This window comes from Chionomys nivalis, chromosome 1 (genome assembly GCF_950005125.1).
Source record: "Chionomys nivalis chromosome 1, mChiNiv1.1, whole genome shotgun sequence".
NCBI classification, from domain to species: Eukaryota; Metazoa; Chordata; class Mammalia; order Rodentia; family Cricetidae; genus Chionomys; species Chionomys nivalis.
In genome coordinates, this window is record NC_080086.1 from 63,289,527 (window position 1) to 63,433,705 (window position 144,179).

The following is a 144,179-nucleotide window of genomic DNA, read 5'->3' on the forward strand; positions in this document are numbered from 1 at the left end:
AGACCACTCAGGGAGCACAGCTCTCCAGACCACTCAGGGAGCACAACTCTCCAGACCACTCAGGGAGCACAGCTCTCTGGACCCACTCAGGGAGCACAGCTATCTAGACCCATTCCTGGAGCACAGCTCTCCAGACCCACTCATGGAATTTCTCGAGAACAATTTTATCGAATGCAACTCAGGGTCCACAGGGGAAGAAGTTGTTTCAAATGAAGATGAACACACGTTTCAATGTTATGGCTACTTCAGATTTCATAAACAAAGCCTATTGCATAATGGATGAACTGTAGTGGGATTCTTTTATCAAAATCACCAAAAAGCATTAGCTCTTTTTACCATCAGAACTAACAATCACAAATTAATTTCTTTCCTTTCTTATTTTATTGCATATTGTATATTTCAGAGACCATCCTGATTATTTTGGGGGCCCCTAAAATTTTCCAACAAAATACAAATTTCTGACCTGCCCTATAAACACATTGCTCCTCTGTTTTCCGCAGGATGACCAGTGTCTGGAAAAGGGGAAGGCAGTTGAGTGTCTCTGATGCCAAGGCATTGTCCCTCCCAGCATGTGAGATTTCATGCTCCTGCTGGTCCTCCTCCCCCAGCAGGTCTGTCCTGTGTGTGGTTACTTAACTCGAACCTCAGAGTTTATATCAGCTCTGGAATCAGCTGCTGTCACTTCCTGTTCTGGCCAAGCCCGGCTGTGAGTCTCATGACCGCAGGACAGTAAAATTGGTGCCGAGGAGTCCAGATTTGTCCTAGCAACATAGTTCTGGGGGGTGGGAGAGCAGAGGGCTAGGGTGCTGTTTCCAGAACCCACGTGGTGACTTGCAACAAAATTTCAGCTCTCCAAACACAGCACTGGGTTTCCTCACTGTGGAGCCTGAGGGAAACAAGCTTCAAAACTTGTGCTTTTGAAGTTTGGGTCTCTTTCTCTTCTCTGACAGGGTTTGACTGTCACCCTCCTGACATCCTCTCACCCAATAGGTCCAACTAAATCAAGTTGGGTGTATGATTGTCTGTCATGTGCTAGGCTACTGGGCAGGCAAGGAGGGGAGCCGTAAACCACACCTGTGGTTTGTGGTCTAGAAGTAGCCACCTCCTGAGCACCTCAGCACCGAGTGCTTTGTGAACAGCCAGCGCCCTTCCTCTTTCTTAAACAAGGCCTTCTGCATCTGGTTCAGGGTGGTTTTGGTGGGAAAAAGGAAGGGCAGACTGTATTCCTCCAGTTGGGGTGGAGATGGCCTACTGTACTTTGCTAGAGAGGAAGTCACATACAATGGAGCTCGAAGGGACCTTTGTGATTCATAATTTTACCAGTGAGCATTGTTTTCTTGTCTACATTTAGAGCCTGCTAATACGCCGTGTACTCCATTAGTACTTTTCGCGGAATCGCTCACTTGGCCTAAGGAGCTCTAAGCCAGTGATCATCAACCTCCATAATACCATGATCGTTTAATATAGTTTCTTGTGTCGTGGTGACCCCCAATCATAAAATTGTTTTCATTGTTCCTTCATAACTGCAATTTCGCTACTGTTAAAAACTGTAATGTAAATATCTGTGTTTTGGGGTGGTCTTAGGTGTCCTTTGTGAAAAGGTTGTTTGATCCCCAAGGGGGTTGTGACCCACAGGTTGAGAACCACAGATTTAAGAGGCAAACAACTCACAGTTGCACAAGGAAATAATAAAGCTTTGAAAGGTTAGTCAGCATCCCTGTGTCATGCAGGACATAAACTGAGGGCTCAGAGGTGCTCAAGCACAACTCTTCAAAGCTCTGTGCAAGCGTTCACAAGGGCAAGCGTAACTCAGTGCAGGCGCCCAGGCTAGCAGAAGAGACTCCCTACTGTCCAAGCCAGGGAGAGACGTTCTGGGTCTGGGCTTCCCCAGAGGAACCTCTTATCTCTCTTCTCTAGTGAAAGGCTCTGGTAGTTGTGTTTTGCTTCTTGAGAGGGGCAATTTCAATGCTTGTTTGCATGCACTGTTGATGTCCCAGAAAAAATGAAGAGTAAATAGACGATCCCCTGTGGAATCGATCACCAACCACTTTGCTAAACAAGCAGTACATCTGTCAATCGGCTATCTCCTGGGACTTCCAGTCATTATATTGTGTTGGTCTCAGCAGGGGTTCTGCAGGTCTCTGTAGACTGTGGTTGGGTGCGCTATGATAGCTGATGCATCCAAAGCTTCCTTAGGCTTTTCTGTTCCAAATACCTTCCTAATCCCTTGCCTATCTGTGGAACACAGGATCGACTTTGCATAGGAGAGGCTGGATGGAGTCCACAGCTCCATGCTGGCTCTCTACTCTCTGGTCCCAGCCTGTTTAAGGACTGGTACTATCTGTTGGTCTAATGTGTGCCAATGTGGAATGGATGTTGCCTGTCATAGTTGAATGAAAACGGGCCGCATAGGCCCACAGGACATGACATTATTTGGAGGTGTTGCCTTGTTGGAGTAGGTGTTACCTTGTTGGAGAAAGTGTGTCACTGGGCTTGGCTTTGAGGTTTCAGATGCTCAAGCCAGGCCAAATATCACTCTCTCTTCCTGTTGCCTGCTGATCCAGACGTAGAACTCTTGGCTGCCTCTCCAGCATCATGTCTACCTGTGTGCTGCCATGCTTTCCACTGTGGTGATAATGGACTACACCTCAGAACTGTAAGCCAGCCCCAATTAAATGTTTGCCTTTATAAGAGTTGCCATGATCATAGTGTCTCTTCATGGCAATAGGAACCCTAAGACATTGCCCAACCGAGCTCACACAAGGAGATGGTAGAATCACCAGGGTGGAAGATGGCTGATAACAGGTCTTCCCATTTCTCTGTTCCAGACACATGGCTCTCTTCCCTATTGCCCCTGGAATACACTAGCTCGTGCCCACCTCTTCCAAATGCCTGCTCCTTTGCTGGCCCTTGGCTTTTCCGGAAGGTTTGTCTGCGTGTGTACCCATCTCATTCTCACTTTGTTCAGGTCTTTGCTCAGAGGCTATGGCACCAATGAAGACCTCACCATCCAGCTGCTTAGAAAGGCCACCTCGCTCCCTGTCCCACTGACCTGACAAGTCTCCTTCTTCATACAGCGTGTCTTTTTCCCTGCAACACTCCGCACTGGCTAATGCATCATGCTCAGTCATCTGGTATCTTGCCTGTCTCCTCTCACTGCAGGTTTCCCAGAAGCAGGAGGCTCTGCCCCTCTTGCTGTTAGCTGCATCTCAGCATCTGGCTGGCGCATCCTGAGGCACCACAGGGGAAAAAGTCACTTCATCTTTGTTGTATGAATGAGTCACAGACAGCGCAATCCCATTGAACCACTGCAAATTTTGAGGGAAGAAATTTGCAGGTCAAAAGCTGTTGAATATTGGCAGTTTTGCGTGACTTGGTCCAATATAATGCAACCCATAAGAATTGGTTCCGGAGGACTGTGTGTCAGGGGCATTTTTATCATTTCAAAACATCAAGATCTGTTTTTAATCTGGTGATAAATTACTCACTGAAATAGGCATGTTGCTCCCTAACCCTGGGGTCCACAGAGCAACCTTCTTCTAGAAGAATGTCATGTCGGAGGCAGAAATGCTAGTGTTGCCCCTTCACACCTCTATGCATAATTTTTCCTGGCTATGGATCAGTTAGATAAACTAGAGTTTAATTGGCCCCAAAACTGACCAGGCATTCAGTTCAAAGCTGGGGAAATAGTGGATGTCAGTGATGAGACAGAACACAGGCAGGGGAACAAGGCTCTGGGGTAGGACTGAGGAGGCTAGTCCTGATGGTCACATGCTGTTCAGAGGGCAGAAGTCTTCCTCTGCAACACGGTGGGCTTTTGTTCTTGTTTCCCGTTTTTTGTTTGTTTGTTTGTTTTTTCCATATAACCAAGGAAAAGGGGATAAAGACCTAGAACTTCTGACCTTAGAATCCCAGCTTTCTTAAAGCTAGTCTGTTAAAATCCAAATGGAAAAGCCATTGTTTGTGGTGTCTTCAGCACAGTTCAGAAGGCTAATGCTGTGCAGTCCATAATTCAAGGTGGACAGCCGCAGCGGTGAGCCCCCGACACATAGCGTTGGCTCTATCGTTGTGTCCCCCGCTGTTGGATGTCCCCACAACACAGGGGCTACCTTTAGTCTCTGCAGGAGCTAGGAGTGGAACACACACAAGCTGGGGCAATGTGTTGGCATGTATTTGACCCTGCTACTTTCGACACCAGGCCACGTCGGTTCCCTTTGGAGTGCGATGTGGGCACAGAGCTTTCCCCCTTCTCACGTGTATCTTGAAGAAACAGCATTGAGAATGTCTGCAGGGATTCTCAGCCCCGCCTCCCAGGACTCTGAGGGTTTGGCTCTGTCAGTGACTCACAGCTGTCTCCATCAGCTGGGGCAGTCCCTGCTGTGTTCAAGCAGCTGTCAATCATTAATAGTGTTCCTGAACATAGGATTGGTGATGTTTTTACTATAATTGTCCTATCTTATAGCTAGGAGTAGCTGCTCACTCTCACCATGCCCCATTCATAAATTATTGTAATCATGTCTATAGAGAACCAAACACACCGTATGAACGGATCAGCACTGTCTGAACTCGGTAGGGGACTATCTTATATCAAGAGGTGTCGTTGCGCACATGAAATGGAAACAGCCGGTCTTGTTTATACTTCTTTAAAATGTTTGCAACTCATGGCATGCTATAATCACAGATTCAAAGATCACAGTGAAAGGCAAGGTGTGTTCGAAAGTGTTGTCACGTTGTTCGGCACGGTGACATATACTTCTTTAATCCTGTCACCTGGGAGGCAGAAGGTGGATCTCTGTGAGTTGGAGGCCAGCCTGGTCTACACAGCGAGACAATGAGTTCCAGGCCAGCCAGTGCCTGAGGTGGCTACCCGACTCTTTTCACCACCCTTGATGCTTCCCTGGTTGTGCATGGCGGGGGACACATTTGAATGCTGTTTCTTGTGTAGCCTGTCTTTCTCCCTGCCCCCTTGCTTCCTGTGGTCTCATTTCCAGGGAAGCTACCCTGGTCCCTAGGCAGACCTTGTCACTCCTGTCTCCACCATACCCTACAAGAGCCCCACTTCTGTGCCTGGAACTGCACTGGGTCCACAGTCCTAACCCCCACCCACCTCGTTCTTCGTGTGCACACCCCCTCTGCGGCGGGAACTGCAGCCACCCCCACCCCAGTCACCAGAGTCAGGGGCAGGGCGTCTCTGCCTCTTGTGGAAGACCCTTCACCGTTCTCAGGTCTCCTGTGCATTCTCTTTTCCTTGAGTGACCTCTCTCCCTCGCTCTTCTTCCCATTTGGATGTTGGGTTCAGCCTCCTTACTCTGCCAAGCTGAAGAAGACTCTTTGGCCTTCTCTATTTACCTGGAAGAAGTCAAAACTTCACCGAAGCCTTCAGGGAGGCCAGGCCTGTCTTTCCTCTAGCCCTGCCTCTTTCCCACTTCTCAGCACTCCCAGAGCAAGAGGAGGGGTTCTTTCTGTACATTGCATTTGCTGTTCTAGAGCACTTTTTATAACCACCTTCCCCCCTCTCCTTCTCCCCACCCACTTCTTCCCCCCATTCCCTTTCTCTCTCCCTCTCCCTTTTCTCCCTCCCTCCTTTTTGTTTGTTTGTTTGTGAAGGGATCTTAAACTCAGGGCAGCCTGCCTAGCTCAGCCTAAGTGCTCAGATTACAGGCCTGAACCTCCACAGCTGGTCCTTTTCGAAACCTCCTCATCTCCCTGAGACCTATGTCAAAGCAGAGTGTGAGAGAGGCTGCTCCAGGAAGCCTCCCCCTTTCTGTGAGTCCCACTTATGCCCCTCCCACGTGAACTTTCACAGCCCCCTGTACTTCCCCATCATATCCCTTCTCGCGCTATATTTAGCTGTCCACCTAATTGGCCCTCTCCTTCCCATTAGTTGCGTCTGGGAGGTGGGAGAAGAGAGATGAAGGAGAGAGACAGAAATCAAGTTGCTTGTTCATGGATTTTCCTCCAGCAAAAAGTCTAAGTCCTTAATAAATCCTTAGGGTTGATAAACAAATACACGGATGTTTGCTTTCACTATTGCCGAGGCTAACTCAAACTTTGCCGAGACATCTGGTTCTTCATCTTCTAAAGGTCAGAGAAGGAGCAGCCGAAGCAACACCAGGTTTCTACCCCCACTCAGGGGCAGACACCAGCGTCGGCTTCAGGGCTGCCAGGAGCAGCTTTTCCACGGTGGCTGCTTTTGCTGATTGACTTTCCAAGTGTACGCAGCGACTTCCCCATGGGTCATATGTTTTTCCAAGACTTACAGGAACTCACCCCAAAGAGTCTAGGAAGTTCCCCATGTGTCTCTAAGTGCCTCCTTCAGAATTCCTAAGTCAAAGTCCCAGGTCTGAAACTTTGCCTGTGAGGCTCCCTATGGAGCTGCTGCCTGAAGGGTGCTCTGGAGGGCTGGATAAGGAACAGTGTGTTGGGTCGGGAAGCAGGTAGTGTAGACCTGAGGCTCCAGAGCCAGAGCCAAAGTGAAGGAACCCAGAACTCCTGTGGTACTGGGTGGCAGCCAGGTAAGCAGGGCAGTTCCTTTCTCTTGGGGCTATGAGTACTTCCTGTCTTAGTGACTCTCGGCTCGTTCATGTGACCCACGTGGGCTAGTGGAATGTAAGCAGAAATAAGCACGGAGGCCTGAAATACATTATTGACTCTTTACTCCTTTAGTCCCCAGTGAGAAGAACACGCTCTGGGTCACCAGGGTTGGTCCTTGGATATTGACTTTGGATTAGTCTGGGCTGCCTCTTGGAGATCTAAGCATATATGTACATAATTTGGAATTCAAAAGTGGTAGATTCTGGAAACACACATAGGGGTTGTTATATACGTGGCATAACTAAAGTCCTAGGGCAGCCAAGCTTGTCAAGGTGATAAAGATGGAAAAAAAATCTGCTTGTGGAGTCATGGCTTACGGGTTGGAGAAACAAGAGGGAATTAAAGAGGAACCAGAAAGAAAGCAGAAAGAAAGAGGGCGGAAAATCAGGCCAGCCATGGACCCTGAAGGGCAGACAGAAGGTTCAGAGTTGTGTGATGGGGCAGTGCCCACTTATGTCTGAAACTGCAGGCAGGCCAGTGAAGTGAGCCTAGACACCTGGCCTGCTGGTTTAGTGACAGAAAAACCACTGGTGTTCTTAAGAAGCCATACTATGTAGTCCTCGGGACAAGGGCTTCAGATGAGGAATCCAGGAAAGAAAAAGAAGGGAGATAACAGTAAGTTCAACAGTCCTTATTTAAAAAAATTCTCAAAATCAGGCTACAGCCAAAGGAGGAAGTGGCATCAAGAGAGGTTTTTTTGAAGATGTGAGAAACGTTAATGTTGATGGGAAAGACCCAAAAGAAAAAAGAAAGAGGTGATATAGCTGAGCTAGGGGAGAGGGGAGGGGACTCGTGCAGCAGGGAGCAGGAAGCTGGGTCATCAGTAGACAGCATGAGAGGGGAGAAAAATGCACTCAGAGGTGGCCAGTGGGAAGGGAGCGAGTGGGCCTGGATGTGTGGCCTGTATGTGGTGATTATGTGGAGAGGCCTGGGGTCTGCAGGGACCTTCCCTGAAGTCCATGAAATCCCTCTGTTGATTGCTGCATTTACAGATGAGGGCCTCGAAACAGGAAATAGTCAAGGAACAGACCCAAAGCTGCACAGCAAGAAAATGGTAAAGCTGGGATGTGAACAGCAGCAATCTGTTTCTAGACGCTTTAACTGCTAGGTCAAGCTGGCCCTGTTAAAGATGTGAAAGCCTACCACAAGCTGAACTAGATAGAGTGAAGGCTGAATTAGTGATCATGGGGTAACTGCCGTGTGCCAAAAGTCTGTACCAGGGGCCTCTGCAACAACTCGGTACACCCACGGTCGGTAAGGAGCCTGTTTTTCTGAAGAAGACATGGAGGCCCAGGAAGATTCTTCCAAAGGGGAAGGGAACCTGGGTCATTAACAGTGGGTCTGGTTGTAAATACACACAATGTACACAAGGTGGAAGAAGCATTAACCCTCTGCGTGGTTCTGCTCAGCTGGAATCAACTTTATCAGTGGAGTGGGTCCTAGTCCCCCATGCTTCAGGTGGGGTCACCAGGAACCTTTATCCCAAGCAGATGAGAGCTATGCAGGTCTCACACAGCAGGGATTTTAAAGAATTTTAAAGCTTTCTGCCTGGCTGCCTGAAAGTTTGAGGCAAGTGCACAGGAGTCGAGGCACGTGCTGAGAGCCTTGGGATTCTCTCTCTTTTTAAATTAAAACCACACACAGCTTTATGTCACAAACACGCTCTAGCTTTACAAGAATTTCTAAATGTCTTCTGAGGAAAGTGTGCTCATAACGCCACAACGCTGAAGCCACCCACTTCCTCAAAATTGCAAGGAAGCAGACAGTTAGAAAAAAAAAAGCAGAGGCTGTTGTTTATCACAACTTCGCTTCAGTAAGGCCTGAGATTCTTCCGCGCAGCGCCCTGCTTCCCACAGGGCAAAGCGTCAACTGGGATATTTCTGGTGAAACTCAACGCGAAGCAAGATGCCAGCCCTGGGGGACTGTGGGTGGGATTAGGGGAGCTTGGGTGCCATGCACAAGTGACAGATGGATGGACCTTCCGTCTGAGAGAAAGGAAGAGACACGTGGGCAGATCAGCCTGGCATGTAAGAGTGCCTGCGAAGCAATCACTAGGCAGAGAAGGCAGACGAACCGAAGGGAAGATCAGAAAAGCCAGAAGGGCACAGACTGTGACACACTGGCCACTTGACCAGCCACTCACCCAAATCGGAAGCAAGATGTCCCTGAAGTTGCCAAGGAACTGGGATTTCAACTTGAAAGCGGAGGCTGCGAAAATAGGTAAGGTCAGGGTCCAGGTCTTTTCCTGCGGGGGTCTTATGCTTGAGCGCCCACTATTTGCATGCCGGGCTGTGGGAGCTCAAGTCAGTACGAGCAACAACACTGAGCTGGGTGGAAATTTGCATCCAGGTAGATGTGTTGTCTGAAGTTTCAGCGTGCTCTCCTGCCCAGAGGTGGGGTGCATGAATCAAGGGAACTTTGGTGGTCTTAGGCTGTGTCTTGTATACAAAGTTGAGATTTCATTGATGTCTCTGACTCAGGAAGTCGTCAGTCAACTGAATGGCTTCAGTAAGAGCACGGAGATTGCAGTATTTAGTGATTCATCTGTGAGTGAGCTTAAATGAGTGTCACATTTGTGAGCCCAGGGGTCAGCGAGGGGCTGCCTGCAGGAAGGAGGAGACACGAATGAGGAGAGAGCGTGGAGACTTTTGAAGAGCGAGAGCAGCGTTGTAGAGGAACAGAATGTGAGCAAGCTCAGGAGAGGTGAAAAAGACAGACTTGGAACATTCTGAGATGTTCTGGCTCTCAGCTCATACCATTTTCCTCTAACAATGACAATGACATACTGGCTCAGATCTATTGTTGGTTATTATATAGGTGTCACTTTGTTTGTTTGTTTGTGGGTCTTGTTATGTAGTTCTAGCTGGCCTAAAACTTGCTATAGAAACTCATATTCATAGAGACCTATCTGCTTTGCCTCAGTGCTGGGATCATCGACATGGCTTGCATATCTCATGTTTCTTTTCCTATTAGATTTTATTTTTAAATTGGTCACAGTCAGATGAAACAATTGGGCTGAAAGTGGTCGACTAGGTTACACACACACACACACACACACACACCATCTACACAGTGAGATAACTCGATTTTAGACATTGGTGTTAAGGTGCTTGCCGCAGCTTGGAAGGATTTTGCTTGGAGGAAAGTTTAGGCTGATGGTTCATGGTAGTCGGTGTGTTAAATGGTCCACTGGAAGCTCACAAATGGGAAGCAGGTCAGAAAAAGGGCTTTGAGATTAAACTGAAAGTAAGCTGAGGATCTTGGTGAGCGGAAGACCACATTACCAAACAAAGCTGGGACTGTCTAAGCTCATTCCAGAGATGAAGAGCAGGCAAGTGGTCTCTGTCCTGTCCACACAGACATCCGTGTCTGCTATTCACATCCAGTTTGAAAGTAAAGTCCATGACTGGGTCCCCGTGGAAATGTCCTGCCCTCTCGTGTAAAGGCACCCGCTCCCTTCCCATCCATGTTTCAGCTGCAAATGGGAAACGTGAGAGAATAAACGTTAGATTATTTTCAGAGATACAGAAAATCAGCACGTGGGTTAGGTGGAGAGGGATTTTAGATTTCTACCACTGTGGGCTCAGGAGGGGACCCTGGGATCCTGCACTCTTGTGAGCATCCACCTGGTGAGATTCAGTTTCCAGGGTTAAGTGCACAGGTTCGAGTCACTGTACAGGCAGCACGAGGGCACAAGTTAGGGTCACTGTGCAGGCAGCATGAGGCAGAGGTTAGGGTCACTGTGCACACAGCACGGGGGGACAAGTTAGGGTCACTGTGCACACAGCATGGGGCACAGGTTAGGGTCACTGTGCAGGCAGCATGGGGCACAGGTTAGGGTCACTGTGCACACAGCACAGGGCACAGGTTAGGGTCACTGTGCACACAGCACTGAACCTAGTGCTTGCACCAGGTGGGCAAACAGGGTTTGTTGACTGAATGAAATCTGATTAACAGAAGGCCATATTATTTAGTGTTACTCAATAACTTATAATACTAAGTACCTAATGTCATTATCCATGCCATCTACATGTTTGCCACCATGCGGCAGAGTGTCATACGAACTGGCATCCATTTCATAAGTAGCCCCCTCTGAGGAGAAGGAGCTTGATTCAGTTGTGAGATCTTCAGTCCCTTCTCCCATGACCAGATCCAGCGGTAGGAATCTATTTGTCTATATGTTCGAGAAGCCACCTCCATAGGAAGGGCTGTGTAATTGGGAGTCTCACAGGGAAGTCAGGGACTGTGGTTTGCTGTCCTGGGTAGTATGGTGGAGGGGGATCGGGGCTTCTCTGCCTGGCCACTGTTGATATTTGTGCCTGGGTAATTCTTATTACCAGGGCTTTCCTGCACATTGTAAGACAGTTAGCAGCATCCCTGGCCTCTACCATCTTGCACCACAGCAACCAAAAATGTCTCCAGACATTGCCAAGTATCTCCTGGAGAGAGGAGGCTGTAATATTTTCCCTGGACCACTGTACCAAAGGGTTACAGTTATAAGGTCATGGGCATTGGAGCCCATACATCATATAGTTTAGTTTTAGGAGGGTTTTGTTAAGATGTGACTTGAAGGGGATGAGAGAAAGCTTAAGAGTTCCAGGAATGGCTCTTGATGGGAAAATATAAGACCCAACCACTGTGGAGCCCAGCAGGGAGCTGCTTTTCCTTTCGGTTCCTCAAATCTTGAGTGCTGAACCAGGGCAGAGGGAACACCAACATCTCTGAGACTGGGGAGGACTCAGCAGCTATGATTTTTCTCAGAAAATGGAGGGTACCCTTAGAGTAAGTAACGGAACTGCCAGGAGATCCCCACCATGGCCTGGGTGCTCCTGGGGCAGAGAAGAGAGAACATGAACGAGGCCACCTTACTCTGACCCATCAATCCTAAAGGGGAACAGGAGTTAGAACTAGAGGGTAAAGGCGGCGATCAGGACTTGAGGTGGGACCCAGGAGCACATCTTTCTTCTTGAGATGTGACATCATCCACCACTTTAGTCTAGCCATTTGGACTATGACGGCCTGCCACTGTGTTCATGTTCACATCTGGTTTTCTTTTTCTTTTTTTTTTTTTTTTTGGTTTTTCGAGACAGGGTTTCTTTGGAGCCTGTCCTGGAACTAGCTCTGTAGACCAGGTTGGTCTCAAACTCACAGAGATCCACCTGCCTCTGCCTCCCAAGTGCTGGGATTAAAGGCGTGCGCCACCACCGCCCGGCTTCACATCTGGTTTTCTAACATTCACACGTTTGTACTCCCTCCCTTCTGCCTCGCTGTGTGTGCCATGCGTGTGTGCACACAGAGGTGAGAGATCAATCTCAGCCATCATTCCTCTCAGCGGCCTGGAGTTCACGCAGGCCCGGATGACAGTTAGCGAGCTCCACAGATGTGCCCATGTCTGCTTCTCCAGGGCTGGGATTGCGAACACCAAGCACAGATGGATATACAGATCCACAGAAGTGAGCGGTTAAAGACATCTCTGAATTACTGGACAGCAGGAAGACAACACAAATAGTAATACTTGCCCAATAAACCTTATGAAAATATGTAATTTTACTCTTCAGAGGGTGCAAGTAAAAAGCACCGTGGCAATTCATTCTCGTCTACTAAATCAAATAAACAAGAAAACCAGTTATTCCAAGTGTTGTCCATGACATGGTGCAGAGAGGAATCAAGCCATCGCGGAGAAGTGCTTGGCATAGCTCGCCTGAGCTGATGATCCACAGCTCTCCCCATGTCATCTTTCTCTCCTGAGACGACATCCTAGAGACGCCCTGTGCATGTCAGTAGATTAATGTGCAGGAGAAATCTGTGTGTTTATCAGCAAGGGAGTGGTTTAATGCTCAGTAGCATCTTTATGAGATGGAACATGGCCAAGAGCAAATAATTGCGGTTATGCGCAAGTGAAACTGACCAGCAGTGACTTATTTTGGAGTTCCCAGAAGAGAGTGAAATGCACCCACGTCCAGTTTAAAAAGTACATAGGCTTATAGCAATGCTATAAAGGAAAACAGAACTACATGATGTAAAATTCAGGGTTATTGCTCTTTTGGGAAAGAAAGGATGGAAACCAGATGTGTGAGGTGTGAAGGTCCTAGCTCAGCAATCCACACATGTGTGGTTCTATGTCAAATGAACAATACCACCACCACTTCCAGATACATGGTAAACCATCAAAGACATGCAAGGTTTGTGAACAGTGGTTAACTATGGGAAGGCTTCACTAGTGAGATGCACTCACACACGAATGTGCTATTACCCTGAGACTTAGACTAAATGCTTAAATTAAGTGTCGTGTATGAGGAATAAGTGTTACTGTGTCATTAAAAATGCCACTTCCCAAGTGCTTAACCAAACAAGTTGGCCAAGGTCTTCACACAACACATGATCCTTTAGCAACGGGCTCCAAAGCCCTACATTGGCTGTAGAGGCTCCCCTAGGCTAGGACCCGCCCTTGCTCCCCCACACATCTCACAGATGTCCCAGGGAACAAGTATTTCTTGAGTGAGTGCCATCATTCTACAGCTGCTGGGTCAGCCGAGAATGCTACTGCTCCCCAGTAAGGCATACTAGTGCCTCATGGTTCAAAGCCACCTGAGACAGACATGTTTGTGGGTTCGGTTTTAGAGATCTATTTCCACTTGTCAAATGTAACAGCCTGCCTCTCGATCACCGAGGTCTATTTTCTGTGGCTCTCACCACTGTGCTCCCTGTGCTGAAGATTACCACACAGGCAGCAGAGTCCTGGCTAGAAACACACCTTCCTTCACTGTCACCAAGAGGGGTACTCAGTCCAGGAACCACACCTGTCTTTCTGCAGAGGTTACATCATTGTCCCTTGTCCCTAGGCTATTGTCAGCTTACTTCTAAGTTGTTAATGTTAAGTGGGGGCAGAGCCTTTCGGTCAGTTGGGTAATGAAGGCTGAATGTCCCCTCTGGGTCTCCTGCAGTGGCTGCTGGGAGAGGATGGACTTTAGAGGTACAGGGAAGAAACACCTGTTTTCTACCCACTCACACACTGAGTGCCATCTGCAGACACTGGACAGTCTACGCTTCCTGCTAGATTAGGAGCTGAGTGGCAAGGTAGGTGAGTCTCAGAATCCAAGTCTCTTAAATGGGTCTGAGTTGAGATGGTTCTGGACTTCAGTAGCTCACAGGAGTTCTGCACAGCATGTCTGGTCTCACACAGTGCTGCTCACAAAGCATCATCAGAATTCCGTGGGAGAAAGCCGTGGGGGAGGATTCGGGGATCTGACGGGAAGGATAAGTTGGTGACAACAGTAACTTGAGGCTGCATTTTCATTTCCTGGCTGCCCAGTCCCCAGTAATCACACAGACACTTTTATTAATTACAAACTGTTTGGCCTATTAGCTCAGACTTATTATTAAGTAGCTCTTTTAAAATATATTTATTGTTTTATAACTTGAATGGTTTCAGACCAGGATATATTTCTTTTTTTTTCTTTTTCTTTTTTTATTAATTAATTTATTTAATTATTAAAGATTTCTGCCTCTTCCCCGCCACCACCTCCCATTCCCTCCCCCTCCCCCAATCAAGTCTTCCTTCCTCCTCAGCCCAAAGAGCAAGCAGGTTTCTCTGCCCTGTGGGAGGTCCAAGGACCACCCACCTCCATCCAGGTCTATTAAGGTGAGCATCCAAACTACCTGGGCTCCCACAAAGCCATTACGTGCAATAGGATCAAGAACCCATTGCCATAGTTCTTCAGTTCTCAGTAGTCCTCATTGTCCATTATGTTCAGTGAGACCGGTTTTGTCCCATGCTTTTTCAGTCCCCGGCCAGCTGGCCTTGGTGAGTTCCCGATAGAACATCTCCATTGCCTCAGTGTGTGGGTGCACCCCTCGCAGTCCTGAGTTCCTTGCTCGTGCTCACTCTCCTTCTGCTCCTCCTTTGGATCGTGAGACTTCAGTCCAGTGCTCCAATGTTGGTCTCTGTCTCTGTCTTCTTTCATCGCCTGATGAAGGTTAATATTCAGGGGGATGCTTATATGTTTTTCTTTGGGTTCACCTTCTTATTTAGCTTCTCTAGAATCACGAATTATAGTCTCAATGTCCTTTATTTATGGCTAGAAACCAAATATGAGTGAGTACATCCCATGTTCCTCTTTTTGGGTTTGGCTTACCTCACTCAGGATAGTGTTTTCAATTTCCGTCCATTTGTATGCAAAATTCAAGAAGTCATTGTTTTTTACTGCTGAGTAGTACTCTAATATGTATATATTCCATACTTTCTTCATCCATTCTTCCATTGAAGGACATCTAGGTTGTTTCCAGGTTCTGGCTATTACGAACAATGCTGCTATGAACATAGTTGAGCATATACTTTTGTTGTATGTTTGGGCATCTCTTGGGTATATTCCCAATAGTGGCATTGCTGGGTCGAGAGGTAGGTTGAACCCGACTTTCCTGAGAAACCGCCACACTGCTTTCCAAAGTGGTTGCACAAGTTTGCATTCCCACCAGCAATGGATGAGTGTGCCCCTTTCTCCACAACCTCTCCAGCAGAGGCTATCATTGGTGTTTTTGATTTTAGCCATTCTGACCGGTGTAAGATGGTATCTTAATGTTGTCTTGATTTGCATTTCCCTGATTGCTAAGGAAGTTGAGCACGATCTTAAGTGTCTTTTGGCCATTTGAACTTCTTCTGTTGAGAATTCTCTGTTCAGCTCAGTGCCCCATTTTATAATTGGATTGATTAACCTTTTACGGTCTAATTTCTTGAGTTCTTTGTATATTTTGGATATCAGACCTTTGTCAGTTGCGGGGTTGGTGAAGATCTTCTCCCAGTCAGTGGGTTGCCTTTCTGTCTTAGTGACAGTGTCCTTTGCTTTACAGAAGCTTCTCAGTCTCAGGAGGTCCCATTTATTCAATGATGTCCTTAGTGTTTGTGCTGCTGGGGTTATACGTAGGAAGTGTTCTCCTGTGCCCATGTGTTGTAGAGTACTTCCCACTTTCTCTTCTATCAGGTTCAGTGTGTTTGGACTGATATTGAGGTCTTTAATCCATTTGGACTTGATATTAAGTAGCTCTTACAACTTAACTCATTTCTATCATTCTATATTTTACCGTGAGACTCATGGCTTGTTACCTCACATCTCGCTTTTCCAGCAGCTGCTTGCATCTCTCTCAACTCTGCCTTCTTTCTCTCTCTATCTCTGCTTGGATTTCCCACCTAGCTATATTCTATCCTGCCATAGGCCAAAGCAGTTTCTTTATTAGCCAATGCTAATAAGACATATTCACAGCATGCAGAAGGGCATCCCACATCAGACATCCCACAACTGTCCTTTTACACACAGGATGGCTTGAAAGAGAAAAACTTTGCATGAATTAGCACTATTTGGGGTTACCTAGGTAACATGAGCTATGACATGGGAGGGTGCAAAAGGCCCCAGCTGTGGCCATAACAACAGAGCCCAAATGACCCCCAGGGTAAACTGAGAAATCATGGACACCACAGTAAGGGTCAGGCCATTTAGTTTGGTCCCATCACAGAGGACAGCAGCGAAGTCTTGCAGAAGCCCAGGAAGAACTGAGATAAGAAATCCACAAAGAGAAAAGAGACTTCGCCTGCCCCCTCTCCTCATGCTACTTTGCTCTTTGAAGAAAAGACTCTCACAGGATTAGCAGCCAGATCTAGGCAGCTACCCTATGTCTTAGGACCCCGCGGGTAAGTAGAGGCATACAGGGAAACAATTGCAAGATCGTGCTGAGAATAGCTGCACGGGTCACAGGGGACGTCACAAAGCCAGAAATCTTCTGCCACCATCTTCATAAGATACTGACCATTATTTCTTAAACTTTCTCTGATTATGAACTTTTTTAGCCCAGGGAATTTTTGTACAATTTCGGGTACATAGGTATTTTAAATTGGTATACAAATAAGTATTTATTGGTGTTGATTCTTAAATAAATTTTCCAATAAGTCTGTGGTGCACATATAATTTTAGCACTTATTGAAAACGAAAGCACATTTACACACTAGTGAGAAGGATGTATTTGTTCATTTCTTGCACAGGGGATTCAGTCTTGGCCGAATATTTGATTGCAGAACACAGAGGATCTTCAAGGGTTTTCAGAGCTGTTTTAATACTTTGGTTTTATAACTCAATGCTGAGAATACCACTTTGCATAAATATATAATATAAAATGGCTTGGCACTGGGAAGATGGCTAAGTGGTTAACCAAACTGTCTGCTCTTGCAAAGGACCCAGGTTCTCTTCCCAGCACCCACAAAGCAATTCACAACCATCTGTAACTCCAGTTCCAGGAGACCAGGTGCCTCTTCTGGCCTCTGCAGCCACCACCCATGCATGTGGTGCACTTGCATACTTGCAGGCAAACACTCATACACACAACATAAGAAAAACAAATCTTTATAAAAGTAAAAACAAGATGGCAAAAGTATGTTTAGGGCCATTTCAGAAATTGCTAGAAATTCTGCCCCATTATAAACCAAAATTCATGAAATGATTTCTTTTAAATGAAACTCAAGTAAGGAACTCAAGTTTTAAAACCAAGCATTCCAACACAATCCAATCCAAAACATACATTAATTCGATGCTTACATGCTGAGGAAGGACGGTAGGAGAGTGGTTTTTAATTGAAGCATTTTGCGACTACACAATTTTTTGTACGCCTTGTAAAATCCCTGCCATAATTCCGTGATAGTCTCGAGTCTGAGTCAGATGTACCGCCAGTGCGTGCTGGTTCTGTGCGATGCAGGCTCCGCGCAAAGGGTGCTTGCTCCGTGTTCAGAACCAAGACCGCAGTGCATCCTGGGATACAGCGTAGGAGACAGCCGTCGCAAGCACCTCGTATTCATCGTTTGAGTTTGAGTTAACTTTTTGGCCATTGCATATTCAGAAGGTTTTTACTGTTGCCATATTTTCCACAGCCCCCACATCAGTTACATGAACCTCCACGGGGCCACAGCCCATAGATTAAGAACACTGAGTATACGGTTTATATTCTTCAGTGAGTCTCAGACTTCCCTTCAGGCCTATGTTAATTTTACTGTGTGGTGTCTCGTGCATGTTTTATATCGTTCCTATTCAAGAAAGGAACCAAACTGAAAGGGCTTGTGATCTAACCCCAGTACCCACCCCTTCCTCTTGCACTTCCCAAGTGTATCACACTGCAGACTTCAGCTGACTTCTTCACTTGCTCGCTCACCCTCTCTCTGCTCTGGGCTTCATCACCCAGCCTGCTGGAAGTCAGTTTATCTCTGGAAAGAAAATATAATGGTTCTTTCAAACAATTTCAACAGGGAAGTTGACTCTTTTGAGATGATATCTGTGGATGCTTCTGAGCTCGCATGATATAACTCAGTCCTGCCAACTAATTGGTCGATTTTATCAAAGAGTTTGTTCTTTACTCTGTGGACCTACTAGTGAAGGTGCGCCTCCCGCTGCCTGGAAGAGTGGGCATGGGCATGAGATTGGCATAGGGTTGGACTGTCTGCTGATGATCGATAGACAGGAAGGAGGCCAGCATTGCCTTGGATGGTGCTGACAGTTGATGGCAGACCTGGGACACATGGCTTAAATTCTGCAGTAAGATTCATAACACCTATGCGTTATGAGAAAGGACTGAAGTCTTTTCCTGCACATCACATACGTGACGTACTCAGCAAACATCGTGTCCTCTGTTTATAGACAACCTCATCTTTAAGCTTGGATCAGACCAGCAGCTGTGCTTGGGCTCCTTGCAGAAGAAAGTCCACTGAGTGTGCTCTGGGCTATGCTCTTGGGCTTTAGTTTTACTACAAAACTTGGTGCAAGTTTTCCGGTTTGGTAGTAAGGACTGCCAAGGGCCAGCAGCTCTGAGATATGACCCCATGTGAGAAAGCTTTCTGAGTCTCCTTCTGATAAGTCACCCATCGGGACCTACTATGTTCCCCTTTCATCTTGGCTTCCAGGAAACTGAATCACGCCAACTTCTACCCATGGATTAGCAAACTCACCTTGCTGGGCCTCAGAGAGAATTTAGGTGTTTTTTGAGAATGATTGTCCATGAGAACATGAAGATACCACAGCCCCTTTCTCCGAAGACAGCATATAAGAACACGCAGTGTATCGGTTCCCCTGCTCGTGTGTCCTGTGGGCAGAGCTCATATTTTTCAGCAGCAACTTTGCGATCTGAACATTGTGATCTGTCTCAGAGGGGCTTGAAGAGCACTTTCGCGATGAGGACCGTTCCTTCTAGTTTTGAGTGAGAACACAGCTCCACGCACACTCCTTCTCTCTTTAGAGGTTCACGGAGCCGTGGCATCTTTGGTACTTTCGGGCCAGTGACTTCATTCATTTGCCTGCCTGTTTATCCACTCACACCAGTCTGTTCACTTCTCCAGACAGGAGCTCTCCAGAGGGTGTTCTTGCCTCTCTCTGGGTATCTCCTGTGTGGAAAGCATGTCTCCCCAACCCTGCCCCAGCCACCTTACTGAAGAAAGTCTTCCTCAACCTCGAGCCCATCACAGTCTACAGAAATTGAATAGATGTGTCCGCGGGATTGGCTGGCTTTGATGAGCCCCGCACTCCTCAGCCACTCCCAAGCGTGTCCAGCCAGATCTTGTTTCTAGATGAGTCCAGGTGCCTCCGCCTGAGTGTCCCGTGCTCCTCTGAAACTCACATTTCAGGGTTGTCCACCCCCAGCGCTGAGCTCACTCTGAGTGTTCCAAGTTCTCCCTTCTATAAGCTATCTCAGCTGCCCTTGGACTCGGGGTGGTGGTGGTCTGGCCCATCAAGGTGAATTTTCTACAAGGCCACACACACTATTGGGGGTAAAAATGGAACCGGGGAAAGTATTTTTAAGCTGGAATCTTTCTTCTTTCTAGGATCTGAAAGTCCTCCAGAGACTTTGCTCACACAGCCTATCTGAGACTGTTTCTCTGGCTTTTAGGCAGCCTTCCCTTCTGCCCACAACGCTGGCAGCCACGTCTGTCGCCGTGTTGCCAGGCTCTTCCCGGAATCACACACAATCCCAACCCTTATATATCCTGTATCCAGCTCCTAAGTTTGTCATTCTGGGTTTGGGTATTCGTCCAACTCTGCCCCTCCATCCCCGTTGCCATGGTTACCACTCTCCTCCTGGGAAGCCTAAACAAATTGCCCAGGTGGGATCAGTTCTCCCAGGAAGTTGTTCCATTTTGGTCCTTTTTCTTTATCCTGGTTGATAACTATTATTGGGTGTCTGTTATGTGCTGGACATTCCACTCACCTCAGGACTCTTGGAGATAAGGAGATTCTGACAGTTTCTAGGGATGGCTGCCATGAAAGAGTGGTTTCCGGTCATGGCAGGGATGCTGCGCATGTGAGCTTACGGTGGGTGTGACTGCACACATAAGATGGGGTCAGCCACAGTTCCAGCCTGGGCTGGGGAGGGACTCATGAGGTCCCACCCCTGTCTGAGGAGCTGTTGACAGCTGATGGCTGCAGAGGGAAGGAGAACCAGTTACCTGTGTCCCCGTGCGCCAGTAGACAGTCTGACAGCGCGCACACTCTGGAAGCGCTAAGTGGACTCAGTGGGTTTTAAAAAAGAAAGTACGAATCTGGGAAGTGAAAGAGGTGTTAGAGCCTATGGTGAGGGAGGGAGGGGCAGGGCGGACTTGGTCAGAACGTACTACATTTCTCAAAGAATTCATTTTGCTTAAAATCCTCCCACAGTGCCTTTTATCTGAGGGTAGAGGCCCCCACCCAGCCAGAAAGATCAGATATACCACAGTGACAATCATGTGATTGCCTTGACAACATTTAAAGAGCCAACCCAGAGTTTGTTCTGTAAGGCCCTTATGTTGATGCCTATCATTCAAGCCTGGGTGGGCCTAAGAAACCTTCCACTCCCAGACTGCATTCCCACTTACAGCCAGCAGAGGACGCCCACAGACAATGTTCTGTGGTGACATTGCTACAGGGAGACTTCATCGGTTTTCCTCCCATATACTTCCCCAGAAAGCCTTGGATTTAACCAGTTCTCCGAACAGTATGCAGCTCCCCCACGCTTCGTCCTCCTGTGACCCGAAATGCCTAGCAGTACCGAACGGAAAACGTAACCACCTGTCTTCTCAAGGAAAAAGTAGCCGTCCAGATTAAAAGATTTCTTGAATGAGAGGAAAAAAATCTTGATTTGGGAAGCCATTCCTAGCGCAGAGATGGGGTTGGGATCAGATTTGAGGACAGAGTCCTTGAAGACACACACACGTGGATCGGATTAGAAGCTCAGCCCACTGCCATCCCTGACTCTGCACATTCTACATCAGTGTCTGCAGGGGAGTCAGTCTGCTGCTTTGTAGGCTATTAGGCAAAGTCTCCTGTAACAAGGACAGACCACTCACTGTACACTGCCATTTCTGACTTCACCTAAGTGACCCCCACATCCTGTATACTTAGTTACCTCATTTACCCATTCTCTGACATCACCCCCTGCTTCAGGCTTATGCCCATCACCCTAAGTGGGCAATTACAGAGTCACTGAGACCCTGACTGATTATCTGTGCTATGATTGCAAAATATCTGTGACTAGTAATGCTAAAGTTGAGATTTGTGTCTCACAGCACTGGGCGTCGGGAATCCCAGTGCCAAGGTTGTTGGTGGTGAAAAGCTATTGCATAGATAGCACTACCACTGGCGTGATGAGAGGTGGGTACCACTGGCGTGATGGGAAGTGGGTAAAGAGAGGTCACACACTGTGACTTCAGAGGGTGGAGGAGCAGAAGAGAGCAAAACCGCTTCCTTAAAACACTTCGTAAGGGTCCTGGGTCAGTCAGCTGTTTGCTGAAGAGTCAAAATGTCCAAGAAGGTACTTGAAGAGAAAACAAAAACTTATTTCACCCCCTGTTCTGAAGATCTCTGTCCACTGTTGTCTAGTCTTATCTCTTTGGTGTGAAGTGAGATCCAACATCAGGGAAGACTGATAGCTGAGCAAAAATGGTCATGTCATGGTGGGCAGGGAGCAGGAGGGGGGATGGGGCAGGGACTATGGACAAGATGTGTTCTCCAGAGGGGCACCCTGCATCCTCCACCCAGATCCAGCTCCCCAGAGCCCACGCGGCTTTCCAGAGTCAGTGGATGGATCCACTGTACGGTCAGCATCCGTAAGACCCAGACCTACTCAATAGCACCACCAGCTAGAGACCAAGCCTCCGACACAGCGTCCTCAGGGCACAGCTCACATCCATGCTGTCCTTAACTCTGTTCTCAAGGGCAGCGCTCTCCTTGCTCAACAGCTTGCTAAGGCATAGATACTTTGGGAGTTGAGTTTCAATATGAATTTGGAAGGGGCATTCATCACTCAGACCATGGAATCTATCAACCAAAGTTACTTTTCTTTGCCCCAAACTCTTGCTGCTGAAGGTAATTAATCGTGATTGCCAACCTGATTGGAATAAGGGCCCCTGGGATGAGATGAGTAAGACACAGCTGTGAGTGTGTCCATGAGGGAGTCTCTAGAATCCACTAGAATCTAGTTTTCCCTAGGAACCCAGGAGGAATTTAAAAGGAGAACGAGAGAGAGCTCTGTGGCAGCTACTTTCTCTCTCTGCTCCCTGGCCACCATGGGTTCCCTTGCTGCCCCATGATAGCTAACACTCTGAAACCGAGAGCCAGAGTGATCGTCCAGTTTTCCTCTTAGGTGTTTATTGTGCTTTCTCCTTCTCAGGGCCTTAACGATTCCTCATACTCTTTCTCAGACTTTTACATTTCAAAATGAAAAATGTGCCAGCGAAGTGAGAATTGCCCCTCTCTCCTAACACAAAGAGATTTCACCTGTCCCTACTTTTACCTCCAGTCTCCCTCCTCCCACTCTCATCAGTCTCCCTCCTCCCACTCTCACCAGTCTCCCTCCTCCCACTCTCACCAGTCTCCCTCCTCCCACTCTCACCAGTCTCCCTCCTCCCATTCTCACCAGTCTCCCTCCTCCCACTCTCATCAATCTTCCTTCTTAACTCTTTTTTATTTATTTTATTGAGCTCTACATTTTTCTCTGCTCCCCTCTCTGTCTCTCCCCTGCCCTTTAACCCTCTCCCATGTCCCCATGCTCCCAATTTACTCAGGAAATCTTGTCTTTTTTACTTCTTATGTAAAATAGAACCATGTATGTCTCTCTTAGGGTCCTCATTGTTGTCTAGGTTCTCTGGGATTATGATTTGTAGGCTGGTTTTCTTTGCTTTATGTTTAAAAGTCACTTATGAGTGAGTACATGTGATAATTATCTTTCTGGGTCTGGGTTACCTCACTCAATATGATATTTTCTAGCTCTATCCATTTGCCTGCAAATTTCAAGATATCATTAATTTTTTCTGCTGTGTAGTACTCGGTTGTGTAAATATACCACATTTTCCTTATCCATTCTTCAGGTGAAGGGCATTTAGGTTGTTTCCAGGTTCTGGCTATGACAAACAAAGCTGCTATGAACATAGTTGAGCACATATCCTTGTAGCACGATTGAGCATCCTTTCGTATATGCCCAAATGTGGTATTGCTGGGTCTTGAGAATTGTTGTTTCCTAATTTTCTGAGAAATATCCATACAGATATCCAAAGGGGCTGTACCAGCTTGCATTCCCACCAGCAATGCAGAAGTGTTCCTTTTCTCCACAACCTCTCCAGCATAAATTGTCATCAGTGTTTTTAATCTTGTCCATTCTTACGGGTATAAGACAGAATCTCAGAGTTGTTTTGATTTCTCATTTTTCTGATGGCTAAGATGTTGAGCATTTCCTTAAGCGTCTTTCAGCCATTTTAGAATTCTCCATTGAAAGTTCTCTGTTTAGGTCTGTATTCCATTTTTTATTGGATTATTTACTTTTTTGATGACCAATTTCTTGAGTTCTTTGTATATTTTGGAGGTCAGTCCTCTGTATGATGTGGGGTTAGTGAAGATCTTTCCCATCTGTAGGCTGTTGTTTTGTCTTGTTGACCATGTTCTTTGCTTTACAGAAGTTTTTCAGTTTCAGGAGGTCCCATTTATTAATTGTTTCTCTCAGTGTCTGTGCTGCTGGGTTATATTTAGGAAGTGGTCTCCTATGCCAATGCATTCAAGCGTACTTCCCACTTTCTCTTCTATGAGGTTCAATGTGGTTGGCTTTATGTTGAGGTCTTTGATACATTTGGACTTGAATTTTGTGCATGGTGATAGATATGGGTCTATTTTCATTCTTCTATATGTTGATATCCAGTTATGCCAACACCATTTGTTAAATATGCTTTCTTTTTTCCATTTTTTATTTTTTGATTCCTTGTCAAAAATCAGGTGTTCGTAGGTGTGTGAATTAATATCCGGGTCTTCAATTTGGTTCCATTGGCCCTCCTGTCTGTTTTTATGCCAATACCCGGCTGTTTTCAGTACTGTGGCTCTGCAGTAGAGTTTGAAGTCAAGGATTGTGATGCCTCCAGAAGTTCCTTTATTGTACAGGATTCTTCTGGCTATCCTGGGTTTTTTGCTTTCCACATGAAGTAGAGTTCTGTTCTTTCAATGTCTGTTAAGAAGTTTTCTGGGATTTTGCTGGCCATTGCATTGAATCTGTAGATTGCTTTTGGCAAGATTGCAATTTTTACTATGTGAGTTCTGCCTACAAGAGCATGGGAGATCTTTCCACTTTCTGGGGTCTTCTTCAATTTCTTTCTTTAAAGATTTAAAGTTCTTGTCATACAAGTCTTTCACTTATTTCTCAGGTCCATTTAACTGGAATTTTTTCCCCCAACTCTTTACTCTGAGGCAATGTCTGTCATTGAGGTTGAGGTGTGTTTCTTGTATGCAGCAGAAGGATGGATTCTGTTTTCGTATCCAATCTGTTAGCGTGTGTCTTTTTTGATCTAGTTTATTTAGTGTTCTGCAAGCTTCTTATATCTCCATAGGCATATCTTTCTTTAGGTTCAGAAATTTTTCTTTTATGATTTTGTTAAATATATTTTCTGTGCTCTTTGAGTTGGATTTCTTTTCCTTCTATACCTATTCTTTGTTTGGTCTTTTCATGGTGTCCCATATTTCCTGGATATTTTGTGTTAAGCTTTTGTTAGATTTAATGTTTTCTTTGACTGACGAGTCTATTTTCTTCTGCTTCATCTATATGTGGTTGTTCCCGTCACCCTGTTGGTCACTTTGTGTTCCTGGAGGTCACTCGGTGTTCCTGGGGTTCGTTCTGCATTACTAGGGGTTGTTCAAGCCTGTTCCCATGGATATTGCTTGCTTGGGGCTCTTTCTGCTGAGGCTGCTTCCTTGGACCTGCTCTGGCAGAGATTCTGGTTCAGGCCTACTCCCTTGGAGGTCCCAGACTCATGCCTGGACCACATCTCCTCCCACTCTCACCAGTGTCCCTCCTCCCACTCTCACCAGTGTCCCTCCTCCCACTCTCACCAGTCTCCCTCCTCCCACTCTCACCAGTCTCCCTCCTCCCACTCTCACCAGTCTCCCTCCTCCCACTCTCACCAGTCTCCCTCCTCCCACTCTCACCAGTGTCCCTCCTCCCACTCTCACCAGTGTCCCTCCTCCCACTCTCACCAGTGTCCCTCCTCCCACTCTCACCAGTCTCCCTCCTCCCACTCTCACCAGTCTCCCTCCTCCCACTCTCATCAGTCTCCCTCCTCCCACTCTCATCAGTCTCCCTCCTCCCACTCTCACCAGTGTCCCTCCTCCCACTCTCATCAGTCTCCCTCCTCCCACTCTTATCAGTCTCCCTCCTCCCATTCTCACCAGTCTTCCATGCCATATTCTCCACACCAACCCCAACTCAGCAGTTCTTAAAAAGAATCAAATCATGTCATTTGTTCCTTCAAACTATCAATACATTTAGAATTAAATTAAAAATCATGGTCTTCATCTATAGGCTAGGCCTGCCCCTACCAACCCAGCAGCAAGAGCTCTGGTGCTGTTGTCTGTGCCCAGGCACACTGACTTCCAGTTCTGCATGTGCTCTGCTTGGAGTATTCTCAAGGCTGGGCCTTTGTTCTCCTTGAAAGACCCTTTCTGAGATTTACCATGGCCTCCCCACTACTCATTCAGCTTTAGTGAAAGCACATCTTTTCAGAGAAAGTGTCTGATGAGCTCCAGCGTCTCAGCATCCCACTCTGTGTCTTCCTGATGTATCTGATGAGCTCCAGCGTCTCAGCATCCCGCTCTCCGTGTCTTCCTGATATGTCTGATGAGCTCCAGCGTCTCAGCATCCCGCTCTCCGTGTCTTCCTGATGTATCTGATGAGCTCCAGCGTCTCAGCATCCTGCTCTCTCTGTGTCTTCCTGATGTATCTGATGAGCTCCAGCGTCTCAGCATCCCGCTCTCTCTGTGTCTTCCTCATGTGTCTGATGAGCTCCAGCGTCTCAGCATCCCGCTCTCCGTGTCTTCCTGATGATGTGACTTCAAGTCTGAAATTATCTCATTTGTTTGCATAACTGCACTGTAAACTCCCTATAGACTTTGTCTATTTCTTTTACTTTCAAATTCTTCAGGAGTCAGGATATGTCTTCACATGGCAGCTACCACCAAAAATGCTGTGGGATAAGTGTTTTTTTCTGACTTTCCTTTATCACTAAATTAAAATGAAACCAAAGCGTATTTATTTTAGTTTTCTCTAGTTGTAAAGAGGAGCTCAGGACGCTTGTTCTGTCCCGTCCAGCTAGCTTATGCCTGAAATAACCACACGGAAATCTGTATTATTAAATCACTGCCTGGCCCATTATTTCTAGCCTCATATTGGCTAACTCTCACATCTTAATTAACCCATTTCTATTATTGTGTATTGCCACTTGACTGTGGCTTACCAGCATGAGTCTAACCAGCATTCATCTTGGAGAGGTGAGTCATGGTGTCTGCCACACTGACTTCTTCCTCCCTGAATTCTGTTCTGTCTACTCCACCCACATAAGGGCTGGCCTATCAAAAGGCCAAGGCAACTTCTTTATTTAACCAATGAAAGTAACGCATACACAGAAGAACCTCCTATACCATTTCCCCTTTTTCTGTTTAAACAAAAAAAAGGCTTTAACTTTAACATAGTAAAATTACATATAGCAAAACAGTTTTAAAGCAAGAATTACAGTTACAATATTTATATCTATTTTATCTTTTATCATAACAATGGAAAACTATAACTATCTATTCTTCAACTCTATCAAAGACTCCAGAAGGATATAATATTACCTAAATAAACAAGAAGTAAGCAACTTCCAAAACTCTAGAAATGACAAGAGACATCTCGCTGCCTGTACAGTCACCCAAAGTTCTTTTGTACCATTGGGGCATCCATCTTCAGCCTACAGGCCCATAGTATTCAGCAGACTTTTCCATGAAGCAGGAAATTTTAAAGACAGTTCAGTCATTTTTTTTGTATCCTGCAGAACGTCTCACAGACTCTTTTATGAATTAGGAACCCCGAAAGATCATCTCACCTTTAGGCAAGTTCAGCAGTCCTCTCTCTGCGGGTTCTTTGTGTCCAGTCTATACGTCAGTCCAGGCAAGAGCAGTTTCTTGCCCAAATGGCTATCAAACTCCATAAGGAGCCTCTTCAATGCCCATCTTCCTCTTGAAGTAGCTGGTGCTGCCAGAAGATGTGTCTCATTGTCATAAAAAGCACTAAGTTATTAAAACATTAAATGCCATATTCTGTAGTCTTTGAAAGATATGAAGAATGCCTATCTGAAATATATCTATGCACATCTAGAAAATCTAACTAACATGACTACAAACTTGGCTATTATAGATGATTACCTATTAACCTATATTTCCTAATTAAACGTTACATTTTAAAATGAACTACACAATCACAATACCTTAATCAAGATCAGAAATACATATACATATAACAAAATTGACCTTAAATTTCTACCAATAAGGCAACATTTATACCAATGCAAATTATTCATATCTATATCATCTAGTTGCTGTTCTTATCAGTGTCAGATCTGTGGCTTGATGTGGAGCTTGTTCTGGCATCCTTAGAGGAAGAGGTAGACTTTTGGTTTTGGAAGATAATTTGGACACTGGATGGGAGGTGACCGAGTATGTAAATATTCTGAGGCCTAGCATCTCTACCACTGCCTGGGATGGCAAGGAATACTTCTTGCTCCATCATCAGAGCAGAATTCCTCCACTCTTTGGAGGCTGGGTCTGTGGGTATCCTTTTCACCTGCCTTCCCTTCCCTGCTCATCTCTAACTGGTCATTGGTTTTCTTCTTTACTGTCTAGGGAGCAGCCAACTCAGGAACTTAAGAACAATTTTAAACAGAGGGCTAGAGGTAAGATCAACAGTGTAGCTTAGTTTTCCTCATTGGATAAAAATTAATTCACACTCATAGGGCGGTTTTTCTGTTTTTGAGAATTCCACTTAAAACCCTGGAAATTTCAGCTTGAAAAGACTGGTAGCCAAGTGGAGCTTACCAACTACATACCCAGAAAATACCTCCATTGCCTGTCTATGATGGATGTAACATGCTTGCTTGCCGCGCCAGCGCGGGCTGGAACCAAGAGTCTCGGCGGAGGGTGTCCAGGTTGAATGAATACACAGAGCAGCAGGTTGAGGTGGAACAGCTTTCTTTATTGTCTGCTGGGCTGGTTTTATAACATGGCACCAAATGAGGAGGGGGTTGCGAAGGGACTGTAACCTGACCCTGGCAGGGATCAAGGACCGGTCACCATGCACTCAAAATTCCTTCCTTCCCCGCTCCAGGAGCAGAGGGAATTTATTATGTTTTCCTTGCAGATAAGCACCTCAAATGGGGGCAGGGATATCAACTCGGGGCTGCAATTCCCACACTTGCTCCTCTAGACACTTCATTAAAACTTCATCCTACCTCCCTGTGGAGAGGTTGGGAAGCTAATCAGGGACTCTCTTGCAGCTAAGATTCTGGAACAAGATTATGTGTATTGGTTAAACCAGCTAGATAAGATCAGTTAAGGGAAGGTGTCTTCCTGTGGTTCCACCATGGCTGTATCCACTGTTGGCCAAGCAAGATCTCTAGAATTTCCTAGAAGCTACTCTTGCTGTCCAGCCTTATGTCCATGCCACCAGAGCTGTGGCAGTCATCTCAATGGTGAGGCAATTTCCCAGGAGGTGGTTTTGACCTCCCCTGACAATGGAAGAATCAAATGTTCTGGCTTGTGGAGGTATTCTAGGTGAAAAGAACTTGCTCCTTCAGTTCCTCTAAACATTTTATGATCATCCAAGTCTTCATAAATCAGTTATTTCTTGCACTAAACTCTGATTTCTACAATGTTCCATGCTGTGTTAGTAGAAATTTTGTACATAATTCTCTTCTCTACACAGATCAGCCTCCCCGCCACTATCAATGACTACTTCCCCAGTCCCTGGTACTCTGAGCATCTCAATAGCCAGTTAGTGCCTACAGTCTCAGTGATACATCATGCCATTCAGACCATTCACTTGGGAAGAGAGAGATCTATACCACTCTAGCTAGCTTTTCTGTGGATTTTTGCATAGAAAGCCCACTAATGGTGGCTTTCTATAATAGTTACTTTTCTCATTGGTGTGACAAACAGAACCAGCTTAAGGTGAGACAAGTTTACTCTGGTTCATGGTTTTGAGGAACTTCAGGTTGTTATCGGTGTGTTGGGAGAGGTCTAATGGCATGAAAGACTGTAGCCAACAGTGAGCATGGCTCTCAAAGGCCTGGAGCCAGCAGTGTGCATGGCTCTCAAAGGCCTGCCTCTAGGGACTTCTTTGTGCCCACCAAGCCCTACCTGCTAAAGTCTCTACAGCCTTCAAAATGGCACCATAGCTTGGGACTGGGCATTCAAACATCGGCCTGTCGGGACAAATCAGATTGAAACTGTAACACCTTGCATCCTTGGTCGTCCCAGGTACCTCCTCTGTGGGGGCCTCTTTCTTGTCTCATTAATAGCTAAGATCCCTGCCATGGTGCCAGCTTTGCAGTGTGCACTGGCAGCCTCCTGACCACTTCTAGTCTGTGGCGTGCACATGCTTTGCTTCTTTTCTTTTTCCCATGAAAGCCTGTTATGTATTAACACTTTCATGGTTCAGTGCGCTCACCCCAGGCTCCAGCAGATGAAACAGCGGTGACTTTAGGCTCTAGGGATGAGTGCCCTCTACCTCTCCCCTGGTTAGCAAATTTGGCTGCTCTGGGAGCCTCTCGTACATTACCACACCAGAGATGCCAACTGAAGTCACCTGGGGAGACTGGAAACTTAGAGATTTTAGATTTTAAGTAAGTTACTATTGTGTGTGTGTGCGAGTGAATGGATTGTGCCACCATGGGGCTGCCAGCCAGAGGAGACCTTTCAGGGTTGAGTCTCTCTACTGTGAGGTCTAGAGACTGAAGTCCTGTGGTCGGGCTTGCACAGCAAGTGGTTTTACCTACTGGGCCATCTCACTAGACCCAGAAACTCAGACTTTCGTCAGCTCAAGTGATCAGACGTGCAGCAAAGTTTGAGGTTTGCTGCTGTTGGTGCGGTATAGGCAGACTCAGAACCCGGCAGCATTTATGTTGAGTGGAGGGGAGACCTGGAGCAGGACCTGAGAGCTTATAATTTTGTTGCTCCATTGCAGCAGTGATTTTGACTTTTAAAACATTCTCCTTTCTAACAATGTCTATTTTAATAAAGGGTTGCTTGTATTCTAGAGTAAAGCTTGAGGAATATGCAGCTGTCCTTGAGAGAACAGTAACTGAGTTCTGCTAAAACCAAGGGGGATGGGTTCTCTCTCTGTGTGTAGAAGGGTGTGAAGGGACTGTAGAGACTGAGCCGTGTGTCAACAGGTCCAGGGAAAGGAGGCTGCACCCCTTTTCCCTCCTGCACCCCTTTTCCTCCCTTGACTGTAGGGTCTCTAAGAACCTCCATGCAGACTCCAGATCTTGTGTTCATTGTTTCTCACTTGTACTTGTTGTTAGGGGGCAGCTTAACCCCGACCGTAGGGATTAAGACATGTTTGTCCTCAGTTGTCTGCAGAAACCGGAGGGTGTGCTCATATCGGGTGGTAAGGCTGTTGGCTTGGCTTTTTTCTGAGTGTGTCTGGTTTTCTCATTCCCAACACAAGCTACATGTACAAAGACTTTGGATGGAGATGAGATGGGTGGGAGGGGCCAGGACTCCAGTGTGTGAATCGGGAACGTAGTGCTAAGGGCAAAATGGAAAATCGGAGGGTATTAGGCATGAATAAACACAGCTAAGCACCACACTGGCATTCGGTACGGCCTAAGAAGGCAAGTCCTGCCCCCTAGTGGCCAACAGTTTTCCTCTTCCTTTTCTCACACAGGACCTGCTAGCTCCCTTTCTGTTCCAAATGATGTCAGAGTAGCTTAAATGATCCCTAGATAACATCGATATCAAGTCTACCATCAAGATTTCCCCCTTTGTGCTCATGGGCTGTTTCAGTGAATCCACGCCCTTCCCCAGAGGTTGTATAAAAAATGCACGTGAACTCGCCTATTCCCCAATGAGGTCTGTAACCTCACAAGGGCTGAAAACATTGCTGTAGGTTTCTAAGTGCAAAGACAGCCCTTCCTTCTTAAGAAGCAAAGCAGCAGGGACTTCTGTTGATGTGCTCGCTAGGCTGTGCAGGTGGCCACAGCCTCTTCCTTAGTTCAGACACTGTGGTAGTATCGCCCTCACTGTTGAGGGGGAGGGCGTGTACTGCTCCTGCCGCCACATGTTTGGTCCTTAAAAAGGATGGCAGAAAAATCACCCTCCACCTCCTCACGTCTGGAAGAGACACTGGGGTTGTTTCTGACTGGTAGAGATTAATACATAGACTGCTGTGAATATCTGCTAGAGACTTCCTGTGACCACGAAGCTTCACTTCTCTTAGGTACACGCCGAGGAGTGTGACTGCTGATGAACCTGAGCTTAACTCCGTAAGATACTTGTCAGTTGTCTGTCAAAGTGGCAGTACCACTTCCTGTCTGAGGCCTCCCAGGAGAGCACCTGCAGCTCCCAGCTTGCCAGGCTGCCTCTCAGGTTTGCCCTATGCATTCTAATATGTTTGTGTTGGCATCCCACTGGGTTTTTTTTACATTTTCCTAGTGAGTAATGATGGATAGATAGCATCTTTTCGTCTGACAAAGTGTCACTCCAAATAGTTGGCCATTTTTAAGACTGGCATGTTTTCTCAGTGATGTCTTTAAAGAGCTCCCCTCCTCTCTTCTCCCTCTCCTCTCCCCACACTCCTTCTCTTCTTCCGCCTTCTCCTTTTTTCTTTTTTGGAGAATGTTTTCTTAAATTCGCCGTAGGAAGGTATCAGACTGGCAAGTTAGCGGAGTGTGATCTACAGGCAAGAATCTGCGAAAGTATGTTCTAAATTCAAGTCCTCAGTCGGATTCCTGTCACTCTGCCACCTGCTGTTCAGTCTCTTAGTGCGTGCCAAAGAGTGAAAAGTGCCGCTCCTGCTGACTTGTGCTTGTGCCAACATTTCTATGTTGGTTTTAGTGTCGAGTATGGCCTTGATGATCTCAGCTCAGGAGACTCTGGGAGTAGTAGATACCTTCCATAAATACTCGGGACTCCACGCCTTTCCTTCGCCTCCTTCCTGCAGTGCCTTGTAAACATCTTTTATGTCTTTTATGTCTTCCTCCCTAGCACGGCCCACGAGGACACGCCACAATTAGACGTAACAAATATGGGTTTCCTGTGTCTGAACTCTCCGCCCTCCTTTTCCAGGCCTCCCAAAGATTATAAAAGCAGCCTTTCTCAAAGAACAAAAGTGCTGGAAGATTGGGTAGCTAGTGCAAACTTTACGGCAGAACACGCTAGAATATCACTCTGCATCCTCTGGAAGCTCATGCCCCCAAATGCTTCTACCCCCCCCCCCAATAACAAAAGTCAGAAACGCATCAGCTGACATTTCCCTTTTAAGGCAGTGGGCCATTTGTTTATAACTGTGTGGCAGCACATCTTCCCCTGTACTAAGGGTTCAGATATTCTTAGAGGCTTTTCCTGAATCTAAGTGCAACTTCCTCCTGCTTCCCTTGGATCTGATCGCAGCTGATGTGAGAAGGAAATGCCAAGGAAGAGAGGTAGAGAAGATGATGGCTGAGCTAGGGAGAAAAAGAACGATTCATCCAGAAGCACATGAAACAATGGCTTTCCCTCATCTTATTTTCAATCCATGCAACTATTTACTGTGCCATCGAGAAGTCTCCTCGGTAAAAGTACTTGCTACATGAATCTGATGGCTTCCATTTTCTCCCCATCCAGACTCCACAGTGGATGTAGAGAATAGTTGCCCTTTGACCTCCAGTTATACACACATGCACCATGACATGTGCGCACATGCTCACACATATGCGTGTGCACAAACACATGCATCAGACATCCAATAATAATAAGCAAAAATTAAACATTTGCTGTTTTTCTAATTGTATACCAACTCAGTTTATTATAAATTATACATAAGCTATTTTATTTTTGACAAATTTCTATTTCTTGGCTAGATCTAGTTGAATGGAATTATTCCCTAAAACATGACCCGTAGAGGATCTGGGACAGCAGGAACATAATAGAGACATCTATATTCCTACCTGGGCATCAACCATGCACAATCCACCTAGTGCAACTATTTGGGAACTCCGAGTCTCATGGAGGCTTCAGTTTGCCAGGAGAAGGTTTGGGTGGCAAATTGTGCTTAATTTTGGTAAATCCGGGTCTTTGCACATGTGTACTCACCGCCCCCCCACTACCAGCCCTGTGCTAGGCAGCTATAAATGCATCCCTGGAGCATCTCTCTGCAGCCAGGGTGGAAAAAAAAATTGAATCACCAAATGATAGGGATCTGTGCTCTGACTACAAACACACAGGCAGAAAACCCTGGAGAGGAGACAATCTGGTTTCCAGAGTCACATTATTAAGTTCAAATGCTGGGTCTGTCTTCCTCCCTCCCTCCCTTCTTCCCTCTCTCCCTCCTTCCCTCCTTCTTTCCCTTCCTCCCTCCTTCTCTCCCTTCCTTCCTTTTGCAGGAAAAAATCACAAATTATATAAATAAACAAGAAGGCATGGCCCATTCAAAAGGGAAAAACAGATCAGCAGAAACTGTCTGTGAAAAAGAAATAGAAAAACTGGGTGGTGGTGGTGCATGCCTTTAATCCCAGCACTCGGGAAGCAGAGGCAGGAGGATCTCTGTGAGTTAGAGGCCAACCTGGTCTACAAGAGCTAGTCCCAAGACAGGCTCCAAAGCTACAGAGAAACCCTGTCTTGAAAAAAAGAAAAGAAAAAAAGAAATAGGAAGTGTAAAAGAATATTAAAAGAAATGTTTAAGCTAAAAGTTATTATAAATGAAATAAAAATCTTACTAGAGGTTTTCAGAACCAGATACAAGGAGAAAGAATACAGAATTTGCAAACTCAAGGGCAGGCAGGTGGACGTTGTCAAGCTTGAGGAGCTTGAGCCAGATTCAAGAGAAGTGTTCAGAACCTAGGGGGTCTGTAGGACATGAGTCAACAGAGCGACACACTCATCGTGAAAGTCCCAGGGGGAGAGAGAAAGGGGAAGAGAGGATTCTGAAGAAATAACAACCAAAAACTTCTCACACTTGATGAAAAAGACGAATATAAAGATCCAAGAAGCTGAGTCAATTACAAGCGTGAGGAACTCGGGCCCAGAGAGAGGCATTGCAACCCAACTTTCAGAAAAGAATAATAAAGAGAAATTTAAAAGCAGATGGGGAGAAGTAACTGATCACTTATGAAAGAGTCTCAATAATATTATGAGAAAATTTCTCATCAGAAGTTTTGTACTCCAAAAAGCAGCAATCTAATAAATTCAACCTTCTAGAAGAAGAGTAACTGTTGACCAAGAATCTTATATCCAGCAAAATTATCCTTCAGTAATGTTAATTCAGCTCAAAAAAAGGTGCCTTCCACCAAACCAGATGACCTGAGTTCAAGCCGTGGGACGCACATGTTAGAAGGAAAGACCTGACCCCTCGTGCTGGTTTGAAAGAAAATGGCCACCAAAGGACTGGCACTATTAGGAGATGTGGCCTTGTTGGAGAAAGTGTGTCACTGTGGGGGTGAGTGTGACATACAATCCTGTTGCCTGCAGGACGTAAGACTCTCAGCTCCTCCAGCACATCTGCCTGCGTGTCACCATGCTCCCTGTCCTGATCATAACGGACTGAACCTCTCAAACTGTAAATGAGACCCCTCAATTAAATGTTTTCCTCGTAAGAGTTGCTGTGGTCATGGTGTCTTGTCACAGCAGTGGAGAGGCTAACTGAGACACCCCTGCAAGTCATCCTCTGCTCTACCAAGTTTGCGTGCACACGTGTGTGTGTGTGTGTGTGTGTGTCACTCATACTCTAGATAGGTAAATAAAAGATAGATTTAAAAACAGTGAGAGAAAAGGTAAGACGTTCCTAGAGAAACAAAAGCTAAGGGCGTTTGCTAGTCTTATGCTGCAAAAGGTTCTGAATGAAGCCCTTCAGGTCAAAATGGAAGGTTATTAACCTGTAACTCAAAAACAGCAAAGGTATACAGACCTCAGAAAACGTGTGAGGTTATTAACCTGTAACTCAAAAACAGCAAAGGTATACAGACCTCAGAAAATGCGTGTGTATGCCCGACAGTTACTAAAGCAAGTTGCAACAGTACCGTAAGCACTACCCTTTTCATGCATGATTTAACATTTTTAAAGATTACTCTAAGAAACCCTGTCTCAAAAAAACAAAAAAAAAAAAAAGATTACTCTAGATGCTAATATAATTGTAATTTTGCACTATAAACTATATGGCTTTCTTAATAATTTAAGAGGTTAAAATGTTCAAGATTAAAAAGTTGGCAATTTTCTTGGAATTATAAGATACAAAAACGCAATTTGATGACATTAAGAACTCAAGGCATAGGGCACAGGCATTTAAAAACAGTATTTGCATATTATTAAAGTTAAATTGGAATAAATTCAAATTAGAATGGAATAACTTTGGACCATTAAATGCAATTCCAATTGTAATCAACATAAAATAGCTAAGTAACATATACAAGAGAAAATGAGAAATGTAAAACTTTTGCTATTAAAAGTTCAATTAAATAAGATAGTAATACAGAAAATGAGGAACCAAATGCCATAAGGAACGTGAAAAATGAATGGCAAATGTACAGAATTAAATCCGTCATCATGAATAATTACTTTGAATGTCAATGACAAAATAGAGATTTTTCTGAGTGGAGAAGAATATACGACCCAACAATATGCTGTTTCTAAGAGGTTCACTGTGTACACAGAATCAGAGCAGATTAAAAGCAAAAGTGTTAGGATACTTTCCCTGCTAATACTGACTGAGTGAAACTCCACTCACAGCAACCAAAATGCACTGGGACCAGTAGAAGGAGCTGCAGAAGAGACTCAAGTAACTGAGATAAAAATGGAGTTGGAGACCCTGCCATCTGGCCCACAGACACACAAATAATATGTGAGTACATTGGACAATTACATACCAGCAACTTGGTAACCAGAATTGTTGAAAGAAAGTTCCAGATAGGCCACACTTTCAAGACTCAACCAGGAAGAACTAAGGATTGGAACAAACCTTCAGCTCTAGTCAAGAGTGAATCAGTAGTCACAGTTCTGACAAAAAAGACCCTACTACGTCACCAGTGAACTCCACTAAATCTTTATGTTTTCAAATTTATTTTTATTTTATGTAAAAAAGTAAATGTATTTATTTTGCCTACATGCATGTCTGTGTACCTGGTGACCTTGGAAGCCGGAAGAGGACATCAAATCCCCTGGAACTGGAGTTATACATGGTTGTGAGCCACCAGGTTAATGCAGGGGATCAAATCTAGGTCCTCTGGAAGAGCAGCCAGCGTTTTAAAATGCTGAGACATTTTTCAGCCCTCCATCAAAACCCTAAAAATGACTGACACTAATCGTTCTCTTTTCCAAAAAAAAAAAAAAGAGAGAGAGAAGACTTCCCATCTTGCATTTACAAGCTAGCACCACCCTGAAATCAAAGCTAGACAAAATGCTAAACAAAAAAGAAAACCACAAACTGTTATCTTTTATAGTATTGTTGTGAATATTACCAACAAAATACAGTCATCTGGACCCCACAATATCCAAGGCCATACATCGTCACCATGGCATTTATTGCTGGAACTCCAGGATGACTCAACTTTAAAACATCAATCAATATGACAAGCCACATAACAGAAGGAAGGAAAAATGCACAATCAAAAATGCTGAGGTTTTAGGAGTGTGCCCCCACACCAGGACATGTTCTTTAATGCCCGGGAAGGGAGTCTTCCATTCTTAATTTTGACTTTCAATAAAGTTGATGTTGAAGGTATTGAATTCAAGTTTTTTGAGAACAGTGAACCTTTTAAAATTTGTCTTAACTATGGATGATATAAGCTGGTTACCTACATAACTCTGCACTCAGAGGACAGTCTAGACATCTGGCAGAGTTAAGTGACAAAGCGGGCAAAGCCGTCTGACTTTGTGGATTTTATTAAAGTATTTAACTTTATAAACTACGTTGGAAATCATTCTTATTTACCGTGGAGAGATTAGTTTTGTTCTTCACTGTTTCTACTGCATTTTGTGTGCAGTAGCGTCTCTCTCTCTCTCTCTCTCTCTCTCTCTCTCTCTCTTTCTCTCTCTCTCCCTCCCTCTCTCTTGCCCTCCTTCTCTCCCTCTCTCTCCCTTCCTCCCTCCCTCTTTCTCTTCCTCCCTCCTTCTCTCTTTAGCCTCACCTACAACTTCCGATTTTGTTTCAGTCTTTTCAGATTTTCAGATTTTCTTTTTACTGTTGCTAAGATTGCCTTGGCCATTTCTATCTCAATGGCAGTTTGTAAAGGAGACAGCTGTCCCTGGAGGTCAAAGATCTCAGTGCCAGGGTGAAGGATGGCAGTAGTGATGCCAAGGCTGTCCCTTCTTGATTTCCCCCTCATCCCTCTGGGCTTGAGGAGAGTGACTGTGCAGGAGGTGTTCTTCACACCAGCAGCTCCAGCAGCTCCAGCGGCCCAGTGCTCCCATCATTGCCAGCAGCTCCAGCAGCTCCAGCGGCCCAGTGCTCCCATCATTGCCAGCAGCTCCAGCAGCTCCAGCGGCCCAGTGCTCCCATCATTGCCAGCAGCTCCAGCAGCTCCAGCGGCCCAGTGCTCCCATCATTGCCAGCAGCTCCAGCAGCTCCAGCGGCCCAGTGCTCCCCTCCATTACCTGATTAAATCATAGAGGGGGAGCAGATCCATGCGAGGGAAAGGTGACCTGTTTAACGTGACATCTGGGTAGTCTCACTGATTCGAGGCTGAGGAGTAACCATCGGCTCTAGAAACGCCGACTTGGAGAAATAGCCAGGATGAAATTCACAGCAGGGACTGATGGCTGTGGGATGGAGGCGAGCCTGATAGGATCTGGAGAGACTGAGCCTGCTTCCCCCATGTGCATTCCGATACATGCCATTTCTGAATTTCAATGTTTATTGAGGTTGTCGCCTTTGAATCTATCCCTTCATTTCCTCTTTGTTGAGATATTTTGAAGCAAATTCCACATACAATGTAACTTTTTGCTTCGTGCTAAAGTAAACATCTTTAAAACCATGGCTATTTTATTCCCTAACCACATTGCCTTGACCATGCTTACCCATACTAATCAATATCTCATGTCACCAGCCTTCTGATCATACCTAAAATAGTTGGATTTCTAATGAGATATTGGATCCTTTCGTCAGGCTGCGTCTCTGGCCACCACAGCCCAAGGGTTGTTCATATGCTGGGTAAGTGTTAAGGCAGAAATCATTCTTCTCAAAGTTCATTGGTGGCCCCAGGAGCCAACTAGACCAATGTCTGAGGAAGGACAAAGACTCAGGTCTTGATGGGTCTGGAGTACTGTTTCCCTGGAGGGTCTCTGCCTGTGGGAGGTAGGGCCCTCACTTGTAAAAACTGCAGAGACTTCAAGCACCTAAACACACTCTGTATGGATGTTAGGGGATAATGAAACAAACCCTTCCCTAAAGCGGCTAGTTTTGATGCTGGGCAAAGGGCATAGCTCTCTTAATTAACTCTCATCACTGAGTAGCTCATGGCTCTAGTTATCCCACAGATGTGGAACATTCTTCCTAACAGTCACATCTGGGGAAGCAGGTAGCTTCTCAATAGCCAGAGCCTCGGCTGCCTGGCCTTCGAGAGCTCATTTGCACCCATTGCCGAATCTCTCCTTGTGTCTGCACTGAGGAAGAGACCGTGCTCAGTAGGAAGTGCTCATGACACTGCGAACTTTCTTGTTATTACACTTGGTTTCCTGTTATGCAGAGATGGGCAGAGAGAGAAAGAGAGAGCGCATGAGAGAGCTATAGCAACTGGCGGAGACACACACAGACCTGGGATAGGCAACGACACTCTACAGTCCTAACAAACACGAAAGCCCCAAAACATGAACACCACAAGGGTGTCCTGAGAAGTATCCTAGACTAGAATTTTCCTGAAGGCAGGAAAACTTTAGGGCCTGAGGCTGGTTCTTAGCCTGGGTTTCTAGAGCTTCTGAATGAATGAAAGTAGCAGAAATCCAGGCCCTCCTAATTCCCACCCCCTCTTTCTTTCTCCCTTCTCTCTTACAACACACACACACACATGCACGCACGCACGCATGCACACATGCACACCCTTCTACATCCTTCCTTTCTGTCAGTCCCCCTCTTGTTACTACTGAGACAGCATTCATGCCGTTTCTGTCACAAGTCACTACTATCTTAGAATCCATTCCAAGGTGGGCTCTGCTCTCTGCATCATCGTGGTCACCCAGCTGACATGAAAGATGTTCCTATCAGATGTAGAAAGCGGAACGCACTCCAGTCGTGGGCAACCAAGACAAGCTCTCAGGGAACAATTCTAGGCCTTGCGTGAACCTGCTCTCAAGGGTGAGTGTGTCCTTTCAGAGAGGACAGCAAAAGTCCCTCTGCTGCCTCCAGGCTCGCACCTTGTTGTTTGTGTAAGTGGTGACATTCTTCATGTCAGAGGAAATGGAATTGAGGTTGATTTGTGAGCTGTTTGCAGCAGGAGGTAGCAATGGCTTTGCTGCTCAGAGGGTTCCTCAGCAGCCCTCTCGGCCTGTGGTGAAGCTGGGCTATCTCAGCACCCTCCTCCCACTCCAGGCCCTCACTAGGATTCAGTTAGCATATGGTTCTTCCAATGAGCTTTGGCAGTGAGCTGGTGAGACGCAGCATGATTACCTAATATGTCCATCTTCCTGTTGGTGTCGACAAAGCCTGGTGGTAGGTTTGAGGTTTCACTGCCATTTCTGTCAGCGTTTCTTCAAGGCCTGATGAGTGTCGCATATGACACGCTGGACGGAAGCTGAAGCAGGGGGTTGTTTACATGCAGTTCTTGGGGCAGCTTGGGTGGGGGGCAGGTGGGTGATCTATGGCTTGAGTCTGCCCCCCAAAGTTAGTGGGACTTTAGTCTGCAGTGCAGCGGCGCTTGGAGATGGAGCCTCACAAGAGGTGATCACGTCACAGAGACTTTCCTCACGGATGGAGTGGTGCCTTTGTCTGGAGAGAAGACTGTCACAGAGTGACTCCAGGCCGCTCTTACTGGCCTGCTCATCCCTCTAGACCTCTCATCATGGGGCACTGTAGCTCAAAGGCTGGTGCCACGTGCAGCCTTCCGGACCAGAAAGCAAATGATCCGCTCTGGGAAATTGCTCGGCTCCCAGTGTTCTGTTAAGCAGCAGAGACTCCTGAGGACCAGGAGCTGCCTGTGGTCAGTCCTCATGGCCTTGCTGCTGCCCAGATGGAGCATGGTTGTCTCTGTCCTCAGCAGGCTTTTTTCCTTTCTAACCACTTTGATTTGTGATGTGGGCAGCTCTCTTCACCACAGGATGCCGCTCCTTCCTGGGTCTTGTTTCCTGAGCATGGATAGTTGGCTTTAAAATCAGATTTCCAGGAATCACTTTAGCTCTCTGAGTGTCAGACCCTTGCATTTAAAACGGAGGTGCACAGCCAGGTACTACCTACTGTAGAGCCGGCGTGGGCTTGGAAGTAATGGAAACTTATGGAGTCTGCACCAAAACAGGTGCTTGCAAGTACGTGATATGAGTAAGGAACTGGCAGTTTATTATTGCTGGAGTAGGTGTCATTCCTTGTACGAGCCACTGCCTGCCCTGGGACAGTGAACATACCTAGAAGGCCCACAAATAGGAAAATTTGCCATCATTTGTTACAAATATATGAAGTCCCTTGATGATAACTCTCAGTATATCCTTAAATGCTTATTTCATACACTTACTAAATAATCACCAAGGACCATGTGCTGGCCAAATCTCTTACAGGCTATATGGCATTCTAACTGCATGGCGCTTTCACTGAGTGGCACTCTCCCTGCGTGGCGCTCTCCCTGTGTGGCGCTCTCCCTGCGTGGCGCTCTCACTGAGTGGCGCTCTCCCTGCGTGGCGCTCTCCCTGCGTGGCGCTCTCACTGAGTGGCGCTCTCCCTGTGTGGCGCTCTCACTGAGTGCCGCTCTCCCTGCGTGGCGCTCTCACTGAGTGACACTCTTACTTCATGGCACTCTCATGGTGTGGCGCTCTCACTGCGTGGCACTCTTACTACATGGTATTCTCATTGTGTGGTACACTCACTGCGTGGCACTCTCACGTGCCCCGAGGGAACCAGCACATCTTCCTCTTGTATGGAGGACTGTATCCATAGCCTCTAGATGGCTGCTCCCCTCTGTGCCCACTGCTGTGTGCAGCCACAGTGACATCTGAAGATCATCTACCACTTCATTTTTCTGAAGTGAGGTTTTCGTGTTAGTTAAATTTTTCCTTCTAGCTTCTCTTGATTCAGACCCTTAAATGTTAGGACCCAGAAGTCTGGGGTGGCTGGAAGCGAAGCATTCTTGTTCTCTAATCATAACCCCTTTGCTCCTGAAAATGGGTCCTGGGGCTCTGAGGGTTTCTTGAGGCAGAGAGTTACGTGGTCTAGGATCTGACACTGTCCTGCTGTCTGTCAAGGGCTCAGCAATGTAGGCTGTGCCAGCAGTGGGAAGGGTAGCTTTCCTGAGCTATGCAACCCCCAGGCCACAGACTCCTGGCTCCTCCTTGTTGATTCTGCACTCAGCCTGCCCATCCCTTCTCAGTCGTGTCTCACAGTGCGTCCTTGCCCGCTAGCCCCTTCCTAACCCAGGCTTGTCTGCTCCACCTGGGATTCCCTGTGGTGTCCTGCTGACCTTCACTTCCACCTCCCTCCCCTTTTATCCTTCACCCTTCCCAATCTATCACTGCCATCTTGTTTGACATTAAATCAACTACATACTTACAATAATAATGTTCACAGCACTGCTTGCTTTTCAATTCCTGTGGGTTTTTGTTGTTGTTGTTGTTTTGTTTGTTTTGTTTTCTCTGTGTAGCCCTGGCTGTCCTGTCTGTAGACCAAGTTGGCCTCAAAGTCGCAGAGATCTGCTTGCCTCTACCTCTCGAGTGCTGGTCACTTCTTGTGTTTTAAAACTAAGCGCTGGCTGAGGTAGGTCCATTATCATTGTTAACTCTTGAGGGTTAATCACTCACACACTGCCCCTGATACTCACAAACTCATGAAAGAAGAAACACGCCGTAGAGTCATGGCCACGGTTACAGAAGCATCTGTACCCCTCTGCCTCCTGCCTGCTCTTGACTGGGAGTCAGGACACAGGATGAACAAGGGCAAGCAGAGAAGCAGCGTCCTTGTCCTCTTACATCGCAAGTGGAGAGGGAAATGGTAGGAAAACTACAGGCGAGGTGTCGGATGCTGGACTGCTCGGATGCTGGACTGCTCGGATGCTGGACTGCTTATGCGCCCCTGGTGAAGAGGGGGCAGCGCCGGAACACTGCGAGTTTAGCTGCTGGCTGGTGGAGGTGTGGCCTGATGTGACTCTCAAAGGGTGAGCAAGAACTTTTAAAGAGGAAATCCACGCAAGAAGGACACTGTCCTGTGGGTTGGGTGTGTAGGGAGAGCAGAAAATGAGCAGAAAGCCACTAAAACCCCAAGTCCAGGGGCAGGGTGTTTCCACCTGATCTAGGAGAGGCGTTGATGTTCCAGGAGATCTGCAGTCAAGAGACAAACCCAAGTTGAGGGTAAACCTCAGAAGGGCCATGGCATCAGCAATCTCATCAGCGCTGACTGCAGGAGCCTATGGGTCCCTCACAGAGACAGTCACAGGACTGTTGTACACAGAGAAGGCAGGCAGGCGGGGCTGTGTTTGTGAGTACAGGTAGGAATGGCAGACGGTGTGAAGGTGGCAGAGTGGGGTGGGGGTTGGGTTTGACTAGCAGTGTGGTGAACTTGAGAAATTCCCTGGTGTCTGTAAGCAGCCCTGTGATGAGTCTGCAAGAGCAGTCTGGAGGGACTCCGTGGGAGCTGTTTGTCCAGACAGGCGTCCCCAGTGCTAGCAGCTCGTGGAGAGAGAACAGCACCAGGCTCTCCCAATTTAAAGCCTGGTGAAGCTTCCCCGCCACACCCCAGCCCCCTAAGGCAGACCGGGGCAGCTGGAGAGCACATGGTAGAGACACTTCAAAGGTGGGCCCTAGGAAAGTCTGTGGTTCTTTTTCAGGTCAGTGGGTCAGCAGATGGGAGAGGAAGAGGAAGTGACAGTGTTTCCGAGGCAACCGCTCAGCTCATACTTCCTTCTTCAATTTTCTCTTGTTCCAACTTGGGGCAAAACTAACTTCTGCTGTAGAAATACAACCCTGGGTGCACAGCACATCTTCTGTTTCTCTCCTCTCCCTGTAGACTAAAATTCAGCATGAACAATCTCATTACAAAATGTGTTTATGCTTTTTTGTGGTCCCCCCTTATTCAGTAACATGAAATGGCTCTCTTTTCCCTCTCAGAGAAAGGTTGAAGCCCCAGTCTATACCCAAGTCTTCTCTGGGCCCACTAGTCCATCGGCAGCCGAGTACCTGAAATATGACGGATGGGAACATAGTTTTACTTAATTCTATGTATCCCAATGCACTCATCTGCCTACAGCCACTTACAGTGAGTGCTGTGTTGTTCAGCACAGTGCTTGCAGGGGGCTTGGTCTTCTTTCTGCTAGGATGAGGGTGGGTTTCTGACCTCACTCAAACCCTCACTGTGCTCTTGCAGGGAATTCTACAAACCCCGTGTGGCTGTAGCTTCGCTCTGCCTCCCTTGTCCCCAGGAGCCTTCTGCAGTCCTGTCTACCTAGTTCATTCCTCCTCCCGTAGGGGAACACTTCCCACGGGTATGAAGACCAGCTCACAGCGGAGCTTCTCGCCGACCATGTTCGTTATGAGGAATTAACCACCGACAGTAGCAGATCTCCTACAAAGGGGCTGTTCAAAGATGTGGCAAAGAATGGTAGTCAGAGCCAAGGCCCACCCGGCCACTTCTCTCATACTTGCACCATCTACAAGATGGCCTGATGACCACTACTGGGACCCAAGCCTGGGCAGGAAGCTCCTCTGTTCAGTTGCTGGCTCACTCTGCCCCAGCTGTCACTGTCCCCCAGTACCGGGATCGGCTTCCTGCTGTGTAGAATGGGCACAGATCTCTCCACATGCTCTAACTTAGAAGGGAAACCCTGGACATACAATCATATCAGGGATGGTAAGAGGACAGTAACCACTCAAGAGACACTGGCTGGGTGTATGGTGAGAGGGATCGTGCCAGGCCAGGGCTTGGGATTGTGCTCTCTCATGGCTGTCTTGTCCTCTTTGGGCTGTATTTAAGAATGCCAAGCATTCACACGGCCTCTTGCCTTTCCCAGGCCATTCTTCGAGGCACAGATGTTTTTAGGCTTGATCTTTTTTTTTTTTTTTGGCTTGTTGTTGTTTTTTACCCTAAAGAATCATGAAATCCCTCCAGAACTAAGTATAAAGAATCCCCTAGCCACTGGCTTCCATGCTAATCAAATTCCCTCCAATTCTACATATTTCTGGTTTTTTTTTTAGATCCCTGTCCCTTTTTTGGATGATTCTGAGATCCTCCACTTTTCTTGCCTCTAAAAGTGATCCTAACCAGGTCTGTGGGGTTCTGGGAGTGGCTAAAGAGACCTAAGTCCTCATAGATACCATGTGGCCTCTGCCTGACTTCTTCCCTTTCTTGTTGGTCCCATTTATTCCTATGGAGCTTCACATTACTCTGCTGCAATAAGGGGTCCTCTTCTCATATCTGGTGTTGCTGTAGATGGGCGACCATAGGAGCTGCACTGCAATGAATGGGCTCACACTGAGCCCATATTACAGCAGAAGAGAATGTCATGGCCTCCCTCTCCCACCCTCTTCAAAAGCTCTGTGTGTGAGCGACACTTTCACCTTTATCCATGTGTGCTCTCTTTCTGGTACAGATGAGTCTCTTCAAGATACACCCCTACAAAGAGAGAATCAAAGCCACACGAAGTTTTCAGTCCTTCACTCAGGTCCGCTCCTCCTTCTTGTTCCACAGCCAGAGCCTGTTCATCCTCTCACTGCCCTGGTGGTTGCTTGAGGAAGTAATCAGCCCCAGTGAAAGCCCCCGGGAATGAGTTATAGCTGGGAAGGAAGACTGGAAGCAAAGTCTGTTGTTGTTGTTAGGGTATTAAGACACACTGATACAAAACAATCTCTACAAACCAAATGGGCATCAAACTGAACCGTTATCTTCCACAGCCACTGACCGTGTGCTCTCCCATGCTGATGGCTGTCCAACGGAAGGCTCAATCAAGCGTGTGTTGCAACTCTTCCAGTTCCCTAGTGGAAGCTAAGGGCTGAAAGTGTGACCTAAGTGTCTTCTAGGAACTCAGAGTGACTGCAAGGTTGAAGGGCCCAGGTAGGCAGACGCCTGTGCACACAGCTCTGGAGTCGGTGGAGCAGAGACTGCCATTCTGTGTGGTTCTGGTGAGAACTAGCATTGTGAGAAGAATGCTACGAACGTGGATAAAGGCTGAGAGCCATGGCCTACAGGGAGACAGGCAAGCAGGGATCAAAGGCAACAGGGAGAAGTTTGCAGTTAGAGATTTGCACTCAAGATGGGAGTGAGTGAAACAGGGGGTCTGAAGCTTGAAGTGAGAGAAAAACTGCTCTTAGAGACGAGCTCTGTCCTTCGAGTTAGAAGCAGTCACCAGCGACAGAAATCAGAGTGGCAAATGCTTAACTAAGTGTGCTAAATGGTTTCTGTGTGTTGTCTGTGTAATACTAACAATTCTGTATTGTAAGGACTATCAACAACCCAGGTTAGCTAGTATGGAAACTGACTGGGGTTTGGAGAAGTGCCAGTCAAAAGCAAGGCAAGAAAGGACAGCTCTCTAGTCAGGTAAGGAAAAGTGATGAGAATAGACTCAATACTTTAACCATATCATTAATGTCTCAGGACCAACCAAAGCTAACGAAACGAGCAGTGAGCTAGAGATGTGCTTCAGCTGCAGAGCGGAGCCCAGACACTGCTGTCAGCAGCGAGTTCAGAACTCGCACAAGGCCACGGCTCTGCCGCGCAGTCCCTGTGGCATTGGCTAGAGAAGCACAAAGGCAGGTGTTAGAGGAAAAGTTTGGCTGGAAGCCAGGGGGTGAATGGGTCACTTTGAGGGTACAGGAAGTAAGGACGGCGACAGTTGTTCTGGGTGGGGGTCACCATGGAGGCACAGACCAGGACTTGATCAAATGACAGGCAGAACTCTGTAGGAAGCCAAAAGCCGATGATAGCATGCAGTGGGTGGAGGGGTCTGGCTTTGAGATCCACTTCTGCTTCTGCTTCTGCTAATGGTGACATCTGACCAGAAACGTAAGACAGATGTACCAACCGAAGCCCTTGGCCCTGCTGCAGAGGGATGTAAACACAGTGGGTAGGTGACTGGAGGACACAAGATGACGCTTGGCCAGAAACTTCAGGAGGTGCCAAGTCCTCTGGGTCTGGCACAGGGATACAGCCTGTTGGAGACACAGTGTGGGGCAATGGGGTCCAAGTTCCAGGCTGACTCTGCAAAGGGGCCATGGAGGGAAAGCAGTCAGCTTCCGGTGGTCTGTGCAGCTGTGTGGGCCTTACTCTGGACACAAAGCTGGGCATTATTTTGTTCTCTGTCAGATACTCCCACGCAGGAAAAGGAAGCACCTCTGTCAGATGCTGTGGCCACTTCCTCTTCAGAGGCCCCAGCCAATCTCCGTTTTGCGGCTCGCGGGGCCAGAGGCAGCCGGACTGCAGGCTCTGGTTCGTTGGGCTCCTTTCAGGAACAGGGCCCTGGCTCCTCTCTGGGGTGTGGGGGGACATCAGGGTTTTCTCTCAGGTCCCCCGGCCGCCCTGTTCTTGACTCCCTGCTTCATGTCCCTCAGTCAGCCTGCCTGTCTGTTCCTCTCTACAGCTCGGTCAAGGAGCGTGATGACTGGGGAGCAGATGGCGGCCTTTCACCCACCCGCCACCCCCAACCCCCTGGAAAGGCCAATTAAGATGGGCTGGCTGAAGAAGCAGAGGTCCATCGTGAAAAACTGGCAGCAGCGGTACTTTGTGCTGAGAGCTCAGCAACTCTACTACTACAAGGACGAAGAGGACTCCAAGCCGCAGGTACCCGCGGGGTGTGTCCTTGCTTTGGGGCCAGAGGAGCCGGGCAGGGGCCCACTGGCTGCTTCCAGTCCCCTAGACCTCCTCAGCGAGGAGACACAGAATCATCCAGACACCTCCACCTGGGTGGTGCTCTTGCCTTGTCTATATGCCCCGAGTGTGAAGATGGCTGAGATGTTCCCATTAGCGCAGTAGGGTTCCTAGGGCACCCCAAGTCCAATCTCACACCACAATGGTGACACAGATGGCAACCCACCATAGTAGCTCAGAAGAACTGATGTGGGGACTCATTGTTGTTGTTCAATAAGTATATCTGGAACAATGATTGTATTTAATGCCTAATGCATTCGCACATAAATATTCCCACACCAGTTCATTGGAGATGTGAACTAAATCAATGAATAGAGCCAGGGAAACAGCTGCTGAACGGAGCAGAACAGAGTCACAGTAGATAAGGGAAGCCAGCAGCTGTTAGAGGAACGATGAGTTGTTGGGAGACACGTTACGATCTTAGACAGGCGCAGGAGTGCACACTGACTTCATGCAGGTGGTGGGGATGCTAAGGAGAGGGGGCTGCTAAGTGGACCTCTGGGACCAGAGCCTCCTGGGCAGAGGAAATGGCCACACGCAGACTAGAGGAGCATGTGTGACCTGAGTAGAAAGCATGGAGGGTTCCGCGTGGCAGGAACAGAACCAGTACAGAGACCCGGAGGGGAAGAGCTCAGAGAAGTGAGGGCAGGGGTGGAGGTCTAGGGGCCAGGTTGTGATCGCCGCTGCACAGACTTGGGCGTTTACACTGTGTGTCATGAGAGCCACCGTGGGTTTCTGACCGGACGGAAGACCATCTTTAGCTTGCCGTAAACAGAAGGTTCTGTGTGTCCTAAACAGAATGAAGTTTGAGTAGGGAGCCCAGGGAACACTGTTAGTGGGATCAGGACTAGGAACGTCAGAGGGAGCTGGGGGCTGGGAGGCAGCAGTGGTCAGATTCAGGATTTACGAGAACAGAGGCACAGCGTCACACCTGAGGGTCAGGATGAGTCCACAGACAGCTTTGATCCTCAGTCTCAGGCCCGTCCCTTCTCCCTGCACCCTCTCTTCTGTCTATAGCGGGAATGAGAGTGTGACAGGCTGTCATTAGCCATGCCTATGGGACCCCGAGTGTAAACTGAGGTCTCTAGCGCCCAAGATTGCTGCACACCCACCTAGAGTTCCTGTGGGTGGTAACAGAAGCAGCGTGGAAGGGCTTTACTAGAACTTCTTAGAGAAAATAGACTCCAAAACTTAGGAAGGAGAAGATGAGGCACATATGGATATTGGAGGTGGCTGAGCAGACGAACCGACGAGCAGATGGGCGAACCAAAATGAAAGTCAAGGGGCTCTGCCTCGCCAGGCGTCTGCAGGGATCTGTGTGGTGCGTGGACTTCCTGTTCTTTATGAACAACACAGACCTGTCGAGCCTAGCAAACGCAGGACAAGATCACAGTGGCTAGCGTGTCAGCAACACGAGAATTCTCTGGGAGGCAATGCCGTGTTTGCCACCGCAGCCTACCGAGAGGGCCGCTGGGTAGAGGCTGTCTCTGTGAAGTGTGGAAAGGGGAAGTTGTCTCCCTCGGAGCACTGCGCTCTTCTCGTGGCCCTGCAGTTATCTCTGCCTTTTCTGGATTCTCCTTCTTGTTTAAATGAGACAATACTGCCTGGCCTGTGTTTATCACATGCTCTAATAATATAAAGTACCTATGAAAACCTGTCTTGTAAAAGCAAGCTAGTGACATGGGTAAAACAGTCATGTGTGAGTCCCGACTTCTTCCCCGTGTGGGAAACTCACGACTCTTCATGATTAAAGGGGATGAGTAGGCGATTATGTCCTAAGCTGCAAGGACAGTTTATTACGAAATCTGTGAATATAGTAATCAGACCAAGAGGGCAAGTGAGGAAACCACACAACCCCTACCAAGTGGCTAAAAAAAAAATGACCAGTAAAACAACAGATTCATTTCAGATCTAAAAATGAAGGGCTAGAATGGTTATTCCTTACAAAGGACATATTTTGCTGTGTGTTGTACTGCATATTTGTCTAGAAAAGCTGCACTCGTACATGGTAGGAAATTTAGATCATTAGAAAAACACAAAAATTCCCATCAAGAAGTAGTTGCCTTTTAATCCCAGCACTTGGGAGGCAGAGGCAGGTGGATCTCTGTGAGTTCAAGGCCAGCCTGGTCTACAAAGGGAGTTCCAGGACAGGCTCCAAAGCTACAGACAAACCCTGTCTCGAAAAAACCAAAAAAAAAAAAAAAAAAAAAAAAAAAAAAAAAAAAAAAAAGAAGTAGTTGCCTAAGTCCAGCATTCCCTGGCCACAGATACTTAGAAAGTTGTCCCTTAAGTGTGAAATAAGGATTTCACTTAATGAAAGTGGCAATATGTCACAAATATTGTTTCTTAGAATTGAATATTATTCTACAATATCACCAATAATCATGGCAAATAATATACTGTATAAACATTCTGAAATTTAAGGTATTTTTTGCTGTTGTTTTTTCATGACAGGGTTTCTCTATGAAGCCCTGGCTGTCCTGGAACTCACCATAGACCACGCTGGCCCCAAACCCACAGAAATCCACCTGCCTCTGCCTCTTGAGTGCTGGGATTAAAGGTGTGTGCCACCATTGCCAGACAGGTGTTATGAAATTAAAAAAAAAAAAAAAAGAAGCTGAATGTCTTACTATTGGAAATTGAGTTGATGTTCACATTATTATCCCAAACCACAGCTGGTGACTGTCCTGCTGTCTTCCTGCCATCCCCACCATCTCATTCAAATGCAGATCACATCTATTTAATGCTCTACTAACTATATGGTCATTTATCAGTGCTTTGGGGATTCCTGGAACTATCTAGAAATGAACTGGAAGCTATAGCTACAGGCTAGGTTCTTGAAAACAAGTAATGCCCTGTTTCCTCATTCCTGAATGTGGGGAAAGACTTAAATGGGAAACACCCATTAGCAAAGATGCAGAAGACACAGCAGCGTCTGCGTGGGCTTAGGGGAGCTGCATTTTAAGAAACAAGGATGGTTTATTTCATAACTAAAAGTCAGTGCAAGAAAATAAAGCTTCAGATAATAAATGGGAAACTCTATGCGCATATTTAGTAAACAAATGTTCTTACACTTTAAAGTATTCTTCCAAAACTGCAAGAAAATTTTAAACAAATCAGTAGAAAAAATGGCTAAATTTACAAAAGAAACGCAATGTCCAATAAATGTCTGCTAGAACTTTGACCTCATTAACAATCAGTGTAATACAATACACATTAGTGATCCACCATGTCCTCTTGCCAAAGTAGGAGAAGCGTTCTAAGTGGTAGTGGATGAAGTCAGGGAACAGGAACCCTGCACGCAGTTGGTGGAAGTGTGTGGTGCCCTGACATCGCAGAAAACCTTTGTTCCAAATTTCAAAGTGAAGGAATTCAACCCAACAGGCCTGTCAGTGCTGTGACATGTTTAACAACAGGCTCTCTGATAGCAAACTTTGTGCAGGATTTGCCAATATTTCATGTTTGCTTCAAAGTACCACATGAGGGCCGGAGAGACCGCCTAGCAGCAAAGAGCATTGACTGCTCTTCCAGAGGACCCAAGTTCAATTCCCAGGACATGTGTGGTGGCTCCAATTGTCTGTAACTCCAGCCCTTCTCAAGCTTCTGCTTGAGAAGGCATACACGTGGCACACAGCTATACATTCAGCAAATAAATGTATACACTCATATACATAGAATAAAGTTGAACTAAAAAATTGAAGTGCCACATGAAGTCAGGGAAGCTAGAGCTGAGAAGATTTGCAATGGTGCACGTAGTGTTCCACAAAATTTCTACCACATGGATAAATCCCACCACAGACATAATAGAAAGGTGTGGGAAAGAACAAGAAGTAACAAGCTTGGGGTAACACTATCTCTTTCTTTTCTTACTTTGTAATTATGTGGGAGGCAGGGGCGGGGGTATGTGCTGGGAACCATTTCCTGGAGCTGGAGCTACGGGCCACTGTGCTGGGAACCAGAATCGGCTCCTTTAGAAGAGAAGTAGGCACTCTTAACTGCCGAGCCAACTCTCCAGCATCTTATTATTCTTTTGAATATGAAATCATTTGCCATGCACTCACACAGTGTAAGTTTTAGTGATTTGGAATGCATCTCGATCTGCTTTCGGGAGCCATGCACTCTGGTTCTGCCCCGTCTCTACTCAGAATCCACTCAGGCCAGCTGGCAAAGTTAGTGACAGTAGTGGCAAGGCCTGAGCCCTTTTCTTTCTTCCCTGTCCCACCTTTACCCCCCAGGGCATCTTCCTCTCATCACCCTCCTGTTGGTTATGGTGTCCCAGGGTCTCCCTGCACAGTGTGTGTGTGTGTGGGGGGGATCTGCCGGGAGTGTTGGTGCCCAGTGTGTGTGGCTCGAACTCTGTCGCTTCTTTGAGCTGAGTCTGGGTCGGAAATCCTGATCAGGATTTCTGGATTCTCGCTGTCCAGTGTTCACATCATCATTTTCTTGTTAGTGTGACTTGTGGTGTTTGGTCAGCTAATTAACATCTTGCAGTTTCGTTTCCTCACTTCTTCCGTCAGGAGAACAGTCCCTTCTGGATTTCTCGTGAGGATCTGCTCCACTAATCTAGTCGTAGCAGTGAGTAGGGTCTGGCACCTCACATACATGCAGTAATGCCAGTACTTTATCTTTACAATTTGTGATGAAGTGATTTGGGGTACCAAGTCACAGTGTAGAGAGGTACCTCTGAAAGCAACTTTCCTTTCCGGGGGCATTCCTTCCTGTACAGAAACGACATGCTTTCTTCCTCCGGAGCCACACTAACCCAGACTAGTAGAGCAGCCATGTGACATAAGGATGGTGTGAGGAGTCAGGTGACCTCCAGACAGTGAGCCCTGCAGGTAACAGCATTAAAGGTTGCAGAGGATGGCAGAGCTCTACCTAATAGACAGGAAGCTTTTCCTCCTTTTTATCTGCTCCTTCTTGCTATCTCCTCCTCCCCTCCTCTCCCTCTTCCCTCCCTCCTCTTCCTCCTCACTCCCCCTCCCCTTCCTTCTTATTTTTTCTTTTTCTCTCTCAGACATCTTTCTTCCTAGACCCCAGGAAACTTTCTTTTTCCAGGTTTTTGATGTTATTTTGGAAATGTCTTAATCTTCTGGTCCTTTATGCTTTCACCGTGGCTGGTTTTTGTTTAGACTGGAATAACAACATCTTAGGACACCTGATGTCTGACCTTCAACTCGGTAACTTGTATATAAAACAGGAGTAACTAAGTCTAGAGAAGTCAGCTATGCCCTTTAGCTCCAAATCTAAATCTCATCGGAAAGGTGGATATGATGGTCCTTGCCACTCAGGTACTGTGAAGATCTAGTGAACTGCCCTATGGGAAAGCCCAAGGCCTTGCTGAAGCATTGTATGCGTGCAGGGTAGAAGCGACTTGGCTCTCTGACAAGGCGTCTCCAGTCAGGCCTTTTCCCTGCTTTCCCTAGGGATCCCAGCAGCTGCCACTCACCTTGGCCACGACCCGAGTCAGAGGGATGGATGTCCCTTAAACTGGAGGCAGCTTTCCTGTTCCTCCGCTTGCCCTCCTCACTCACTGTTAGCATCTCGTTTGTTTCCCCGAATTAGCTGCTTCCTAAGTAAGAGATTGTTGATTGCATACAAAGCATAACCTTTGATCTTTCAGGGATGTATGTATCTGCCTGGCAGCACAGTCAAAGAAATCGCCACAAACCCCGAAGAAGCAGGGAAATTTGTCTTTGAAGTTATTCCAGGTAGGTAGCCTGCATTTCCACCTCACACCTAGAAGTCAAGGTGATGGTCCCTCATTCAATCATGCCACTTCCACAGAGGTCAGAAGCTATTGCTACTGACAGGAAGAGCAGCCACGGCATTCAGTTCAGCATTCAAGGGGACGTCCATCTCACCATCCGTCTCTGTCTCTTCCTACCACAGTATCTTCCTATTTACACACACGAGTGGACATATAGAAATCCTAAACTCAGAACCTATGTTCCCGCAGCTGTTTCCAAGACTCCATACTGCCTGGACTAACGGAAAATTTTTAGTTCATCTCTTTGTCCTCCTCTTGCAGAAGGTCATGGTGCCATAGGAAACAGGATTCCTGATGAGGGCCCTGTCTGGGCAGACCTCAGGTCCAAGGCTCACAGTAGTGCGTATTTACATCACGGAGACAGCTGTTGAGGGAGGAGCATCTCTACCTTTCTACCTGACCGTCAGCTTGAGTTGTGGGGGTTCTCCTATTGGGTAACACATCCCACTCAGCCTCCATACGTAGCATTTTAGGAGATATTATCTCTCATCCAACAGCAAATGTGCTGGGCATCTGCTGAAAGCTGGGGCTGCTGTAGGGCTGGAGCTCAAAGAACGGAAATGGCCGCACGCAGCATACAGTCCAGCCTCACGCCACATAGCACAGATGAACTATGTAATCTTCTGGATGGGACAACATCTAAAGCAAAGAGAGAACACGTTCTGTCTGAGGGGATGGAGGTGGTTGCTTCATCGATGATCATGGAGCAGGCCGAGGGTGTGTCACTCAGAACGTGGGATTGGGGTAAAGTTAGGAAGCTGCTAACAGAGAAAGGAAGTGTTTGGCTGGAAGAAGCCTTTCTGAGGACAGGGATGACCAGGGCAATGTCCCCAAGCCTCCATGTGACAGAGAATTCCAAGTGGGTCAGTGTGGTCAGGGTGGCATGATTTCAGGAATGGGGATTCGATAGGCACTTCTTGGCAATTATAAGAAATTGAACGTCTATGCCAGAAGGATGCAAAGCCACTGGGCCACTCTATGGCTCACATTCAAAATGCATGTGATTTGAGAGTGAAATGTAGGTTGTAGGGATGAGAACAGAGCAGGGATGGATATTAGTGAGGAGACTCGTGCAACAAGGCAAGTCAGAGGTGGTGGCTAAAGGAAGTTTCCTGGTGGGGCTTCTCACGGCAGAACCAAAGGGGCTCCCGGAGCCAGTAAATCAAGATGTGTTTTGATGGTGCCGCAGACTGAAGTGTGTTCTTGGCAGAGAAGGACACCAGATAGGTTCTGCCCAGCAGGATGTCCGTAGGGAGGAGGAGAGCAGCAGCCTTGCCCGGTGTTTGGTTGGGCAGATACCTGGTATCTCTGGGCTTCGGTCCTAATGACTGTAAACTGGTAACACAACTTCCCACTTCATCTCAGAAGGACCCTGCGCTTACTCAGGTCATTCTTAGTTCTTCCCTGAGCACCATTTGCTTCCAGGTCTACCCCTGGAGACACCCATGAGAAAGACTTTCGTGGAGAAGAGACTGACAAGATGCCTTTCGAATTGGCTCATCCAAAACTGAGAAAGAAGGGTTGGTGGTACTAAGTCCAAAAGACCAGAACTAAAGGGATTGGATAGCCGGTTTCTGCAGGAAAATTCAGGGCTATGTCCCTGGGACAGTTGGAATATTCTCTCTCTCAGATGACCTGGCATTGTAGGAAGAGGGGGCTTCAACAGCATCTGGTGATCGAAGGAATTACTACTATTTTTGTCCCTTCTAACACCTTTATCAACTAAAGAAAGTTCTGTATCTGCAGATTTCTGCCTGCAATGAGGCGTAGCAAGATGTTAGGTTCCTTTCTTCCCCTCATTTCTTTTCTTGCCACTTTTCCTCATTTTGTCCCTTCCTGTGACACCTGTCCTGTCTTTTCCACCATCTTTCTGCCACTTGACCATTTGAGCTTTACTCCCTTTACTAGAGTGAGAATGGTAAACAAGGCCCCACAGTCTCCATGTGCCCCTTTTAAGTGAGTGTTGGAAACCCACTCTCTGCAAGGCTCTGAGTGATCCCAGCAGCCTGTGACGGGAGACACTCGTTCTATGAGAAAGGCACTCTGGCACCCATTGCCGGGGGCTTTTGTTCCCTCCCAGATCGCCACAGCTGAGCTCCAGCTGCTTTGAGAAGCACCAGTTGTGGGCATGGAGACCAGACATCTCCTTGAATGCTGAACTGAATGCTATAGCTGCTCTTCTTGTCAGTAGCAATGGCTTCTGACCTCTGTGGAAACGGCCCTCTGCCAAAGCCAGGGCAATTATGAGTCCTGTATTCAGTGACTTGTCAATGGAAATATGCTATTGGCTAAAGCCACAGGAGTGGCCCAAGACCCAGGATCACTGAGCGAGGCTGGACAGCACTGTTTTGACTCTCAGTGCTTACTGAACTAGGAAACCAGGTTCAGCTTTCGCCCATCCCCCTGGCTCTGGCTCCTCCCGCTCTACAACCTTCCCATGTGCTACTCTTTCCTTCAGCCTCATGTGACCAGAATCGCGTGGGTCAAGACTCCTACGTCCTCATGGCCAGCTCCCAGGTAGAGATGGAGGAGTGGGTGAAGTTCCTCAGGAGAGTCGCCGGCACGCCCTCTGGAGGTAAGGACGGACACTGCACAACCATTTCTGAGCAGGCCTCCTGGGAGGAGGGGGAAGCTGGCTCCAGGCACCATCTCTCTTTCTGCAGTGTTCAGGGGATAGGGTCAGAGACCTCTGAAGCCACTGGCATGATCAGTCCTCTGCTGAGTATGGGGAAGAGGCTTCTGGGTATCTCGCCATCCTCCTAGATCACCTCAAAGAGCCAACTCCAGATCAAATAGAATCATAGTAAGTCCTTTGCCTTGTCCAAGCAAGGCATGTGACACCCCGAAGTAGGGGAGTCTCCACTTTGGCTAAAGTCCTGTCTCTGAGATGAAGAGATTGGCTAGCTGAGCTGAGTTACTGGTAGCCTTAATTCTTACTGTGCCATGGGTCTATCTGTTATGGATCCAAGAAGTCAAGGACAAGATGGACAACCAAGGCTGGTCAGTACAGAAGGACAGCTGTCCCTCAGAAGATGGGGGTCTTACAGATGTGTGGTAAATTCTGCATTTAGCCCTCTCTAGGGTGTGCAAAGTGTTTGAGGTCTCTGGGCATCCTAGCGAGATTTTCACTGTTGGGCAATGGTTGGACTACAAAAGACAAACAACAAAAATCTGATGCAAAATATGTATGAGATCAACAGTGTGAATTTAGCATGTTTTCTTCATTTTATAAAAACATAAAGTAACTCAAATGGGTAAGTTCACAAAATACCATTTTCCAACATTTTAGGAAAATGAGCTACTTGTGTTGACTCCAGGAAAACTATAAATATGTAATTAATTATTGATGCTGTCTCTTATTTTAGAGCTCATTTATGGAAGCATTCATGGTTAAATATTGATTTTAGTTCCCAACAATTTCTTTCAGAAATTATAAGAATACCAAAATATGTTATGTAAAACTGAAAAAAAAAAATCAGTCATTTGAGTTCTTTTAATACTTCTTTGTTCCAACCAGGGTTGTGCATACATATATATTTTTTCTAAATGATAGAATGTATGAAATTTTATATACTTTATCACTCAGTTATTTCATATTACCATAAAATCTTTTTGAAGGTTTATTTTTATTGTTTGTGTATGCATGCGTGAGTATGTGTGTGTGTGCGTGCGTGTGCGCGCACACACTCAAGCTCACGAGTGTATGTGCATGTACGTGTGCGCAGGCCTGTACATGCATGTGGTTCTTGTGGAGATCAGAAAACTGTGTCAGATGTCCTGGAGTCATAGCTACAGGCAGAGGGCTGCCTTTGGATGCTGGATCTACACTCGCATCCTCTGCAAAGAGAGGTCCCCTCTTACCCATTGAACCATCTATCTAGTCCCTACTATAGAATATTACTGTGTCATTCCAGAGGTTGTTTTGATGCAGAATAGAAATCACATCCAATGATGTTAAGTAGCAGAAAGGGTTGCTGGGTTAGATGCACTGAAGACAGGGACTGTCATGGACCCCAAAGGTTCAGGAACTGAAAAATAAAATTCTATCAGTCTCTCTGGGTGATGCCTTCACCCATTGGCTTCTCTTTGCACGCCTGCCTTGTTCCTGTCTAGCCAGCAGTCCCTCGTGCCCACACTTGTCCCGCATTTATTCTTATGCCAGCCAACTTCTCTGCACCTCTCCTGCCAGCACTAACTCAACCTCTGCAGACCCATTGTTAACCTCAGAGAAAGAAACTCCACCTGGCTCAGCTGAGGTCAGGATTCTGCCTGGGGACGTGGGTCCTGTGGCTCACCAGGCGGAGCTTGGAGAAAGAAGCCTTCAGAATAAGAGTGTCTGCCAAGGCTGTCATTAACGTCGGTACCAATGCACAGAAAGCTCTGCAGCTACCCTGGCTGTTTCCCAAGTCCTAAACGCAAGTGTCCATGATGAGAACTGTGCCAAGAATAAGGTTTTATTTATTTATTTATTTTTTAACATATGAAAGATTGATCCTGTGCCGTGCCCTCTGTAATATCTTCACCACGACCTTCCTTAAGTCCTAAACGCCAAGGCCAAGGGCCTGCTGACACGCCCTTTTCCTAGTGAAGGGCTTTGGTCATCGGCAGGGCTCATGGGTGTTATCTGACTTTGCATCTGCTCTGTGCTCTCACTGGGACCTGTGCCTTCCAGCAGCCTGGAGGAGACTGACCCTGCCGCCCTGCTGTGCTTTGTCCCCATACTCAAAGGGTTCCACTCATCAAACCGTCAGCCACCACCCTGAGAAGGAAGCTGAGTTTTAGTACTGGGAGTGGAGGGAGGACTATGGGCTTATTTGGGGGAAGGGAACCTTGTTAGCTGTGGTGTGATGACTACTCACTGAACCAATGTGGCAGTGTCATAGAGTAAAATAAAGGAAACTGACCCTTGGTGTCATTTACCCAAGGCTGAAGAGTTCTGATCCCTCCAAAGGCTGCCCTTTCTGCTTATTGAACAACATAGCCAAGATGGCCTCAAAAAGGAATGAAGAACTTCTGTCTTGATGAATTTTTTCTAGGAGTCTTGAAGAGGGGAAATTGAGGAAATCGTTTTTAGGGCCCTACTGACTCAGAACAGCTCACGAGGCCACAGCCAGATAGCACCAGTCGGTATCTGCCAGCCGTTTGCATCATGTTTGTTGGGGGCGTTGCTTTCAAGGCCTTCCTGCTTTCAGCAGATGGTCTTTAGTAACCACATCTTACAGGCACACTCCTTGTTCTGAGGCAGGTGCATGGCTGAGCCTCGAAGGAGAAATAGGTAGCATGGCGCCTCACTCAGGAGTCCAAAGTGTCGTAAGATTGATGAGGTTGCTTCTCTTAGAAGTCGTTAGTCTAAACAGCTGGGACTCAGTGTGGAAGCCGAATGAGTGCATAAATGATCTCAAAGCACATTATTAACTCGGTTACAGATGAGGTAAAAGTAGCATTTGTAAAGACAAATGTCATACAACACTTCTTGGAGAAGTCATTCCCACAGACCCAACATGGACTGCAGACAACAGAGCTTCACTCCAGCCATGGCATCCCTCGTTGGTTCTTCCCATGCTACATGAGGGGACTCTAGACACGAAAGAAGACTATCTGGAGAGAGCCAGTGGCAGGGCTAGAGCCAGGGCTCACTGTACGGTGCCATCAGTGAACTGCAATTGGATCGCAGGACATGCTCTCAAAACTGTGACATCACCAAGACACATTGCCATCTCCTTCCAGCCCTAGGGAAGCTGTGCGTTTCCCATGTGTGTCTCGGCCACTTCTCACTACCTCCATTCCTCCACCTGGTCAGAAACAGAATCCTTCCTGCTCAAACCCATGGCTAACCTTGCTCACCTGCCCTCTGACAGACATGCTAATGTCATGTCAATCATGTCAAGTCCCCTCTGCTCAATCCTTTCCACTCTTCCCTTCTCAAATTAAAAGCTTCATACGGATTCACCATGCACAACATGGCCTTTGTTATCTCTTTGTCCGTGTTTTCTACTTCCCACCCCATGCCCATTCCTCTCCAGCATCACCAGCCTCCTCAAACAACACGGGCACGTGCCTGCCTTAGGGCTCTGCACCTTCTCTTCTCTGTTTAGAATCCTCTGCTTGGCTTGGTTACTTGTGTGTCTTTTGTCTGGTTGGTTGGTTTTCTTCAGGTTTTTGCTTAAAGGCCACCTCAGTAATTCCCCGTGGGGGTCATTCTGTTGAACATTTAGTAGCTTTCTTTACCTAGTCCAGCCCTCCCTATTCCTCTGGTCTCTGTTTTTCTCTCTGGCATGTAAACCCTTCCTTACTTGATAAGTGTTTGTTTCATAGTCCTCCTCAGTGGGATAAAAACCTCAATCTGTATGGCAGGATTTGGTTTTCTCTGTGGATCCCGGGACTGAAACAGTACCTGGCTTGTGTTAAATGGACTGGTTAATGAGGAACCTTTCCACATCAGAGTCACTCTGGGTCACTGTCCCAGGCTATTCTTGCCATTGGCTGATGCCCACCAAGAAAGGACTCAGTGAAGTGAACGGCTTCTTGTAGAATTAGTTCCCATGGACGAAGTTAACAACAAGTCTAGCTGAAGTTCTTTTTGATCCTTAGAAAAGCCGGCGAAAGTGTGGAAACAGGTCAGAATGGTAGCTGGGCATGAAGAGCCTTGCCTCCCACAGTGGGGGTTCTCTGACACCTGTAGCCCGCCTGAGTGCCAGCCCCAAATGAAATAAACCACGCTGGGCAGAGCAGACACCTTCTCTTGCTCCTGCTGTTGAAGAGGTGCCCTCCAGTTCTCCTAGCTTCTCAGATGTCCCTCCTTTCTGGCAGGCTCTGCAGGGTCCTCACATCTCCTCAGGGAGCAGCTGCTTGGTGTCTCCTCAGCAGGAGGAGGACCAGCTGGGTAGACGGGCCGGAGCAGCAGTAACCTGGAAGCTGGGGATGGGATCCTGGCAATAGAGAAAAGAGGCAATCAACTTCTAATAGCTCATCCCAGGCCTCAGTTCTGGTGTGTGTGTGTGTGTGTGTGTTTTCCAGACTCCTCTTCTTTCAGCATGGAGACCACACTCTCAAGTCATCATGCTGAAATTTGGGTTCTGTCCCCGGGGCCAGGTATCCAGGCTGCAGATGGCGTCACTGTTGACTGTTTTCCCTTGCCCTCTGGGCGCCTGCTCAGTGGCTCCTGGACACAGGAGTTCTGTGTTAAAGTTTCACCTTTCTCACTGAAGCCGCAGTCAGAAGACAGGGTTCAGCTCCTTTCACTGAAGCCGCAGTCAGAAGACAGGGTTCAGCTCCTTTCACTGAAGCCGCAGTCAGAAGACAGGGTTCAGCTCCTTTCACTGAAGCCGCAGTCAGAAGACAGGGTTCAGCTCCTTTGTTTAGGTTTCATGGAGGATTGGCCAACACATGGCTTATGCAGTGTAAATATTGACCTATTATAAACCTCAAGGAGTTTTTCTTCCTCTGGTCTTTTATTTCTTTATACTCTTCAGGACATGGTTTCACAATCCCCAGCACAGTGCAGATTGTGGGATGCACCATCCATTATTCTGTGTGACCTCGTCTTTCTTTCTAGCTAAGCCTGATAATTTTTTATTTACTTCTACTAACTCCCTATCTCCCCTTTCTCCATCTCCTAAATATAAGAAGGCATGCGTTTGTTCATTTACTTTGAAACTCTCTACTGATGAATTGCCAACACTAGGGAGGGAGGGGAGTAAGCGACTCAAGGAACTCAGTCTACCAAAAGACACTAAAATTAAAATTTAAAAACCAAGGGATAATATAAAACAATAATTTTGAAAAACACTATAAAGGCTCGATGTGGTTGCTCATACCTATAACTCCAGCACTTGGGGCCTGAGGTAGGAGGATCACTGAGAGTTCGAAGCCAGCCTGGCCTACAGAATGAGTTCTAGGTCAGGCCGGGCTAGAGTGAGAAACTGCCTTATAAAATAAAATTGCATCATGAAAGGAAAATGTCAGAAACAAAATAAATCTTTGTGAAGGAGATTGAGGGAGGCTTTTCTGAACCAGGAACGACTCACTGAACTCCAAATAGGCAGGGGAGGGGAACCAGACAGAGAAGCGGGAAAGGGAATGGTGTCTATATCAAAGGGAACGGCAGCTGCAAATGACGTGAGACAGAAAGGTGAGTGTGTGCTGGGGTTTTGAGATGGGGTGAGGGTAGGTGGTAGCAGTAGAGACAGCTTGGGAATGTGTTGGTCACCAGGACCAACAGGCAGTCATCCTGGAGAAAGGTTCAAGAAATAAGGTGGTAAAGTCAGATGACATTTAAGTTATTCTAGTTGCTGTGTGCATCATAGCCTGGGCTGGAGGCCCAGAGAGAAGGCAGTAGACCAGAAGTTGGAGCTGTCATCCAGGCAAGAATAGATTAGTGGCAGCTTGTATAGGACGAGGGCAGCGGAGCTGGGAGAATCAAACAGGTTTGCACAGCGTTCCAGAGGTGGCATTGCCAGGACATGGGTGTGAATTCCATGTGGAGAGAGAAGGTGGTGTCAACGATGAGTCCCCATTCCTGGCTGGGGAATGACAGAGGGATGAACACTTGGTTGGCAGTGTGAGATGGGCCCAGGCCCTTCCTGGCAGTTCTCTCCCTGCCTGGACCTCCGTGATGGTCTCTAGGTGCACAGGGTCAGTTACAGCCGTCCGTTCTATCTTTGTAAAGTGTGTGTATGGGGGAGGGGGGTAGCTGGCTTGCTTCACCCAACAGCCTACCTCTGAGATCATTGTCTCAGAAGACCCTGACTGAGCCATGCGTGTCTCTGAAAGCCTTTCCAGGAGAGGGTGGGCTGGCTTCATAAAGGCTAAGTGGCATTCTGTGTTGCTGCCAGACAGCTTGATATATGGCGCAATGCTGGTAAACGCTTGCGTGTGGGATTTTCTTTCTTTCTTTTAACCCGCTTCTGAGCTGTCCCCTGAATGGCGGCTGACAATTAGCTGCTAAGTAAAAGGAGGCACTTATTTTTATTGTATTCCGACAGCTTTACATTTACTCTCTGAAAGCCAAGGGAGCCTCTTGTGTGTAAAGGTGAGTAGGGAATAGGGAGAAGTGTTGGGAAAGGGCCGGGCAGGTGCCGACACATCCCTAGGGTTCCGCCCAGGAGTCAGAACCTGAGCAGTCTTTTGCAAGCATGTGCTGAGCTGGAAGTCAGAGAAGACAGTTAGCTCTTGCAGCGCAGGCAGAGAGGCCAGACTGACTCCTCGGAGGCAGAGTGCTCGGCAGCCATGCCTCATGTCCCCAGGATGCCGCGCTGGGAACTGGGCTGTGGCTTTCCTACCCTGGCGCTCCTCTTTTGCTGGGACTTCGGGAAGAGAGCCCCCAAGCTCCGAAAGAAAGGTATTTCTTTCCTATTTGATCATTTTTCCACGATAGGGCACTTTTCTCAGCTGCTCTCTGCTCCCGTGTCAGGATAGGGTACGTGTCTGAAGCTGAGCCCTGGGGAACCCTGGAGCTGACTCAGAGGCTGTGCTGGGGTCTGCATGTGCAAGGGACTCAGAGAAGCCGAGTGGTGGTAGAGGAGAGACAAGATAAAGGGGGAGCTTGCCGCTGATCTAGCCATTTTCACTTCCCTAAACCACTCAGTGCCCTGGGGTTTTGTAGCCACTCTGGGGAGGAATCTCTCGGGCTGAGGGTGGAAGATGGATGGACAGGGAACAGAAGGGGCAGCTGTGTTATCTTTGAGAACGAGATGTCACTGTCAAGGGGCTATCAGGACAAAGCGTCTTCTGTTCAAAGCCTTCGGTCTGAGGACTGGGGAAAATGCGGGAGGTATGAGGTAGGGTGGTATGGTTGGCACTAGAGCATGGTAGGAGAAGCACCCGGTGGCCTCTGGCCTTGGATCCTGAACATGGATGATGTCTTAAAGATTATTACACTGACTTTGTGGGGGCTACTCTGGTATAAAACCCAAGACTTCTTGCATGATAGGCAAATACTCTGAGCTATTTTCCCATTCCTTAAAATAAAAAAAAAAAAACTTTGTGTGTGTGCACGTGCATGCATTGAGTGTGTGCCCATGGAATTGAGAGGTCAGCCTTGGGTGTCATTCCTCAGGAGAGATGTGGTCTCTCACAAGCACACCTGGGACTCATAGGTTAAGTTGATGACCAGTGAACCCTGGGGTTTGACAGTCTGCACCTCACTGGGACTAAGGCCGTGATCAAGATCAAGTACTGGTGCCTGAATAGCAAATACTTTACCTGCTATGCTTTCTCCCTAGTCCCTGGTTTTTTCTTACTTTTTTTTTTTTTTAATAAGATAGTATCCTGACTTCCCATTGACTTTAATAACAACAAATTAAACTCCTACACAGAGGGTCCCAGAAAAAAGTATGGTCTTAGGACAAATTTCAAACCTGAGTCTAACTTCTCAGTTTCTGGCTTCAGATTAGCCCAAGTAAATCAGTCAATTGTCTCATTCAAATATTATCCAGACCAAAGTCTGTACATCGTAATGAACTGATATACAGTTAGAATTGGCATTCATCAATTGACTGAAATGTGGTCTTAGAGAGATTCCTAATCTGAACCCAGATTATTTTGGTATGTGATACTTTTATTTGTAAGTTTTTAATAATAAAGTTTTTTTTTAAAAAAAAAAACCCAGTCAACTTCTGTAAAGATTATATTGCATTTAGTAATTAAATTGCATATCACATAATGACTGTAATTAATAAGTTGAATTTTACAACAGTTAAGATGAAAGCACTTCTGCTAAGTGATTGGCTCGGAGTGACAATGAGCTCTGGTGAATGATTTGATTGGACCTTACATTGCTGCCAAGAGCAGAACTATGAAGTCCAGAAGCCCTGAAGGAGTAGCACAACCTTGGGAGGCCACAGCAACACCTGCCTCCTATCCTCTCCTTCGCTGGCCTCTCCAGTTTTGTCCTTGGACTGCCTCTCTTTAGGTCCCTATGTCCAGATTTTTCCATGTATACCTAGAAGCAAAGGTAAGGATAAGGACCAGGTGGTGGTGGCTCATGCCTTTAATCTCAACACTCGGGAGACAGAGGCAGGTGGTTCTTTGTGAGTTCAAGGCCACCCTGAAGGCCACCCTGGTCTACAAAGCAAGCTTCACGACAGCCAGGGCTGTAATACAGAGAAACCCTATCCCCCCTCCAAAAAAGGGTAAAGACAAGGACCAAGAGAACGTGACAATACAGTCAGTGTGTTTCTCTGTGTGTGTGCATGTGTGTGTGTGTGTGTGTGTGCATGCGTGTGTGTGTGTGTGTGTTGTGTGACTGGAGTGGGGTGGGGGAGTTGAATACCAGGGTCTGCTTTGGATTCCACACAATGTGATCTGTTATGACGAATGATCAAACCTGACCAAGATAAGCCTAGGGTGCTTTCTTTCATGAAAGAAGGGACACAGGGGCCCTCTTGTCTCTAGGGTGTATGGCAAGTTCTCCATAGAAAGAATGGCTTTGGCCGAGTTCTGAGCCATAGATATGAAGTTCGGAGACTTTAAAGTCATGAGTTTATAAGGAAGTGAGCAAGGGCAGGGAAGAAAGCTCCAGTGCACAAGCTAACGCCTGGAGGTTAGGGAGAAAGGAAGCCGCTTTGGAGGAAGGTGAGAGCAGACAATGATGTCAATGAGGAACCCAGAGAGGGTAGTTCCAGGAGCCACTAGGAAGTGTTGCAAGAGGGGGCATGACCTACTGTGCCCCAGCTGCTGACTGAACAGCCCAGATGAGCCCTAGAAATCTAACCCCACAATTAAAAAACATAAAGGCCACTGGTATCCTCGACAAGAGGGAGTTTGGAGAAATGCTGAGCCGAGGGAAGAGTGGGGAGCACAGGAGACAGCAGGTGGAACGTTCCTGAAGTCTAAGGCAGCTTCTGTGCCAGGAGATAAAAATAGGCGAACCAGACAGGCTGTCTGTCTCTGAGGCGCTCACAGCTCGTGGAAGAGTGCTGCTTAAATAAATCATCGCAAAACTACACAAGAGGCAATAGAAGAGGGGCATGAATGGGGGGATCTGTGGATTCAGAGGTGACCCCATCCCCTCCCCAAGTCTTCCAAACTCGGGAAGGCCGGGCGTCTAGGGTGTAAGAAGAAAGTCATCAGCGTGCGAGTTTCTAAGTGCAAGCCTGCTCTTTATTTTCACACCCTCTCAAACGCCAAAAATCCTGCAGACGTTTTGTGACTTTGTCCATTCTGCAGAAGAAATTGGCAAGGAGCTCAGTTGTCCCTTCCTCCAAATTGTAATCATATAGACAGTGGCAGTGAGGCTGGAGTGAGTTAACGTGTTTCGGGTGGCCCAGTCAGGTGAGGGAGAGTGTTTAGGGGTAACTGCAACGTGATGCTCTCAGTCTTGCTAATTGGTCCATTTGTGTTAGGCACCTGGTGTCAGGCTTTGTGTTCTCGGGGCACGTGGGTGACTGAATGCTGTGGGCTGTGAGGAATGCTCTATGGGAAGCAGGGACTAAAGAGGAAGCAGGAGGAGCGAGGTATTGAAGAAGACGTGGGGAGAGTAGCTGTTCTGTGTGTTCTGAGGGCAATAGAGGAAGGAGGGGACATAGGCTACAGCTATGATGGTCACTGGTTTGTAGGTGGTACCCAAATGTGTGGAAACATATAAAGGAGGCATCCAGGAGTCATCAGGACGAGAGTGAAAATTTTGTAGGCATGTGGAGAGGAACTGAAGGAAAGGCAACACGACACTATCAGTCTTTGGAGAAGACCAGCGGGTAAAGAATCAGCTCAACTCCAAAGGAGGACTTGGCCGCTGGGAAGGCATCAGAAAGCACCAAGAAGTTTTGATGCAAAGAGACAAGCGATGGGAACTAAACTAGGATGGGTTGGGAGGTTGGGAACTGGATAAATCCAATGGGCTGTGAAGGAGGAAACTCCCTCCAGAAGTAAGCACATGTTTTGTGGGTGCAATGGCAAAGAGAGAGAGGCAAGAACTGCTGATCTGCAGAACTGAGGTAAAGGATCGGTCCTTATAAACTAGCAAAGACGTAGATTCTCTTGACTCCTCATATCCAGAGAGAAAATGTCACTGCACAAAGAGGAAGTCTCAGAAGAGGCAGAAAGGGTAGATGGAGCTGACAGACTCAGAAAGCAGCAGGTGGAGGAAGGACAGGGCTCTTCTCCCTCTAAAAGAGGAAGACCCTGTTGAGGAGGATGGTGGAGAGGCAGGGCCTGGGGAGCCAGCATTGGCCATCTCTTTCCTCCCAAAGGAGTCACCTGACCTTCTGAAGCAGGGAGTTAAAAGTGGGGAAGCCCAGAGCAGTGAAGATTCAGAACCAAGGTCTCATGAGACTGGAATGGCACAGTACTAAGCTATGACGTTATCTGTATATAATATGATGCCCTCAGAGTTCTCAGTGTCTGACAAAGTCAGACCTGACAGGGCATGGCTGTTGGAAGGGGACAGTCATACTGAGGAGTGGATACCATGGCCAGAGCAGCATGCGAATGGTTGAGTGTGGCAAGGGGGTGCAGACTGGGCACACGGGAAGGCTGATGTGCCTAGGGGAAGAGAGAAATCTGACTTCTCTTGGCTTTCAGTATATTTGGGCTATTCACAAAAAAGTGTGAATCAATGTAACAACTTACAGCCTCCTGATCAACATCTGGATCGAGTGGCCACCTGTGCCCACAATCCATGCTCCAGAAGCCGTTCCCTTTGACAGTGACTTTGCACCTCTCAGAGAGAATTTCCCAGTGGGCCATGGCAGCTGTGTTTTAGTTCAAATCATTTCAATCATGATCTTCCGGCTTGGTGGAAATATCTATCCACCCCGTTTCATAGTAAACAGAAGCCCCATTCTGTGTGGTCCTGAACATTCTGACGGGCTTGGCATTCGTGTGTGTGTGTGTGTGTGTGTGTGGTCCTTTCATTTGCATACTGGGAAGTTGGCTAATTGGAGGCAATGACAACATCTTTGTGCTCCTTGTCATTCCACAAGGCTGCAGCTGGCCAATGCCAGGCACTTGACCATTGTTGCCGAGGAAACTGGATTGATTTGTGTGATGACCGCTAGGGTTCCAACCAAAGGAATGTCAGAGTAACCATGAGTTTTGGAAAAATACTTGTTAAAAGATACTAACCCACCAAGTAATTCAGCAAAATCTGTTTTGCCCATCCTCCTTGTGCAAGGCTCATGGCGGGAAGCAAAGAGACCTCACCTATTTCTAAGCACAGGAGCTTATGGTCACATGCCCAGACATCGATGCACAAGTCACAGTAGCCCTATTGCCACAGTGCAGTGGGCAGAGAGGAAGGAGAGCACACACAGGGAGGATGTAGTCTGTCTACCTGAGGGCAAGAAGGCCTGGCAGAGATGTTGGTATTGAAAAAGTCCCATGAGAGTCTAATAGAATCCCAGGAGGCAGGGAAGGGGGCAGACATGGGAGGGAGAAGAATGTTCGAGAAACTGGCGAGCACTGTTTTGGGAGCATTGGAGTGAGGCGCCTTTGAAGACAGGTTTGTGGGTCATGTAAGAAGGGCGAGTGGATGTCAGGCCAGCACTGAGATCCGCTAAAGTCAAACAAGAACATCTGGGCAGATTTGGAATCAGAGACGATACCCTCAACCCCCAGAACCAGATACCACGAGAGAGGAAGCATCAGGCACTGAGGCCAGTTGAAAACACTGCCCTGGCCACCGAGGACGACGTGTATGACCTCGGAAGCAGGGCAGCGGTGCTCAGCAGCGTTTGGAAAATGCCGGATATTGGAGTGGAGGATTCCAGAGTCCGATACTGTTCTTCATAGGTTAAATATGTATTAGCTAGTGTCTGGAGAGAGGAGAACAGCCAGAGAGTCAGGGATCCAGAGAACCAAGAGGCTTTGCGAAGGGCCAGCTTATAGGACAGAGCCCAGGTTCAGAGAGAACTGAAGCCATTGCCCTCGGAACCTAAAGGGAAGAAGCCTTGGAGCTTGTGGGAAGAACAGGTGGGCAGTAGGTCTCTTCATTTAGATCTAATCTTGTCAGGCTCAGGGGTGAGGAAATTACAGAGCTGGGTGCTGACAGAGCCAAGGTGGAGCTGGCCCACGCTTGCTTTGCTGGAGGCTGTGGAATTTGGAAAAATATTTTTGCAAAGCAATTTGCATACCATTGGGACAAACCACTTGACCCTAGAGCTGAACACGCAGAAAGTTGCCCCATGAAAATAGTTGAAACAGCATGAAATATCTGTGCTCATCTATTCAAACACTAATTAATTAATTCAACAATAACCAAATATTATGCCTCCATGTGTGGACATTCCAGCGAACATGTTCACTGTAGCTGCACTTTTGAAAGCAAAGAAAACAATCTGAATTGTAAAAGAGGCCTTAATGGCTTAACTCGGTACGAGATAATGGAGTGAAGAGCTCTTTCCTTCTCTTGTCCTTCAGTGCCCTGCGTCACCAGAATTCAGTTCTTGATTTTTCCATGTCACCTTCAAAGAATTTAGGCCAGGCGGTGGTGACGCACGCCTTTAATCCCAGCACTTGGGAGGCAGAGGCAGGCGGATCTCTGTGAGTTCGAGACCAGCCTGGTCTACAAGAGCTAGTTCCAGGACAGGCTCCAAAACCACAGAGAAACCCTGTCTCGAAAAACCAAAAAAAAAAAAAAAAAAAAAAAAGAATTTAGGACAAGAATATTAACCAAGACTTGAAAACAAAACAAATTGCTTAAATTTCCCAGGACTGTAATTTGGGACCGTTACTGTCCGTCTCCATTTTGGTCCCATTTTGTTTACATATTTAAGATAATACTAAACTTCTGTTGAGCACCACATGCCGGGAAGCTGTTCAGGACCTCTGCTTACTACTGTGGTGCATTCATTTTATCTTGACTGCAGCTTTGAGGTCACAGCACTGTCATAGCCATTTCATTGTCAACTGCACCGAGCCTTGGAGGCCTTGGTAAACTTGCCAGATCAGTAGCCGGGGCGGGGAACATTCAGAAGGCAAGCCCGGTGCTGAGGCCCTGGACTGCCTTGGGCTGTCTGTCATAATGTAATGGAAACAAGATGCTTCCTCAGTGAGAAACACACTTAGAGATGAAGGAGAGCTCTTTAGTGGTGTTTGGCTGTCTGGGGCTAATGGCCAGCTAAGAGTCCACTCTCCGATATGAGATTTCATTAGCCTACGTGCACCTGAGGCTGAGGCTTATGCATTTTGCATGCACCGCCATCCTCCCAGCTCTCTCAGGTCCCGGCCCCAGGTTACACTTCAAGTACCATAAACAGAGTCAGGAGACTGCAAGTCTGCCTGCTTAGGCAGATAGAAGATTTACAAAGCAAACATGTTACATATGGCCAGAAGTATTTTAAGCATACCACTGTTGTTCTCTTTCAAATGGTTGTTAGCCAGTGTCATCTTGCCCACATGACAGGATTACTTCTTTCCTGATAAGAGCACAGGACAGGAGTTAGTGATGGTTGTACCTCCGAGCTGCCCCTTAAAGGTATGTCTTTATTATGCGAATGGAGTATGTCTTAGTCACTGTTCTATTGCTGTTAAGAGACACCATGAACATGGCAACCCTTACAAAAAAAAGCATTTGATTGGGGCTTGCTTACAGTTTCAGAAGTTTAGTCCATTATCATCATGATGGGGAACGTGGTAGTATACAAGAAGACATGGTGCTGGAGAGGTAGCTGAGAGTTCTACATCTGGATCTGCAGGCAGCAGGAAGAGCAAGCCACTGGGCCTGGCTTGGGCTTTTGAAACCTCAAGGCCCACCCCCAACAAGGCCACACCTCCTAATCTTTCAGATAGTGCCACTCCCTGGTGACCAAACATTCAAATCGATGAGCCTATGAGAACCATTCTCTTTCAAAGCCCTAAAGAGCCCAATGACTGGTCAATCTCAGTAAATAAACATTTATACCTTAACACCTTATATTTCTCTTGTCTCTAATAGGCTGATTAGCATACTACCTATTTGGAGGGGTATTTAGAAGGCAGTGCTCCTATATCTAAATTTTACTTGTGTGACTTAATGTCTCCTAAGTCAATCTATTAGTAAGTCCTCTATAATACCAATCCTCTGGATCAATAATACTCTCCCAAGAGCCGTAAACTGTCTAGTAAAACCCCCAGTGACAGACATAAAAATCCCTTTTGAGCTGTTGACCAGGGCAGTGGAAGAGATTCCCCAAATATAGGCTATAGCAGCTCTCCTTAGTTTCCTCCCAGAAGTTGAATGTAAAACCCTCTTGCTAAAGACACCACACATGCTAGACATAAGACTTAGAAGGACTGAACTGGGATTGACTTGGAAGCTCTTCCCCGAGGAATAGCTCTCTTCACAGCCAAAGGTGTTATGCAACCTGCCAAAGGAGAAAAGTAATCAATAGCCCTGCCCAACTGTAAAGCCACAACAATGAACAGGATGGCAAGATATCCCCTGAGGGTACAATAATGGCACTTATGTTTTGGGGGCAACCAACAGCTGTCTAATTGGATTGAAGACCTGCTCAATAGAAAGGAATTCATGCCTGATACTATAAAGCTAGCAACTACTCATGGCTAGGGAAGTATTGGACCCTAGAGGAAAACCCATTACAGCCGCTTTCCTAAACCAGTGTAATTCCTAGCGGCATTCTATTTTTTTCTTTTCTTTTCTCAGTTTTTCAAGACAGGGTTTCTCTGTGCAACAGCCCTAGTTGTCCTGGAACTAGCTCTTGTAACCCAGACTGGCCTTACACTCACAGAGATCCACCTACCTCTGCCTCCCGAGTGCTGGGATTAAAGGCGTGCACCACTACTTCCCGGCTTCCTATTCCTAACTTCATTCTCAGCACTTACCTTTATACCCACAGATGAATGTTGCTCTCACCCCCATCAGAGAGCATCTTTTTTGCTGCAATTGAAGATCATTACAGAAGTTCCAAAATCACATGTGGTCCAAAATCCAGAGAACAACTGACTGTGTGGTACCTAATCCCATTAACATATCGAAAATACAACCCCGAAGCTTAGGGAATGTCATGAGAGAGGGGGCGGAACACTGTAAGAACGGGAGCTCGGGACCTCTGCTGGGAGCGTGTGTCTGCTGTATAGGGCAGGGAGTACGTACCCATAACAAAGCTCAAAAAATGGCCAAAGAAGCATGACCTGAGCATTGACAATACCAGGGGACATGCCGGTGCTGAGGGAATAGATCTCAAAGACTCTATCTCTAGATGCAGAGTTAACCAATCAATGGCTGCAGAGAGAGGGAGAATCAGTCTTCTTTAGGGACAAGCCCCCTGGTAGATCAGACAATCTCAGCGTCAGCCCTAAACAAATGCACAGAGCAACACTAGATGGATTTAGTGTGTGTGTGTGTGTGTGTGCGCGTGTGTGTGCATGTGCATGCATGCATGCGTGGGAGTGTATGTGCAAGTTCATATAAAACAATAATTAAAGCAGACGAGCTAGTGGATTTGAGAGAGTAGCAGGGCACATGGAAAGAGTTGGAGGTGGGAGAGCAAGGGGTGGAAATGATATAAATGCTAATTCATGCATGAAATTCTCAAAAATATTAAACTAAAAATAGATATTATTTATTTATTTATTTATTTATTTATTTATTTATTTATTTATTATGTATACAATATTCTGTCTGTGTGCATGCCTGAAGGCCAGAAGAGGGCACCAGACCTCATTACAGATGGTTGTGAGCCACCATGTGGTTGCTGGGAATTGAACTCAGGACCTTTGGAAGAGCAGGCAATGCTCTTAACCTCTGAGCCATCTCTCCAGCCCAATAGATAATATTTTGAAATAAAAAAGGGGCTAGAGAGGTGCTTTAGTGGTTAAGAACACTGAGTACTCTTCCAGACGAATTAGTTTTAATTTGGTTCCCAGTGCCAACATAGCAGCTCAAAACATTTGTAACTCAGGCCCGAGGACAAGCCGATGTTCTCATCTGGCGTCCAAGGGCATCATGCATGTGGTACATAGACATACAAGCAAGCAAAACACACATATGTGTAAGATAATAATAATAATAATAACTGCTGATATAATTTTAAAAACAGAAGAAATGTGCACAGTCCCTGACCACCCATTGACTCAGAGAAAGTCAGAATAACTCAGGGACCCCAAATTTCTTCCCAGCGGTGTTCGGCCAGCGCCTGGATGAGACTGTGGCCTATGAGCAGAAGTTTGGCCCTCAGCTGGTGCCCATCCTGGTGGAGAAGTGCGCAGAGTTCATCCTGGAGCATGGTGTGAGTGAAGAGGGCATTTTCCGCCTGCCTGGGCAGGACAACCTAGTGAAGCAGCTGAGAGACGCATTCGATGCAGGGGAACGACCTTCTTTTGACAGGTATGCTGTCCTCCTTACCTGCACTGTCCCGTCTGTCTGTGTCCTGTCCAATTGATGAGGCAGAGAAGATCTAGGGGAGCCAGGGAGCCTTCAGAGGCCCCAGAACACAATAGGAAAAAGGCTTTGCTTACTCTGTTCATCACACTTAGGAGAGTGTGCAGACAATTTATATGACATCATATGATCTGGGCAGATTCAGGTGATGCTTAGGGCAGGAGGAAAGGGAGGATGCAGAGCATGGGGGAAAGCTGAGGCTTAGCCTAGGAACACGCCCAGCATCCTCATCAGACAGAGGAGAAGCATGAAGAGCAGGGTTATCTGCATAAACACATCTGTGACAATTAGCACATCTGTGACTGCAGGCACCAGAAGTCTGCTCCAGCATTCCAGAAGTGGCTGGAATTAGTAATTCTCATAAGTCTGCAGGTCCACAGGACTATGTGATTCTGAACTCAGCTCTGAGCCATCTGACTAGAGCACACACCATCATAGCAGCCTGGTGTTCGTTCTTATCCTCCTCAAAGGTTTCCAGCCCGGTATGAGGCACATCTGATGTGGTGAAAATTCCTGCAGTCAGTTCCTCTCACTCTCCAGGAACCCAACAAGGATGTCCTTCTCTACCATGCTCAGCTGGTCTAGCCCGCCACACACTGCATGCTCAACTGGTACAACTCCACATTGGCATTGCATGCTCAGCTGGTCCAGGCCTATATCCACATTGCATGCTCAGCTGGTCCAGCCCCATATCCACACTGTATGCTCAACTCCCTACATCCACACTGCATGCTCAGCTGGTTCATACCCACTGCACACTGCGTGCTCAGCTGGACCAGCCCCACTGCACACTGCATGCTCAGCTGGTCCAGCCCTATATCCACACTGCATGGTCAGCTGGTCCAGCCTCACATCCACCCTGCATCCTTAGCTGGTCCAGCCCCACCTTCACACTGTACGCTCTGTTGACTGCAGTACCTGATTGCCTGCATGCACTTGTCCTGCTGGCTTAAGACCAACCACTCTTACCAAGTTAGCAGCCCAGCAAACAAGCTTTGGTACAATGGGCCTGAACACTACCCAGTTCACAAATGTTGAAATCCCCCAGAGTTATTTAGGTCAGAGGGGAAGTTCTGAAGGCCTGAGTCATTCTTATGCAGGCATCTCCTTGCTCTTCCTCTTCAGCCCCATTCTGTTCACTAATGCAGTCGTTTTCCCTCTGAAGCATCTCTAAGGCCCATCGGTTTCTCTCATGCCCACTCTGGCATAGTCTTTGTTTGGCCCACCTATGACTATCTCTTCTGCCTTTAGTATGCCATAGGCTAATTTACCTATGTAGTTTAGGCAAACAGTGGTATAGTTACTGCTGGAACTATAGCAAGTTATGGGCCCGTTCAACAGCATGGCCAGTTACAGTCCATAAGCAGGAGCCTATTCCAATAGAGTCACTGTCACTATTCAGGTTCACAGCAGTCAGTTACAGTCCATAAGCAGGAGCACAGGTTTACGTGGTTTTCACAAAATAGAGAAAAGCAAATATAAAAGCCTCATTGTATGGTCAGGGCAGGTGGCTCAGTGGCTAAGGAGCTCCCCATACAAGAGAAGATGAGAGTGGGCGTGTTGTAGGATGTCTTTCCACGTGCTGTTAATATGTGTTGCTCTCATTGGTTGATTAATAAAGCTGCTTCAGCCTATGGCAAAGCAGGATAGAGCTGAGAAAAATTCAAGCAGAGATACAGGAGAAGGGCGGAGTCTGGGAGATGCCAACCAACCAGCCACGGAGGAAACAAGACATGTAAAAAATAAGGTAACAAGCCATGAACCACATGACAAAGAATAGATTTAAAAATATGGGTTAATTTAAATGTAAGAGCTAGCTAATAATACGCCTGAACTATTGACCAAGTATCTACAAGTAATATTAGCCTCTAAATGGTTATTCAGGAAATGGCAGGTGAGAAAGAAACCTCCGATTACATGGGGTTCAGATCCCTTGCAATGAATGGAAGAAACCTGGTGACCTGTCTATAATCCCAGTCCTCCAGGGGCTAGGACAGGAGATCCCCTGAGCTATCTGGATAGCTAGATGGCCCAAATCTTCAAGCTTTTGTGTTCAAGTGAAGGACCCTGCTCAATACATAAGGTGGGAAGAAATCAAGGAAGGCACCCATGTCAACATCTGTCTTCCACAGAAACATGCACTCACATATATGTGTACCCACACATATAGGAACATGCATAAATACACACATCACATATACATGCAAAAAACAATTTTAAAAATCTTGTCAGTTTCTACTGGGCTTGAATACCTCTTGGTCACAACCCTGATGTCTTTCCCATCCCTGTACTCTCTGGAAAAGGACAGATGTGCTTCATGGCACATATGCGGGCTCCAAGGCAACCTGGCAAGGCCACCAAAGGTGGGTCAGAGCTCAGACCCGACAAAGAAAGTCACTTTAGGCTGATCCTATGGTTTGGAGGGACAGCCAACTCAAGAGACTTAGACTGTAAGGGTGACCCCCGAGTCAGCATCGACACCGTGGAGGGGACATTATGCCACCAATACACAGAATGTGTTAGTGCCAAAGATGACAAGTAGAGAAAACAGAATTCAGAGAAAGGAAGCCTGACGTAGTCTAGTAAACTAGAAAAGGCCTTGAGAAAATAATGTTGAGGATGAGACTTAATAAACTGAAATAAGAAGCTGGCCAGGCTAACCTCAGGCTATCAGCATCAACTTGTCAAAAGTAACTGGGTTTTCTGGATGTTTCTAAGAATATAATATAGCATAACATAATATAATATGATATAATATAGTCTTTGAATTACCCCTATTGTATCTGTGGCTATATCACCTTTCTATTTCTTCTTCCTTTTTTCCCCCGAGACAGAGTTTCTCTGTGTATCCCTGGCTATCCAGGAACTCGCTCTATAGACCAAGTTCACTCTATAGACCAGGCTGACCTCAAATTCACAGAGAGTTGTCTGCTTCTGCCTCCCAAGTGCTGGTCTCAGACATGCACCCATGGTCCTCCCTGTCTATTTATAACTTGTTATCTTTGCCGTCTTAGTTCCTTGTGATAAAACTGCCTGTTTTAAGTTGAAATTTCTCGCTAAGGGTCTTGTTTTCATCCTTATCAGTGGTAACATTTTTCTCACTGAAGTTCTTTTCCTCTCCATTCATTATATGGGTGTGTTTTGTATGTTGGGGCCATGCGGTCTGTGGATAAGCTGGAGAGGAAGGGGGCTGGGCTGGGGAAGGCAGTGGCTATCTGAGTCAGGAGTGGAAGGAGAGGGGCCATAAGGGATTCATTTGAGATGACGACAGGGACACGGAGTTTCATTGTGTACAGGGTAGAGGAGAGAGCATTGACAAGCAGGGCCCTGGATGTGGTAAAGACACTGGGTCAGGTGTAACATAGGGACATTTCAGAGCATCTTCCCACAGACTGCCAGCCCGTGATTCTTCTGTCACTTTCTTGGGCTCTTCTCTCTCTCTTCTCACCAAGAGTGCTTTCCCTAGGTGCCTTTTGCTCAGGGGTGTTCTAGACAGTGACTCTGTAGGGTAGGATGTTTTGACTATCCATGTTAAGGGAACATCCCGGGCCCACACTTCCCGCCTTGGAGTGCAGATGGTATCCTGTGTAGCTTGTTCTCCTTCAGAGGTAGCAAGTTCACGAACTTCAGAGGCAGGGGTGGGGGGAACTGATTGAGGGGGGGTAGGAATGGGGTGTGGTGTGTTATGGGTGGTGCATAAGCCAAAGCCAGAAATTGGTAAGTAAGAACAGAAACCAAAACAAAAGAAACACACACACACACACACACACACACTCACTCGGTATTCTTGTTTACCTTGTCTCAAATGCCTCAGTGACAGGCCACAACAGTACTGCCCACGTAACTTCGGAGTAGAGCAAGCTATACCACCTGGCTTTATGAAGATCACCCCATGGTTTTCATACAGTGACTAAATTCCCTAGTGGCGCATTTCTCAGAACACACCCCTTATTGAGTAACACACTGTAATGTGGTAGACTCAGATTTAGTTTCTCTTTTAACAGACTAGACACAACCCCTGCAACTCAGGGGCCAGCAGACTTCCCAGGCCGGGCCGCAGGTAGCATTCTTGGGTTCTTCAGGGCTTTGCTGCCATCTGTATTCGCACTGTCAGGAAGGAATGGCAGTTTGTCAGTAAACAAGCGGGGCTGTGTTCCTCTAAATCCTGGTTTATTGATGCTGTAACTACAAGTGCATATACTTTCCCATGTCACGAGATAGATGCTTTCGGTCTTGTTTTCTCCAAGCTCTTAAAAAAGTGCTGCGACCTGATGGAACTAGGTATTCCCGCAGGTTTACTAAGTAAATCATAAAAGGAAGGAAAAAAGGAAGCCCGAGATAAAAATAAGCTTTCTCATTGGTTATGACTGAATTAACTATTGATGAAGCATATGGCTGGACCCCAGAGCTGCTTTGAGTACTCTGGGAGTAAACGAGAACAATGGACCAAGGATATAAACAAGTTTATACGTGCAAAAAAATGGGAGGCTACGTAGACATTGTTAACTGTGATCTATTAAGTGGTCTGAAGAAATAAGAAAACAGAAAAAGACCAAAATAGTCAAAGAGCATTTAATGAAAAAGTGACCTTCATGCTAGCAGCTGTGGAAGCAGGAAGTGGCTGCGCTGCTCTGGGCGCTGGTGTCTGGGTCTGGGACTTTCCCAGACGCTAGTCCTTTGTAACACATCCCTCTGTAGCTCACGCTTTGACCGGGTCGCCCGTCCCAATAAGTGAGAGGCCTCTGGTTCTGTGCTCTAAGTGCAGCTGGTTTTCTTTCAGGGACACAGATGTGCACACGGTGGCCTCTCTATTGAAGCTCTATCTCCGAGACCTCCCGGAGCCCGTGGTTCCCTGGAGCCAGTACGAAGGGTTCCTGCTCTGCGGGCAGCTCATGAATGCGGATGAGGCAAAGGTTGGTGTCTCTCTTGCTGACTGTCCTTCTGCTTCTGAACAGGGTTCTAGCAGGTGAGAGTGAGTCATGGGGCCCACGCCCCTTGGTAGGAGACTCTGTCAGACTGGTGCTTCAGCAGCAGTGCCAGGCCAATGATGCCATCCCATTGGCAAAGCAGCAAGAAGACTGGGATTTGACCTTTATTCTTTCATCTGGTGAATTATGCACTGTATGAGTTACTGCCTCGCTGCTGTGACAAAATACAAGATGAAAACCATATAAGGAAGGGGTTTATTAGGCTTGGTTTCAAGATATGGTGTATAGTGGCAGAGAAGCCGTGGCAGCAGGGGCATAGGCAGCTGTCACACCGTACCCACAGGCAGGAAGCAGGCAGAGATGAGTGCCTGTCCTCAGCTGGCTTACTTTTTACAACAACACCAGACTCACAGTCAGGATTGGCCTTCCCACCTCTGTTAAATCTCTCTGGACACACTCCTCAGAACACCTGCCTCCATTGGTCGTTCTAAATCCAGTCAGGCTGATAATTAAGAATAGCCACCTCATGCATATTCTCTGAGGCTCAGTATATTTACTTAACCCAAGAGGATTTCTGTGGTGATGTAATATTATCACTGTCCCACATGCTAACTTATAGCCACGTGTGGTATCATGTCCATGAAATACAGGTAGTATACCAGAAGAGCCACATTCTTAATTTTATTTACATTGAATGGCTACATGTGGCTATCAGCACATGTGTCAGGCAGCACACATTTAGACAATGCCCTTGTCTGATTGGCCTGCAACTGTTCAGAAGATCAAGGCATGTGAAACTCACTAGTAACTAAGATTTTTGGGGGGTTGAGCAGTTCTCTGTTCTTCAGTATTTGTGATATAGTTTGAGTCTCAGGACGTCCAGGCCAGTGAGAAAACAGTTTTCAGACTCTCCAGGGTGGACTGCTAGTGGGGAACGACGATTATGGGGAGCCACGGTTACGGGGAGCCATGGTTATGGGAAGCTATGGTTATGGGGAGCCATGGTTATGGGGAGCCACGGTTATGGGGAGCCATGGTTATGGGGATTCATGGTTACGGGGAGCAATGGTTATGGGAAGCTATGGTTATGGGGATTCATGGTTATGGGGAGCTACAGTTATGGGAAACTACAGTTTATGGGAACCGTGGTTATAGGGATCCATGATTATGTATGAGGAACCACAGTTACGGGGAGCCACGGTTATGGGAAGCTACAGTTTATGGGGATTCATGATTATGTATGGGGAACCACAGCTATGGGGAGCCACAGTTATGGGGAGTCATAGTTATGAAGATCCTGGCATAGAGGAGTGTTTTCCATCTCAAAGCTAGGATGGGAAGAGACTGCGATGATGTAGCCACCAACGTAGCTGTTTCCTAAGAAGAAAAATTAGGCCTCACGGTCTCCAAGTTGTGGGTGTTGCAGGGGAGAGATGTGAGAACCCTTGGTTTGCAGGGACATTTCAGATCGCCTTTGTGAACGGTACTCAATAAAGCTTGCAAAACACCTAGAAAGAATCATACTAGATGCCATCCCCCATGCCACCAGAGGGTGATCACAGGCTCTGCAGGCAGCTGCGGCTGCAGGAGCATCCTTCCTCTCCCTGGCACATGTGACCCATGAATGGCAGCATCTGACATCTACAGCTATTGTAGAATTTGAACCGCCCATCCCAGAGTGTGCCTTCCAGCTCGGCCGGTCTGGCCTATGTCCCAGAAGTTCTCAACAAGACCACAGGGCTTTAGAGCCACCACAGAAGAACCATTTTCTCATCACTTTTAAGGTCATTCTGAGATGTGAGGTTGTGGTTTGTTTATCGGATCATTACCTCATTCATTCAGCAAACCATCATGAGTGTGAATTATCAGGTAGACCATTCTTACAGGTGCTCAAAGTCAGGAGTGGGTGGGTTACATTATTTCAAACAGACTTTTTAAAATGCACAGCAGAAAAAAAAATACAGCAGTTGGGGATGTAGCTCAGTTGGCAGAGGGCTTGTCTCACGTATGTAGGGCCCTGGGTTTGATTCTCAGCATGGCACAGACTGAGTGTGGTGGTACACACGTGTAATCTCAGCTCTCCTGGAGGCAGGAGGATCAGAAGCTCAAGTTCATCATTGGCTATGTGGGGAGTTCAAGACCAGCCTGGGCTTCAGCTCACACTTCATGAATTCTCAGAACTTTGATCTCAAAGGATTTTAACTCTTAGACCTGTGGGAACAGGAGTTTTCCCTACACAGACATCCCTACATTCACTTCTGACAGACAGGCAGCAGGCTTGCTTACTCGCATCCAACTCTCTTCCTAGGCTCAGCAGGAGCTGGTGAAGCAGCTTTCCATCCTGCCCCGGGACAACTACAGTCTCCTGAGCTACATTTGCAGGTGAGCCTCCCGGTGTGGAGCCCCAGCCTCCAGCCACATCAGGAAGAAGCCCTGGGGAGAAGAGGAAGCCATTTCTAAGATCCCAGATTCTGGTCTGGAATTATAGAAGGTCAATTTCACTCACACAGCACTGAGAGGGTGTTCTTGCATGTGCTCTTCAGAGATCCTTGAGAACCTGCACACAGAATGGGCATATTCCTTCCTTCAGCTATGTCCCAGAGCATGCACGAGAACTTGGAATCATGTTGTCCCCAAAACTAGCACTCTGGAAACATTCACTCTAGGCCACCATTTTATTTTCCTGCAGTCTCAGAGGACCTACTGTGTGAGTGCTTGGGGCAACACTTTGCAGATGGACCAACCCAGGTCTGCTGTGCTGAGAATCTTCACCCCATACACACCTCCATGTTGTCTTTTATTTTTCAAAAATACTGTGATGTAATTTCCAAATTATAAAGATGATTCTCATTTAATCTGGACACCACAAAGATACAAGAACTGTAAATAAGAACCAAAACTAGACACAACCCTCATCCAGTAACTTCTCTTGAGTACTTTCTCTTCCAATGAATCGTCACTTACATCAGTGTAACTACAGGGGGATGCTTTATACCCAACTGAAAAGCATGTCCTTTATCAAAAAACAAATTATCCCATAGTATGTCATTTTTCATCATGTGAGCACATCATTTTTTTTTATTTCTCAAATTTGGAGTTTTACGGTATTCCACTCTACCTACATTGAAATTTTTTTTAAAGTACCCCAAATTGCTTTACTGATGTGCTCAGTCATTTTTGTTTTTCCGATCAAGTCTGAGGACTTCAGGCTTCTGATGGGTGGAAGTGTAGTAGAACTTCCTTGTTAGACCCCGAGCACCTGCTGAGAGTGAGAGACCTCCATTCTCCTCAGAGGATGTGAGTCAGGAGGCCCCCGGGATTGTCCCGCCATCTCTAAGACCTCACTGACACATCTTTCCTCTCTGGAGACATGGATGGGGTGGGTACTGAGAAGCAAATAGTAAAGGCAAAACACTGAAGCTGTTGGGCACCCATCTGAGTCTTTCTAGCCACGCTGATTCCCAAACAATCCCTGCTGAGAGATTCTCCACCTCCAGCCCACCTCTCCCCTGGCTCCACATCCCTCCTCCATCTGTGAAGTTCCAGATTCTAGTTAAACTCTTGCAGGCAGAGCTCATTCACTCCATTCCAGAAACAGGGGAAGAGCTAGAATTCAAGCAGTGTGCCCTTGGGTCCAGGGATTGCTCTCTCCTGGCCGCTTCCCTTCGTCTGAAATGGGGTTTCCTGGTTGCCCACAGATTCCTGCACGAAATCCAGCTGAACTGCGCTGTCAACAAGATGAGTGTGGACAACCTGGCCACTGTGATTGGAGTGAACCTCATCAGATCAAAGGTCGAAGACCCAGCTGTGATCATGAGAGGTACATAGGCCGATCCTGCAATGGAGAGGTGCTCAGGAGGTGAAAGCAAGAACACTGTCCCTAGCGTCTGTGTCCTGCTTGCAGCTCACAGAGCTTGCCCATTGCCGTCTCTTCTGACTGGTATTAGCAGCCTCATGAGTAGTGCAGGAATTATGTCTCCTGCTCAGTGGTCCCAGAGCACAGTAGTCTAACCGCAGACCAGTCAACTAGTGTTTCCCCAGTCTTTTGTATGACTTTAAAATACCCTTAGCCAAGAGGAGCCAACAGGGTTTTGTATTATGAGCTGGTTCACAAGAAGGCTGCTGTAAAGCTAGGCCAAAAAGCTTTCTAAGGTTGTGTCTTGGCTTGATAAGCAAAAGCTCTGGCCTGGGGGGCTCATGTCTGCCATATGTGTGGCGAGGAAGTGTTCCTGACACCCATTTGCTTGGGGTGCAATAAGATGACAGACATCACATTGTAGACCACAGCAGGAGAGAAAGATGCCTTTTTTTTCTTGACTATTATTATTACCTACTGCCTGATAAAACCTGATTCAGGGTAATATAGGTGGGAAATGTCCTCAACAGCTCTTTGTTCACCCCACCCCAGTTTTATATCTTTATTGTAGTACATCCTCACAGCAAAATATTCTACTCCAAGTAACTAAGAAGGGTCCCATGAACTACAGATGAGGCCTGCGCTTTTCAGGCTAGCATGGAAACATCCTCTCGGAGGGTAGCAACCCTCGAGTGCTTCCAGGTTTCTGGTCCATGGACCAGCACTCTAAATCTCTTCTTTCCTTCAGGGACTCCTCAGATCCAAAGAGTGATGACCATGATGATCAGAGACCATGAAGTCCTCTTCCCCAAGTCCAAGGATGTACCACTGTCACCCCCTGTCCAGAAGAATGATGCCAAGAAGGCTCCAGTGCCCCGGAGCTCTGTGGGATGGGATGCCACAGAGGACCCACCCCTCTCCAGGACAGACAGCTGCAATAGCACAGTAAGATGCCTGCTGCCCCAGCAGACTCTTCCTTCAGTCTGGTCATTCTGAGGCAGTGGTGGGTGACGCTGGGCTGTAGGTAGAGCTGGCACAGAGAGACCCATCAGAATACACTGGTAAAACTTGGGGCTAGTGACATGTGTGAGGATTGCCTATAGGCTGGGTTTTGGGACCTTGTCTCCAAGGCAAAATCCCAGGGAAATTCAACAGAAAAAAATGAATGCAGAATTGCACGTGTGTAAGAGCTGCTAAGCATTCTAAGGGGAAGTTCAGAGGGGATGGCTGTCCTGATGATTCTGAGCCTGACTCCTTCCTCAGAGCTGGGGACGTGTTCGTGCAGTCAGCCCCATTCCCTGATAAGCTCCTCGGCAGTGTTCGACCCTCGCTTGGAGAGAAGGCTCAGAGCTCACGTTCTCAGTGCTACCAAACTCTGGAGTCTCCAAAATACAGACTACTAGAGGGTGAAAACTGACCAAGGCCAAATGTTTTCATGAGTTTATGGGGACAGATTTTTTTTAAAGGATATATAGACTTTTTATAGCAGCTTGTTTTTTTATATGTGGCTAGGTTTAAAAAAATTAAATTTCTAGTTGACCAAGAAAGCTACCTATGATGTTGTTAAAGATGAGAGGGGAAAAAAAGCAACAAATTACTGTGATTGGAGTATTTTATTTATTTATTTATTTATTTATTTATTTATTTACTTTTGGTTTGGTGTGTTGGTTTGCTTTTTTGTTTTCTGTGGGGTTTTTTTTGTGAGTTTTAGGGTATGGATTTTGTATGGCTGCATTATCTTACTAACTCTCTAAAACTAATTACAATGTAAAGTCAGGCAACTTTGTTAATAAATCACCCACAGTCCTTAAAAGCCATGGCTCTGCTCCCTTGCTAGTGACCCTGTAATGCCAGGACAACCACTGTGCTGAGAACGTCAATGAGTCAGTTCCAGAGTGCACACCCCTGGAGGCTGTGATGTCAGAGTGCACACCCCTGGAGGCTGTGATGTCAGAGTGCACACCCCTGGAGGCTGTGATGTCAGAGTGCACACCCCTGGAGGCTGTGATGTCAGAGTGCACACCCCTGGAGGCTGTGATGTCAGAGTGCACACCCCTGGAGGCTGTGATGTCAGAGTGCACACCCCTGGAGGCTGTGATGTCAGAGTGCACACCCCTGGAGGCTGTGATGTCAGAGTGCACACCCCTGGAGGCTGTGATGTCAGAGTGCACACCCCTGGAGGCTGTGATGTCAGAGTGCACACCCCTGGAGGCTGTGATGTCAGAGTGCACACCCCTGGAGGCTGTGATGTCAGAGTGCACACCCCTGGAGGCTGTGATGTCAGAGTGCACACCCCTGGAGGCTGTGATATCAGAGTGCACACCCCTGGAGGCTGTGATGTCAGAGTCTACACCCCTGGAGGCTGTGATGTCAGAGTGCATACCCCTGGAGGCTGTGATGTCAGAGTCTACACCCCTGGAGGCTGTGATGTCAGAGTCTACACCCCTGGAGGCTATTATTTACCATGCTCGTTTATTGTGGTTGGGCATCTGAGACAAGAGAGGCTTATTAAGGTGGCAACACTAGCATCCCCTAGAGCAGGATGTCATGTCTGAAGTCTTATTCCCACTGCAAGACCACGTGCTTGTACCGAAGCAGGGGATTGGCTAGAAGGTACCGCAGCCCCGCCTTTCCCATCTGATGTGGGACTCATTTTTCCCTTTTCTTTTCAATTTGATTTTACATACAACTACATGGTTAAAAAAAAAAAAAAGAGTCCTAATAAGTTACCAGCTAAGAAGTCCTATACCATGTTGGCCCTTATATGATTGCTGTAAGAAAAGACCTGGCAAAAGCTACTTAGGAAAGCAGAGGTCCCTTAAGCTTGTAGTTGGAGCTTACAGTCCACAAAGGCAGAGAAGCCATGGCAGCAAGGGCTTGGGGCAGCTGGTCACAGTGTAGCCACAGTCCGGGAGCAGAGAGATGAGCCCAGCTCCCATTCTCCTTTTCCTTCAGTCCAGGATGCAAAGGCCTGTGATGGCTCTGCGCCCAGGTAGGGTGGGTCTTCCCACCTCCATTAACTGACTCTTCCTCGCAGGCTTGCTTGGGGGATCATCTCCATGGCGAGTCTAGATTCTGGCACATTGCCAGTGTTAACGGGCACACTTCCCTTTTCTTGCCCTCCCTTTCCTGATGTGTTCATTTGTCACTCCCCCTTCAGCTGTCCCTATATACCTGTATATATGGCTACCAACACGACCTCAGTTTGGCAACTATATGGTTGTCCCTATATACCTGTATATATAGCTACCAACACGACCTCAGTTTTGGCAACTATATGGTGTTTCATTCATTGACTGTACTGTGGTCCCCTCCCCAGGTCTGGGATGGACAAGTCAGTTTTGCACCACACAGTGCTTCTATAAACCATCCGGCCCACACTTTGATGTGTGCTCAGGCAGATACAATTATGAGATAAATTCTCAGAAATGGGATTAGTGGGCAAGAAGGTAAATAGATTTAAATATGTAATTTTCATACATGTTATTGGCATCTATGCCATTTTATGCTTTCACAGCAATGCATGAAAAGACTCATGTTTTGTGGAGTTGTGCCATCAGGTTTGGGGGTGACCCCTTCTCATAAAGAACTGATAATTTAGTCATTTCAACTGGTCACCTGGCTGTGATCTCCTACTGATTTTAAAAAGAGGCTAAATATATTTTTTAAAGTGTCGGGGTCAGTTTGTTTTTTTTTTCCTCTGTGAACTATTTGGGGGTTTTGTTCTTTAAATATATATTTATTTTGTATGTATGTACATGAGCCTGCTTGAGTACCTGTGCACTACACACATGCAGGAGCCTGCAGAGGCCAGAAGGGGGCATCGGAGCCCCGTGGACAGGAGTCAGAGGTGGTTGTGAACTGCTGTGTGGGTGCTGGGAACTGAAGCTGGGGCCTCTTCAAGAGTAGGTGCTGCTGACCCCTGAGCAACCTCTCCAGCACAAACTAGCTATTCTTTAAGTCCTTTGCCCATTTCTTTTGGTCATTGATATTTTCCTTCTCAGTCAGTACCACAGGGGGGTCGCCCTTCACTGTCTGTGACATGCATCACAGAGCCATTGCCAGCTTGCTGTTTGGCTTCTCACTTAGTGGGTGGCGGCATGTTTGCTTTGCTTTCTTCTTCATCTTGGAGGTCGTGGAAATACACTCAGTGGGCTTTCCTGAACTTCGCTAAGGGTCTTGGGCTTTGAGTCACAACTGACAAAACCACCTAAGTTCATGAAAGGATCCTAGCTTAGGATTTTCACACCGATTGAGCAAATGATGTTAGTTCACACTCCCTCTCTAGAGTTTGAATGGGTCCCTGAACTGTCATACCACTGAGGTGGCTCACTAAGGGTGTCCACAGGTGTGTAATCAGGATAAAATTCTCAGGTTCCTTATCTTGGGGACATGGCACACAGAAAGGGGGAAAAAAACCTTATAATAATATCCATGGCTATTTTTTCCAGGCAAGTAGTCCTGATGCCACCAGCCCCACAGGACCACAGCCAGGTGATCAGTATCAGGAGGACAGTGGGAAAGGCCCCAAGGAAAACCCGGGAGACTGGAAGGTGCAATCTCGTAAAAGGACTCAAACGCTCCCCAACCGGAAGTGTTTCCTGACGTCAGCATTCCAAGGAACCACTAGCAGCAAACTGGAAATCTTTAAAAATGAGTTCTGGTCTTCATCTTCAGAGGCCAAGAAAGGGGAAGGGCACAGGAGAACTTTGTCTCAAGATTTGCGCCACCTTTCCAATGACCAGCGGACTTCTACCTACGACAATGTCCCGGCCCCACTAGGGTCCCCAGGGAGCCCAGCAGGTACACTCTCTCCCCCTGCCTGTGACCCCAAGAGAGATGCTCCAGCCAGCACAGACTCTGAAATGGAGTGTGGAAGCAAGAACTCTGGAGAGGACGACCTTGAGTCTTTGCAGAGGACGGTCCAGCACCTACAAAAGGAAATAGAAACCCAGAAATGCACATACGAGGAACAGATCAAAACGTAAGTCCGTGCAGAGAGCCATGGAGCGTACCTGGCTCCTGTGTTTAGGAGGAAGTATATATTGTCTCCACCTTCTAAAATGTTACACCATAAAGTATTTCAGGGGATAGAACAATCTATAACAACCAAACCTATCAAAGGAGAGGACAAACGGAGAGAGATTAGGTAGGAAAGTCCTGCCCTGCTGAACAGATCTTTGGAAACTTATGAAGCCCAAGTAGCCCTAAGGATAAATATGCTTAGCTGAGTTGAGGGAACTTTCACAGTGTTCTGTGTTAATGGATTTTTTGGGGGGGCTGACCATCTGGTATTGGGTAGCGATTGCTGCGCTCTTCCCTGGGGAAGACTATTTCTCCACTCCCAGCATTTCTTAGCTGCCTGTTGTTCTTCTTGTAGGGCTGAAGCCTGTGGGTCTTTCCCTGTTCACTTTGGCTGGCCTTTGTTTGGGCAGTCATGTTGGTGAGGCTTTATGGATTTAGCTTTTGAGTGGTTGGAGACACAACCTCTCAGCAAACTTCCTGATCTTCTGGCTCTTAGGGCTCGTGGAATCTGTCCACGTCCTCTTCCGCAGTTTTCCTGACCCTTAGGTGACAGAGTGTTTTGTAGATGTATCCATTGGAAGCTCAATCTACAGTCAAGGAATTTTGATTGGCTGTGGATTCTGCAATGGTCTTTGTCTGTCACAGAGAGACGTTTCCTTGATGAGTGGCGAGACTGCATCTACCTGTGGGTGTAAGGGCAAGTTAGATGGTTGTTAGGGATTATGTTAGTTTGGTAAAGTGATGGCTATAGTTTCTACTCCAAGATTTGCAACTTTGCTAGTCCTGAGTAGTAGACTGAGTCTGTGTACCCAGCATGGTTTCCCTCTTGTTGAATGGGCTTTAAGGCTCATTAGCTACTGGTTACACCAATATGTGTGCCACTACTGCACCCGTGGGGTTATCATACCAGGCTGGTCATTGTGATTCTTTCCCCATTCTTCTCCTTTGGCAATTTCTTTCTCAGAGAGGTAACTTTAGTCCTACTTGACCCACAAAAATAGTTGTTGTAATGACAATAATGAACTTCCATATTTATGGATACTTCTTTTATTAATATTTAGGTGCCAGAAAGAAAGACTACTGTGAGCCTCTATCCATTGGTCTCTACAGAGGGATGGCTCTCAAGCAAAACGTGTTTTGTCCCATAACTTGAAGTCAACCATTTGTAGACTTCTGTGATACCTTATGTGGTAGCAAATCAGCCCCAGAAAAGGCTCTCATTGTGCCCTAGCCCAAATGCCACTGAAGAGCAGGAAAAAGACTGATGACCATATAGATATCTGCTCCTCCCAAATATAGAAGTCTCTGAGACATCTGTTAACCCAGTCACGGCAGAGGTAGGAGAAGGCTTGGCAGTGCCTTCTAGTTAAATCCATATGAGAAGTGCCCCGTTTGTCAGAAGAATCAGGAACCCCAGAAGTATCAAGGGATTCTTGAAGGCCATACAGTTGATTGCTGCGGGGCCAGGTTTGAACCTTGACCCCAGGTCAGGCTCTCAAGTCCATGTCGTTTCTACTCTCCACTCCAGTCAGTGGTCAAGATCCAGCACAACATCTCACGTGTGTTTTCTTCAAGCCAGAAGGGGATGGGAAGCTGGGAAAGAAGACTGAGTGTTGTAATCGGAGGGTCTAAAGGAGTACAAAAGATTGCCATAGGAAGAGAAAGACAAATGGGCAGGCAAGACTCTGAGGGGAGTGTTCCACATAGAAACTAGCCAAGGCTCTTGAATACAGAACCCAAGGCATGGCCCCAGATGACAACATGTGTCTTCAGGCGCACACAGGAAGGCTGCTTAGGGAAGATGAGGAATGGCACCCACAGAATGAGCTTGGGAGGAGGAGGGGCGGCACCCAGAGAGGAGGAAACGCTGAAGCAAATTTCCAGTCACACAGTCTGAAGTTCACCCACAGACCAGAAATTTCCTCCTTAGGCTTAAATAATGAACCATGTTCACTCATTCTTAAGGTTTAGTTCTGCATAGCTTGGCAGGGCACCTGGGCTGTGTTAGAATCCTAGCCAGTAGCAATGCCTGTCATGGGAATTCAGGAAGCCTATAGGTCATCCTCCCACCCCGAGGGCAGGATTTAGAATTCCAGGGACCCCAGAACCCCTGGTGCCTAAAATGTATTTCTTTTTCCTTTCCCAAATCTTGATCCCAGAGCTGGGGTCTTAGCTAGGAAGGGCTCTGCCCAGGCTGCCCACTAGAGCATGGCAAAGAGGCAGCAGAGATATTGCGGATCTAGAATATTGAGCATCCACAGCTTTGGCTGAACTAGTCACACACAGTGCTGCAAGGTGGGAACCCAGCTCTGTTACACATGGCCCTTCTTCCAAATGTTTTGTCTGCTTAAACATAGGGCACAATTCATAAAGTGACATGAAACACAGTAGCACGAGAGATGTCACCAGGGTGTTAAGTAAGGCCCTGAAGTGCCTAGGGAATTCAGGTTTCCTGTGAAGTCTTCTGTTGGGCGGAAGGGCATACATCCAAGGCCATGTCTGGAGTGGCATTTCACCAGTTGGCATTTCGTGTCTCAGAGAGGCAAATGAACAAGAGACTGTGAATGTGGGGGAAGGGCTGGGAAGGAAGGGTTTAGAGCTAATACTCTGGTCTACTTCCCTGCAGCCTGGAGAAAGAAAATTACGATGTCTGGGCTAAGGTGGTGAGGCTCAACGAAGAGCTGGAGAGGGAAAGGAAGAAGTTTGCGGCCCTGGAAATCAGCCTTCGAAATGTTGAGCGCTCCCGGGAGGACGTCGAGAAGAGGAACAAGGTCTTGGAAGAAGAAGTCAAGGAGTTTGTAAAGTCAATGAAGAAGCCTGAGACAGAGACCAAGGCTTGAGGCTCCGAGGTGCGTGGCAGGGGCGGTCAACACCACTCTCTTTCTCCTGCTCCTGATGACTGGAAAGCAGGATCACCTCCAAAGCTGGACAGGGTATCTGAGGAAAAGTGCTATGGTCCTCAGCCAATAAACAGAAGACGGGGGTGAGCGGGAACATGCCAGGACGCCTGTGGCCATGTGCTGTACTCAAGGGACTGTTATTCCGCTGTGGGAAGAATGAACTGGAATCTTCCAGCACATGGCTAGGCCCAAAGGAGACATTTAAGGTGTGTGGCATCTCAGGAGCCCAGGCCAGCACTAGAGCAAGGCCTCAAGACTTCATTTTCCTTGTGGTTGGACTTGCCTGGTCAGACGATGCTAGTCGTTTCTAAGTCATGTGCAGAACTTGATGGTTAGCTCTCGAGTGCTAACCCAGTGAGGACTCTTTGGGGAGGCTGGACTGTTGGTACCAGAATCAAAACAACGAGGTGTATTTATGAAAACAAAATTGGCAAAGAATTTCTATTCAAATAAAGAAAAAGGAAAACAATAATTGAGCAAGGATTTTGACAATCTATCAAAATTTTATAAGAATTAATAAGGGGGGGGGGCTGGAGAGTTGGCTCAGTGGCTATGAGCACTCGCTGTTCTTCCAGAGCACACAGCATCCACACAGGGATCTGTCCCCTCTTCTGGCCTCTGAGGGTACCAGGCATGCACATGGTACATATACATACAGGCAAGCACAACACTCACACATATTAAATAACTAATTATAATAATAATAACAACAGCAAAGAAAAATGAATTAGGAAAGGGCACAGCAGGCGAGTCTCACGGCACATGGTTGTGTGAGCAGGGCTTATGCTGGGCTACCCTCCAGTGACCCAAACTGTGTCTGGAAAGCCTAAAAACAAAGGGTTCCAACTATGGGGGTGTGGCCTCAGGAGTGTGGATTTGTATGGCTAATATTCAAGATGATGTTGATGATGATGATATTACTTCACCAAAATGAAAATGAATTTACCCTTTAGAAGGACATCTGGCACTATTCTGTTTTCGTAGCTATGGCTAGTGCTGCCTGCCTAGGCCATGGTTTATTGTCCAAATGTAAAAAGTACAGATAGGAGAGTTCTGCTGAACCATCCCAATGCCCTGAACATGGTACTGATGGAGGAAGTGTGTGGAGAGCATAGAGCATCATCTTTGAAACATGCTTGTGGAAGACAGAGAAGGGGAGGTAGGGCATTACTAAGAGCGGTTAAGGATGTACGAGGGGCCTCAGTGGGTAAAAGCACCAGCTTACAGGCCTGACCCGCTCGAGAGATCCCTGGGACCTATGTCCTGGAAGGAGAGGCCCGGTTTACCAAAATTATCCTCCGACCTCCACATGTGCATATGCGCGCGCGCGCGCGCGCGCGCGCGCACACACACACACACACACACACACGCACGCACGCACGCACGCACGCACGCGCGTGCAGTAAGAGGAGCAGTATAACATTTGGCTTCTCAGAAAGCACTCCTTTGTAAACTGTGGGCATGGTGACCTGAATCGATGAGTACCCGAAGTTGCTTCTGCCAGCACAGGTCCTCTCACACGACCTCGTGTGATTTCTTCATGTGCTGGCGGAGGGGGGCATGAAAGTGAGCAGCTCCACACCTCCACAGGAAATAATCTTCTGAGTATACAGTCGGCGGTCCCTGGAGTCTGTTTCAAGGCCCGCAGCAGAGGAGTTTGGGTTTGGCAGCCTGCAGTCAGGATGGGTAGGAGTGTTGCGTTTAGACCCTACTCCCCTGGTCTAGCAGTGCTTTTTCCCCTCGTGCTGAGACAATGGAGCAGCAATTCCCACTTCAGAAGAACGGGGCCAGTGAGAGGGGAAGCAAGGACTCGCAGGTCAGTTATTCAGTCAGGTCTAGACCTCCCTGCCTGTGCTCAGTACGGGATTATAATAAATCCTACTCTTCTCCAGGCCAACCCCCACTTTCCTTTGCTCCCTCTTGTGTGGCATGCTTAAAGCACCCTTGCCCTGCCCTCTGGCCAGCAAGGCTTCCTCTCCCTCATGGTACCAAGCACGGTATGCGTGGGTGCATATTTGTCTTAAGTATAAGGCAGATGTGGTACTTTCTTTGAAAGTTTACAGACTGGGCGGGGCAATTTGTACCAGGCTTTGTCTGTAACGGTCTCCTCCTGGTAGACATTTGGGTGGGCTGGGGCAGGCTGGGGCAGGCTAGGGGAGACCAAGTGTGGTGGCATTCCTAGTACAGAGCCTGTAACATGGGATGTAAGCAATAAGCCGACTTGGTTGTTTGATGAACTTCTTTAAGCTCTGCTCAGGGAGACAGGATTCAGGAGACAGCTGGAGACTCATAAGGGAGGAGGGCAAAGAGCTCAGAGCTTCCGCGAGTGCTGGCTGGACTCCACAGGCTCATGGGAGGATGCAAGTGTATTCATGCTGGGTAAACGTCCACATTCCATGACTTCCCTTGCAGATACCGCTGAGGGGCTGGCCTTGGGCTCACCAGGAAGCCAGCGAGCATTTGGATGTTGACACAGTAAAATGGGTGGCCTTTAGCTGCATCGCATAAGGAGAAGGCATTGCCCAGGATGGAGGTCCGGCTCCACCCATCTCAGGCTGGCATCTACCCGCATCAGAGAGACAGAGCTGGGTCTTATGACTCAAATTCCCAGGGCAGCGTTCAAAACTGTAGTGTTTAGGGAAGATGAATGTCACTGTGGGTTCCAGGTCAGAAAACTCAGAATCATAGATTAACTTCTTAGTGTATCTAATCCAGCCTATACATTCAGTGGACGGGAAACAGGGTGTGAGGCATAGCTGCCTGTTGTGGAATATTACTTTAAGATGTGTTAAACATTTATTAGATGTGAATATTTATTTCATGATGCAAAATGTGTTACATTCTTTTATGTTGCATTTGTTTAACTCTGTAAAGCTGTGCTACTTTACCTGCCTAAAAAAACTGATTGATCTAATAAGGAGCTGAGCAGACAATAGTTAGACAGGAGAGAGATAGGTGGGGCTGGCATTCAGACAGAATAATTGGGAGGAGAAATGTAGGCTTGAGAGAGGAGCAAGAAAAGGAGGTGAGGAAGATGCCAAGGGCCAGCCTCACAGCCCACAGCTAGCTTCAGAGGAAGAAGCAAGGAGATATATATATATATATATATATATATATATATATATATATATGTATGTATATATATATTAAAGAAGGTAAAAAGTTCAGAAGCAAAACACAGTTAAATAAAAATAGGATAATTTAAATTCGAAAGGTCATCTAGAAACAAGTCAAGCTAAGGCGGGCATTCATAAGTAAGAGTTAAGTCTCAAAAAAAAAAAAGAGTTAAGTCTCTGTCATGTGTATTTATTTGGGAACTGGGTAGTGGGCCTCCAAAAAAAAAAAAAAAACAAAAACAAACAAACAACAACAAAAAAAAACGCTCCAAAGTACTAAACAAAATTAAGGAGACAGGGAACCTACAACCTAAAATTCAGAGATTCTTGGCATCTTTCCAGGACTTCCTTTGCCTTAAACCTTAGTGGTGGGCTGAATCCCACTGACGTTAGCTGCCAAGTACTTACAGAATCCAGAGCTGGACTCAGCTCATGGTCACAGCTAAGACCACTGAATATGAAGCTGTTTTGTTTACTTCCTTTGCATCACCAACGCTGTTTCTGACAGCGGCTAGTATCAGCCACATACTAGACTCACTTATGGTCTTTGACAAACCTCCTGCTCCTGGGCACAGTGAGAGAAGGCCAGTAATTCTGCGATAGAATCAGAAGATAAAGGCCCGCTAGGACCACAAATGAGTTAAGTCCAGCATGGCAACTTACTAAAAGCCTATCTTAAAAGGGAAAGTATGAAAAGTGAGCTGGGGTTCTTGTTACTTTCTGTATTAGTCAGGGTCTCTAGCGGAACAGAACTAACAGGGTGAATCTCTGCATATATAGAAAGGGGATTTATTAGAATGACGTACAGGCTTCCGTCCAACTAAGTCAAGAGTGGCTGGCTATCAGCGGAAAGTCCAAGCATCTAGTAGTTTCTCAGTCCACGAGACTGGATGTCTCAGCTGGTCTCGAGTGTATATGCTGGAATCCCAAAGAACTAGACCCTAATGCCAGTGAAGGGATGGACTTGCGAGTGAGGCAAGAGCAAGCAAGCAAAGAGCAAAAGCTTCCTTCTTCCATATCCTATGTAGGCTTCCAGCAGAAGGCGTGGCCTAGATTTGAGGTAGGTCTTCCCACCTCAGGATCCTGATTAAGGGTGTGTTTTCCTGCTTCATAGATCAGAAGTAGATCTTCCTACCTCAAATTAAGCAAAAATCCCTCATAGGTGTGCCCTTAATTTGGGGGTTTTAATTAATTCCAGATGTAGTCAAGATGACAACCAAGAAGGACACAACAAAACAAAACAAATAAAAATCAGATTCTCAGCTCTTGCTCCATATCCACTGAATCAGAATTTTGGGGGGAGGCCTAAAGAACTGGCTACTTTAAAAATTCCCAGTTGATTCTAACTTTTATTTGTAGCCATGACTGTTAAACACATTTGTAAACTGCTAAGTGCATGAGTCCTGACTAATGATAATATTAAATGAACATCTCCCCTATACTGTTCCCAGTCCACACAGATCCTTTCTCTGGTCTTCCCTACAGGCTGGTTTTTGTATCAGTAATTCTAAGAAATTCCTCTTCTATATATGTAAAGAGATTCATTTGTAATTTCTCTTACTCTAGAGAATACTGACTAATAGAGAAAGTAAAATTTGTAAGACTAAGGGATGCCTAAGAGACAAAGTGGGGATTTACTATACATTCATTTCACAAATGGTAAAATATAACCCCAAAAAGCATTACGAAAATTCAGTAATAATTCAGTCATGGACAAATTTGGGAATTCTGAGATAATGAGTTTGTTCAACTTGCTTTGAAGTTTGAGTCAAAGCATCAGCAAAGAAGGTGAGCACTTGAGGCTGGATTCAGAGTCCTGGGGGTGCCTTGATTGCAACCATTTCCCTTTAAGAACCATATTAGAGCAAGAATCCCTATGAGCAGTCTTGGGATACCCACCTTGAGTGCAGGGTTACAGGGGATCATTAACACATGTTAATGTTAGCATCTCCTTCTGAGCAGAGCCTGACAGTTAATACTGTCAACTCGCTAAGATCTGGCTTTCCCTAGGAGAAGATGTCTGGGATTGTCTGTGAAGGAGTTTCTAGGTTAGGGTGAGATAAGAAAAGCCACCTTAAATGTGGTGGCACCATTCCATTGGCTGGAAGCCTGGACTGAATACTAAGGAGTGAGCTGAGGATGAAGGTTCATCCCTTGCTACTTCCTGACTGTGACTGCAGCGTGACCAGCTGCCTGACTGTGACTGCAGCGTGACCAGCTGCCTGACTGTGACTACAATGTGACCAGCTGCCTGACCGACTGTGACTGCAATGTGACCAGCTGCTTCCCATCCCTGCCATCACAACTTCCCCACGACAGTGAACAACACCCTCAAAATCTGAGCCAAAATACACCTTCCTTTCCTTCTGTCAAACGGTGAGAAAAACACCCAACATAGGAAGATCACTGTAGGGTGGAAGAGCCCATTGCCTCGAGCACGTCTGAGAATGGGCAGAAGCTGCAACTCTGCCTCCTTTCTGTCCTATTGGCTAATGTATGTCCTCTTTTTTCTGCAGAGATTCAACCATGCTAAATTTGCCCAGGCTTTTACTTGGCAATAGTCCCAACATCTTAACAATGACTACCATGAGCAAGCAGTAGGTACTGTGTGCACCAGACTCTGTGCAGAGCATTGTATACATTCATTCCTTAAGCTCTCATATTAAATATATGTACACACGCACACGTGCACGCGCAGACACACACACACACACACATTCTGCTTAAATACAGCCAAGCTAGGCGTTAAAGAAAACCTGTCAAATTTGTTCAGATCTGTATTGCCAATGCCCTTAAGCAGAATACACCAATCTATCTTTTGGAGGTCAGAAAGATGGCTCAGTAGACGAAGGGCTTGTTATGCCAGCATAAGGACCAAGTTTGACCTCTTCAAACCCAGTTTTTCAAAAAGCTGGGCATGATGACGCATGCTGGGGAGGCAGAGACAGGAAGATCCCTGCAGCTTCCTAGGCGGCCAGTCTAGCTAAACTGGTGTCTTTTTGGTTCTGTAAAAGGCTATCAAAAAATACAGTGGAGAACAGTGGAGGAAGATATTGCCTGACATTGACATGCATGTGAAGGACTCTGCAAAGAGCGTGGTGGAAGGAAGCCAGGCCATGCGTTCTTCATCTCTTTCTCTTAATATGCCTCTGAGTTGATATAGAGTCTAGTCTATGGAAGTCAGAGCCCAACAACTGCCCTGACTTGGAGCTCTCAACCTTATTCATGTGGTCTGGCTGCCCAACACTCCTGATGGGCCACTGAGCAGAAGCAGCAACACCACATGCTCACCGTGAACAAGGCAGAAGAAGGCGGCAAGGCACCACGATCCTGACTTGACCTCTGTTCCTTGTGTTTAATCACTGTGATTTTTCTGAAGGACAAGAGTCCTCATTTTTTCTTAAAAATTGTTTCTCTCCCAGGCTCTAAAAGAGGGTTGTACCTTGCTAATGGTCTTTTAGAGGGAAAAAGCTGGGTGAACAGGGGTGTCCTGAAAAGGCCTGCTTTGTTGGGAAATAATATTTTAAGGTGTGTTATTTTTGTTTATGCTGTGGAACATTTGTTTAATGATGTAAAGATCGGTTGCTTTTGTTCATGCTGCATTTGTTTAACTCTGAGAAGCTGTGGTTCTTTGCCTGTCTAAAACACCCAATGGTCTATTAAATAGCTGAACGGCCAATAGCGAGGCAGGAGCAAGGATAGGCGGGGCTGGCAGGCAGAGGGGATAAATAGGAGGAGCAATGAGGAGAGAACAAGGGAAGGAGGGTGTCAGGGTCTAGTCAGCCCCAGAGTCAGAGTGAAAGTAAGAAGTACAGAAGTAAGGGGAAAGCCAAGCTAAGGCTGGACGTTTATGATTAAGAATAAGCCTCCATGTATGATTTATTTAGGGGCTGGGTGGTGAGCCACTCCCAAAAGCCAAAAGAGTAAAACATCACACAACACTACTTTCTTTTCAAAGACACAGTTGAAAGTCTGTCCTTTTCTCATCCTGCCTCAGAAGGAAGAGGGCTATGTGAGCTCAGCCATGGGAATAACAACCAAGGTGGGTTGCATTCAAGGCCCCTGGAATGAAGAATTCCCCTTAAAGTAAGGCCTACCACCATGTTGTAATCTCCCAGGAGGGCAGAAATCCCTCCTGGTTCCTTGGGGTTTACAATGTGGGTCCTTGATACAGTGATAATGTTTGGGTTCTTTGTCAGCCTTTTGAAAGCCATCGATCCAAAACAACCAGGGTGGTGAAAAATTAATATTTGTCATTTGCATACATTGAGAATTCACTCCACAGGGAGGGTCGTCTGAATTGGAATCCCTGTTTTTCTCTACTTGGTACTACTTTGAATTCTGTTATCACTATCATTAAGACTGTCAGGAAAGCTTGAAGCACGGAGTGGATGTGTTCTTGGAGCCGGGGTGACTTGAGCCACAGAAATTCCTTTAGTTACAGTGCTGGAGCCTAGAAGCTGAATAAGGGTGTGGGAGGACATGGTTTCTTCTGAGGCCTCCATGACTGAGAGGTGGTTTGTCCTTCTGTGTCCCCGTACATGTTTGTGTCACCCTTCCACGTGTCTCTCTGTGTCCTGATCTCACCCTGTAGGGACACCAGGCACATCTGGGCTAATTCCATGTCTTGACCTCATTTTATTATAGTCACCTTATGTCTCCAGTTCCAAATACAGTCACATTCTGAGTTATTGGAAGGTGGGGGCTCTTCATGTAGATTTTAAGGAAGCACGATCCATCATAGAGCAGTGTTTTTCAACCTGTGGGTTGTGACCCCCTTGTTAGGATTCATAACAGTAGCAAAATTACAGTTAAGACAATGAAAATAATGTTATGGTTGGGGTCACCACATGAGGAACTTTAACGCACGTGTTAAAGGGTGGCAGCTCAGCGTGAAGAGGGCTGAGAACCCTAGGGTGCTCATCTAGTACCTTTGTTAGCGCTTCTGGTTAGCTCGCCCAGTGTTCCTCATTTCCACAGAAGTCAGCAAATGCCTTCATATCTGAATGCCTGGAGTCGTGGGCTTTCCGTTTGCTTGTTTTCTATATTTTACCCCAGGATGTAAATACCACACACACACACACACAGGCACACACACACACAGGCAGGCACATACACAGACACCACACCACTACACACACTTCTAAATCCAGAAATGTATTCTTTCTGGTCAGAAACTCCCAAGCCTTCTAGCCCACCCATAGATAGCATAAAAAGGACCCTGGATTGTAGTCAGAGAAGTTGGCTTTTTACTGTTTTATTACCTACTTTTTATATATTTTATTACACAATTATTTAAAATACTATCTAATAACATTTTATAGTTTTGTGTGATAGTGTGACCCAGAAACCCTGAAGGTCTGCCCCCATGTTGACACAGCCATTGCCATGACAGGTCTAAGGGATGGTGGCCGCTTGCACATTCTATATTTCTAAAAAGTTTCTGCTCTGAACTATGGTTTTGTTCCCACAAGGTCTGTCACGGGCCTCAGTGGGCACAGGACCCTTGCACTTGGCTCCAGAGTGGATCTGCAGCTCACACCCAAGGAAAACTCAGTAGTCTTCTCTGTCCCTGCATGAGGCAAAGAGAAACAGAGCAAAGAAAATACCATCCTGAGAGGAGGGCAGAAAGCATTCCTCATGATCCCTTTTGATGTGGGATTCCCCTATGTATGGTGTGAATGTTAATAAAGAAGCTGTTTTGGCCTATAGCAGGGCAGAACAGAGCAAGGCAGAAAATCCGAGCAGAGATGGAGGAGGGAAGAAGGCAGAGTCAGGCAGACATCATGTAGCTTCCCAAGAAGTAACAAACCATAACCCTCATGGTAAAATATAAAATAATAAAAATGGTTTAACTTAAGATCTAAGTGCTAGGTAGGAATACGCCTAAGTAATTGGCCAAAGTGTATTGCAATTGATACAGTTTCTGTGTGATTATTCGGGTCTGAAAAGCCAAGAAATGGCAGCGCAGTCTCTGTTCATATCATTCACTTCACAGCTCCCAGCCTTTCTCACATGTGCCTGCTCACAGAGTGGGGGGACCACAAACAGGGGTGGGGTGGCTTGGGGGCTGTGGGGAAAGGAAGGTAGGTCCATGTGCATATGTAAAGGTTGTTAAAAAAAAAAAGAGTCAAATGACTTTGAACTTCTGTCCTAGACCTGAGTCTTTGGAGATCAACAATGAAGGGATTTTCATAAAGTCCTCAGGAGAGCCATGGCTCCATGAAAAAAATCCACAGACAGGACCAATATTGACAGTTATCCCCAGAGTTAAGAACTACTGCAGCCACTAGAGGGAGCCCTGGACCCATGGCACACACTGGCTACAGCCTGGAGCCCAGAGCCAGGACATCTGGTCCTTCTGGATCAGAGGTCAAAAGGCCAGTGACAACTCCCCTTGTAGTGTGAGCTCTGGAAGTCCTGTGCCCTGCCAGCTGGCTTGGCATGAGGTTCCTGAAGCCACCGCTCACCTTTCCTTCCCTAAACATCATAGGTGTGAAGAACAGGGATGCAGATGTTTAATAGTAAGATTATCTAATTAATAATGTTGGTCTCATCTGCTCACCTCTAAGACCTATGAGGCACAGACTGTTTATGTCTGTCCGTGTCATTGCATTAGACACATAGACACTATTTGGAGAATATTGGACACATGGAAATGAATGGTTCTGGAGAGTTCCAAACTGTGCCACAGCAAACTCACAGGGGCACAGTGCTGGTTTACACGGCGTTTTTAAATTTTACTTTGTTAGTATTATGTGCTTGTGTGTGTGAACGTGAATGTGAGCATATGTGCCATAGAGCACATATGGAGGTCAAAGGTCAACTTCCAGTTGTCAGTTCACTCCTCCCACAGTGGGATCAGAGGAGCAAATTCAGGTCATTGTGTATGCATGGCCAACATTTTTACCCACCGAGCCATCTCCCCAGCTCTGTATTCTACCCTTCTGAGAGAAATACAGTGACCCACCCCCCCAGAATCCCAGAACAGCCTGCCAGCTGTAGGTTCTTGTAGCTTGGCTATGAGAGTATTTGCCTTTCTTCTGGTCACAACAAACACCACACACAAAGCAAGATGGGCAGAAAACAGGAGTGACCATGTTCAGTCTAATATCTGGGTCTAGGAAACCACACAGAATACAGCAAGAGCTCACAGTCCATTAGTGATTGTGATTATTTGTGGATGTGTTTCTAAAAGCATGGTTTTTCTTTCCATTTCTATGTGTCCTTTAAACCAGCTATGGAGTTACTGAGGCCTCAGCTTTGGACTGTAGATGCTTCCGGATCAGCTGTTCAGAGACGTGTGCAGGATGACGTCACAGAAACGAGAAGGATCCCCTGGTGCTGATGTGGAAGCTGCTGGGAAAGGGTGATGCTGGAGAGCTCATACTGTGCGTAGAAAGTGGTGGACCATCTCAGAGGAACGGGCTCCGAGCAGAGAGGTGCACCAAGCAGAGCCATCGATCAGCTCAGGAGCCACCTTTGGTCCAGCCATATGGGACCAAGTCACAGGAGGCTGAAAAAGAGACGACTTGACCTCCAGGTGGGAGAGGTAGACGCTGACTGTCCTGAGCTCACTCCACAGCCTTGAACAGGCACATGCCCTTACATCTAGCACAAGTGTTCAGCTTTTTCCCCTTGGGTGGACCCATGCGTCTCCCTATGAGGAATTCTTGAAGCCAACCTCGTACCCTCGCTGGTGCCACCATTTCTCATCCGCTTCTTTCTTTGACTCCATGGTTCCATGCTTTGATTTCACTCTACACTGCAGTGGGTAGAAGAGTTACAGCGTCAGGGCGGGGATCCCAGAGGACAGGCCATCACTCTGGACGGGCATCTGTTCAACAGAAGTGCCTGTTTCATGACTTACTGTTCCCTGGGCCAGGAGCTCACCACCTGGAGTCTGTGCCATATTGGAGACACTGTGAAGAGACACGTCCATTTTTATAAGACAGAGTCTCTGCTTTCATACTTCCGGCAGCCCCCAGAAATAACTTTTAAAGACAGGATCTCATGTATCCAAGACTGACCTTGATCTCTTGATCCTCTTGCCTCCACCTCTGGAGTCTATTATCACAGGAGTGCACCTCCACACCTGGTTAAACATGGCTCTGGGACTGAACTCGGGAATTCCTGCATGCTGGGTAAGTACTCCATCAATTTAGCTGCCCCCTCAGCTACTCCCTCAGCTACACCCTCAGCTACTCTCTCAGCTACACCCTCAGCTACTCTCTCAGCTACACCCTCAGCTACTCCCTCAGCTACACCCTCAGCTACTCCCTCAGCTACACCCTCAGCTACACCCTCAGCTACTCCCTCAGCTACTCCATCAGCTACTCTCTCAGCTACTTCCTCAGCTACACCCTCAGCTACTCCCTCAGCTACACCCTCAGCTACACCCTCAGCTACTCCCTCAGCTACTCCCTCAGCTACTCCCTCAGCTACTCTCTCAGCTACTCCCTCAGCTACTCCCTCAGCTACTCCCTCAGCTACTCTCTCAGCTACTTCCTCAGCTACACTCTCAGCTACTCTCTCAGCTACTCCCCAGTTACACCCTCAGCTATGTCCTTAGCTACTCCCTCAGCAACACCCTCAGCGACTCCCCAGCAACTCCCTCAACTATACCCTCAGCTACTCCCTCAACTATACCCTCAGCTACTCCCTCAGTAACACTCTCAGCTACTCCCTCATCTACTTCCTCAGCTACACCCTCAGCTACTCCCCCAGCTACACCCTCAGCTACACCCTCAGCTACACCCTCAGCTAAACCCCCAGCTACTCCCTCAGCTACTCCCTCAGCTACTCCCTCAGCCACACCCCCAGCCATACCCTCAGCCTTTCTTAGCTTCAGTTTCCTAATTCTCTGGCATCGGTCTCAAAACCCTTCTTTGGGCATCCATCTCAGAGTTGGTAGGTTTGTGTGTTTGCGCTCGGTTCCTTTGCCGTGCCAGGGGCATGAACTAAATTGAGATCTCTTAGCAGAGAAGCAGGAATAAACAGGGAGTCTGTTTTACCCACTTCACAAAAGCTGTCATGAGGATTAGGCAAGGTGTCACCCTTGGAGCGCTGCCTGGCACTTACTAAGAAGTTAGTAAGTGTTAGATACTATGTTTTATTTTTATCTTAATCATTTTTATTCTGTCTCATCACCCCTTGCTGTGGCGGCCTGGCCACTGTGTAACCCTTCATGTTCTCTCTGGGACAGACGAGTCACACTCCATGCAATGCAGAGAAGGGGATCTTATTCTTCCTGAGAATCTGCAGACGGACAAGGGCTCCATGGCCTGGAACCTAAGGATTTGCAATACCTTTGATGAAATAGGCAGGACAGATGGCCGGCGGTGCCCTGGAGGGACGGTGGGCAGTCTCCGGGTCACAGTCTATAGACACTGAGGTGCAGAGCACCTGTTTGGGTCTCGACTTACTCCATAGGAGTTGGGAAGAGAAAAGGAGGCAGGAAATAAAGGAAATTCTGCCAAAAGAACGCCACCTGCTCTGGGGCAAGCATTTACAACCCTGTCCTGGAGGGGAAATTTCAGATCCACAACCTGACAGTGTGTCACTGTTCATCAGTGCTGGCCAATAGACTCACCATTCAGAGCCACCAGGAACCCCTCACACCCTGACCACGAAATCCACTTTATCGTGAAGCCAGCCAGTTGTGTTTCCGGATGTTTTTCTTGAGTGCATTATTTCCGAACCTCAGGCGTGTGTCCTGCTTCAGAGCAGATCTCGATTTCACCGCCTGCTTCCCTAGCTTCCTCCTACCTTCCTTTGCTACCATCAAGGAAATCTGGAAACTCTAGGAAAGAGAGGGGCAGAGGCCCTGAGTCACAGTAAGTCCTGCTGGGTCGGAAGACTCACTGGCTGACAAGAGTCTTGAAGGCAGGCAGGCAGGAAATGCCGTCCAGAGTTTGGTATGAGGAGAGGGGCTGCTTCCGATGATAGACCCAGTTGATCAGTATGACCAGCTATGTAGGCATCTCCGGTCATTCCGGTTACCTTGGGCAATGAAGTTGTTTGAGGGAAACGGTGTGTGAAAGACTCGGTGATGCAATAGGACCATTGATAGGCAGCACAAGAAACTTGGTGTGTGCTCAGGAAGACAGACCCGGGTCTAGCATGTCGAGTGTTACACTGGGCAGGTGCGGAGGAGTATGTGTCTGAAGACTGGAGCTGGTCTGGAGCTCAGAGACTCTGTCCCTGTGGAAACAGAAAAGACGTACAGGTCTAGAATTCCTACAATAGGGGAGGGAAAGAATCATGCCTCAGAGAGAGGATCAGGTGATTCAAGTCCCTCATTCACCCAATTTCAAAGTACACGGGACACTGGAAATAAGCAGGATTTTCCAATGAGACATCTTAAGCTAACACCACCAACTTCTTTGAGGCCACGCACTAGCGCTGGCACAGTTATCCCAGATGCTCTCATTGACGTAATTCTAACAGCTGCAAAGTCTTTTGTAAGATAACTTTTTTGAAGAAATATCATATTTTATTTTTTAATATTCATCCATTTATCCATTAGACAAAAGTTATTGGCTACTACTGCACCAGGCACTGCACTGGACATGCAGTGGTATATGATAACCATCCTCAGTATCGACCTTAGGGCAGATCTGAAGGTCTAAGTGAATGCGCCAAGTCAATCTTGTAACTGGCTTCCCCGAGAACATGTGGGCTCTGACTCCGATAGTTCATGCTTTGGCTGTTTCCAGCCAGAGCACTGCGAACGTGCTACCTGGCCTCTGAGAGCCGTCCAGCCTCTGCAGGGTGACACTGGATGGGTTTTGAAGCCACATCTAGCACAGATACTTAAATCTGCATTCACACGGGGCAAGAAAATATCCCCAAATCCCTTGGACAACACCCAGAACCCACTTAAACCGGTCATAGTGGAGTCCTGAGGAAAGAGCGTCACGTGCCAAGACAGCTGAGGAAGAGGAGTGAGAAACGTGGACCAGTGGGCCCACTAAGAATGTGTGCAGATTCACAGAGACCACGGAAGCCTCACCGTGACGTCACTTCCCCTCCTCTGTATTTTCTCTCTGAGTTTGAGTTAGCTGGAAGCCAAGTCACACAGAGGTCCGCAGTGGACCCAGAGGTGCTGCTGTGTTTGCTGTCTCCCCATCACTAAATGTCTCTGGACATAAAGGGGTAGTTCTAAAAGGAACAGAATGGGGCTATGAATCGAACTTGCTTTCTGGAGGAAAAGAAAGCAGTGGTTTTAGGGATAGCGTCACTCCGTCACTCCGCCGAGACCCATACCCATGTTTATCTAACGCTTACTTGGGAGGTCTCTCACAGATATAGCTGCTTTAGCATAGCCGAGACTAAGATCACAACAAACAATGGGGGTGGGGGGGAAAGATCCTTCTGACTCGTGGTTCAGCAGGACAATGTGGTTGCTTGGTTCTATACGTTTGGCCCAAACATTATGGTGACAGGAACATATAGCAGATAATAGCTGTTCACATCAGCAGAGAGTGACAAGAAGTGGCCCTGCAGTCCCTGGAAAGATGAAAATAGCAGAAATTTCACTTGCGTATCTTTCTATGGGATTTTCACTGCCAAATGAGACCATTTCAGCCCAGTCCCCTCCTCTCCAGGGTGCCTACTCTGAGGAGCTGGAAAATGTCTCCGATGTCACTGGAAGTGTCCAGAAGGAGTCCCCTGAGAATTCTGCTGAACACCCCCAAAGTTGTCTGATAGATCTCATGCCATTAAAACCAACAATCAAGCAGGGGCTACCGCTAGTTCTGGTAGATACAACACTTATGCAGCAAGCATGAGGCCTTGGGTTCTGTCCTCAACGCTGCGCGAAACAAACGTAGTGTCAAACACTTATAATCTCAGCACCTGAGAGGGGGAGGTCAGAGTTCAGGAGTTCAAGGTCGTCTTCAGATAGAGAGTGAGTTTGAGGTCTACACGAGACCTCATCAAAAACAGAGAAATAAAAATATGATAAAGTCAGTTCCCAACTAAGCCCTTTTCTGTGGGGAAAAAACTAAACGCATGTCACAGGGAAGAATGGGCCTAAATCAGAGGCGGCCAGAGCCTCCAGAGGAGCAGGCTTAGTGCTGCCATGAGGTGCCGCCGTGAGGTGCCGCCGTGAGGTGCCGCCGTGAGGTGCCGCCGTGAGGTGCCGCCGTGAGGTGCCGCCGTGAGGTGCTGCCGTGGCCCCTCACTACTGGCACGCGCTTCCATCGAGGATTAGCACCGTTAATCCTCACAATTGCCCGTGAGGCTGACACTTGGATTCCTTTGACAAGCAGAACGCCCAGGCCCCTTCGCTCATACCTCAGAATGGGAGACAGGCCAGAGTGAGCTGAAGCAGTGTGGCCGTTTGTATGTTTCCTGAAGCTTAAGGACTGGTGGGGACTCCTCCTCTTCACCCCTCCAGCAAGGTGAGCCTCATAAGGCTTTGAGCAAAATGCTGTCAATTGCTAAAAGTTTCAAGAGTCCTAGGTTTGTAAAACCATGGCCAGGAACCTCAAGGCCTTCTCCTCTCATTTTCCTTCCCAGTCCCACTTCTGGTTCTTCTGATTTTGCTGTTTTCTGTGAGGTCACAAACGTTTGTCCACATCAGATATATTTAGGGATACTAGCAACACCTAAACAGATAATCCCACAGGGAAAACAGAAGAAACTCAAAATGCACTCTACAGTGTGAGAAGTTGTCATTTTCCCAATCTTAACGGCAGTGGCTTCAGAGGTATGCAGTAATATAAACGTGTATCTGCGAGGTCACAGGGCAAGGCGATGCCACCCTTGAAGGGTTTGTCCCATGGTGGACGGGGTTGGGGGGGGTGAATGCTACTTGCTGAAGGAGACTGAGAAGAGAGACTGAAAACCAGACAGCCCGAGGGACCGTTCCTCACAGTGTCTTTGTCTATCGCAAATGCCACCCCTGTTCCCGTAGGCAAACATAGATTCAAGTTTAAAACTTCCACTGAAGGGCTGGAAACCAGACTACAGAAAGATGTCGTATCTCCACAGACCGGCTTAGCCCATCGGTGTGCAGCCTGCAGCGCACCCAACTGTCTTTCTGTTGTACAGGAAGGTCCATAGAGTCACGTTTCATTTCGTGTCAACGCTAGGACAGTATTTGCTTCTACCTCTGTCATTCTCCCACAGATGTTACGTGACGTGTGATGCCAACATCGTGAAACATTTAGACTGCCTATAAGCAGGCTGTTTTGCAAGTGTCAAATATTTGCTGCTTTGGAATCACACCTGAGTAAAATAGTGTGAGTGTGTGGACGGGTTTTATTGTAACAAACGCCAAGAATGCACTCCTGTTTTAGGAGTCCGCCTTGCAGCTAGCATTTGAGGAGCTGCCCTTCCCAAGCTTCATCCTACCATTGAAGAAGAACATATAACTAAGCAGGCCACCAAGATAGTTCCCTTTGTCAGCTGAAAATTTATATGAAGCCAAATTTCCTTCATATACCGCATTCAAAATAACTGACTGCGGGGTGCGGGATGCCGCAGCAGGGAGGAAAGCGGAGCTGCCTCCCAGCCAGACATTTTCTAGATCTGCAAAATTGTGAAGCAAAGCCAATCTTGTCTTTAAAGCAACTTCGTTTTGCATATTGTACGTTTCCAAACTGAATTATTTATTTATTTATATGTATGTGCAATTAATTTATTAGTATGGATTAAGAAGTATATTTAAATTTTTTCAGCTCTTGGCAATAATAAGTATCAAGGGAAATAATCCTCATAAACGTGAACTCTTTAAGATGAGTAATTGAATTTTTAAAGGGTTAAAAGAACCCCAAGAAGAAAGTGTTTACGGATTTCCTGCCCTGTATCTTATGTACTTGATTAAGAGTGATGTTCCTTGTGTGACCAGGAGTCTACTTTGAACATTGTCTCTCAGAGCAGAGCAGGGGAAGACAGAAGGGTGAGAGAGAGGAGGCATGCGGGAAATGATGTAATTGTATTTTAATTTTAAAAAATAAAATAAATTAAAAAGAGAAGGAAATTCTTTTCCAGATAATTCCAATACACAAATTAGGTAAAACAAAACAAAACAAAAACCAAAGCAACAACACAAAACAAAAACCATGGAAGTGGTGTGTCTGGTTAACAGAAACGCCACTCACGTTATCGGTAGGTGCAGTGCGGGAACCAAGGTTCTCGCAAGTTCAAGGATACTGGAGGTAGCACACAGGGCGAAGCACAGATAAAATGCCTAGAATGGGGTGGGGTGTAAGGAAAAATACAGTCACCACCTATTGTCACCTAAGAGTCAAAGAGAGGAGTGAAGCACAGCAGTGGGAGGGGCGCATCCCAGCCACAGCCGTGGGAGGAGCTTATCACAGCCACAGCAGTTGGAGGGTCTGTGCTTATATTTGATGCTCCTGTTACTATTGAAGGCAGTGCAGACACCTGAGGTCTAGGGCCATGTTAACGTCTTAGGGCCACATTGCTGCTGGGCAGCAGTGATATCCAGACCCAGCTGCTGCTGAGGGTCCATGTCAAGGTCCATGGTTCTACCATGGCTGGGGTCTGTGCTGAAGTCCATCACCACCAAAAGTCACATAGAGGTCCAGGGTTGGGGTCGCAACCTGAGGTCTTGGTGGTGTCCGGCAGCCAGCCACAGCTGCCAGAGTCATCCCCACCTGAGTGGCCAGAGCCAGGATATTGTCTGTGTTGCAGTGATCCAGCTGCAACTGGGGTCCGTGTTGATGTCTGTGGCCCGGGTCACCTCAGAAGGCTTTAGGAATCATGCCAGATGTAATCAGAGGGCCATGCTCAGCCGGCCCTGCCCTTTGCTAACCCCGGGAAAGTTGTTCTCTTGGTGAACACTATAGCAAGAGATCTGGCCCCCACACTCTGGAGAGTTAGCCCTCATTCCTCACCACGGGGAAGGGGAAGGGTGAACCTACCTACTCTGAGGGTGTGTGTATAGGGGTGCTGACTTCACGCCCTCACTTGAGGTGGGTGTCCCAGTGGCTCAGACTGATCAGCTTAGCTACCACCCAGGCCCACAGCCAGGGCTTGGGTTGACTCACCCTAGCATCTACTTTGCCTAGGACTGGCTGGAGCTGGTGAAGGGACTGGTGCCATAGAACGATTCCCAGAGGAGTTCTGGTGAGGATCCAGTGAGGATGGTGTGCCAGAAACCAGAGGTCTTGAACCAGACCAGTGATCACTGCGATGAACATTTGCCAGTAAAGCAGATGGGTCGAAGGGATACACAATACGACACACCGAAGCCTCCATTGCCACCAGGATAAATAAAGAGGTGTTAGAGAGGCAGGAAAGAAGAAGCAAAGAGAGTTTTCTGTTGTGGATTCTGTTTTGTTTTGGAGTTTTGAGTTTGTTTTTGTTTGCTGCTTGCTTAGTTTGTTTTGTTTTGTTGTGGGGGGCACAGAAGGAATGAGGGGAGATATGGGGAGATTGGGAGGTGAGGAGAACTGGAGGTGTATGATGTGAAACTCCCAAAGAATCAATAAAGAAGTTATATTTTAAAAGGAAAGAAAAAGATCCAACTGAAGGCAGTTTCTTAATTAGTAATATATAGGGATGGACCCAGGACATGGTGGGTGGTACCATCCCTGGGCTGGTGGGCCTGGGTTCCATCAGAAAGCAGGCTGAACAAGCCATGAGGTACAAGCCAGTAGACAACATTCCTCCATGGCCTCTGCATCAGCTCCTGCCTCCAGGTTCCTGCTCTGTTCGAGTCCCTGCCTTGACTTCCCTCAGTGATGGGTTATTTTTGGGAAATAAAAGTTGAAATAAACCCTCTCCTCCCCAGGGTGTCTTGTGTTTCATCACAGCAATAGTGACCCTAACTAAGACCCTCAGCCTCAGAGAAGAATGAAGTTACACTGTTTGCAAGAAAGGGAAAGAAACTAGAAGAAATACATATCAAAACAGATTTTTCTTTATATTTACTAGGGTTATTATGCTCTTAAAAATAAAATAAAGTAACAAGTGTTGGCAGGATTTACAGAGAGAATCTTGTGCACTGTTGATAGAAATGAAAATACGAGCAAATGCCATTGTAGCTTGCTGTGGCTTGAATGAAAATGGCCCCATAGGCACATATGGAGTGGCGCTGTTGGGAGGTGTGGCCTCGTTGGAGGAAGTGTGTCGCTGGGGATGGGCTTTGAGGTTTCAGATGCTCAAGACAGGTCCACCATCTCTTTTTCTTCCTGCTACCTGCCACAGAATTCTCAGCTTCCTCTCCAGCAATATGTTTGTCCATGTGCCTCCATGCTTGCTGTCATGTCATGATGATAACGGACAAAACCTCTGAATTGTCAGCCAGTCCTAGTGAAATGCTTTCCTTTGTAAGAGTTGTTGAGGTCATGCCGTGGTCTCTTCACAGCAATAAAACCCTGATTAAGACACAGCTCTTCAAAACACTGAAAATAAAATTGCTGTGTGATCCATCAATTCACTTCTGGATATACATTCAAAAGAATTGGAAGCAGGGTTTTAAAGAAATATTTATAAACTCATGTTTATAGCACCATGACCTATGAGAACTAAAATATGGAAGTAACCCAAGTGCCCATCAAGAGAAGAATGCTTAGTGAACAGTGGCGTATACACATGCTATTTAGCCTTGAGAAGGATTGGGATTCTGGCATGTGGGGAGCTACAGGATGAATTTTGAAGAAATTACTAGAGATGAAACCCTGAGTGGTTACATTTTTACGAAGTCTAAATAGGGTTGGAGAGACGGCTCTATCAGTTAAAGTCCCTGCTGCGCAAGCATGAGGATGTGAGTTCGGATCCCCACACCCTGCATGTCTGTAATCGCTGCCCTCAGCGAGAGGGGAGAAAGCTCGCAGCTCCCAGAAGCCAGTTTATCCAAGTTAATAAGATTCTGGTTCTGTGAGTGACCTGTCTCAAGTAATTAGGTAGAGCGCAATCAAGGGGAGACAACCAACCTCTGTCTTTGGCCTCCACATACACGTGCACACGTGGACACACACACAAACACAGCAGAATAATCAAACTTCAGTGTCAGGAAGCAGGGGTGGGTTACAGGGGTGGGTAAAACAGAAACTGAAGAGATATCACCCGATGAGTATATAATTTGCCTCACAAGATAAGCGAAGTTATTGAGGACAGTGGTGATGGTTTCCCTCTACGAGTGTGTTTAGCATCATTGGCCACACACCAACAAATGATTAGGATAGCAAATTCAATCAGGTGTGATTTATCATAGTTTAAAAGCTGGGGAAAGAAGAAACCATGCAGTTTGATAGATGGCATTCAAACTAAGAGGTTAGCGTGAACGGCTGTGGTAAGTCAGGAGGGCACGGGCTCTCCCAGGGCTCACCCCAGGCCATGAGGGAAAGGAAGACTGGAAATCTGAACTGAGCTCTCAGATGTGTGCTCCTGTCCACTGTAGAATTCTACTTCCTGGAATCGGATTGAAAACGTCTCAACTTTTAAACCCTCTATTTCTCCTTCAGATCTTGGTGTTTGGCTGAGTTTCACACCTGTGCTCTCCAGAGGCTCACCGCCTCTGGAGAAGAGGCTTCCTCACAGCTCCTGACTGCCTGGCTCCTGGGGTTGCCTCTTCTGATAATCCACAGGTTCCTGGATCCTTTGATGGTCTAAGAAGGAGCAAAAGCTGGAAGGAAGACAGCCATGCAGTCTCAGAGCAGCAGAGACAAGTCCAGTTCAGCACGAGGACCTCATGTTGGTGGGAGTGAGTCACTGGGGAGCAGGAGTTAGCTAGTGGCATCAAGTTCACCCTCCAACCTCTGATTTTAAGATTCTGTGTCATATTCAAAGTGAGAACTTTGATGCATTTGGGTGGGCTGCAGGTCACTGATAACTACATACAACTGTAAGTGGCTGATTAATTGCCTCTAATTGGTAATATTGGAACTTTGGAGTAATCAGATTTCCATCAATGCCTTATTTTGGTATCATGTGGATGGCCTTGGAAACTCGGGTTACAAAGCACACATGGTATCTACCCTACAGAATTCTGTTACTCCGTTGCTGACTTTTCATATCCAGTCTTCATTCGTCAAGTTAGTCAAGTAGAGCCACTTCCTCAAGTGTCAGCGCTGGATCCCAAAACATCTCTCAGAGATAAGAAGTTGTCATGGCAAACCACAACAAACCAAAGGTGACAGATCATGGGACTTGGTTACTGTACGTACCGGGGGACACACAGCCTTCAGTCTTTGCTTTCTCTGCACACAGATTTTCAACACTACGTCCTGGGCTGTCTCAAAAGCACTTTGCTTTTTGCTTTGCATCTCCTCAAGCAAATGGCATTCAACCACACCGTGTGGCTCCTACTTAAAACACAACAATATTTGGCTGGATTTATTTGTTAGTACCTGGTACTTGTTGAAGCATGTTTACAAGAGTTCTGGAGTTCTTTGTTTTATGCCTCCTCAGAAAATAAGGCAACCTGTAGCTGTTTCCCCCCTCTTTGTTGTTTGGTGCTCACCACCCAGCTTCTGAATAATCACACAGATTCTTATTCTTGCTTATGAATGCCCGGCCTTAGCTTGGCGTGTTTCTAGTGAGTTTTATCTTAACTTAAATTACCCCAGCTTGCTTTTGCTTCTGGGCTTTTACATTTCTCCATTCTGTATACCGTTCTTACTTCTTACTCCGTGGCTGGCTGTGTAGCTGGGTGACTGACCCCTAACGTCCTCTCCTCTTTGCCCTCCTCCTCTTCTCTTTTTCCCCTCCTATTTATCCTCTCTGCCTGCCAGCCCCACCTCTCCTTCCTCCTGCTTTGCCATTGACTGTTCGGCTCTTTATTAGACCAATCAGGTGTTTCAGGTAGGCCAATTAACACAGCGGCACAGAGTTAAACAAATGCCACATAAAAGAATGCAGCACACGTTGCATCAATAGACAGATGTCCACGCGTAAACACATCTTCCACTAAGATTCCGCAACAGGGGCTGCCAGATGTCTGGATAAAGCTTCAATGAAACATTCTGTTTGCATGACATTGAGTCCTCAGATGCTGGGAAATCTAGTGTTAGGATAAGACTTCTGCTGATTGCCAAGGTAACCACATAAGTTATGCTTATTATTGGTGTTGTTGTGTAGTCCCCAAAGGAAGAATGATAAATATGGATTTAAAATACACAAAAGGGGAGGATCTGAAAGTCTCTGTATCTCTGGCTTGAATGATTTACAATTTCCAAGTATTTAAAAACCAGAAATGATTTGATTTCAGGAAAACTGTTATGCTATTAGAAAATATTCTCCATGCCTACAAATATTCTATAAAAGTTGACTTTGGTAACTGTTAATTCACATCTAACGAATCTGAATTCACTTAGCTGACTGCTAAAATAGGGCTGGGAATGCTCAAATGTAATGAGAGTTGCTTTAAGGAGAGGTCCTGGGCTGTGCCCTTGTGTTTGAAAAGAGAAGAGACATGAAGGATTTAAGTTGAAGACCGAACCAGGAGATCTGGAGTTGGATGGGGTCTGTGACCTGGACTGTTGGGAAAATGGAGGGACCTTAGGTCTCTCTTTAAGCTCAGTCGTAGCAAGGAACTCAAAATGTGACCACTGTGCCTAGTGCACTCCTTTGAGGACTCCTTTGAGGACTTATGACAGGCCTGCCAGAAGGGGGCAGAGCTGCCATCACTCCCTTGAGTCTGCATTGGCTTAAGGACTCACTTTTGCCCCAAAGGACCTTGAAACGGGGGCACTACACTTTTGAGGCAGAACATGCACTCTGGGAGCTTTTCAGCTGCCCCAAGGTGACCTTGTGGGGAGAACACGGCAAGAGAAGATGGAGACCTACAGGCTCTATCCCAGGTGCCTTGATGGTATCTCTGCCACATCTTCGAGAAGTCCCCTCAAAACTGAATCAGCCCAAGATTTAAGAGCAGAAGTAACAGTCATCATCTAAAGAGCTCCCTGGGTGTGGTTTGTTATGCTGCAATGGTAGCAATAATGAAGCACTCTTAGAGGCAAGATTTGGACATCAGTACGCAAGAATCAGGACTGGTCCTTGCAGGCGTCAACAATAACAGGCCTGCAAGTTTCCAAAGAATTCACTAAGGAGGCAGAGGTTTGGACTGACGACCCGAGAGAACCTGACAAGGTGTGAGGAACTCCTGTGGTTTGTGGTGTGGTGATCCAGCAGGATCTCTTCTTCAGCCACGAGCCCTGACTGTGGGTCCCCTGAAGAGCCCCTTCAGGAGTGAGCAGGTGAACCTCTTCCACCCCTGTAATCTTCTCAGCCATCACGTACGGGCTGCCAGATTCCACAAATAAAAACGTGCAATTAAATCTGAACTCGAGGTAAACTCTGAAGACTTTTAGAATAAGTACGCCTTGTACAATAGTTGAGAAATGTTTATAGTAAAATCGTATTATTTATCTTAGGTTGACGTTTTACTAACCAGCCTGAGGACTGATGTCTGACCTCACACTGCATCAAGAGGGGGCCCTCGGAGCTAGACCGCTATGCTTTGAAGCCAGGTCCTAACCACACATGCTTTGCAATTGTATTTTTGCAAAAACTTGAAAAAAAAAAAAAGGAAAGAATAAAACATATGACGGTTGCAGCAAAAAAAACGTAACAGAAGCCGGTCCCTCGTAAATATTATGTTAATTAAAACAGATGGAGCATAAACAAAATAACTTGGGGGGCTGGTTTCTGTTCCGCCTGGATTTCTTAATATAGTAACTCAGTTCCCATCCTGTTAGCGCCCTTTCCTTATCAAACACTGAACCGGGTGTAAGGAAGTTTAAATTCCCAGGGATTGGAGCGTGTTCTCTAAACAATTGGAACAGATGGTCTCTTGCCTAAAAAGCATGCTTCCTTTCGGGGAATAGAGGGTTGAACTTGGCTGTATCAGGAAAATGTCTTCTGGCTTACTTTTAGACATCAGGTTTTCCACCCTTCCCCGTCCCATCCTTCCAGCGAGTTTGCCCACAGGGCGGAGATCCCATGTGCATACATTACATGTCACAGTAAACAAAGAGACCCTAGTCCTGCTTCCTGCACAGCTTCTCACCACTTCGGAGAAAGTGCAATCGCATTAGAGATTTGTAAAGATAAACGTCCATTTGAGAGGGTGTAATTGATAAAGTCGGACATATCACCAAGTAGCAGAGAATTAACAACAACAAAATGTCCTTTCTGCCCCGTCAGAAAGTTCTGGGTTCCACTCCAGTAGCACGCGTGGTGCCGCCAGAGCGCTTTAATCTCTTCTAACCCCTCTCAGTGCCTCAGTTCTGGTTTTTTTTTTCTTTTTACTTTTATCTTTAAAAAGAATGTCTGTTTTGCATAATGTTCTTCACATGACTCGTCTGATATTTCCTCATAATTAATCAGGTTGTTATACGTTTAGGCAAAGATTCTAATTAGAAGTTAGGCTTGCTGAAAACATCCCTGGCCATCAAGGAAACCAGCCAGCATCCTGCATGTGAAATGGCTCTGCCAAGTCTTTCTTGATGCCCTGTATACGCCTCCTCTCAGGAAAGCTTCACTTCAGCTGAGTGGTTTAAACTGTTGTCAGACTCGAAGAATCTCATTCCAAAGTAAAAGCGGACTGTGTGTCCATGCATTTCCCAGGTTTCTTGGGGTGGATGAGATAACTGGAGGTCTGTGCGGACAGACTGAGGAAGGACAAGAGAAGCAGGAGCCATTTCTTTAAGTCGACAGTTGAAGAGAGAGAGTCCAAGATAATCACATAATCCATTTATAACTGCCAAGTTAACAAGCTCTCGCCTCCAAATATACCCTCATTTACAAAGAGCCTCTTCAGTGCAAAAGTAGGCCCTTGTCCATGTGACCAGAGTCACATGCCGGGGTCCCACGTATTAGTCTCTTGACACCACCAAGATCAGTTCATACAAGCTCTTTCTTAGAATTTTAACGTGTTAAATACATGCACGCACACATACACACACACACACACACACACACACACGTGTGCATATAGCCCCGAACATAACTTTCTCACACTTCATTATAAACTTCCTCCTAAAATTACTTGCCTCTTTGTTCAGCTCAGTGCATCCCAGTTGCCTCAGTAAAAGAAAAAGAAAAAGACACCCAGAATGAAGTAGCCAATCACAGAGGCCTTGCCCAGGTCAGGCATCTATAAATGGCATTATTTACCGAAGAATGGATAGGTTGCTAAAGGATTCAAAGCTGTGTCATGAGAATGGCTCCCCCAACTCCTTAGTCCAGGCCTGGCCGGTGTCCTTGAGGAGGACTCTGTTCTCTCCTGTCCAGGACTGAACTCTGCCTCCCCTTGTCAGAGCTCATCCAAGGACAAGAGGGCTGTGCTCCCTGTCACTCATGCCAGCCAGCATGTTGAGCCCACTCAAGAGAGGCAGAAGGTCTTACGGGAGGAACTGTCTCCTCCAGCTCTCCCACAGGCTGTCTCCCTGCCCTTGCAGCCCTGAATGCCGTGAGAATGAACTTCCTCCCAGAGCATGCCCCGTCCCTCCTCCTGCTCCCATGTATAGCAGGGAGCCACGTCTCACATGTCCAGATGTTTGCTGTGCATCTCCTGGGGCTCTAAATATCCTCTGTGCTTTCCTAGTGACTTTCACACATAGTCACCCAGACTATATGCTAAACTGAACACAGGAGAGGTCCCTAAGAAGTCAGGATATCCTTGTCTTATAGCTAATATTTACAGAGAATTTGGGTGTATTTTGATGTCTTTCTAGAGAGTAGGACCCATTAGGCCGCTTTAAGCATCCCCCTTTAAACTTGGGGTCATGATGTGTCATTCAGTAATAAAGAGCAATCAAATGTAACTTGAAGACTTTCCAAAGTGACTGTTCTTTAATATAATACAATCAGGATTCAAAGAAATTATTTCCAGTTATTAGCAAAGATGAGCCAATTCATTTTCCTTACCTGTTGCTAGTGTTCCTGGGGTTTACAAAAATCATATAGGATGAGAAGAATATATAAAAGCACAAGCTCAGTGCAGCTTTTTTACTGTCTCTTTAAATCATTTTCTGCTGATTAAGCGGGAAGTTTTATTCCACCTGAAAGTATTGTGATGTGGAAATATGAAAAGAGGAGAGTAGAAAAGAGGGAGAGATTGCACATTCGAAACAATAAACTGCCAAAGATTATTGTCAAAATAACTTTCCCATTTTATTTAACACGATGTCTCTAATGTACACTTTTGTTTAATGAACAGAGTGTAAGTTATCTGTATCCGTCTTCCTTTCGGTCTAACTTCTAGAAGATCTGGACATGAATGATGAACTTGCTTTACCGAAGAACTGGACTGTGCTTAGCTGATTTGGCGTGTCCAGGTATCAACTATTTCCTGGATGCCTCTGAACCTGCAGGGTAAGAGCTAGCATCACTCCCCCCACCACAATTAGGCCAGTAGCTCACAAACACCGGTGTGCATGTGCACGCCTTTAATCCCAGCACTCGGGAGGCAGAGGCAGACAGATCTCTGTGAGTTCGAGACCAGCCTGGTCTACAAGAGCTAGTTCCAGGATTACCACAAATGATCATCTCCGCGCGGTGTTTCCGTGTAGCTACATTCCTGTGTGTGGAAATGTTCTTTTAGTGTTGGTGTGGTACAGGGATTGCTCTTCCCTTTCACGAAATGTGTAAAATCAGATATCTTTGGAAACAAGAAAACACATACAGAAAGCCAGTGTTCCTTTTCCACCACATACGAGCTTGTGGAGGGATAAGTGGGAAGGAGTGGCCAGGTTCACGGAGGGGGAGCCACACTGCACTGCAAATATAAATGGCAAAAGATTTTGCCTGAACACTACTACACTTTATGAACTTGGTAAAAATTTGAGATATAAATTCATTCATATGAATATATCTTTCACTGGAAGAATATAAATTACAAAACAGATGATAAAAATTCTCACGATCATTTTTGAAGCATTTCATCATTAAATCCTCAGACTCAAAGTCTCACACTGGGAAAGGGTAGCATGCCTGGAGGTGGACTCCGAGGAACTACATTAGTACCCTTGACTTTCTTGGTACAACTGGGTGTCTGAGTTACCAGATCAGGAAAACAATGGACATTTTCAGAAAAAAAAAAAAAGACCCCATTTTAGTTGGTCAAATCAAATGCCACTTCAATTAATGGAGCAGCAATCATTCGCTTACAGCGGACCATGTTTCTCTCTCAAGATGATGTGATCAGGTTGACTTAGGGGATGGACACATCATTTGTTGACGTTCGGAAACGTCTGTACTTCAGTATAAATGCTGCTATTTACAATTTGGCAGATGCAGAGAGGGGCTCACAGTTTGCCCACGAGACACAAACACGCAAAGCTATGGCCGGATCCCTAAAAATACCAGCTTGATGCCGAAAGCAGAGGCAGACATACATGTGTGTATTCTAGTCGAGCCACACCCCCAGCAAGAGTACACCGTGGACTGCAGAGGAGGCTATTCTGTCCAAGAGGGAGTCACACACATAAAAATAAAATATTTCATATTCTACACTATATTACAAAAATAAATATATTAATCAATAAATAGTATGAAGCCTAGAAACTTTGACACGCCCATGCTGGTGGCGGGCTGCCCAAGTGCCCTGCTAGCATTCCCCTCAAGAGTTGTTAGGTTTACCAGCTTTTGTCATCAAAGCATAAGAAATAAAAACAAAGCAAGTCTGGTTAAGCTGGCCATGGCGGAAGATTCGTCATCACAGAAATGTATCTCTAAGTTTTAATTTCCTGAGGACCCATCCATTCTGTGGCTTCAGGGGAAGGCAGTGAATGAGACAGACTGCAGGCAGCTCCCAGGAGAAGGGAGACAAATACTGCTATTTATGGCTTTTGTCACTGCACTTTTGATAAGGCAGCAAAAATCATAACAATAATGCAAACAGCCACACTTGAATATCCGCCACGTGACTATCTGCATGCCTTGCTATAGGAGGACCACCATGCAAAGCCCCAGCTGTGTCTGCACTCCAGTCAGCGGGAGCCTGTGGGATACGCAGACAGCCTCAACTGTCACCCCTCTTCAACAGCTCAGCTCAGTCTCTTCAGGAGTTGACTGGGCAAGCAGCCGTGGGCATGGCGGATATAAGAGCTGACACCTCTGATATCAGATGTTAATGTCAGTGGAGTTCTGTGGCCAGAAAGCCTGCACTTCCACAGATCTGGCTGTCATCTTTTCCTGGAGTTTCCGAGTCATTTGGCATCATATGACACATCTAAACTATGGAAATTACAAGGCTGAGCTTCTGCCTGCCCCAGGCTGGTTGTGGAGCTGTGACTAGAACTTAGAAGAAACTATTTCTGCCAAGCTGAGATTTTATTATATGTCTATTACACTGTCCTTGAGAAAGAAGGACCGGCAGTACCGTGGAGTTTGAGTATGTGTGGTGTACCATAGAGTATGAAGGCTGTACCATTTCCTCAAGGGATGCTGGCATGGCTAGCCAATCCAGCTGCCATGTATACAGACTTATGCGTGTGCTCAGACACACTCTGTGAGAAAGAGGCTAACACGTATACTTCTTAGTTGAACATCCATCTCAGCCAACACAATGTCCCTCGCTGTGTTCCCACTTATGACCAAAATATTCCTCTTCCAGGGCAACAACCTCTCTGAGATTTGCTTTTTTTTAGATATATGGAGTTGAAGTTCAAATTCACAAAATACCTGTCCTTGACAGAGCAATCTGAATGTAGAACTCTAAGAAGCTTATGGAAAGGAAGCTGAGAGCTGGCCCGAAATTAATATCTATAACCAAGAGGGTAGAGGTGGGTGATGTACTGGAAGCCATATTTCTGTTTCTCTTGTGGATCATTGTGTCACCTGTCTGCTGAAGCTGGGGTGACTGCACCTGCCTGCTCTAGCTCCTCCTGTACAGACTCTAGGACCCTAGCAGGAAGCTGTAGGACCAGAGCCAGAGTCTCTGTGTCCTTTCAACTCTCCAGATTATGGACAATGATTTCAAACCGGAAGGAGGGCAGAGTGGGAAGAATGGGAGTGCTACAGATTTCCTTCCAAGGTTTCAGAGTTTAAGCTCAACATTTGAGTCACCTGCTTCTGAGTCTACTAATTCATGGGTTTGGATTCTTCATGAAAAACATAACATAAAGGATATCGCTACGATCAAATCAAGTGAAATTTCCAGAAGTCTAGAACTCAGATCCTTAACGGAGTGAAAATATTTTCAGATGCCTCCTCCCAGCCCATGCCGTGAGTGGTAAAGGAGAGAAACACAGGAAAACAAGAGACAGGATGGGTGGGAAGGGAAACAAAGGGAAGAAGATGGAAGAGAAAGTTGAGGGGGCCAGCAAGAGAGGGATGTCACGAAATGAAAATGTTTTCAGTAGAGTTCACAAAATAGCTCCCTTTTGAGAGTTCTCTTAGTCTTGGGTCATTTTATTTTGTCCAAAAAAGATTTAGTTATCCCATTAGAATTTTGGCGATTTTTCCCATCACACCTGAGGACATCTGTGCTCTTCTCCTTTAGTCCCTCCTCCGCCTCCGTGGCCCTCTACAGCAGTAAAGGCGGCCACAGGTAGCCTTGCCTCCTGTTGACTGGAGGGGAGTCAGTCCTGAAGTCCCCCACCCACAGCCCTCTTGCCTAGGCCCCGCCCTCTGGAGAGCACAGCCCAGGGGCCCATTCTTTGCAAGTGCATTTCCCGGACCATCAGGACCATCATCGCCTGTCAAGGCCATTTGTTCTGTGTCTCTGACAACCCCACCCACCTCTTGAGCTTGCAGAAGACTGCTTCTCAAGTCTGCTGCCCGGAGCCATGGCAGCTACAACGGAAAAGAACTGCATTCACACTCCCAGAACAGTTGGAAAATATGCTTCCCTAGACGGCTAAACTCCCGATAGGAACTCTCTTACCCTAAACCCCATATCCTATAATACAGACACTCTGGAGGAAGCCTCTCACATGTATGAGCCTCGTCTGCCTCTGTTGGATGAAAAGGTTTTCATAAGTCCATGCGCACCTGCACAAACATGCACAAATATCTGTGTGCTGACACTGTTTCCCTTTAGGGGCTGTTCTTTCCAAACTGACACTGAGGATAAGTGGTACGGGCCTGCATTTGGTTGTTAGAGATGGTGTCACTGGGAATGAGAGTCCGGAGAAGATAAATGGAAGGGACTGGATTGTAGAGCAAAATACACATTTTCTACAGCACACTGACTTGTCCGCTTCCCTAAGGTGGCAACCTCTAATATCTGTACACCTTCATTAAATAGTTTCATTAAATAGAACACAAAATATACACATCTACAGTTATTAAATAAGCCGCAAGACTCCTCTTCTATCTACAGCCGCATTCAGACACAGCCATTCCTTCATATTTAAATTTGTAGGTGACGACACCTTTATCTAAATAGAGGATGGAGATGGGATCCAGCTTCGTGGGCACACAGCAGGCTTTGGATGCTTTCTGGGAATTCTTGAGGTGGACTAAGGCCTGGATAATCGCATGTTTTGTGGGTGTGAGGTGCTCGGCCAGAGGGTAGTTACAGACTCCTCGGCACTCATAGGCTTCGTACCCAGGTGGCGCGATGATCCAGGAGTCCCAGCCAATCTCCTTGAAGTCGATGTAGAGCGAGGTCTTCTTGCAATAGTTGCCCTTGGCGTTCCTTCTGATGCGAGCAGTAGAGTCATCAATCATGTTTGACCTCATCTGCAGCAAGGCCGCTTCATCAGGACCCCTGGAGAAGCCATCCGTGTCCAGGTCCAGATCCTGCTCATGAGAGATCATCTCATCCAGCTCGTCTTTCTTCTCCCTGTCGTTGCTTTGGTCATCAGAAAACACAACGAGCAAAGGGTCGTGCTTATTCTGGGCACTGATGTCTATTTCCAGTTGTCCCCTTCCGGTGTCTTCAGCTTGGTTTTGTCTGCTCTCGATGTGGATCTCCAGCTGATGGGTAGACGGGCCTGACTTTTGCCAACGCCTGGTGGCATCCGTGACATCGAAGGCCTCCCACTCACTGTTGATCCCATAGATCTCTGTTGACACTAAGACCAGCATGCTCCTTTCGTCCTCATTCCCCTCAACACTCTCGAGTACTTCAAAAATGGTGATCTTACGGTCCACGCCATCATATATCATACGATCTCTTTGCACCAGCGTGTATAACCTGAGTTCAGCCATGATGACCTCTTCGTGGTGCGGGATGGACACGTTGAAGAGGAGAGGGTATTTCCGGAGCCCATTAAAGCTGACAGGCTGAGAAAACAGACCTAAAAAGGAAAATATTTATGAGAAATCAGACTCGCCTGGTATGCTGCATAATAAAATAGGTGCCTAACTGGGTAGTGCCCGGACTGAGCTGCCTCATGGGGACAGAGCTGGAAAGAACCTTAGCGCTGCAGACAAGCCCTTGCTTTGTCCAACCAGTAATGAGCCCTGCAAGGGATCGTGGAGATTGTTCTGAACTAGCTCATAACTAAAGACTTCAAAGCTTCTGTTTGTAATGGGCAGTGGTCTCCATGTGGTTGGCTGGCCATGGGTCTTCACGGAAGGTCTCCACAGATCAGGGATTTTACACCCACAGGCCAAACTGGGACTGTCAGTCACGTGCTTTTTGAAAACAAAGCTTCACCAGAGCACAGCCCATCTGGGGGATTGCTCTGCTGTCTCTGGCTAATTTTGCCCTGCAGAGGAGGAATTAGATATGGACTATCTGGCCTTTGAGAGGAAGTTTGCTGACCCTGTCCCTACCCTACGTAACAAGGTTCAACAAGGTCAGCAGAACCTTGCTAAACTGGTCCTGGAGCCTGTGGTCCTCCCTGAGTGAGTGAGAGAGGATGCGCCTGGTGGGGCAGAGGTGGTGGCGGGGGTGGGGGGGGTGGGGGGGGGTGGGTGGGGGGGGTGGGGGGGGGTGGGGGGGGTGGGGGGGTAGACGGCCTGCCTTAGTGCTATTCACTAGCAGTCAGCATGGAGTTGGACACACACAAACCTCCTGAGATCTGTATGAAACAGTTTGTTAGAGGTCCTTTAGTGTCAGAAGCATGTCTCCAAACACTTTCATACTGTTTGCTTGTTCATTTGTTGACAAGGTCTTGTGTGGCCCTGGTTGGCTGTAACTCACTATGTAGAGCAGACTGGCCTGTAGCTCGCTGTGTAGAGCAGGCTGGCCTGTAGCTCACTCTGTAGAGCAGGCTGGCCTATAACTCACTCTGTAGAGCAGGCTGGCCTATAACTCACTCTGTAGAGCAGGCTGGCCTGCAGCTCACTGTGTAGAGCAGGCTGGCCTGTAGCTCTCTGTGTAGAGCAGATTGGTCTGTAGCTCGCTCTGTAGAGCAGATTGGTCTGTGGCTCGCTCTGTAGAGCAGATTGGTCTGTAGCTTACTGTGTAGAGCAGATTGGTCTGTAGCTCGCTCTGTAGAGCAGATTGGTCTGTAGCTCGCTCTGTAGAGCAGATTGGTCTGTAGCTCGCTCTGCAGAGCAGGCTGGCCTGTAGTTCGCTCTGTAGAGCAGATTGGTCTGTAGCTCGCTCTGTAGAGCAGATTGGTCTGTAGCTCGCTCTGTAGAGCAGATTGGTCTGTAGCTCGCTCTGTAGAGCAGATTGGTCTGTAGCTCGCTCTGCAGAGCAGGCTGGCCTGTAGCTCGCTCTGTAGAGCAGATTGGTCTGTAGCTCGCTCTGTAGAGCAGGCTGGCCTGTAGCTCGCTCTGTAGAGCAGATTGGTCTGTAGCTCACTGTGTAGAGCAGATTGGTCTGTAGCTCACTGTGTAGAGCAGATTGGTCTGTAGCTCGCTCTGTAGAGCGGGCTGGTCTGTAGCTCGCAGAAGTCCTCTCATCTTTGTTTTCTGACACTGTAGGCATGTGTCGCTATGCCATGCCTGATATGATCTTTCTGGGTGAGAATTTCGCAGAGATCCAAGAGCTCCTGTGTGTCTACCTCGGATAATTTGTCTCTACAAGGACTGAGGCACTTGACGTCAGATTATCTAAGAATTGTGACACCAAGATGCCAGGGACCTGCTGCAACCAAGGGTCCTCTATTGTCCTTGGCAACCATTCCCCGACTCATGACCTCAGTGGATCCTCTGACCCACACTATGCTCAGCATCCTTCTTCAGCGGATGGCTTCGTATTTATTCTCTAAAGGCTTGAAGGTTTGCCCGTAAGGTGATAATTGTATGGACTTTTTAAATTTACATAAATAAAACACGTAGTTACTTCACACATTTCATGGCTTCCCTGTGGGTGCTAACTAAAATTATCTTCACAGTGGCAGTGGGGACACTGACACAGTGGCAGTGGGATGACCCTGACGTCATTGGTGTGACCAGAGCAACAGTAACTAGGGCTTATGTCCCGATCAAGCTTTGGTTACTGTTCATTCTCTACAGCACACAGGAGGCTGCACAGTGGGCATTTATTGACCAGCTGGATGAATAACCTATTTGGATAATAGCTTCCCCGCTTGAAGAAACAAAATCAAACGCTACACGCCCTCTTCTGTATTCTGTGCCGTTGAGGACATTCTTTTGATTCCTGGAAAGAAAGACCTCTTGCCTCACTTCCACGTCCCATCTTTGGCCTCTGCCTTGAGTCCTTGGCTCTCTCTCTGAGAGTTTATCCGGCTAGGAGTCACCTGTGCACTTGCTGTCAGGGAAACCCAAAAATGGGAGCGCAGGTGCACTGCTCCTCCAGGAGAGAAGGGCAGAGAAAATGTTCTCCGGATGGAAGAGGCTTTGGGGATTGGGCATGCTCACTGTCTTGACTGAGGTGGGGGCTTCAGTGGATGTGTAACATGTAAACACTTAGATTATGTACATTAAATACATGCAGATTTCTATATGTCAACTTTAGTCAATAAAGACATGCTTTTAAAAATTAAGCTTACATTCAAGAGGTTGAGACAGGAGGATTGTGAGTTCGAACCCAACCTAGGCTACATAGTAAAACCTTGTCTCAAAAGAAACTAATAGTTTACAATTTTTTTAAAAAATTTAAATGTGATTATTACAGTACCAACCTGGGATACAATGGTAAGTTCAAGACCAGCCTAAAACAAAACAAAACAAAACAACAAAAACACAAACACAAACACAAAACCAAGCCTTAACTAATTAAAACCACCCATAATCCTTTGCATAGGTGACAAGAGATCCTTGGAGGAGTCACATTCCAGAACAAGGGAACTGGGTCTTGGACAGATCTCACACACCACTTGCTCCGGAAATTGTGTGCCTGTCATGATGATGCCCACAGTGCACACACGGATCTGACGCTGGTTTTGCAGCAGAAGAAATCAAAGCACCACGTCTGGAAAACTCTGACTTCCTAGGCAGTACAGAGGATGGAGCTAAGCCGAAACCTCAGCCTGCAGTTTCCACCAAAAATATGTTAGTGAATAGAAATGGCGGTGATCAGTGGAATTGTAAAAGCAAACACTCTCTTGGTGTCTGAGGAATACCAGGTCAGTGTTTACTCCCGCGCCTAGAATATTAAGTAATGCATTAAAAGTCATTTTGGTTTGTCCAGCACTTCCTAACAATGAGCCCCCTCTTGCCTCTAGCCATTTGTGAGTCACTCATTTGTGTCCCGAGGCTTCCATTTTACAGGAGGAAGTTGGGGGTCCCATCTAGTTAGTCACAACTTCCCAAGGCTGCTAGCTCTCCGCATGCTGAGCTGCTTCGTGCCACTGCCTTCGCTTTGAGAGCATCTGGCAAACACTGATCAAACCTCATTTTCTCTCAACTGATGTCTATAAAAGCACAACTGGTAAATAATACAGAGCCAGTTTCTCTATATCCACAGCTTCTACTATCAATATCATATTTTTTCTACCAGTGCCATATAAACACAGGGTTAGCTCGCTGACTCCTTTAAAGATCTGAGGGGAAGGAACAACAATTTGAAATTTGTATATCACTCTTCATGAAGTTACAGTCACAATAAGCTGGACAGTTAGCTGGCCTCTTCACACTACCAGGGGTCTTATCACGGCTCAATAAATATGACCTCCCAAATACAGATCCATTCTATCAGAACACTGTTGAAATGGAGTCACAATTGGAAACTCACCCAGAATTTGAATGAACCACAACTCCCAAATTTCTAATTTCTTTGTGTTGTTTTCACCATTTTTGATCTAAGGAAAAGTTGACTGATTTTTATCAACCCCAGATAGAAATCAAGTCCTGCCTAGAAAGCGGCAGACAAGATAGAAAAGCAGATCATCATTTATGGGCTTTTGTGATATTTGGTGTCCAGATTAAAATGCTATCAAGAAACTGTCTGATGCCAGAATGATGGGCATTTTGTGGTTTTTCCTTAATGGACATTCTATAGCATTTTTGGAATTCTAGAAGGACCAGGAGAACAGTTGATACACTGTGCCTGAGCCATGCATTTCTATGAATCCATCCTCTCCCGCATCATCCCCACAAGGATGTTTACTGATTTCTTCTTGAAATAAAGGAAAGCTGAAGCCTCATAGGTGCAAACACAAGTCAGCCTACCTTCGTTCTTGAAACTGCGAATGATGTTAGCAGACGGCATGGAGGTCCGGTCCGTGGCGAACTTGTTGTAGAGTTCCAGCATGTACTCGGGAGGATCCACTTTGGCCGTGTCCTGCAGGGGGATGTCGGACAGGTTCAACGTCTTGAGAAACTCGTCCTTCATACTCTGCAGCAGTGTGTTGAAGTCAATACCATCTTGCTCTGTGAAGATATCGTCAAAGAAGGGCATGTCTTCTTCCAGGGGTGACTGCTCAAGGCCCATGATGGGGCTGCCAGAAACTGAGTGAGCCACCAGGCAGAAGACGGCGCTTAGCAGCAGGACCAGAGAACCCATGGTTCTGCTCGGTTCCCCAGGACAACCTAGGAAGCTGAACTCCCCCTGGTCTTTAAGTGGCAGTTTTATCTTGCCGAGTGTAGATGTCTTATGTCACTGGACACGACACGACACAAGTATGGAAACTCTTCCTCCCTCTTCCCCTCCCCCTGCGCTACTCCCCACCCCCGCCAAAAGTCAGGTTGCAGTAATTGGAATGCAAAATCCCCTATAGGGCCTAGCCTCTGCTTATCTCCCCAGCGTAAACTTGTACACCAGATTTCATTTTTATCTTGCAACCCCTTCTTCTTTTAATGAGCATTTTGTAAACATTTCCACATTCTGACACTGGTGAGGGATAAGACAATTTTCTCTTCGCAAAGGCTCTGCTATTCTTTCTTTCGTTTGACTTCCTTTTGGTAGGAATGTCTGGATTCTGGGCTTCTGGGATTCGGTTTTGCACGTGTGTAGGGCAGATATTAAAATCAACAAAATGCACATCAGTGGTGATGCACGTAGATTCAAATGACGGTGCTAACTTTAAGTCAAGTGGATATAAATAACTCAGAAACAAACTTTGAAGTATTTGCTTTTAGAAGCAGGGAAGACTGAGAGTCACAGTCATTTTCCTACAGACTCGATCAGGCTGAAGTAAAGCCAACGCCTGATTATAATGAGGTCTGGAGTGTGGCATGGTGAGGAGCTTTGCAGACATCATCTAATGCGCTTCCTCTAATAACCCCATTTTCATTCCAGTTGTGTGCGTAGACTCCTGAAGTCCTGCAGCTGGCCAGAAGTCACTGAACTGCGCAGTCGTGTAGCCCCAGGGTAAGCCCAGGCCGTCTGATTACTGTGGACTGGAAACTGCCCAACTTTGTAACCAAGATTTTACTAGACCAGGAATGGGTAATAATAGCAACTAGACCCCAGCCCCGCCTTCTACTTGGTAGGCAACGAGAAGGCAGGTAGCTAGGTATGGATTCAGGTCCTACACTTGTGATACCTGGTCTCAATACATACATGATACTGACCAAGATCTCTGCCAAGTTCACCTCCAAGACTAAGTCCAAAGCTCCAGCAGCTTGACATCAGCATTACTAAACAGATAAAAAATGCCAAGCATCTTGGTAAGGGGGTGGTGGGGCTGGTATAATTGATTGTGTGTCCACTTTAGGAATAACAAGCCTGGCTAACCATACGGTCCACACTAATTGGTGGCAGCAGTAGGCACAGTGCTGTCCTGGTGCCTCTGTAGCCAGCTCCAAGGAGTGATTTCCCGCAGGGACAATTATAATGGAATCTCTTCTGCATGCTCGATATGTTCCTGTGCAACTCTACAGGCAGCCTTAGGTGCTTTCTCGGACACTAGAACACTGTCTTGGCTTCTTGGTTAAGTTTTTCTGCTCTCTTTCTAATAGGCTGGCTGCAGTACCCCCTTTACCACTCTCGTTCTCCCTAGGTGTTTGCAGCATTCATTTTGAGCTGTCTTCGGAAGAATCTTTAATACGACTCACTGTCTGCTTCGTTAGTAGTTAATTAAAATTTGGTGTTTTGACCAATTTTCTGCGCATGTAGCAAAATGGAGACTGCAGATCGGAAATAGATTGCACCTGAGCAGGCCCACCAACAAGCGTGTCCCAAAGCTGTGGCCCACTCCACTGTGGTGCATCTCATCACAGGGCTCCTGAACACATGACGGTAAGGCTCCTGTGCCATGTGCTGATCAGGACAAGCACCCGCTTATCTTCACACACACACCCCCACACACACCCCCACTCAAAATTGAGCTCATCACACCCCAGGAAGAAAAATGTGCCATGGAGAATTCACTGGTTTCTGTGTATGTGCTTGGTGAGAGAGAAGCTAACCATCAACATGTCTTTAGCTGGTTAATAGTTGTGCCAGGAAAACGGGCACAGTTCCATCCCCCTCACTATACTACTGGATTCTAGACCACAGCTAGAGTGGCAGAATTGGGTTTATTATTTTATCTCATTTTAACCGTTGGCATTTTAATAGCTGCTCTTAGCTGGTGACTGTTGGACAGTGTGGCCCTAGATTATATTCCATAAAAACAAACATAGGAATAGAGTTACTGGCTAGTAGGTAAGACTCCCAATTTAATACAACACCAGATTGTTCTCCTGAATAGGTTTTCCATGTTTCTTCCTAGCTGTCCTTGCCAGCATGTGTCAGTGGACTTGGGGGATTCTGGATGAACTGAGTGTCTCTGCGCACATGCACCAACCTGACCCTGAAACTCTTGAGAAATGGGAACTTGAAGAATGGAATTAAGAACAGCTGTGTAGATGCGGAAAAATTAGATGGGGGACTCGTGCTAAATGTTAACATCTATCAAAACTCAATGACATTCGTAACAGTATCTTATTGTAGGGATAGATCAAAATATAGAAAGAGCCTGGGAAAGGGTTCACAAATAAGGACAGTTGGTTAAAAACAGCTGATACCATGGCTCAGTGAGGAAACAACAAACAATAAATAGTTAGGGACCACGTACTGAGATGTCGATTGTCCGTGGTAGTCTTTACAAGAAAATCAAGTTCGAACTGATGGAGAGTTCTTACGAAAGAGGGAATCTGAACGTTAGGGAGGTCCAGTGAGAGTGTCCCTTTTGTCCTCACGTCTGCGGCCACTGCGATCGCAGAGGAAATCAAGGACAGGGATGCTTTCCTGGCCGGCTTAGAAAACAAAGGAAAGGAAGGTCACGATTAGAGAAAAAGGTATGCGTGAATGCCAAGCATCTGACCATGAGAATGCCCCTTGGAACAGTGAGTGGGACACACTTTAAATCAAGCTGGCTATGCTCACAGGCAGCCCGGAAAGGGGCAGCATTTAGAGGTTACATCGCCTGCAGTTTAAGAAACATCTTTTTTGTTCTTAGAGCAAACACTTAGTGTTTAAATATGCTTTTTAAGTAAAAAATGCTAAAAATGCCCTCCGACCTAGGATATCCTGGGAGTGGAGTGGACAGCCCGTCAGTGTGCTCCTCGCACACTGGAGGTGTTTGACAGCTGTGCTAAGCAACAGTCCAGAGAGCAGTGGCGAGGATGCAAAGGCAGCCAGCGCGCTCTGCCACCACAGGAGATAAGTCAAGCCCTTTAACACCAGCGGCTGCTAAGGGCTTATTCCACACTCGGAGCGAGATAAGCAGCTCTTCATGCTTAGCAGCACACCCCAGCCAGGAAAGCAGCTCAGAGAAAATCCAAGCGAGGCAACGGGGCACAGACAATCATTTTAGGGATGAAAATGAGCAAACTTCACGTTGTTTTGGTTTTAGTTTCTCGAGTATCTATCTGTCGAGAGCCTGTACTTCAGAATTACTGGCTTTTCGAAGCATTGTCATCACCTCAGGGTCCGCACAGAGCCACCTAGTGTCTAAAGCACAGTTTGTTTTTTCATTTTTCTGAAGCACCCGGAGTCCAAACAGTTAGATGAAGTGACACGTGCTTAGAGAAGTTGGAGCTACACCCTTGCCACTAATTCCTCCTAATTCTCTCCACCACTTTTATTAGGCTGATAGTTTCACGGAGTTGTGACTATACACCTGAGTTAGATCCATTAGCGGTCTCCCTGTGTTGTCTGATAAGCTAGTTTCCCTGAGACTTAGGAACCCTCTGATGTTCTTGTATTTCCTCATTCAGATTCAATTTCAAGTGTACCATTTCCACTTAAGAGCAAGCCGGATATGAGTCTACTCCCCCGCCCCCTTTTCTTTCTTTCTTACAAAATGCAATCACGTCGTCCATAGAATTCAGTGTAAACAAGTTTTGGAAGAACAGTTCGCGTCTTGACTTAGAACAATCATCAGCAGGTCCCTGCCCACAGAGCTACCAGGTCAAGGTGAGCCACACTCGTTATTCCAGAAGGATGGAGACCTGTAAGAAAAGACTAGAAAGACAGTCAGTGGGTGCCAACGCCACAGCCTGAGGCCGTATCATCATTGAGGACATCACAAATTAATCTCGATTTCCCATTTCTACAATCTACAGGGGCAACAGTGTTATGAAAAAGGGCGAGGCTTTGAGAACTGGAAGGAAAATGAGAGGTCAACCTGACGAGCCTCTAACCCTGCACAGGAAGAGAGAGAGAAGCAAGAGGGGAAAAAATGGGACCTGCCTTGCCAGTGAGTGCTGAGCTCCTGTTGACTTGAACTGGACAAGGATCTACAGGGAAGGTCTTAATTAAACCATGGCTGGTGCATCAAATCAGAGCTAAATGTGATTTGTCTTCATTAACTACTGTGCATAAAGGAGAAAAGTTTCCGGAAACTGTGGATCACTTTTGAAAAATTTTATTTAAAATGTCATTATGATGACAAACCCTTTGGTAGAACCAGCCTCGTGGGGAAGAGAAAGTCACACTACCTCCAAGCAATTTTCCCCCTTCCCCAAAGTTGAGACTGTTAGGGTCAGAGTCTGCTCTAATGCGGTTTGTGAGGCTCTAATTATGAAATCCTCATGAGCCAAGGTGTGTGCAGAGGCGACGAGCTGCATCTCAGACAGGGGTCTCCAATAACCTGATTGTGACCCAACGTATATTGTGTGTCCCCGGAGGACCAAAATCATGTATACAATTCTCCACAAGTGCTCCCTAATTATTACCAAATGGTCTATCACAGCTGTTTAATTATTGCCGAGGACTTGGAAGGGTTGGCGTTGATAACAGTACGTAGGAGGAATTCTAGCGATTGATAACAGCAGAGTTCCTTAAACATGCAGCCAGACAGCTAAACCATGCCCAAGTCACTCAATAATGTGTGTATCCATGAAGATTTCTTCAGTTGCCTTGATTCTTCTATCTTGCTACTCGGCGGCCATTGGTTTAGTAAGATGAAACCTCCCGGTGCAGTGTATAATAGCGCCAAATGGCCAAATCTGCGATAAAAAATGATTCCAAATTTTGCTCCCAATCAATTATTCCAGACACAAGAGTGACGTTTCTGTTGCATGGTTGACATAGTTCTGAGTTGTATCAGCTTCCACACGATAAGGTTAGAATGTCCGTCTTCTCAAGTAACACAGACAACGCGGGGGCAGAAGTATTTTCCGTTCATGTAGCCCTGGAATCCATAAGGAGCCTGGCACACATAGGATTCCAGGTCAATAAACACAGGTGTTGCGATGTGATTCTGCTTTTTGTTCTGTAAATTACCTATCAAATTCCATTCTGGTAGTCTCTCTTTAGACAGTGTTTTAGGACTATTGGTCAAGGCTTGTTTTATGGGAATCCTGGTCATTCGAATTACTGAGGTGACGAGGAGAGCTGGAAGAGCACTACCCCTTGACCCAAGGTTCCCTCTGAACCACTTAGTTTTCCTCTAGGCTTCCTTTAAGCTCTGTTTTCTCAAGCGGACAGAAGTACTAGTTCAATAAAAATCATGAACCACTGAGCAGCTGCTGCCCTTGCTTCTGAGCCTTGAAGCTGCTTCCGGCCAGAGCAGAGTTGCTCCACTGTGTGGAATTGGTCTAGGTTATCAGGGGATCACATGTTTGGGGCAAGTTTCCATAGTAGCAGAATGACTGCCCAGAGCACTCACTTCATAACATAGTCTCTCTGAAACCTCCATGAGGTGAAGCATCCCCAAGAAGGCCAGGAATCTTGAGCCTCAGCCAGAGGCGACCTTATCACAGCCAGTAGTTTGCCATTCACGGCCACCACTCGAATAGATGTTCGTTAAGCATCTGCACTATGTAGTGCACAGAAACATGGGGCTGCCAGGGAGGATGTTCCAAGGCCAGCCAATATAAAAATAGAAAGCTTCCATTGATTCAGGTTCTGCTTTGTGCCGGATGCCAGTGCCCAGGCTTTGTGTTGGTTGTCTCACCCATTTCTCCTCCAAACCTGCGGCTTTAGGATTAGCATCAGCAGAAGGGGATACTGTATAAAAGTCAGGAAGAGAAAGATACAAGATTGATGCCAGCTCTACCAACCCTGAAGGTCAGACCCTTCATCGCACCTGATCTTTATCCCCAAGGAAGTTTAGTTGGTGGAGGGTAGCACAGAGGAGGGTACGGTTGCGGGGGGGCAGGGGAGTGAGACTAGGAGGGACTCTGTTGCAGCTTTGAAGCAGCGGAAGAAGCAGAGAAACTTCATTTCTAGCACCCTGAGCTCGGTGTAGGAAGGAAGACAGCTGAGCTCATCTATTGAGAAAAGCAAGGGTAGAAGCCCTGGAAAAGGGACAGTGGAGACACATGGTAATGATGACAGAAAGTATCAGACATATGTGCCTGGCCGTGCACTGACCATTGCCACGCTTGACCTCTTAATCCTCATGGTTTCTTGAGGTCAGTACTATGCTGCCCCTAGGGAAAGTGAGGCTCAATGAAGGGCCGTAAGATGCGTAAGTTGCCCACTGGGGACCACATATTGTGACTACGATTCTGACTCAGAGACCAGGGCTTCCTGGGAGCAGGGAAGGTGCTCAGAGGTGTGAAATCATGCCCTCTAACTAACTTCTAAACTTGACAGATAAAAACTGGAAAGCCTGTGGCCTCAGGAGTGGTTGGTGGGGAAGTTTAGAGCTTGAACCACGAGAGCAAAAATGAGAGAGTGGGAACAATAAGTCAAGAGGTAGAAATGCAGAAAGCAAGGTTCAAAAAACTGGAGCAGAGATTTAACGGTGAGAATAATGACCAAACTAGTGAGAAATGGCTCACGATAGGTAGAAATCCCACCACTTACTGAAGTTAGGTTTAGGAAATATAACTTCCCCGAGCAAATTCAATATCACATAGCAAAAAAAGGAAGGACCCTTTCAGAATCTTCACCATTCTGTACACATAAGAATAGAGCCATTCCTGCAGCCACCGAAGTCAGTTCTAACACTGAATTTCAGGAACCAGGAAGAGCGATAGCCAATGTCAGGAGCAGAGCTCACGGGGCCTGCAGAACCATGGCAATGGCAGCAAGTAATGTCTGCTCAGCATGGACGCTGGGCACTCCAGTAAAGGAGCAGAGACTCTGAGTGTTTGAAGCAATGAACGCCCGTGATGAGGTCCTCCTGTGAGGGAGAGGTAGACTGTCTTCTCAGAAGGTACCTGCTCCCCCTCAGAGCTGCTTGCCTCACACCAATGAGAAAAATCGGGAGAAGGGAGCATCTTCCCCTCACTGCTGGGTTGCTGCTAACAATGCTTCCCAGGGAAATGTCTCACGTTTGATGACTATCTCAAGAGCCCTGGCCAAAGTCTGGAACCCCATCTCCACAGTACTTCAGTGAGCATTGCACAGACTTCTGCCCATTCCTGTCCAGGATGCCAATCAAACCCCATTCTCTCCCCCAGCCCCAGGCTCTGGCTATGCAGTCACAGGAAACACACTCACATTCCACAGGAGGACACGTCTACAAGTGCTCAACTCCAGGGCTCTCAATGAAAGGCTCACGGTGGGGGCGAGGGTAGGTCCTCCAAAATATTTTTAATGTCCACTGCTCGGGTGGCAATGTGGTATTTCCACCGCAGCTGGAAATTGAATCTACAGATAAATTTCTATTCATTTGACCCCCCCCCCCCCCAGGAAATAACATGAAGCAAATGTGAACTCAGTTTAACAGGACCACACAAGACCTCGTTCCAGAAACTGATGGCCCAGCTCAGGGCTCGCCACTGCTCAGATTGTGACCACACGGTCAGAATACTGGATCCTTGCTCCAATTAAGTGATTACTTATAGCTTTCAAAGCTTTCATTTTGTCACCTATAAAGAGGGCTAAAAATAAGGCTTGATTCTGGACACGTAATACAAAAGCAGAGATCTAGTCAGCTTTGGGCTTTGAAACCTGGTTTTCCCTTCAAGAGAAGTTTTGCTTTGCTTTAATGCCTTTTGTCTCCCTTGTCATGCCTCTACCTGCGACTCAGATGCGTTTGACTGCCGCTTAGAACTTTGAGAAGAACAGTGACTGGATGCGTTCACAGCGGTCTCACTGAACGAGAGGTCGGTCATTCCTTGGCACAAAAGGTTCTTTCACACTTGCTGTGCAGTTGTGGGAGGCCAGGCCACAGCTCCAGGAAATCCTCATTAGCTGTGTCCACAAGGGGGAAGACGTGAAAACAGAAGTTTGAAGATCTTGGAGAAGCACAATACCCACCTGCCTGTCTTTCCGTGGCTGTGAAGACGTGGGTGAGACCACCAACGCACACCGAGGAAAGCGGGAAAGGGCCCGGGAGATCCCAGACACTGATGAGATGGGTCTCCACCTGTCTGATCCCCAAGTCCCACAAGGTGACCCAGAGGAAGTTGGCCAGGCGCTTCTCATGGTGGTCGGGGAAACTGGTTGAAGCCTGATAGTTAAACTAGATCAGAGAGTGAGGAAGCCTGGAAAGAGATTACTTTCCAATGGACGATGTCCTGTGTAGCACTGTAATGATGAAACCAGTAGTTAGCTAATGATTTTAACAGTTTCTGATGCCTGGGGCTGGAGAGATGGCTCAGCAGTTAAAAGCATTGGCTGCTCTTGCAGAGGACCCCAGTTCTGTTCCCAGCCCCCATGTGGTGGTTCACAACCATCTGTACCACCAGTCTCAGAAGATCTGATGCCCTTCTCTGACCTCTGAGGTTACTGCACCTACATGGTGTACTTTCATTCAGACAAAACTCAAACACATATAATAAAAATAATAAACAAAATCTTTAAAAATAATTTCAGATGTTCTATAGGCCACAGAATATTTTCTGATAGTTTGAGAAGTTGAAATCAATAGCTCAAGCAAAGCTAGGCATGGTGTCTCTTGCCTGGAATCCTGGAGAGAGAAGCTGGAGGATGACCATGAGTTCAAAGCTAACCTGGGCTACATAGTGGACCCTTGTCTCAAAGAATGAAAGAAAGAAAGAAGAAAGAAAGAAAGAAAGAAAGAAAGAAAGAAAGAAAGAAAGAAAGAAAGAAAGACAGAAATTCAGAAAGAAAGAGAAAAAGGTAAAAAAAAAAAAATCAAAACCAAAAACAGTGGGTGTTACACTTCTTACATTTGGTTCTTTTGTATTAATTCGCAACTGGTAAGTTTCATGCATGCCCAAATAGATTTATGATCTGCCTAAGGTAATCAATCACCTAGGCCACTGATTTTTGGAGTGGTTCTCGGAAGGTTTTTGGAGTGAGAAGGGCAACATTGAACTCTTGGGACAGGGAAATGGTATCGTCAGTAATAGTTGTAAAATATGGTCTTAATTTGTATCTTCTTTTTCCTTATCATAAACATAGTTGCACATCAATAAACATTCAGGGAGATTATTGGCACTAAAAAGAGGGTCATCGGAACAGCGACCGCACAAGGACCTTGTCAAGTCTCAGGCTCAGAGTTCTGACAAAACACCCTATCTTTGTGTGCACCTTTGAGCAGGGAATTCAGGACAGCTCTGGGGCTGGGAGAGAGTTTTAAATTTTGTTTCTAAGACTAAACTCTGACCTTCCATGGGGCTGCTGATGCGCGGTAACAGGAAGAGTGGCAGACTCCAAGTTGGGATGGAAATCAGCTCGCAGAGCGTGCCTGCGTGCTTGCACCTTGGCTTTACAAGGCCAGACGGCAAGCTGTTCCTCAGGAGATGGCCATGGCGCTCTCTGGCTCCTTCCTGGTCGCGGTGACAAGACTACTGTGTCTGTTTGGAGAGTTACACATTCATTCACCGTCAGAATGTCAGGGCGGTTGACACTTAGACCTCTGATGGGGGATTCCTTCAGAATGGACCATGTATGGGAAAAACTCTGTATGATTCCACAGAAGGAAGAAATGAGATGGCAGATTGGAAACTAATTTTAGTCTCTATGCACATACCGGTCCCTGTCACATTCCTACTATCTCCTCTCTTGGGGCACATGGTGTCTGATAGCAGCAATGGGCGGCTTCATGATGCTCTTCCAGAATGCTTTGGAAGGACTTAGCATCACCCTTCAGTACCCATGACTTACAAGAATGACTTGTATCATTCCACTGCCCAAAGGACAATGACAGATATCAGGATTCCAAGATAGCTTCAGAAGCAGTTGCCAGCACACATTTTTCCATTCAAAAGTTACAGCATGATGAGTTATAACGTCAGGGCTTTGGGAAAGAGTGTTCATCACAAGATGTGGTCAAGTAGTCACACGCCGGTATTTTAGCATCTGGTGACCCTTGTTGGTAAAACCAAATGTCCTCTCAGACAGACCCCTTACTGTCTGAACAGATGCAGGCTGAGGGTTCTAACGGAACGTGTTAGGGAAGGACCTATACAGATTTCATATCTCCTCTACCGCTGCTTCTTATCCCATTTTTTTCTCAAATTAATACCGTCTGTAGCTGATGGTTGGATAGGACACTCTGAGACCCTGCTGGAAATAAAGGGACACAATGAAGAATTGAGAGGTTTGTCCCACAAGGTAAAGGTTCCGGGTGGAAATTAGGAGACAAGCTGAGGAGGAGATAAGCAGAGGGGACAACATCCTAGAACTTCTACTTGCAGAAACAGCACTGGGCCCAGCGAGAGACGTCACAGCATACAGGAGACAGGCCTGCTTGTCCTGGATATAAAAGGAAGACACGACAAGGATTTCATGATAATGTACCTTGTCAAGGGGCTCGGTGATGAGATCATAACAATAAGATCATAGGTATATAATATTTGAACGTTACAGAAAAAGCACTATTTTAGTCTTTAAAATTGGTTTCAAAATTCCATTTCATTTTACAACTTGGCAAAATCATTTTAAAAACAATGCACCCCAGCGTTCACGATTTGAGTCAGCTTGCTCGGGTTTGAAGAGGAAACTGAAGTCTCCAAAGTGAAGCTTCTCTAGCCCACACGGCCATCGGGTCCTCATGCCGCCTGTGCTGGTGTTACGTCAGCTTGACCGGAGTTAGGTTCATCTGAGAGGAGTGAACGTCAATGGAGAAAATGCCTGCGTAAGATAAGGCCGCAAGCAAGCCTGTAGGGTTGTTTTCTTAATTACTGATGATGTGGGAGGGCCCAGCATTTGTGTGTGATGCCATCCCTGATCAGGTGGTCCTGGGTGCTCAGTCTGAGCAAGCCATGAGGAATAAGCCAGTGAGCAGCTTCCTCCAGGGCCCTGCATCATCACCTCCTGCCTCCAGGTTCCCTCTCAGTCTGAGTTCCTGTCTGTCTGTTTCCCTCCGTGGACTGTGATTCAGGATTTGTAAGCCAAATAAACCCTTCCTCAAGTTCCTTTCGCATATGGCGTTTTTAACTGCAACAGTAACTCCAGCTAAGACCGCCCCCCCCCCCCAGGTCATTATTGATATGACACTGGTTCCTAGTTTGGGGTCACAGGAGAGAATTTTGAGGGGTGGGATGACTTAAAACGTGACCATCAGATGGGCTCTGTCACCCATGCAGCTGGCGTGATGAACACATCCGAAGCTCCCCTCATTGCTAACCCATAAATTGCACTTACTTTAAAAAGCTAATCTATGTTCAATCTACAGACTTCGGAACTGCTTCTCCAGCCTGCAGGAATGCCTTCAGCCTCCTCTCTTTCTCTTTCTGACCTCGCCCTTGCTTCAGGGGTGGGGTAAGAGGTACAGGTCAAGCTAAGCAAGCCAATGCCCAGCTGTATCCTCCTTATATGGTAAAACTCTTGCCAAGGACCCGCATTCTCTGTCCAGATAGGGAAGTGTCCCATCTTCCTTCGCTCTAACTGGTTAGTGTGGTCATGTTATTTTAATGTGTTATCATTTTATTTTATTAATATGTAAGTGAGTTGTATATGTCATAAGGCCTGTGGCAGCTGATTGAGATTATAGAGAGCTATTAGATACCCGATTTTAAGATGGCATGTGTATGTAGATTATGTGAATGGGTAAATATAAGGATGTACGCCAACATTTGAAGGTGATTTAGTTTTTCAATATATTTATTGACAACCATGCTCTGTCTATAGTTATGACTGTTAAGCATCTTGAATACAAGATATCTGTTTTCTGTGTTTCAAATAATCTTTATTAAGTTTTAATTATAAAATATAATTGGTCTTAAAACAACTGTATTTTATATGTAAAATTTATTATATAAAAAATAAAACCCTTAAAATTTAAAAGATATAAACCACAGAGTTACTAAATGGTTAAAGAGAAGAAAAAAGATTTTTTTCCAGACATAGTTTCTCTGAGTAGCCCTGGATGTCCCTGATTTCACCCTATAGACCAGGCTGGCCTCAAACTCAGAGATCTGCCTGCCTCTGCCTCTTAAGTGCTGGAATTAAAGATGTGTGCCACCACCACCAAGCAAAAAGAAAACATTTTTATATAAGATGTTTATATAAAAAATTATGAAGAACGCTTACAATATAGTTTTAGCTTAACTAGTTATAGTCCTAAGATCAGAATCCTGTTACATCTGCATGCAATTTACATACAGCAGAAGGCTCTCCTAAGGACTGATCAATCCTTACTAATGTTCACCAAATCTTAGCAATGTTTACAAAAACTGGCTTATAAAAGCTAAGATTTTGTTTTATCCTTTAACTAAATGAGGTATTTAAAACCTGTGATTAGGTTTCTCTAAATACTGTCTTTATGTTTTATCGTTGAGTAAGTCACATAGTTTGACCACAGACCTTATTTTACTGGACAAAAATTTAAATATATTTATGAATCTAACTCATTATACAAAATATTATTGTGCCTATGATGTTCACCCCTCTATATTAACAGTAAACAATTGCCACTAAGAAATTGTGACACCCTCTCTAGGTCAGTGAATCTTGGCCTTCCTAATGCTACACTCTCTCATGCTGTGCCTCCCAACCACAAAATTACTTTCGTTGCTACTTCTTACCTGTAACTTGCTACTGTTCTGAATCGTAATGTAAATGTCCATGTTTTCAGTGGTCTCAGGTGACCTGTGAAAGGGTTGTTTGATCTCCAAAGAGGTCACGACCCATGGGTAGAGAACTGTGGCTTCAACTTAAATAGGAAGTCCCACACTTCTATATTTCTTAAATACTGTTATGTTTACAAGATGTTAAAATTCTATTGGGTTATTCCTCAGTGAGGAAAATGTCTAATCTTGATTCTCCTGAGACCACAAATAGAGACCACATTGAGCCTTTCTGATACAACCGTGAGTTGACGCAGACCCTACCTTAGTTAAACCTTTGCGGGAATACCTGATGTACACTTCTCTGATATAAATTAGCATGTCTCTCTCCTTCGCCTGTCATCTTTGCTTCTTTGAAACATACTGTTCTAAATTATTTTAATATTAAATAGAATCATTGCATGCTACATCTATGTTAAACACTGAAAAGCCATACCTGTATCGTGAAAACGCTGATGACAAGTATAAACAGTTAAACAGTTACAGGCCCAAAGCCAAAGTTATCTTGAATTATCTTCACCTTTTTAATAGAAAATATATTACCTTCGTGTGTATATGACAACATTCGCGCGAGTAAAACTCAAAGACTACTCCAGAGAATTGGCTTTCACACCATCTATAGGAGCCTATTAAAGCTTGTCTTTACTTTGATGCCGTATCTATGGTCACCTTTAAATAAGAAATTCAGATCACACCCATTGGTGCGTGCTTTGTCATTAACCCTTGTGTCTCCTTGGACCCTGAGAGCTGCTCCGGTGTGCCTATCTACATGGTGTCTCCCCACTGTCCTCACATTCTGGTCCCGCGTACCAACCTTACTCTGGGTTCTGTGACTTCTCTGGGATTTGTCCTGCTCCTGAGGTCTCAGTGGCCCCTCTGGAGTTCTGCCCTACTGTTGGGGTTCTGATGGTCCCTCCTCTTTACTGAGCTTTTAATGCTGCTCTCATGATTCTGATGACCTCTTCCCTGGGCTCCTGAAATTACCAGAAATCCTGTCCTTTCATTCCCTGCCCTGGAATAGCTTCTGAGTTCTGGGTCCTACTCACTGTTTACTGCGCTGCTCTCTGAGTCCACCCATTTCCAGAAAGTAAAGTAGGACTCACAAAAGACAACAAACACTCCCTACCCAATGGGCGCCTACCCAGTCTTCCCCATCCAAGGACCCTCCTTGGTGGTCTTGTTCTAGGGCTTCAGTCGCTACTTAACAAGGTCAATACTCTCCCTATATCAGGCTAAGGAGGCAATACAAAGACCTCCACAGTTGATTCCTTTAGCTTTACATAACATGTCTACTGGATTCTAAAAGAAACCTAGAGCTCTCCCGGCCATACGCAGCCTACCCAGATGAGACTCTGGAGACGGCAGCTCCCCCAGGGCAAACGCCTGCTCTCTCTGCCCAGCATCTCCAGGCCTCTTCTCTGGCAAACACAGAATATTCTCTCCCCCACCACACTCCAGGGCGCTTTTGCTCCACACTTTTTATCTGCTTCTGCTAAATATTCTGGGTCTATCACTGGACTCAACAATATCTCTTTTTCCAGCCCACACCACTGGATTCCTCCTCTTCTCTAATCCTTTAGGAGAAAAGTAACCACCTGCTTATCTTCTGTTATACGGGGAACTTGATGCCCTTTGCATAGACAGTATATTGGTAAGTTAGCAAGTACAGTTTTGAAATTTTTTTCTTATTTATTTGATGTGTTTTTCACATCATGTGTCTTGATCCTACGCATCTGCCTCCTCATTTCCCTTCGCATCTGCCTTCCACCTCTGTAAAGCCCCTCCATAAAACAAAATTTAAGAGAAAAAAAGAAAAAATTAAAATCTTGTCATGCAAGCTGCAGTGTGACACAGTGAGCCACACAGTAAGCTCTTTGTCCATATACCTTTACTTGCGTGTGTTCATTGCAAAGAGTCATGGTTCGAGTCCTCTGGTTTCTGCTACACTATTGATGCTGGGCCCTTACTGGGACTCCCCTTGGATATCCTGTGGTTGCGCTGTGTTGTGGACATCCTGTAGCTTTGGGTCTGCTGGTCAGGCAACTTCACACGCTCCAGCAGCTCATAGATGGAGTGGATGTTGGGACTGACCAAGTCACAACCCTGGATCTGGGCCTGGGCAGCTTCAGGGTTGATCAGCCTGCCAGTTCTCCCCTATCCTCACCACCAGGGTGAGCTCTCCAGCATTGCCCTGGTAAATGACCCTTGCCTGTGAGCAAGGGGTGGGGCCGTTCTCCTGCTTTCCTGTTCTCAATGTCGGGGTCTCCCACACCTACCCCGTCAAAGCCAGCTCTACTGCAGGGCCCAGGCCCAGCGCTTGAGCCACTCTCCTGAGTGTTTCAGGTGACTGGGGCAGGGACAGCTCTCTCAATCTTACGACCCCACAGCCAGCTCCTCCACCTGTCTCAGGGGTTGACGGGGTGCGGGGAAGGAGGGGGAAGGGGAGCTGTTGGGGAGGATGGCAATTCTCCCTTGCCCATCTGCCTCAAGACAGACTAGTAATGGAGAGAGCTTGCCCTTGCTCACCACTTCGGGGCTGGCTCACCCACCCCTCCGCCAACAGGGTTGGCTCTGTTGTGTTGCCCAGGCGAGGTACAGGGCCTGCTTTCCCAAGTGTTGCAGCAAATGGGGGGCATTTGAGCTCTTGTGACTTCAGGGCCAGCTTTCCCACCTACCTCAGGTGTTGATGGGTATTAAGGGGCATCTTTCCCCCACACATGCTGCCACAAGACAGTTGAGCAATGGGAACAACTCTCCCTTGCTCGCAACAGCAGGGTTGGTCACCCACACCTCCACAACAGTGCCAGCTCAATGGTGCTGCCGAGTCGAGGAGCAGGGCCATTTTTTTGAGTAGCATGCACCTTCTAAAACTCACAGATAAGCTGGCTCAAGAACTAATATTTGACCCTCCCACGTCAGAACCAAGCCCATTTATTCCAAAGTGTTTCAGTCTCACCAGTCCTGGGTCAGGGAGGTCCCCGAGTCTGTAACAGGAAGAAAAGAGAACAAGAAAATAGCACAAAGTAAAAGCCCCGTGCCTTTGAGAGCCATCAAAAGGTAGAATATTTCATATTTCCAACAGAGGTTGCTTTTGATTAGCCTATGATATAAGGGGCTACATTGGGGCTAATGGGAAGCCGTTGCAGGAGAGGACTCTGCCTAGAAGTCCGCAGTCATTACCCTAGGGTCACAATGATTAGGTCCCTGTTGTCGGTTCTGCTGGATGCTGTAAGCATCAGTTGATGTTTTGCTATTCCCCAGTGGCTTTCTCTCTATCTGCAACATGTACTCATTCAAAACTCATGTGATTATAGATGTGGAAAATCTTTCTACAGACCATACAGATCACAAGAGTTCTTCCTGGTGTCTTATGTTTTCTATGGGGCTTTTCTGGGGACCTACAAGGTCCAGAGTTTAACAATATACAGGTAATATTACATTATGATCTATTTGGATTCGGAACTCTTTTAATTAGATGATACATTTATTTGTTGCTGTTACTATGTGTCTTGGTATCCAGAAAGGAAACAAAATGAACAGGAACCAGCAAACAGCAGGAAGTGCTCAAGGTGTGTAAGAAGCAGGAAGGTATTTTTAGGAAAGGTCTTCTGTGTGATGGGACTTTGCCCAAAGATGGATGTGTGTTTTTCCAGAGTGAGAAAGAAAGCTGCAAACCCTAACTAAGCAAGCAACAGAAGCTTTCTTAAAGTTAAAGTTCAAGTCAGCCTCTATTTAAATTAATTGAGTTATCATAAGTTATTGATCTACTCTTGGCGGCACTTGCAAGAACAGAATCCCAGTTCTCACCAGGATTTATTGAGAAGTGCTTGACTTCTGTCCAGGCTGTATCTGGACATTACACAGGACTTCAGATGACGGGACTGGTGTCGCTGATGTCATAGGTACTGCACTGATGTGGAGAGAGGGGTTAAATGTCTTGCCCTTTGCCCTCCAACGATAGCTAATTCCCATGGCCCTGATGTCATGGGCCTGTTCTGATGCAGTGAGAGGGGTTAAATGTTTTGCCCTTTGCCCTCCAAGGTTAAGTAATTCCCACGGACCTGTGTAGCGTTGCTATGTTAAGTCACTTGTCCCCTTGTTCAAAGAGGCCATGAAGACCCCACTGAATGGCTTTTGGCTTGTCCTCCTTTAAGTAGACTGAGAAAAAAGGAGGAGGAAGAAGAAGAGGAAGAGCAGCACCCGAAGGAGTCAGAGGGTCCTTCTCTGAGGACCAGACCCTTGCCTGGCCTTAACTGTGTTTTGAAAAGTGATTAATTTTGGCCACCTACATGATCTTAAATACCCAGAAAGAATGTATAATCAAAGTTAAACTAATTTATAGTAATTTAAAAGAGGCAACGGATCAGACTTTACAAGCCTACGAGCGGGCTACTGGCATGCTAGATGGAGTAAACACAGCCACCCCAGCTTTAATCAAATCAAGGGATTTCCAGTTTCCATGCTTTTTGTAATAATAAACATACCACTATTTGTATATTTCTGACAATTCTGCCAGTGTCTTATTTGCTTTGCAGAGTCTCCAAAATCATACTAAACAGCATTATCGCATCGGTGGACGGCTTTAAACTGGGGTCTCTGGACCTTCATCGTGAAGTGGACTGGGTCTAGTATAATCTTAGCAGTGGGGCTATTGCTCGCTGGACCTTGTACACTCAGCAGCTGTCTCAAGTTTGTCTCCTCTTTTTATAGACGTTCACCCTAGGATGGTAGCAATCTAACTCCATCCATCTGGGTGACTTTGATTGCTCTCCCATGCATGGATGTCACAGGAGTAAATCCCTCTTCATCCCTACCGTCCGCCAGAAGCAGTCAGATTGATTTAATGTTCATTTCCTAAACGGATTTTAGGGTCTCAGCTCTTGAGTGGAGAATGTTAGACAGATAATGGCAGACGGGGGGGGGGGCAAAGAGGAAGGACCCCTTCAAAGCAGCCCCCTCTTCCAACATTTCAAATGCCAGCAACTGTCCCAAGACCAACCCTCTCCTCCCCACAAGGGATGCCAGCCACCCTTGTTCCACAGAAAAGAGCAGTTCTAACTTGCTTCTCTACTCCTGTAACAAACGCTACAAACAAATGCAGCTTGAGGGAGGAAAGCATTTATTCAGTTTAGATCTGCTAGTGGCAATCCACTGCTGCGGAAAGTCAGGACAGAAATTCAAAGACAACAAAGAGTCATGGAGGTACACTGCTTACTGGCTCGCTCCCTAGGTCAAGTTAGGGATGGGAGCAAATGGCTCACAGGCCTGCCGCAGACACTTCTGATCTGGAGAATCCTTCAGCCACGCTTCCTTCTTCCCAATGCCTCTGGGCTGTGTCCAGTTAGCATTAAGCCCTTCGGGCTCAAAAGTTGACAAGCCCGTTCCCTTTTCTTGTGTCAAAGTCAGGAATGTTAGCCTTGGCTATCTTACTTTAGTAAGTGCCATTGAAAAGTTCCAGTGGCTTTCCCAACATCACAGCAATTAGCATTCTGTGGTCACGACTAGGAATTAGCCTGGATTCCTGCCACACACCTGCTGTAGACCCCTGATAATGCCACACCCACCCCTACAGGCTCCTGGGAACGTGTTTTGGAACACCTGACATTCCTTCACTCATTGCTTGCTGTTTGTTCACCCCCAGCAAAGGCCAATCTCCAGTCCAAAAAATGAAACTTTTCAACCTCTTTCCCCACCCTGACATTTCCGTCCTGTAACTGGCCTGGCATACAAGCCCATGGCAGACTCCTATTCTAGAATCCACCCCTGCAGATGCTACCTCACCCCTGCAGATGCCACCCCACCCCTGCAGATGCCACCTCACCCCTGCAGATGCCACCCCACCCCTGCAGATGCCACCCATCCCTGCAGATGGTACCTCACCCCTGCAGATGCTACCCATCCCTGCAGATGGTGCCTCACCCCTGCAGATGCTACCCATCCCTGCAGATGGTGCCTCACCCCTGCAGATACTACCCCATCCCTGTAGATGCTACCCCACCCCTGCAGATGCTACCCATCCCTGCAGATGGTACCTCACCCCTGCAGATGCTACCCCACCCCTGCAGATGCCACCCCACCCCTGCAGATGCCACCCCATCCCTGCAGATGCTACCTCACCCCTGCAGATACTACCCCATCCCTGTAGATGCTACCCCACCCCTGCAGATGCTACCCATCCCTGCAGATGGTGCCTCACCCCTGCAGATGCTACCCATCCCTGCAGATGCTACCCCATCCCTGCAGATGCTACCCCACCCCTGCAGATGTTACCCCACCCCTGCAGATGTTACCCCACCCCTGCAGATGCTACCCCATCCCTGCAGATGCTACCCCATTCCTGCAGATGCTACCTCACCCCTACAGATGCTACCTCACCCCTGCAGATGCTACCTCACCCCTACAGATGCTACCCCACCCCTGCAGATGCTACCCATTCCTGCAGATGTTATGCCACATAAAATATGCCACTGACTTAAGACACTTGGTCTTTCTTTCCTTCTCACTGACATTTCAATTCATGGTGCTGGGGATACTGACCTCGCCCAGCAGGAAAGAGCTGCCCCCTCCCTGTGCCCTGTTACTAACCACCTCAGCATGCACTTTTTACAGAGATGCCC

General features: G+C 46.7%; 2 protein-coding genes across 3 annotated transcripts; one reads left to right on the forward strand and one right to left on the reverse strand.

The window, feature by feature from the left end:
- Positions 1–8,499: 8,499 nt before the first annotated feature.
- Positions 8,500–89,333, forward strand: Arhgap25 (Rho GTPase activating protein 25). Of its 2 annotated transcripts, none has more exons than XM_057770623.1 (11): positions 8,500–8,814; positions 46,820–47,019; positions 52,730–52,817; positions 55,335–55,451; positions 71,933–72,140; positions 76,975–77,107; positions 79,431–79,504; positions 80,821–80,942; positions 81,727–81,923; positions 85,430–85,962; positions 88,630–89,333. In XM_057770623.1, the coding sequence occupies exons 1-11, from the start codon at positions 8,754–8,756 to the stop codon at positions 88,841–88,843; spliced, it is 1,947 nt and encodes a 648-aa protein (XP_057626606.1). In that variant the 5' UTR covers positions 8,500–8,753; the 3' UTR covers positions 88,844–89,333. The 2 variants fall into 2 exon arrangements, with proteins under 2 accessions (XP_057626606.1, XP_057626597.1); XM_057770614.1 differs by lacking the exon at positions 8,500–8,814 and adding an exon at positions 46,339–46,668.
- Positions 89,334–119,259: 29,926 nt separating this feature from the next.
- On the reverse strand, positions 119,260–124,759 carry Bmp10 (bone morphogenetic protein 10). The gene is made up of 2 exons (XM_057792340.1): positions 124,426–124,759; positions 119,260–120,191 (listed from the first exon to the last, which is right to left on the reverse strand). The coding sequence occupies exons 1-2, from the start codon at positions 124,757–124,759 to the stop codon at positions 119,260–119,262; spliced, it is 1,266 nt and encodes a 421-aa protein (XP_057648323.1).
- Between the last annotated feature and the right edge of the window lie 19,420 nt (positions 124,760–144,179).

Coding starts and splice junctions, on each gene's coding strand:
- Arhgap25 (XM_057770614.1), top strand. CDS start 46,416: ATGGGGTCCAAGTTCCAGGCTGACTCTGCAAAGGGGCCATGGAGGGAA. Junction 46,669..46,819: donor CAGCCGGACTGCAGGCTCTG/GTTCGTTGGGCT, acceptor TCCTCTCTACAG/CTCGGTCAAGGAGCGTGATG. Junction 47,020..52,729: donor AAGAGGACTCCAAGCCGCAG/GTACCCGCGGGG, acceptor TTGATCTTTCAG/GGATGTATGTATCTGCCTGG.
- Bmp10 (XM_057792340.1), bottom strand. CDS start 124,759: ATGGGTTCTCTGGTCCTGCTGCTAAGCGCCGTCTTCTGCCTGGTGGCT. Junction 120,192..124,425: donor TCGCAGTTTCAAGAACGAAG/GTAGGCTGACTT, acceptor TTTCCTTTTTAG/GTCTGTTTTCTCAGCCTGTC.